This window comes from Aplidium turbinatum, chromosome 1 (assembly GCF_918807975.1).
Source record: "Aplidium turbinatum chromosome 1, kaAplTurb1.1, whole genome shotgun sequence".
NCBI lineage: Eukaryota > Metazoa > Chordata > Ascidiacea > Aplousobranchia > Polyclinidae > Aplidium > Aplidium turbinatum.
Window position 1 is genome coordinate 19,634,155 of NC_137472.1, and position 132,255 is coordinate 19,766,409.

At 36.2% G+C, this 132,255-nt stretch overlaps 2 protein-coding genes across 2 annotated transcripts; one reads left to right on the forward strand and one right to left on the reverse strand.

The window, feature by feature from the left end:
* Positions 1-17,720: 17,720 nt before the first annotated feature.
* Positions 17,721-31,395, forward strand: LOC145787448 (uncharacterized). The gene is made up of 10 exons (XM_082599231.1): positions 17,721-17,868; positions 20,632-20,883; positions 22,713-22,859; positions 23,152-23,298; positions 23,704-23,853; positions 24,438-24,590; positions 25,277-25,429; positions 28,004-28,143; positions 29,330-29,384; positions 30,702-31,395. Exons 1-10 carry the CDS (start codon positions 17,721-17,723, stop codon positions 30,758-30,760), a joined length of 1,404 nt encoding a protein of 467 aa, XP_082455357.1. The 3' UTR covers positions 30,761-31,395.
* LOC145769241 (uncharacterized) lies at positions 31,049-83,031 on the reverse strand. Its single transcript, XM_082580825.1, has 35 exons — positions 82,899-83,031; positions 81,985-82,163; positions 71,178-71,352; positions 70,304-70,357; positions 67,447-67,631; positions 66,546-66,699; positions 66,173-66,211; positions 65,382-65,560; positions 63,458-63,611; positions 61,954-62,016; positions 61,398-61,430; positions 59,936-60,117; positions 58,891-59,041; positions 58,408-58,452; positions 56,265-56,446; positions 55,429-55,576; positions 55,141-55,194; positions 54,881-55,065; positions 54,421-54,568; positions 52,821-52,880; positions 50,892-51,070; positions 49,917-50,061; positions 46,256-48,358; positions 45,286-45,473; positions 44,361-44,523; positions 42,530-42,732; positions 42,281-42,437; positions 40,954-41,130; positions 39,835-40,005; positions 38,578-38,637; positions 37,289-37,457; positions 35,917-35,995; positions 34,464-34,609; positions 33,682-33,787; positions 31,049-33,465 (listed from the first exon to the last, which is right to left on the reverse strand). Exons 1-35 carry the CDS (start codon positions 82,978-82,980, stop codon positions 33,340-33,342), a joined length of 6,624 nt encoding a protein of 2,207 aa, XP_082436951.1. The 5' UTR covers positions 82,981-83,031; the 3' UTR covers positions 31,049-33,339.
* Between the last annotated feature and the right edge of the window lie 49,224 nt (positions 83,032-132,255).

Sequence of the window (132,255 nt, forward strand, 5' to 3'; positions counted from 1 at the left end):
TAGCCCAGAGCATCACGCAGGCTCTTGCTCTATCGTTGAACTCGGCCAAATCCTGTGCAGAGCACCTTGCTTTTAGGTCAGGGCATTCGAGTAGATGTTGCATCGTTTGCTCCTGTCCGCATTTGCAACTTGTGCTCCCCATGGAATACCCCCAGTGTCTCATCGAGGTTTTACACCTGCCAATACCAGTTCTTAAGCGGTTGAGGCATCGCCAATACTTCCACGGTTCACGTTTTCCGGGAGGAAGGCTCTCCATGGGTGTGAGCTCCATATTGGCCAATGTCGGTCCGGCTGCCAGTCCCTCCTGCCATAGTTGAACCCGCACATTGGCGGCGACATCGTCATGACCTAATGGGACAACTGAAGCAAGGAAACTTTTTCTTGACTTCAGACGCCTGTGTGCTGGAGTTTGGCCATACAGTGGGTGTCTCAAATCTATGTCCTGACAAGATCTTTCCTTTCTGCTGGTCACGCTTCTTCTGATGTTGGGGGGAGCAATTCCAGACAGAATGTGCAGCGACGTGATGTTGGTTGGTTTGAGACAACCTGTAATCAGACGGCAGCTTTGGTTCAATATGGGGTCAATTTTCTTGGCATGTGCTGAGCGTTCCCACACTGGGCAAGCATATTCTGCAACCGAATAGCATAAGGCTAAAGCAGTTGACCGTATTGTGTCAGGGAGGGCACCCCAATCAGAGTTTCCGAGTTTTTGCAAAATATTATTTCTAGAAGCCACCTTAGCTCTTACTTTTTCGATATGGGTGCGGTGAATCTATTTATGTAAATGAAGGTCAGCGCCTTCATTGCATTGTCACTATGAGAGAGAAGACATCCGAAATCCTCCGATCTCATTTCCTAAAAACAAGGCATGAGGATGATGAAGAGTCACAAAGGAGAGAAATAATTAAAACTGCGGCAAAGCTCATCAAAAATAGTGTTCCATCTGTTAATGATCACTATCCAAGCACAGACGCACTCAATAATAATAATAATAATCGTGTTTTATTTGCCCCCATTGCGATACGTAACATACAGTAACACTGCGATCACAGATGCGATAGCCTACAACAGACGACAGGAAGCAGCGAAGTGACATATAGGCCTAGTCTTCGAGTCAGCTGCTCCCCTTATTTTGGCTTGCCATTAGGCCTAAGTGTCTGTGCCGAGACACAGCCGCGTGCTCTGGAGCAGTGTCGAACCCACGTCCTTTCGAACGTCGCGCAGACGTTTTCACCACTCGGCTACGTAACCGACACTCCAATCTCGGTCCTGCTCTAATGTAGTCCACTTGCCTGAAACTTTACGAACACTGTTGAGTTCCTTATTAGTAGGAAAAGACACAAAGCAAAATGTTGCAAGTAGGCCTATTGGCCAAGTTGTCAGACCACGAGCGGTGATTGCACCATTGCAAATTGGTCTTGCTGTTCAAGGACATCATTTGTACAGGTCGAGATTTCTTGTTGATACTTTACAGTTTACACAGTATGGGATATTGTTCTTCTTACGCAGAAGTCCTGAGGTTTGAAAAGAATGCAGCTGATTGTGTAGCGTCAGAATCCATTGTTCTAGAGAACATAGACCTACTCGAAAGTACAATGTTATTTGCAGCTGATAATGTTGATCATGATATTATCACCCTGGATGGGAAGGGGACTTTCCACGGGATGGGAATGATTGCTGCCTTGACACTGGGTCAGAAAGCAAACCGTGTGATTCCAAGGCACAACATATCACAACTCAACATCACAAAGAAGACTAGGATTGAAATCATGCAACTCCGCTTTGCCAATGAAGCGCAGAAGACATCACTGGCTGGTTATGTAGCCTACCTTTTTCTCAGGATCAAACCCTGAGCAATATTGTGAATGGTGTGGCCGAGGATGACGTTAATGTGCATGAACATAAACAAACGAAAAAGTGATCGACTTGATCAGTAAAACATTTCGGGGTAGTCTAAAGGCTGCAAAGTGATCAATGCCCCAGGTGATGCTGATGTGCCGATTGTGAAGGCTACTGTTCTTAATGCAGTGTCACACTCGACAACGTTGATTGGAGAAGACACAGCTCTGTTGGTCCTGCTTCTTCATTATGCGCAACAAGCAAACAAAAATCTACATTTCCGTTTCGACAAGGAAAATGCTGACAAAGTGTATCAAAAATGGTGATGGGTGAAGAATTATGTTCCCAATTACTTTTTCTATATGCCTACACTGGATGTGACACAACATCAAGAATCTTTGGTGTGGGTAAGAAAATCTGTGTTTCACAAGCTGGTAAAGGGGGATGCTAGTCTGAAAGACTGTGCCAATTACTTCCTTCTTCCAAAGCAGGCAGCAGCATCCATTGTGAACAAAGATTGTCAAGCGATGGCTGTGATTTTTGGGGGCACGCGGACGGATTCCCTCTCGTCAGCACTACAGAGTAGCCTACTAAGAAAAAAAAAGTAGTCTCTTCCCAATCATTTGTGACACCAGAACGCCTACCACCTACTGAGTCATCGACAAAATTTCACCGTCTAAGGGTTTACTACCAAATAATGGTCTGGCTAGGACAGAAGAGTGATATGGAAACTTACGGGTGGGGTTGGAAACTGAAAGGCAGTCAGTTTGTGACAACAGAGTCGGACATGAATGTGGCCCCAGATTCCCTCTTATAGATTATCCACTGCAACTGCCTGTAGCACTGCCAGGTGTAGCTGAAGGCAGAATAATCTACCCTGTACCTCAGCATGTGGACAGTGCAACTTGATGCCTGTGACAATACGTACAATGAGTCATTACTGGATGAAGATGATGACCAGGACTTATTAAGCAACTGAATGTAAATAACTTAATAAGTGGTCTGCGATTCTTGTACTGCCAGTGTTTCACTATTGGTTTTGTTTCATATAAGTCTTTCCATTAAACTAATTAGTTAATTTCATTTTGAATTGTCTTATTGAATTCCTTACCTTTGAATTGTCTTATTGAATTGAATTCAAAACCTTAAACCTAGGGATAGACTCCAGAATTAGAGCTCTAGCATGAATATTAAGTGAATTATTGTCATCATACTGTTTTGGCGCCATCTTGAAAATGACTACTTTCCGGTGCTCTGATGCTCCTAGATTTTTAATATATTATTCTTGATGAAATATACTAGAAAAAAACTTTGGAAAACCTTTTGTAGGAATTTTTTGGGGTCAAACCATATAGCCTATTGACCTGACTATAAGTGAACAAATTTATCGTTTTTGGAACAATTATACATTATCGTACCGGCAGGCTATTATATAATATTTTGTTAATGTCACTTCGTTTAAAGTCAAATATAGTTGTTATTGAGTACCTACTTGCTTATTAATTGTGACAATGATAATATCATATTTTAAAGAAGCCATAGTATGACGATACTTCGAAAAAATATTCAAATTTTGTTTATCCGCCAATTTGAGAAGAAAAAAATGGCGGATTTTCAAAAAAGGCGGATAACTTTTTTTCACCAAAAGATTTTCACGGGGATTTTTTTTGCTCAATGTACATAATCAACAGACACAATGTGCAAAGTTTCAGCTTTACACCAATTAAGTCAAGGTTCGGCCCTTGTTTTCGCTTCAACGACTGGACTAATAGCTTGTATCAAGCAAACGTTACAACTGTGCTAGTGCTAGCCTATGTGGAGTGTTGTTCGCTCCGATAGCTCAGTGGTTACGCGCCTCTAGATCACGCGGCCCTGTTTCAGCTCTCGGGGTGTACGTTTGATCAACGCATTTCAGGACTGCTCTCCATTCAGCGTCACCAACTGGTTGAAACTGGATCTCCATCTCCGGCAACAACAAGCGGAAACTTCACTTTGTCAATCTCGGTGGCCGGGCCGCAAAATTTTTTTCCCACAAACTTTTTGTTACTTTGCATAGAGTTTGTATTTACACCGTGTGAATGCAAACATTTTTCGTTGGCGTGTTCGGTTCAGTGGTTTCATCTTTTGCTTTATATTTGTGAGGACATCGGTTCGACGCCCATCGAAGTCAATTTTTTTTCTTACATTAATTTTTGCGATGCACACAAGCTTTTCAAAAAAAGTAAGGTTATAGGGTTAATTCGGAAAATCTTACTTTTAGACTAGTGACCAGAATCAATTTCTTGTCTCAACTTTTTAAACTTGACTAGACTAGGTGTAGCCTACGTGTCTCCAGGCTACTTTTTTTTTTCAAGTTCAATGTTAAGATTTGGACCTGGAGGGCGAAAATCGGCTGTTATGATGGTGAAAATCAGTAAACACAGTTACGCTCGGTAACCAGCAATGGCTACACTTACAGAAATATGTAAATGAGACAAAAGTTTGTGGGGAAAAAAATTTCGCGGCCGGGCCTGTGTCAGTGGTTCAAAGCCTTTACAAGTAGCCTATGCAAAACCGCAAGGACAAAGATCAAATCAGTCTATTTTTGAAATTTCAGGGCCTGAACATATTCGCAATGACTTGTTATTTGGTGCTGTAGGAGAAACTCCCCTGCTTCAACAAACGTCAACTTCTCTGGTTGGGACAAGAATACGACATCCAATAAACGCAGTTTATAATGAAACTCTTTATTATTTATCTAAGGCAAACGAAACTAAGGAAGACCAGCTCAAACTTTCATGTAAGGAGTTCTATCCCTACAGGAAGAGCTGCGAAGTTGGCTGAAATCGCCAATCGTGGAGACTTTTTATTGACGCTGTTTTGCACCTAGAGGATATAAAATAAATTGTTGTTAATATTAGAGTTAGCAAATATGATACAATGCAAAAGCAGATTTTCAACGAACGGAAGAAACTGATTAGTTGATTTGAATCTTATCCTTGAGCTGAGAAAAACCTCTGATAAGTTATTCCAGGCAGTTTCGCACTGTTTCGCATAGCCCACTGACGCAGTCCGGTTACCGGTTGATTTTCAAACACTGTATGCAAAAATTAGTTTTGGAAGCTAGGTAGGCTAAAATGAACTTCTCCAAGTGAACTGTTTGTTTTGCGAGCATAGGCTATTTATCGACAAAATATCAGACGTTTGGTTCAAATGAACCTATCGCGAGGCGTGCGAACTGAAAGATGGAATCGCATCTGCTGCTTGTTTTCATGTTTACTTTTGTAACTTTCTCAAGTCAAGCAGTTGAGCAACTCACGTGTTGTTTTGCTGTACGGTACCTGGTTCACTGCAGTTGTTGTTACGTTGTTTGGCACGCCACTTTAGGTCATAAGTTATTCAAATAGTGTACCAAATAACTCCATTTTTGCTTGTCTTCAGATCTCTTCATAACAGTTTTCAAAAACCTTTGTCTATAGCACATGTGGCTGTTCAGTAGGTACCACCAAGGGTGTCATATAGGCTAATGTTTAGACCTATAGGCTACGTCTTCACCAAATTTTATCGCTTGGCCAAGATTTTCTTACTGTAACTTGCGCTACCTGAAGCAATAGCCCACTAGAAACAGTAGTTCAAGTCAATAGTTTGTATCAGTGCAGCTTGAGACTATTGTGCACTTGAGTTTCAAGTAATGCAATGAGTTATTTTGCTGAAAAAAACTCTAGCCAACAGAGATTAGGCTGCTGTGCATTTTATAAACATGTGATCCGTAAGTGGTAGCGTTGGCCACATAAACGCCATGCTTATCTTTGACTACAAGTACACCGGAATTAGAAATTATTAGGCCTATTCAGATTTCAAAAAAAAGAAAGAAAAACGGTTCAGAGTACCGTAATGTGCTTGACAGTTGGCAGATTGAGAAGATAATTTGGGCCCGGTACCAATAAGATCCTCGGGCTCCAAATCAAGACATTTCTAAGAAAAACGCATTTCATCCAAAGTATACGCGGTGGTTTATTTAAGTTCCGAGGCCCCTTGAAATAGTTACAGGCTCCTAAAATGATCTTTGGTCAAAAAGTAGGCTACCAATTATAGCAAACTACGCCATTAAAGCAAACATTAATTTCGCAGACACGATGGTTATATAAACGCATTTCATCCATAGTTTAGTAGGCACAAAGCAAGCAATTTAAACCTCTGGACAGTTTATGAACAGCTACATAGTCTTCTACATCATTTTTTTGCTTGGTGCAAGGTTAGGCCCACTGCTAAATCCTTATTGGTTGTTATAAACTACTCACGCCATGCTTATCTTTGACTACAAGTATACCGGAATTAGAAATTATTAGGCCTATTCAGATTTCAAAAAAAAGAAAGAAAAACGGTTCAGAGTAATGTGCTTGACAGTTGTCAGATTGAGAAGATAACTTGGGCCCGGTACCAATAAGATCCTCGGGCTCCAAATCAAGACATTTCTAAGAAAAATGCATTTCATCCAAAGTATACGCGGTGGTTTATTTAAGTTCCGAGGCCCCTTGAAATAGTTACAGGCTCCTAAAATGATCTTTGGTTAAAAACTAGGCTGCCAATTATAGCAAACTACGCCATTAAAGCAAACATTAATTTCGCAGACACGATGATTATATTTATGGTAAGTTTAAATTATTTTGCGACCCAAGGTGGATGATCTCGCGACCAAAATTTGGGTTGCAACCAACTATTGCATAATTATTCGTAACTTTCCTTGGAGCGATGTCCTTTTCAGAAGTGTCTTGTTATGATGTCACGAAGACCCGCTCATTGGGACTGGGTCCAAACTATTCTCTAAACACCCTTGGTTGTAACACCGTACAATGACGTTTATGGAGTTTCTTGGATCAGTATCTCATTACGAGAACTCTCAACCTAGTGTCGTAACATTTCAGCGTTCTTGTTATACATTTTCTCTTTTCAGTAAGTTTTTTTAGTTGTTCATTCTTTTATTTTTATGCTTTCAGCAAAGTTTAGTAGGCACAAAGCAAGCAATTTAAACCTCTGGACAGTTTATGAACAGCCTACATAGTCTTCTACATCATTTTTTTGCTTGGTGCAAGATTAGGCCCACTGCTAAATCTTTATTGGTTGTTATAAATTACTCACAGGGTTACTTAACTAATGTTAACAAAGGTCCTGTTTGACAAGTTGAATATTTTTAGCGGTCCGCGGTGAATAGTTTATTTCACACGCAACCACGAAAGTTAAGCAATCAGTACCAGTACAGAAGAATTTTTTCTTAGGTAAAATGTTACTCGACTTTTGGAAAAGTGTTTGGGGAGTCTGAGAAGCAAAGACTCCCAGCTACTAGGATAATCACAGAAAAAAATTGCTTCCCCGCGCAGAAATATGTTTAAAGAGGCCCTGATACGTGGCAATAAAGTTCATTTAGAAGCCCAAGTTCCATCACAAACACCCAGCAGAAAGTCTGGATTCGAACCGCGGTCCGCTAGTTGAGTAGCCTTGAACTACTGTATAGTCATCTATCGTCTATCCACTTGTTTTTACTCCCAATTAAAATTATCGTCATATAAAACCCAACGCATAGTCATTCTGAATGCAGATACAAATTCTTCTTGACAAATGAAAATTTATTTGAAAAATCCCTCATGCTGAATACCTTTGAACACAAGGGTTGTAAGGAAGCTCAGCCAGCATATTACTCATTTTACTTTGATTCAACATTTGCAAATGTTGAATCAATGCAAAAGGATTGATTTCCTGGTTGGATATTTTCACAGGCCATCATAAAATGGAATCAGTATTCCGAACCTGTTGAAAACAACTTTATCGCAGTTTAGTTGATTGGTGTGGAAGCAAACGCTACTACCAGGCTGTGGGATACAAGAAACTTGAGGAATGCTCAGCGCAAGGCCACCTGCTACAAACGTTTGAATACTTTCTGGGCTTAAGATTTCCGAACTCTTCATCTTCGTTTATGCTGCGATTGCGTTTTGTTTTGAACAACTCCACTTGTCATTATGTCAAAAAATTAAAAATCTCTTTCATCTTATTTTTTAACCAGATAAGCCTGATGTGCTGATGGACTTACGATTTGTTGCAGGTAGGCAAAACAACCATCTCTCTTTTTGTCAGTTATAGGTTAGGTAATGAAGAATCGACATAACATAGCAATTTTTCAGGTGATGAAGTTTGTGTCAAGTCACAGGCTATTTATCATCTACCAGTAGTGACAAAGAACAACCTCTTGGCTGCCGCTAGCACAAAAGCGGACGTGTGTAATAGTGACTACCTTCCTGTCTGTTTCACAGATTGTGGTGCCGCTCAGCTTAGATAACGTGCGTAGAAAGCCGTATGTTGTGTTACAAGCTAGATAAAAAATTAAAAAGTGCAGCAGAAATAGTAGTCTGTCCCTTGTTAGATGTTTGACAAGAATAATTTTTATTGCTTAAAGATCAATTAAACTAGAAAGTCAATTTAAAATTGTCTAGTTGTTGAGAGCAAACTACTCTAAAAAGTTTTCTTTTTAAAATGACAGTAGGCCTATCATGTATTCCGAAACTAAACCATAATAGTCAAACAATTTTTTTATGCATATTTATGATACTGCAGGTGAAGTAATCTCTTTTGTCTGGAATAATTAAAAAAATATCAGATTTTGTCAGAATCATGAACCTACTTTGCTTTTCAAATGTTTCCAAAATTTTATCTTTGAAAGGGATCAGTCATAGATCAGATCAGTGCAGTTAGTGCAAACAATTAACATTTTTCTACGAATTGGTCTACAATGAAAGGCCAGGTTAGCTGACACAACAGATTACACAGTAATGCATTTAATTGTTCCCATTTAGAACATTCATCTAGAAATCCCTGATCCAGAGCACAAAGTAAAAGTTCAGTATCCTAACATGCAAGCGTTAGCAGTAGCTGACCAAGTGCGCTTGACAACATTAAACTTGTGTTTCTTGTGGACTGCGCGTTTGTGTATATTGGAGCTGGTTGAAACATTTGAGATCGAAATCAAATTATAAGGAATTCCAAACAAAGTCAACGATTTTTGCTGCAAAACGCAACGTGCTTTCTTTCAAAATGAAAAGGAAAGTGCAATTATTTTTAGTCTAAATAAAACATTTTGTTAAAGTATGAACTTTTCTACAATTTCAATAAACTAAATGTGATGATAAAAAGTTAGTTTACAGGCAACATAACGAGCTCCCGAATTTTGGTTGTCATAGCAGTTTGCACACTACATAGTAGGGAGGGCCGTCGGAAACAGATTGCTTAGCAACTCGAGTTTCTTAGGAGGTTCGTCGAGTAAATGGCGAAATCGAAAACAATTTTTTAATTGAACGCCAGGAAGACGGCGCACAACCAGGGGCGAGTTTAGCGGATAGGGGCTCGGGACACCCTTAGACCGGGAGGTCCGTGCAAAAAAAATTTTGCGCCTAGGGCGCGAAAAACTTTACAAAATAACTTGAAAGTCACCCACACGGTTGCTAATGCCTTTACGCCAAGCTCAGTCGCCACCTTGTGACTAAAATTAACCTTGAAAAAAGAGGCATTTTGCAGAAACTTCAAAGGCTGAGAGAAAATAATGATAATAACACAAAATCACATTTTCCACGTCGAAAGGTCCTTCAAAAGGTTGTCCCAGAGCAAATGCACCCTCTTCCCCCCTTAAATCCGGGCTTGTGTAGAACACGGTCCAAATAATCAGTAAATCACCCCATTTCATGGATATTACCCCCCACCAGTGGTGACGTTCTCCGCAAAAGCGCCCTAGTGAAAAAAATAAAATCATGAAGAATGAGGACACCGGAGATTAAAAGAAGGAAATGGAGCTGCACGAATTGGCGGAAGCAGTGTTGACTAAAAAAGTATCTACGATTTCGCCACAGAGGCGATTGTTACGTATGAGGGAGTGATCAAGAAGATCTTGAAGGAATGGGCCATGGTTAAGATGAAGAAAAAAATCCCCACGGCGAGAAAGAAGGCTGAATGGAAAACTTCATTGAATGCCAGTCTTTGCCTCCACACGCTTTTCGACGTCGTTGACGACAAATTGCTGTACTCACCCGAAGTTGATTTCGTTGTCGACCAACATGGAACACGCATTGGTTTCATTAGAAACGTCGATTGGGAGGCGCAAAATATGAAAAGAAGAGGGACGAGGGAAGGAGCAACTGCTTTCGCGAGAAAACGAGTGAAAGAACGCGAAGAATGTACTCACGACTCGGATGACTACAATACAGAAGAAACTCCCAGAAGGCGCTTCCCTTTTAGAGTGCTCGATCGGCAGAGAAGAACTCGAAGAAGAGCAAGAGTGATGTACTTTTGATCTTCGTACAGTTGCGCGTGAGGTGGAAAGGTATGGAATTCTAAGTCGAGCAGCAGCTGCCCTCGCAACCGCAACATTACTGGACACAAAAGATGATTTCAATCCGACGATGATAGTTGACAAAAACAAGCTCGTTCGTGCACAAAAACTGCTCCGTTTTGAGACGAGTCACTTCGCTTCCAGTTCGCTCGACACAATAGTTGAAAGCCTTTACTTTGACGACAGAAAGGATAAAACCCTTAAACTGAATGGCATAACTAGCTATTGTCAAAAATAAATCGAAGCCCACTAGGCAACGAGATGCTGAAATACCCAGGATCTGAATATATCGACCACGTTTCCATTCAAGGGTGTTCAACTGGGAAGACCATTGCCAAAACGATGTTGGCTGCTCTTGGCTGCGTCAAGGGACTAACGTGAAAGGCATTCGAGTCGTTGGATGCGACGGAACTGCCCTCAATGCAGGTATGCACACAGGAGCCATCACCACCATTGAGCAACATATTAGAAGTACGGTGCAATGATCGATTTGCCAGTTTCACCTCAATGAACTCCTGCTTCGGCATCTCTTCGGCGAGCTGGAAGGGAAATCATCAGGACCGCAAACCTTCAAAGGATTTATCGACCGTGTCGTCGTTAATGATAAGTGCAAAATGGGAGAATTTGCAGTCGTCGAGTTCGAGAAGATAAAATCCAATCTGACAGAAGTCGATGAGGTGATGGAATTAGTGGCGATCAAAAGTATCTGCTCGATGTGTTGGTCATCGAGGGAAGTCTGCCTCCAGAAAGCATTTGATTCCGTGATCCAGGAAAACATGGTCATGCACGATGGCTTAATCTCGCTTCAAGAATATGCCGACTTTATATCTCGGAGCCAGAACCAACAGAGGCGCTGATAGAAATGACGACGTACATCGTTAAAGTTTACGCTCCCATCTGGTTTACTATCAAGCAAACCAAGAAGGTCACTTTGCTGCTCGGTCCTTCCTTCGGTTAGTTAAGCTGACTCGCTATCTGACAGGCCAATTAAAAAAGTCGTCGACAGTGGCCTACAATCAAACGCCTTCGCTGCGCATTCGGAGAATGTAGTGTTGGCCCTTCTGCTTGACGATTCTAAACCAATGCGTAGCCTAAATCGGATCCAGAAAGCAAGGAACGAGTACACGGGTGGGATACGTCGCAACAAAATTCCTAAACAAAACTTTGAGTACACAGATTTGACAACAAACTCGTTGCTCCGGTGGAACGAGCGGAAATTCACTGAGCCACAAATTCTACACGATTTCAGCACGGAACAGCTCACAGGGCTTTTCGTCGAGACCGATGTTCCTACATCGATTGACAGTTTTCCGTCCGGCACACAAGCAGTTGAGCGCGAAATCAAACTCGTCACCGAAGTAAGCGATGAAGCCATCGGCCATGACAACAGACATGAACTTGCTGATGCGAACTGCTGCTCGCTCAGATCGTTCACGTTTTGAGTCAAAAAAAGATTACGTTCTGTGATTGTTTTCGTCGTTTTGCGTATTTTCTATTTTGTAATTATTTAATTTTTTTTTGGAAAAAAAATGTTTTTTTTACTTTTTTGAGTAATATTGACTTTTTTGTGCGGCGTCTTCCCGCGCCCCGATCTAAAAAATATTTACAGATTATTTGTTTGTGACCTAAGCCTCCTATCTGAGCCGAGTTGCTAAGTGATTTGACAAAAAAAGTGCATTGACGGCCCTCCCTACTACATAGGCTACCGTACGCTCAAACAAAAACTAAACCGGTTGCTTGCCTCTCCTCTTCTTTGTCAAAATAGGATTGTTTGAGAATCCATAATTCAATCTCCCAGTAAAAGAGCTTTTTTCAACAATTTTTTTTTGAGAAATCGTATAAAGGGATTATTGTAGGAGGAAACAAATGGTCAAGTCATAAACGACATGGACAGCTGCAGTACGGCTTGCAAGGCCATTTTAAATCTTGATATTACACATGTAAATTGACAATTACAGTCGCGTAGATGTAGGGGAGACCGGGGCTAAAAGTAACAGGGGTAAGTTGTAACACTATCATTTTCTCCCCAACTAAACAGAAAAGTGTATTTCTCTATTGCGCCCTCTATCAAGTGTATAGTAGCTAAGTTACAGAGAAACCCTCGTTTCAATATCTCTCCGTACAGTTGAGTTATAACGAAAAGCATTTTTTGCCTACTGAAAGTAAAATTTTAGAAAAATAAACTTGTAGTTACTACGACAAGAAAAAGTAAGCTAGAGGGCTGGTCTTTTTTTGCTGATATAACCATTTACTTAGGTATTTAAAAAATTAAAGGTGACCAAAAATATGTGGCATTTTATTGGTGAAATATCAAACAGTTTATGGCTAACTGCTATTGGGGCAAGATGTAACAAGAGCTGTGTTATGTTCTTTGGCAGTAAATGAGCTAGATTACTTGGTAACTGTTACAATTATGCGTAATTATAAAAGAAAAAGTGAACGTGGGAAGATTCCACCTGCATCACTGGCAATGAGTCTATTCGAAAAATTGCCAAAGATTACAACATATGCCATGTGACTTTGTACAGACTTGTTAAGAAAGTTAAAGGTAAATTTAACTAGCCTACCTAAGATAACTTACTGATTGTAAGAAAAAACATTGAACACCTGTAGGCCTATGTCTTTCGAGCGTATTCGAACAGTAGACCGGGAGAAAACTGGGTCAGGTGTGAAAAGTGCCATGGTTGGTCGCATTCTCAATGTCCTGAGAGATTGTCAAAGTATTATTGTCACCTTTGTGAGGAGTAAAGGAAAAATGTGAATTTTTGAAATGCCTCTTATATTGTGTGCAGTTTTGCTTCAGTGTGTACCTTCTGGTGAACATTTTCTGACCTTGAGAAGTGAATAAACCTTTCTTGAGCAAAAGTGAATGTTCAGTAAAGTGTTTGCTATTTATTAGCAGCAAAAATATTCTGTTACAACTTGCCTCTGCCTGTATTACAACTTGCCCCAGATCCGGGGCAAGTTGTAACGCTCGATTGAAGTTTTTCTAGGCCAATTTTCTCAAAATCCTTAATACATATCACAGGGCTTTAGGTGCAATAATATGCGTAAATAGTCTACCTATACAACTAATCTCCAAAAAATTCGCTCAGACTTGTTTTTACAGACATATAATAAATAATTCAAAAAATGTTACAACTAGCCCCGGTCTCCCCTACGTATGGAAACATTTTAAATGACCAATTAGTTGCACATGGGATTCTTCTTTCGTTTCCTTCTTTTTACAAGAGTAATGTTTAGACCAACTTCGCTATCTTGCATTTCAGCTGATCACTACCAATTTATTGCATCTGGAACTTGTATCAAAGTTGTGACCTTTCAAAATGTGATTCTTTGTTTGGTGGCAGTTTCCATACGCTAAGAACTGATGCTGTTTTCTGGTAGTAGTTTCTGCAATAGTAGTTAACTCAGCGCAGAAATGGAGTTTTCTGTTAGAGTTTCTGTAATGGTATAAATATTTAAAAAATGCCTCGGATTCATGACTTCTAAGCAGGTCCGTTAAGACAATGATTTAGACCAGGGGTGTCCAACCTTTTTGGCCAAAGGGCCACATGTAGTTTACGAATGGTTGCGCGGGCCACTTGAGTATTTACTGCTAATTTGTAATCTTAGAAATGTGTTTGTACATTTTATGGGTTATATAAGAAGAGTGAAGTTGGTTTTGAAGTGGTTTAAGGTTTTTAGTTGAAAGCAAGCCAGCAGCAAAGCGTAAAAAATGTCAAATTGGCAATTGACCCTTCTGATGTTGCCGGAACAGCGGAGTTGCGCGTCCCGTAGTGTATTGTTCGGCTGTCCCTAGGTTCATCCACGAAAAACTTGCTCGCACAAGTAAGTGCTGCCGAATAATGATGTCACGAAAACTGCCAATCTATGAACCCTCTGATCTTTTTCTTAGGAAACAATTTTTTTTGTAAAATATTAGCAATAGAAAGTTTTGAACTGACTCTTAAAGCACCAGTACTACTGTGTGGAAAAGGGTGGACGTAACAAAGTGGAAAATGTGATGCGTAACAATGTGCATTGTAATACAATAAAATTAACTTGAACAGTTGCGCACCCCATGCACTAGGGATTATAGAGTAATAGAGAAAGAAAGCAAACAATAAATGCCAATTTATCGGAATGTAAGTTCGCCATAAATTACGTTGGCGATTGAGTTGATTATATAATATATGTCATTTCGAAAAATATCACGCGGGCCACTCAGAACCTTCTCACGGGCCACATGTGGCCCGCGGGCCACGGGTTGGACGCCCCTGATTTAGACCCAGCACATATAAGAGGCCCAGTCCTCTAACAGAATATCTTCAACAAAACATTCAAAGAAAGATAATTAATATTGGCCCCGGATCCAAAAATACCCTTAAATTCAATTCTCATCGCTTATGATTGCAGGTTTTATCTTCTATTACACATTTTCGTGATTGGTTGCAAAGCCAAACAAAAGTTACCTGAAAAAGTTTTGCTGTTTTTATAATGATGACATTGACACGTCTGTGTCGTTCAACTCAAAGTCGATCTTTTTTGCATCTGTCCTTGTAGAAACAACAAAAACGTGCCCTCTGCTTCTTTGAAAATTTAGTTTCATTCTCCAAAGTTACAAAATTTCTGCAGCGTATCCGAGTATTTCTTAATGTAGACACAGAAACCAACATTCCTAGTTTCAATTTATCATTAAATGGAGTTGATGTATGTAGCACAGTTTAAACATTTTCAACAAATTTGCTCTCTGTGTACATTCCGAGGATCCTTGAGATTGTCTGAAGAGCCCAGTTTCAACAAAAACCTATTTTGAAAATGCGCTCGACTACACAAAAAAAGACTGAAAACAGTTTTATATTTTACAAGAAATGATGCGGCAGAATATGTTTGCATGGTGTAAATATAAACATAGTTTCTATGAGCAAAAAGAATTGTTGATAGCATCAACAAACAACACACAGCCTACGCCATCATGATGTTTCCGATTTTCAAAACCTGCGTTTTAAAGCACCTGTTGCATTTGGTAAGTCATGGTTCATTGTTGGCTATCTGGTGCTGCATCAACAATGTTACGAAAAGAACAGTTTATTGGAATGACGTCATAGTGATGTGATTGAACGTTCTTGAATATCGATTTGTTCTCAGGCTAATTCTAGACAGAAAAAGACAATTTTAAAACGATTTACTTCAATAAATAATGATTATTATTTTAACAACTCATAAGCCTGCCATGATGGCAACAACTTTCCAATCCAACAAAAGTAGTAACCATGACAGAAAAAAACACAAACATTCTGTAACTTACGTACCTTGGAAACAGGTTGAGGAAGTTTAACATTACCTGCATTTGATTGGCTTCGCCTTGTCAGTTAACATCAGTAGATAAATTTTAAAATTTATAAGCATAATCGAAAAGCGCAATGAGAATGCAAACATAGCTTTACTTGATTTTTCAAGGGTAGTTTAGTCAACTACTAGATTGAGTTGCAGAGCAGTCAAAATTCAAATTTACGTTTAAACTTTTAATACCAAGGTGAGATTTTGAAATAAAATTTAGCTTTTACACTGTATGACGTGATGTAAAATGAGGTGTAAAGGTAGAGGCATGGTAAGCTGTGTGGTATTGTATCGTGACGTTTTTGGTTGTAAAATCGTATTCTAGAATCAACAATGCCGACTCAGAGCCGGATACGCCGTTATGACGTGTGGAAATAGAGATTGTAGGACACAAAAGAATGGACTAACTATTCAGTTATCGTAGCTTAAATTCTAGGCTGAGGGCTACATAGAAGAACCTTTAAAAGGCTTCAAATAACCTCAGTAAGCTGATTTTTTTTAATCTACGCGAGGTGACTTTGGTGTAGATTAAAGGAAAATCTGATAAATGAGAACGCAGCCACAATTTGGCTATGAAGGCGCAAAAAAAACGTTGCAATGCTCTCTTACTGTGCTTCATAGAACATTTGACAGAGTGCAATGTTAGGCCAATAAATCGAATTAGAATACCTGCATGGAAAAAGATAAATTGTACAAACTAAAAGTAAGTAATCATTAAACTTTGCTGAACTTGGATTGTGAGAATCTAATTAAACGCAAAGAGAACAACCCACTTGAAAGTTATGCGAGGAGTGCAACAAAACTAGAAAACATTTTCTCACTAGCTTTATTTAATCTCTTGTGAATATTTAACGAACCACCTGTCCACAGTGGGGTGCATAAGTTCGGCAAAGCAGTTCATTGGGGGACTCGGACTAAAACTGAATTGATTAGGATTAACTTAGTAAAAACAAGTCTTGCAATAAAGCATAGCAGTATGAAAAGCATGCAGCAATGTGCATGCATGCGCAAAACAACATGAAGAGAGAAAGATAGTTATAGCCTATATACTTGTCACACAATTAATATAAACTTCTTTTGCTTAATTAAAGCATTTTTTCTTGCATAATTTAACCGCCATGTGGTGTGCCTCTCCTCTGCCTTGACGGTTCATTCTTGTGCATTTTTTTTTTCGATTCAATATTATGTAGATCAGTTATGCATTTTCAATTTATGTACAGTATAGGATCAGTCATTTGTTACTTGATAAGGACTAACATACGTATGGCCGAAAACGTTCTTAATTCATAGTTTATTTTTACTTTACTGAATTACGGGTTGCTAGGTTGTATATGTCTACAGTTTAAGAAAATCACTTCTTTACCAAAATTGTATTATTAGCCATGTTGTCGGAATGAAACAACCAGGGGAAGATGTAGATAGAAAATTAAATGACTAAAAAGATTAAAAGCATAGGAAAATATCACATCTACGAATGAAAACATAGCAATTAATAGGTCTACTGGCGAATGAAAGAAAATGTAGCAAACCATGTTCTCAAAGCAAGATGACCTCGGATTTATTCCACTCATCTAGTTTAATGGAATTAAAACTGTTAACATTTTTTTCCCTTTTAAATACAACTCACTTAGTCAGTATGATTATATAATATATATATTACATATAACCTATCACATATCATTCCATAATTCCCAAAACAACACTATTGGTTATAGCATAATTTACCTCAACTAGTCCTTTCAATCTGGGGTAGCTTTCCAGACAGAAAAACGTCATTGTTTCATTGATTCAACGTCTTCAGATGTAATAATAACGGATTTTGCTGTCTGGGATTTCTGTCGCCAGTTTTTATTTGCTTTTCACCTAAGGTTTAAAAGGACTTGGATCAAGTGAAAAAATGTTTCAATTCAGTTTTGCTTACGTCAGCAGTGCAGCTTATATTTTTACGCATTGATTTAAATATCAAAAATTAATTTTTAAGTGATAAATAAAATTACTGAAGTATACTACTGTACAACTGTAAAGTGCACTAAAATAACGAGGTAAAAAGTATTTTTTCGATCTCATATTGAGATAGACTGTATGTGGTGCTTTGCATAAGCTAGAGTTTTCGTCAATGCTTCTACTGTATTGTTCATCTGCAACACAGATTTTTCAAACAAGTTTTACTGTACTTTTTATCTTGAGCATATTATAAAAAGTTTCAATTATGAATTTACTGACTTTGTTTGTATCTATCAATATATGCACACAAGCATGGAGTCAACAATCATCTAAACAAAATCTTTCACAACTATCACTCGTGAAAATTGACAAAACCTCTTCTTCGCAAGAAACGAAATCTACTGTTGCAAAAAGTAAGTATAGATTATAATGCATTTTAAATGATCACCGCCCTAACCTTAATCTTGAACCCTTGAAAAGATAGAGAGAAAGTTTTTGAGTTTATGTTTAGGAAATTTATACTAACGCCACCACAAACTGTGCTGCTGTTATTATATTTTTGTAACAAAATAATTATTTGACCCAGGCCATGTTTTGCGGGCAACGTTAATTACGTCAAACTCTTTAGTCTTTAGAACGGACAAAAGAAATCGGATTCTTATCCATCACTATTTCAATACACAAATTAAACGTAATGTTGGCTGCTTAGAGTTTTACTTCTATAAGGATGCAGAATTTTGTAGACTGCAGTAAGAAAATAGAGTAGAATATTTAGTTTTACTTAAGTCATGCTGCACTAGACTTTGAATCTTTATTATCTCATCTCGGCCTCTATACCATATCTGCATCTTTTCTAAGTTAGCATACGTTTGTTGTTGTTGTGATGGTGGGAAATATGCAGAGGCTCCGAGGGGGGGGGGGAATTCGGGCAACTTTCCCCCTAGCATAACACTTTAAAGGAAAAACGAGTAGTTTTTTTATTTTGTGATATTTGAGGGGGGCTCATTTTTACTACTAGGCCTACAATGAAAATGTACCAACTTAAACATAAACAAATTTTGGAATGAAATGCGTAGTTCCCAGTACTTTTCGATTAATGTAGGTGCTTTTTCAAATCAAGAACAAATCATTCTCGTATTAATTAAGGTAGGTTATGTAAAACTGCTGCAAGACATAAGATCTGATCAGGCTTACTGACTTCTGTATCACTGAACCGTTTCTGTTCTTTTAACTTGAAAACTGGTGCTGCTTTGGCTAAGCGTGTAGCCTTCTATTTTTGCTTGACCAACTTAACCTTGACTTTAAAAACTGCGTCGGCTAGACAGACTATATGATAATGGATCCAACATGTCTGGAAGGGGAAAGATGTTCATGCAAGATTAAAGGAAGTAAAACCTTCCTGCCTATTTTCTGCTTATGGATGTTACTGCGAAAATCTAGTTGGAGTTCATGGTGTGCAGTTGGGACTTGTGGAACCAATTTAAACAAGTTGTAGCCCACAATAATGATATTTTGGATAAGTTGGTACTTTTAAAAGAAAGCTAGACAGTAAACTTAAGCTGCAAACCGAAACGCACCACCCCATTATCTCTACTCAAAAAAATCATTGATTGCGACTTTCGAAACAATTTTCTAAAATATTTTCGTTGCTTTGAGAATTGTTTACGTAAACCGGTAGGCTAAGCCTATCTCGAACTGCTGCGAGTTGAAAACGTGGTTTTAGCACATAGAAATTTGTAAAGAATTGTTTACGCTCCACCATGACTCAAAACCTATCGAACAGCCTATTCATAACGACATAACCTATTGTGCATCAAATCAGACTATACAAAACCTTTATTATTTGATGCTGTGATCCGTGACTTTGCATTGCAAAAAGTCCGGAATGGATTAAATGCTTTGTTGAGCTATTTTTATTGCCTGTAGGCCTATTGTGTGCATACAATTTTCTTCTCCACCTGTGCTAAAGTTACCAGCTACAACAATTTTGATTCGCATCTGAATAGAACCAATAGCCTACTGGCACGCAGGTTTATCATGGGAAGGAGACCATTATCATCGACCCAACAACGGCTCTTCCAGGATTCCACACAACAATAGGTAGCAGCTAACAGGATAATCAGCATGCACGCTCGCACTTCCCAAACACTAGTCTACATAGGTGGGGTACTCTCAGTAGCTCTGGATGCCAACACTGCAAATCCAACATTCAAGACGTCGATCACCTGATCAAGGATCGCCCAGCCAACAAAATCAGTGGCGGATATGGAGCAGTATAGGCTACATGCATGTGGCAACATTTTTAAACACTGGTTGAAGCGCCAACGTCACCGCATATGAGATGTGCACACCAAACCACTCTAGGCCTACAAGTTTTTCTAGTTAAAGTAGTGAGCAAAAATGGCAATTTTATCGCAAGTGTACTCGAGTGATCTTTGTTGATTTCATATAGAAAGATGATTTTTTCATATCGAAACGTTTATTAAAATTTAAACTTTAAAGGAATTCAACTTCACGCAGAGGAAAGTACAGTAGGCCAAGTTCAGTTAAGACACATGATGCAAAGCATGATAAAAAATCGTTGCTTTTATTTTTGCTGAAAATTTTTTTTCTTGGGGCCCATTTTTCGTATTGTTTCCCGACGTGACGCGACAATTCATCGAAAGACAATTTATTGAACGACAGTTAATCGAACGACAGTTTATCGAAAGACAGTTTATCTAACGACAATTCATCGAAACGACAATTCATCGAACCGACTGTTTATCGAAACGACAATTTATCGAACGACGAATCTCCCGAAACAAATTTTATCTAAAATTTTAATGCACATATGCAGTGGAATACTCAAGGGTTATGGTTAGGGTTAGGGTTTAGGTTAGGGTTAGGTTTTCGATTTACTGTCGTTCGATTAACTGTCGTTCGGTGAACAGTCGTTTCGATAAACAGTCGTTTCGATTAATTGTCGTTCGATTAATTGTCGTTCGATAAACTGTCGTTCGATAAACTAACGTAGTACCGTTTCCCGACCAGTCCTGATTTCTCTTGGAAGCTCCGGAAATATGAACAAAGTGTTAGAATTGTACAAGTGTTAGGTTATAGTTGCATTTTGTATAAAGCAAACAGTTTATGGCTGCTAAACGTCAATGGTCAAAGACTTCTTTTTTTGTTTTTAGCAGCAACTAATCCAGTAGAAACGACAAAAGTTAGCAAACTCGAAACGGTGCCAGAAACTACCAAAGCAGCACTATCTACGAAAGCTCCTCACTCATCATCCACCAATCCAACTCCATCCAAGATCAAAAACATTCTTTGTCTTAGCAATTTTGGAAAATGTCTGACAAAAGATAGCACAGATCACTGCCCCGAGAAAAGCGCTTTGGTAAAGGGTTTGTGTGAAGAAGATGGCATGTTGTGTTGTATAGATAGTAAGTTGAATTTTCAATTTTACTCTGCTGGCATTATCATTGCATTTTATCTCAATTCACTATTGATGTACAGCAGTGCCGGTCTTAGGGTATTTCGGGCCCTTTGCGGAATATCCTTTGCGAGCCCCAATGACAATGATCCAATTCAGTAGTGTAGCTAGGTATTTTGAAAGGGAGGGGGGTTTTGACGGCGTGTTCGCCCAAGGCGACACCCAGTGTCTTGGGGGCTTCCCTCAGAAATTTTTGAAAAATTGTTTTGAATTTAGTTCATTCTGAGAGCATGTTCAACAAAAATTTAGGTATTACTGTAAAATGGTGCTGTCCGGTGGCAAGGTGGCCCGACGCGACAGTCTCAGCACTTGTCTCACCCTGAAGCCGCAGCTGACTTCAAGGATAGGCTACCGGTACTTGCTTGTGAATCGAATTGAATTTTTTCCATTGGAAATGACAAAAATTACTGCATTTTCTGAGTAAATTGCGGGCCCCCTAATTTGCTGACCCTGTGCGATCGCACTGTTTGCACACCCCAAAGACCGGCACTGATGTACAGTTTTGGAAATAATCAGCATTTTGCAAACTTGCAATGCAATTTTCATCTTTAGTGCTATTAAAAACAGTTTAGTTTAGCGAACATTATGCTTAGCATTTGCTTAACCTCACCCAGTGAAGCTATAAATTTTCAAATTTTGCTTTGCATTTCGAATAATTTTCATTAGTTTAATCAAATTAATGTCTGGATCACTTCGTAATTAATGTTTTGAAAGCAAATTTTTTGAAAACTATGCAATTTTCATCTTTAGTAGGCTACTATTAAAAACAGCTTAGTTTTCAAAACATTTGCTGAAGTTAGTTCAATGACCTACAAACTTCATTATACATAGGGCGGTATATATCAAACGTGGGCACTCACAAAACCATAAACAAAATAACTAGCAACAGCGCAAGGGAACATGGATAAAAAAAAACAATATTTAACATAAATAGAAAAGACAAGATTAAAATTGAAGTTCGGTTTCTCGGTCGACGGGCATTGGAGCCCAACCATATTTTCCATTCTAAGATCTCTGCTCTCCCAAGAGAGCACCTCCGTCGCCGGAAATCAAGACACCCATTCGTGCCAGCCGCTCAACTTCTGATCAACAAAGCTGATGGACAAAACATCTCTGCGGCTAATTGGGCGGACCACAAGTGGAACTTTCAATGAAAATCAAGAAGAAACAAACACATATCAAAGACGACATTGAAGAAGCAACAAACGTAAAGTGGCAAAGGGGGTACATGCCGCAAGAATGACAGACAACAGATTCGCCAAAACACCACAGAATAGACACCAAGATATGCGAAAAAAAATTAGAAGAAAACCGAAAAAAAGATGACCGGATGACATCCAAGAAAAGATTGGCATCACCTAGATGAGAACAGCAAAAGACAGAACGGTGTGAAAACAAATGTGGAGGTCATCTGCCTGCAGTTGCAAGACGCTGGTTGACAACAATGATGATGATACATCAAAGCTTAAAACCTAATTTGTAGATTTACTGGTGCAAAAGACTATATAAAAATAATTTTAATCGCTTATTTAGCATTTTTTAATCACTCTTGGGCATAAAATGTAAGATCTTTTGAAATAAAAAACATCAACAAAACACGTAGAAGTTTTAGTAAGAATAACTTACAGGCTATTGTATAACTTGCATAAAATTCATGACAACAATTGTACTGTAATATGCATAGGCTACTAGTGAACTAGTCTACACCCTACGGTTATATGTATAGCTCCAGCACTGAAGATGAGTGTACTTTAACAACAAAAATACTTCTCTTCCCAGATCAACAAGTTCAAACGTCTTGGAAAAACGAAGATTCACTTTGTAAACAAATATATGGGACATGTGGTTCCGACACAAAAAAATGTGATGGTAAAGTAGATTTAGCGCCTTGTGGTGGACCAACTGACAGAAAATGTTGTTCGCCAGGTGAACTAAATTATCTTGTTACCGCAGTTTCACTGTAATAAATCATCAACGTTTTTTTGATTCGCAAATTGTTGCACAAGTAAATCAAGTTTATTCAATAATTAGGATTTTGTATTTTTGTTTACCCGAAACATATTCTGTAGCAAAATTAGTACTAAAAAGTTGCACTTTTCGACCTCAGTTGATTTTACACTTCTTTTTTTTATCTATCTACCGGTATGCCAATTGCTAATATTACATCTTCAGCTGCTAATGCTAAACTTGCAACAGCATAATATTTCTCATTCTTAAGGTGACAAAGAAATAAAGAAATGGACTGAAGATGACACTTCGTGCTTACAAGGATTAGGAAAATGTCAAATAGCAAGCCTCAACTGCGAAGGAACTTTTCAAGAAAAGACTTGTGGTGGACCAAGTGCTAGACAGTGTTGTCTTCCAAGTATGTTGTCTCAGTACTTGACTGTGAACAAACAACTACCGAACATTATGCTTAGCATTTGCTTAACCTCACCCAGTGAAGCTTTAAATTTTCAAATTTTGTTTTGCATTTCGAATAATTTTCATTAGTTTAATCAAATTTAGGTCTGGAGCTCTTCGTAATCAATTTTTCTGCACATCTCCCAATCTCTCCTTAGTGCCTTTCATTTAACATTGTTATGGTGTATTTACAGAGCTGTGCCGAAATAATCAGCAACTGCATAAAAAACACTAGAATATGCTATAGGAGTGCATTGCCAAAGCATTTAGGGTGATTGGATTGAATTTACAGCGACATCAAAGCTTTTCTATTTAGAATAGAAGCATGCTAGCTATGAAATTACGTGACAAACAATTTATATTTCAGGTGTGAAAATCCAAACGGAATGGGAAAAACATGACGAAAAATGCCACAAACGATGGGGAACATGTCAATCAAAGATGAAAACTTGTTCTGGGGGATTTTATGAAGCTGATTTATGCGGTGGTCCCGAAGCAAGAAGCTGTTGTGTGCCAAGTGGGAATATTTCTATGTCACATATTTGTTTGACGTTGTTTGACTGTAAGCTATATAAACTATATGCCCTATAAACTATATGCCCCTATTGGCATTAGGCATAGGCCGGATAGTCAAAATATGCATCTCAGATAGAGTAAAGATAAATTGTGCAATGTTTGAGCAGCCTATAGGTAAGCAACGGAATTGAATTCAGATACGACGCTCTCTTGCCAATCATGCTATCCTGTTTCGACACCAGGTTTATTGTAATTCTTGAAAAACCACACTCGTCTCCTCCAAGGGTGTAATGAATTGGATGGATAGGAGTTGTTTCTAAAAGAAAGGCAGCCAAGAGAGAGAAATTAACTATCTTACTCTCATTAGTTCCGAAGGCCTTGCACAATGAGAACTTTATCTTCCCAACTCCTAACCTACAATAACCAAGAATGAGATCACTTTTAGCCAGACGTAGCCTAAAGACGTAGCCTAAAGACGTAGCCTAAAGACGTAGCCTAAAGACGTAGCCTAAAGACGTACCCTAAGCAATACAGATTAGGAAACTTTGAAACATTCTGCTTGATATTTTCAATGTTGTTTTTTAGATACACACACAATAAACAGTTGGATCCCTTTGGAAAGTGCTTGCACTGACGCTTTTGGAGAGTGCCAACATGACATTAAGACATGCAATGGAACTAAGCAAGAAAATAAAGAGCTATGTCAAGGACCATCCTATAGAATATGCTGCACGCCGTGTAAGTTATCAAAATGTCTATTTGATTTTCAGGTTTTCGTATCATACGACGTCATCTTTTACTCGTGTCGAATTATGTTGATTGAAATTCAAAAATCGTCATTTACATATTAGTCTGTATGTAAAGTAGACTGATTATTACCACGTTACGTGAATGAATAAAAAAATTATTGAATATCATAACATTTTAATTGAAGCATTTTTCTACCATCGTATCAGTTTAGGTATAGGCATAATTGATAAAACATAACCCCATTGATCTTGCTAAAATCTACCCATTTAGTAATAGCATTTTAACTGTAGCCTATTATCTTCGTGAATGGTATATAATGAAGCAATGTGTTCCAATCTGGGATCAGTGAATGCATTGATTTTCGAAAAAAAGCATCCTATTAAAATGTAAGCACTAAGACGTATACAACAAAGATCGGTAGTTAAGAGTAATTTTGAAAAATTGTCACTACGGATCATTTTTAAGAGCTTGTTGGCTGGAAATCACTGAAATCAGCTTTGGGTAGACAAACACACCAAGTATTGAAATGTAAAACACAAACCACAAAACACCGGTATTGCATAAAATATATCATTGTTCTTTAGTAACAAAATATTTATATTTGTTGTAAAATATAAAAATGCATTGGCTGTTTATTCATAGAAGTTTTATCATTAAGTTTTCAATACTTTTAGCGGATGAGGAGGTAAAATATTGGGAACAAAATGATTCTCCTTGTTTAAAAAAGAAAGGGCACTGTCAGGATGTTAATTTGGAATGTGCTGGAAATTACGACACACATTCTTCATGCGGTGGTCCTGACGAAAGGCAGTGCTGCCTTGCTGATGGTAAGTATAAATTTATTGCTGTCTTGTCTTGTTACAATCTCTTTTTGTCCCAAATGGTTGTAGGTTTAAAGTTAGCTAAAATGGTATTGGCTTGGATGGTGAAACATGAGTCAAAAGTCAGAAAGACATCCAAAAAAAACTTTCTGAATTGAATAACCATAACTTTACTATGTTAACAAACTTTTTTTTAAGAAATAACGTTTTTAGAATATCTTCTGATTCTTTATGAGCAAACTTTCTTCCAGTTTTATAGGACTTCAAGTCTATTTAATGCTGCAATAAATCAATCAATCGTAGAATTTGGTAATTTAACACGCTTTTTCATTTGGAAGATCAAAAGATTGTTAGTTGTTTGATGACGTATAAGCGAAAGCAATCGGCTTTTGCTTTTAAAAAAAATAGGCCAATCGCAAACTGCAGATCAGTGCAAATTCTTCAAGTTCAAGTTAATTTTGTTTATGGCTATTTCAAGATTTGTTTGCAAATTAACAACGCAGCCGGATCAAACTAATTTTGTTGGATTATAATTATAATGCTGCTGTGTATCACCAAGGATGCAAGATAGTCATGGGATTTGTAGCCGTATAAGTTTTCATCTTCATTGTCGTACTTTATTCTACCAAGCAGTAAAACTAAGTAAGAAAGAAAGACAGTCCGTTGTATTCTTACTTTAGCTCACTTCGCTTTGCCCATTAAACCAAAAAAACGATGTTTTTGCTACTGAACGTCGGTTAAGTTTAGGCTTAGCTTATTCGACTATTATGCAGTATAACCCTGATCATTAATGCAATTTCAGACTTAGTCTATTTTTGCCAAGATCCACAAGTACGAAGTACAACTATTCTTTATCATAATTTTATTGTGGTCAGAAGTAAAGATATTATTAAACTAGAAACTGCAAATTTCATGTACAAATATGTGCACGAAATGCTGCCACGGGCCTTTGCTGGCTGCTTTGCTTATGTAAATGGAATTCACCAGTATAGCACCCGTCAAAACAAAAATAGTGATTTACATTTACCATCTATAAAATCAAACTTTGGTAAGAAGATGCTATGTTTCTATGGAGTGTTACTGTTGAAACAAATACCAAACAAAAATAAAAGAAACATCTTACAGTACTTTTAAATTGAAATAAATCAAATATAGTTATTACTATTTAAACCTTGACAGCCTGTTTCACCTAAATGGATCATCAGAAGGTTCTTATTCAAATAGAACATAATCAAATAATATTCTTATTTAAATTGAAATATGTATGTTTTTTAAACAATTTGTACAGTAATCACTTCTGAAGCATATCATCTGCTTATCTCCTTGCGCATCATATTTCTGTTGCTTTGTTTTTGTTGTTTCACAGCATTATATTAAATACCGGTATTATGTTCCTTAGTTTTTGTGTTTTGCCTTTATGTTCGGTCAGTAGCTGACTTTGGTGACCTTTTGGTCTTTCTGCCATCCTTGTTGTGCAAATTATTTTTGTTTGTTGTGTATCATTTTGTTTAATCTCCAACAGAAAAAATAAACAAACGAAACTGAACTTTGTACTTTTCATCGGCTTACTTTTAAGTCTGTTATGAAGTAAAAGTAGGTTACCGTAATTAGAATTTGACGTACATCCTATGATATTTATTGAAACCTCCCTACCATAAAAGGTTTTCTGCATACACCACTGATATCAACAATCCTGCCAATCAACCGCAGATTCCGATAGCAGTATAGCAGACTTTTACCTGCAGTATATTGTACATGTACAACAGTAATACAAAAGCAACAATACTCTGACGATTTATATGGCTTAAAGATTCTTTCTATTTCATATTGGAATTTAGTTTTCATTGCATGTTCTATCGTGTGTGGTTTTCGACATATTTTACATAGTTTCGTGAAGCCAAATTTAACTTATAGGCTGATATTATGTTTGGGTCCATAAACTTTTTTGACAAACGTATCTTGTCGATAACGTCACTTCTTTGATTGAAAGTGAACTGTCTTCATCATCATTAAGTTCCTTCCTCTCATCGAGGGTTGGAGGCAATGAAGCGCCAAATTTCTCTGTTGTGAGATTTTTCTTTCGCAGTTTGTAATAAAGTCTTGACCAGTCTTTAATATCATGTCCAAATTCTTGGTGGTTTGCTCCTATTTCGCTTTCTATTCATTTTTTCTTCAAGAGTTGTCATTGAATAGAATTATTGGGCATCAAACGGCCAAAATACTTCAATTTTCTTGTTTTAATTGTTCGCAGAATTTCCATATTGGTTTGTATTCTAAATAGTGCATTTTCGTCTGTAATTTTATCCTTCCACAAAATTTTAAGCATTTTACTTTTTGTTTTTTGGCATGGTCGACTATTTCGCACTGTCGCAATAGCCTACATGGTATGATGTTTTAGCATATTTTTAAAGTCTATGATAGTAGCTTCTTGTCTTTGAAAATCATACCATACAATAAACAGTCACAGTTGAATTGAGTCATTCTCGGATAAGTTGATCAGTATTTAATTGCTGATTAAATCTGTAACAAAATCATGACGCTACAAACCTAGCTATGATTTATTTATCTTTTTTGTTTTAGAAAGCAACAAACCAAAATCAGCACCAACAGATGGATCATTGTCATCCCGCCCTTTGCCGACAAAAGTCATAATTTTGATTGTTAGCAGTGTCGTCATGCTAATTGCTACTATTGTGATCACCATTATTCTTACAAAAAAGGCAAGTGGCATATGGATTGGTTTACTGTTCTCGGAAGAAAGCTTTCTCGCGAGCTACATACACTTGGTGGTTTTGAACTACTAACCCGTTACGGTACCAACAATTCATGTGGATAGTTTGAAATACATGTTTTTATTGGAAATGTTGATACTTCAACATCCATTGTACAAACATCACATGTTTATTACAATTCGATGTTGCTTCTGCCCGCAACCGATTAAAACTAGGCCAGTAGTAATTATCAAAACAAAGAAGTAAAGGATTCAGAGGGGTCTTAGTGACGTGCCCTTCAAAACTGAGGAAGAACATGCTTTTTTTTTCATTCGCTACGTTCGTTCAGTCACAAACCATTGATCTGATCGTCGGAAAATGTGACATACAGTAGGGGAATAAGTGTTTTCAGCAACCGGTACAAGTCGGCGAATTTGTAGTGTGCCCTTTTAAACTGAGAAAATAATGCAATATTTCAACGTGAACATCTTCCTCACTCAAGTAGTTATCAATCCTATTAAACTATTTCAATATTAATAGAAGCTTGAGATGAAATGTACCTTGTGTGTCTAGCCTACTAGGCCAATAACGAAATGTAGGAGCACATCGGGTGAGTTGTCAAATTTCACTGAAAGACGTTGAAAAATTATGCAACAAGGGTATAGGCTACTAACCTTCGCTGAAAAGATAAATGATATTGAAATCTGTATTTGGTCATAAATAAACATTTGATATTTAAATTCAATTTTACATCATACCTATGAACTACAACTTCTATAGAAATCTAGTTTTTATGTTGATGAATTCGGTCCAATACAAATTAAGAAAACAAAGCAATACAGTATTGTGTTACAAAATGCGCAAAACTGACGAAATCAAAGCAAGATTTGTTGAAATTGTTTGGGGCAAGCTTCCTCAGCTCCCTACTAGGCTATCTGCTTTTTCCAATCTCAACTTTTACGTTGTTTTCTTGCTTAGAACGTTTGCTTCGTTGAAACTCTAGTGCACTCTCCAATTTGTTTTCTAGATCCTCTGCTGGTTAGGGCTGTAGTGTTTAAAGCTAAAAGCAAAAAATAATGTTAGTACAAACTAGACTCGCTTGCAGTAACACAGCTGTAGTAGGCTACAATAAAACTGTTGAATATGGTTTGTTAATTTTTAAATATTTAAATTTTAATATCCTTTTATTTGGCAGGGAACATTCAGATCGTATAAAAGAGTCCGAGATAGTAGCTGGTATGACAGAAGCGGTGAGTTGATGCTTAGGAATACTCCACTTTAATATTTATAGCCCTACTCAGTAAACAGGCTACTGTAAATCAGGGCTTCCAAACTGGGGGGTCGCATAACGAACTTCAGGGGTCGCAGAGAGTAGGCTATACCAATTTGCACAAGGTACTGCATATTAACACTTTTGTGTGAGATGTTGTGATATTTAATAACTTTCTTAAGAGTCGCGCACTCAATAGCCTGCCGTATTTTTGAAAATTTATAAGGTGAATGGAATCGGAGTTAAAAACTCTTTTACTGCATCGTGAAGTGAGGTGGCTTTCAGAAGTCAAAGCTTTAAAATGGCTAGCCAATTAACGTTGAAAACCGAAATGGTGATTTTTCCAACAGAATAAAATTCAGTCTTGGTCCACCATTTCTCAATAACATCTAGCTTTTGAAATTATGTCAAATGTCAGATTTGCTTGAAAAACTAAAGAATTTAATTTGTCCCTCCTAGGCGAAAACATTAATATTTTGCATTGAAGTCTAAAATTGATGCGTCCATCAAAAAATTGAACATCTGGAAACCAAAATTTCAAAATGATTTATCTGAAATGTTCTCACTTCGCCTACCGTTCCAACCTGATAAGCAACATTGAAACCGTCTTGAGACCAGCTTAAACTAACATTGAGCTACGGGTGGGCTTGCTTTGTAGCAGAAGGCAGTCACACCCATCACACTGAATAAATGCGTTTGCTTTTTTATTTTGTTTCCAGTAGGCTACCCATGGGCTTCGTTGTGATGGTCAGAAATAAATAAAAACAAACTGAACTGAGTGCCAGTAAATTGTTTTTCGTTTGATCTAAGCTTTTCAATAAATATCACAAATAGATATTTCACCCTGTTCATCATTTTAATCGTAAGTGGTCTCGAAATTTTTGGGAGATTAAAAGGGGTCGCGAGCAAAAAAGTTTGGGAAGCCCTGCTGTAAATAACTAGTCTAAGTGATCATATACAAGTAGAAATATACTTCAGTTCTCTTTAATCCAGGTTACGTATTTTACTAACGATTCTTTTGCTAACACAGAAGGTTGATTATAACCTTTTACTTTCGGATTAATATAGAGTTTGTTAATCGTTACATGTAATTCAGTACCGTAGCCCTTGTTGTGGCAAATGTATAGACCTAGCCTAGCCTACTTGTACCAAAAGCTCAACAAGTTAGGCTAAACATTTTGCAAAACTTTACAAATGTCAACGTTTAGACTACTGATGATATAGCGAGTATTTCTTCTTAAAACAACAAACTGCTCACTTACAAGACAATTCGCTCACAATTTCTTTGTTTTTTCAGGGACGGAAGAAACTGTAAATTTAACATCTTGTGACGACCAAAAGGGAATTTATGCTTGAGACTTAATATTTATCATTGACACATGTGTTATTATCAATTCAATGGCTTCCTTATTTGTCATTTTTTAACCTTAGAAATTTTTGTGCGGCATTATTTTCTAACTCAGCATTAACGGGTTTCGGATCGGTGTTGAGCAGATTGGATATAGGCCTACAATGTTAATTTCAGTGCTTTAGAGCAGGGGTGGGCAACATTTTTAACACAATCATGAATTATAAAAATTAAATTCTTAAGGGAAGGGGGCACTGCAAAATATACTGGTTTATAGTTTTATTTTTTACTGGAAAGTTACTGCAAGTGCATGCAGATATGAAATATCATTGCAAATTAGTAGGCTACATGATGGTCAGATAGAAGTTACTGACAAGGTTAAGCTTTGGAAATCAAAACAGAAAAATTCCAACATGATGAACATTCGCATGACCTTAATTTGGAAAAAGAGGAAAGGCCACACAAAAAACTGGAAAAGGGTTGCATACGATCCTCATGGCTCATGCTGCACATTTGAAAATTCGGTTAAAGAATTGACGAAATCCGGCATGATAAGTTGTTGCTGTGGTAAAATTGTTCATAACAAATGAGCTTTGTTTATTGTGTACATTTTATTGACAATACGATTGCTGTTTTTACTGTTGTTATTGGTATTGTATACAAAAGCAAAACAGCAACAGCTATAGTTCTTTGTTAAAGTAGCCTATTCAAGTAGACTAGTAGCTTATTGATATCAAAGAAAGAAAGCGTAGGCTGCTGTTTAAAAATAGAGACTGCATAGAATGAAGTGTTTCTCAATCTTTTTGCTCTCATTTACCGCTTGCCAACTGTCTGAAGATCAATTTACATCCAACAGATCTTTTTAAAGAAGTTTCACTGTATGCTGGTTGTGAAAACTTGCCACCGGGTGTGTAAAACACTATTAAAACATTATTCCAACTGAATCAAGTTGTTGTCATCTGGCAATTGCTTTCTTACCATAGCTATACAAGTATACATTGAAATACTCAAAACTGAGTTTTGATATAAATTTTTGGAATAATATATAATTAATCAATCTACTTTATGTCAAATTGGATTGGATTGTGTATTTAGGCTATTATATCTCAAAACACACGAAATGAGTTGCATGGTCTAGCTTTAACAAACAAAATACCTTTTACTTGGTTTACCAACACTTGTCCTGTAAATTGAAACAAGATCCATGTCAGTACGAAATAACAAAAAGTTTTGACATTACCATCTTGCCTAATATACGCAATATAGGCCAGAATAATAACCAAGTGGAATAAGCGGTTGAAAGAGGGCATTACGCTATAATTTTGCACAAGGCTTTATTTTTCAGATTCTCAAACAACTCTTATTTTGCCCTATTGAAAAATGCATGAAATTTTATTGAAATAATAACTTATGTAGGCTAGCATCTTTTCAAAAATATTACTTTTCAATTCAGGGCAATATTAGGCTATATAGGTATGTTTGAAACAATTAGAAATGATAATTATCGAACATTAACTTTATCAATAAACTTTAATAAAGCTTATTGAAAAACAGTGCTTGTAAAGTTCTAAACAGTGTTTCTATTCTTTAATGAATTTACAGTATTGTACTTTGCTCTGCAAGAAAACATAATGTTATAACCATCAAAGAATGAGTACTAAGGAAATTCAAATGCAATGAATCATTGTATTTTTTTAAGTATGTTGCCGACATGTAGAGGATTGCAATAAGTGTTTTGTATTATAACACAAGCAATCATGTCAGTCAATTAAAGCATTCTTCAAATGGAAAGATTGTAATTATCAAAATGCATATGAAACCACCAAAGCAAAGTGTATGTAATAACAAATAAAACTCAATGCAAGATAACTTATAAAAAGTCCATTATTAGACACTGTTCCCACACTTTCACAAAGTAATTGAAACTTTGTTTGATTTAATGAAATAAAACTAACAACCGCAAATCACCAAAACGTTCAGAAGAATTGGTTAAAAACAACCATTGCAATAAGATAGTTTGTTGAACAATTGTAGCACAACTTATTTATTGTGTTTAAAACACTTGCTATTGTTATAGGTCGTTTGTATATCTTTATACTAACAATAAAATGACCAAGTACAAAATCCATAATAGCCTATATTTAGTACAGAAATATATTTCTATGTTATCATGATTTCAATACTGTGGGCGGCCATAAATTATAAGTAATTTCCAACAAACAAACAATGTGATAAAACGAAAACCAGAAATATCATAACCACCATCACATTTACAATCAAATCAGCCTGTTAATAAGAACAAAAAAGTGATTCCGTAAAAAGAGTATGTTTCCTGAAACCATATAGCTTGAGGCAGCTATACGTAATAATCGAGTTACTTTTAGGAAGACTTTCACTTACATTCAACAAGAAGATATACTTGATCAATGATAAACATAAAACACTTTTACAAACTATAACCTTTAGATAATTTACTGCACCTAACTAGCAAAACGTTTTCTACTTTGTAGAAGTAATGATGTTTAGATGAGTAATTTACAGGTGGTGTTTTCTGGTTGATGTAAAATGGCTAAAGAATTATTATGTGCTAAAGTTCAAGTATTATAAGTTCTCGCAGAGACGCTTGAAGTGGGTCAAGCAATGTTGAAAGATCCTCGAATTCATTGACTGTGAAAACACGAGAAGAATTTCCGCGATGTCCAGTTGAGAATAGCTAAAAAAAACAAGAATGCACAATTTTATCCACATGCCCGAAGAAAAATATGAAAAATGACAAATATAAAATCAATACAATTTCATGAAAGTAAAAATAGCAGACCTCCAAATATACTGTCGTTGCTATTGCCGCTTCCATCAATAAAATTATAATTAAACACGTTTGTCCAAATTAAATATTGTCCCATTCTGATTCAATCATTGTGTAGCTTACCTCTAGCTGTTCCATGTCGTATCCTTTAATTCCAACTCCAAACAGCTGTATACCAAGTTGCTTAGCCGAAATAATTGATGTGGGTAAAGACAAATGATCTTGAGCTCTAAAAATAATACAATTATTGTTTAAAACGGAGTCATTTTCTTCACTCTTAATTCAATAACCTGCATTGCACATTGAATAGAAACAGCTAACGACCTTTTTTAGAAAATAAGTAAAATTGCAAGTTTTAATAACATTATAGAGTTTCAGACTTTTCCAGTTTCGATTTCATTTTAAATAAAAAAAAACAAAAAAAACATAAGCTAATCAAAGGAGATTTTATTTCAATTCATTTATCAAATTGTTTCTTTTAATTTTTTTTATATTACATTAGAAGTGTTTTTCAGTTTTACCTAATATATATGTTTATATTCAAAAAATAAAACAACTAAAGTTTTCCATAAAAAATGTTTTACGTATAGATCATGCATTTGCTCAACAGAAATACCTTTACTTCTGTTCCATCTAGCATTCTAGATGACACAGATTCAGTGCATGTCATTCTCACCATAAGAGACAGTTGCTCAAAACAAACATTTACATCATACTTAGACAGCAAAATCCGTCGTTTCTACATTGATTCAACGTCTGCAACGCCAAGGCTATAGGTACTGGACTGGCTAAGATAATATTAAAGTTTGTAAGTTCCGATTTTTATTAATTTAAAAACTTCAACAAACTTTACTTTCACCGAATCTGTAAATATGGTTTTATATTGTGGCGTGCATGTGACTTACCTTGAGTCTGTGATCACTACCATTGCCTTTTTCGTGCAAATGTCTCCGTACCTCCATGAAGACGGGAAATCTACCAGGTATGCTTTCTCGATTGCATGAGCGGTGTGGGTTGTGTAACCATGAAGCTTAACTCCAGTCAGCGCTTTCTATTGCATACACAATATTGATTATCATCTAACCTAATCTAACATCGCTTTTGAAACTTAGGCTACTGCACAAGCCTTTGAACAAATTCTACCAAACTGTACGATAAAGAAAAAAAGTTATTTATACGCTCTGTCCTGGGCAGTTGGCTAAACTGTTTTGAAATATAGTTTGATATTTTTACACAAATATAACCTGCCAAATGTTAGTAAAATATGAAACCTATAAAAAGATGTTAATTGCCTTCCGGAGTGAGCTTATGGATAAAAGGACTAAATGAGTAAACTACTGAATTTTACAGTAATATGTTTTGCTTTGCAAGGCAATCAACAAAGTTCATCGTTCTCAGCTATTGTTGTGTCTTTTCGCTGAACGCATTTTTAGTGCATTTTTAAAAAGTTGATGTGTTCTAAATAAATAATTATTTTGCGACTAGAGTTTCCTCAATGCGCATTGTGTATTTTGTTTGAGTAGGAATACACTAACGCTATTTTCAGAGTAGGCCTAATCGAGATATTACAAATTTTCGAAATTTTAGTTGACTATAATTGTTTTTTTATGTAGCAAAGGTTGATGTTACAACATAGACTCATGTGTGTGACTAAATTGAGCAGGTTATGCTAAATTGTTGAAGGTTTTGGATTGCGTCAACATCAAGACCTCAAAGAGACTCTTTATATCCAGCTTCAAGCATGTTAATGTTTTGTCATGAAATATTCATTTTTTGGCTTTTTGACTCAGTATCGATCAAATATCCTTGCCACGAGGCCAAATTTTATTTTTGAAATGCTTTAAAAATATTGGCGTTGTGGCTTTTGTATTTGACACACACTTTGAAATAGAAAATTTAGATTTTCAGACTCTTCAAAGACAAATTTAGCTTTCTAGTTCCGAACATCATATTTGTTTTAAATTAGTCGTCGAAAAATGCACTGTCGAACGTAGCCTACCTTATAATAAGTCAACAGATAAGTTTAGTCAATGAGTTAGTCAACGTTATTTTGACTCCATCGAAAAAACATTTTTTATCACAAAATCGTCTCTCAATGCTCACTGTGGGCTACATCCACTTTTAATTAATTGTATCATTAAGTTTGTATTATTTACGAAGTTACGACTCTCCCCATGCAAGCTATCTCTGAAGGAGACTCACACACTGTCATCCATCGAAATGGGTCAATAGGACATCCATCATTTTTTTTTAAATAAGAAAGACGCAGAAAACACTCTGAGAAAATGAATGAAAATGCTTACCCATAGCGTCAGCAAAATTAATATAAAAGTACTAGCAATATTCAGCTTCACAAACCTGAAAGTTTTCTATATCACTGTATTGTCCCACTGGAATAAACATTTCTAAATAGTTCTGATGCTCGGTCGTCATTGGCCTGAAAAATACATCGCTTACAAACATATTGTATGATGATAACAGTTCTATTATCTCCATTAACCCTTGACACCGATTAAAGCAATGAGGTCAAATGACAATTCTACAAACTCATTTTTTGACAAGTTTTACAGGAAAAAATAAGTCAAAACTTTAACATAGGAAATATTTTATCTTATCAAAATTTACTTTCCTATTTATTCGTGTCCTATTGGAGACTATAAATATTGTGTTGGTGTTCAAGACTTATATAAAAGTGACCATCACTATACGCCATTAAGGCATGCATGGCTACCTAAAGATACGGCCTGATTTGTCACATTTTGCAGAAATTTCCAGATTTTGCTAACTTTTGGCAAATGTTTAAATAAACTTTTCTAAAAGCCATATTTTTACGCTTTCTTTACTGTTTTTCCCAGATGACACAATAGATTTTAACATCCTCAGATGTTGAAAAACAAAGAAATTTGTTTTTGAAGATTTTAGTCAGACTGTTAATTTTTCAATAACAGTCTGATTCAGCATTTTTCAACTTACTTTTTCTCATTTGCTACTGCTTCCTCAAGGCAACAAAAAGCTTTTATATCATTAGGAGACAGCAAAAAGTAAAAAAATCTCAGAAAATGTCAGTCAAACACTAGCAGTAGCTGTAATCAAAATCTTCAAAATGTGACAAATCAGGCCGTATCTCCAGGTGGCCATGAGGCATGTTTATATCACTTGGGAAGGTTTGTTGCAAAAATAAGTTCTAGTTTTCATTGCGGTGAACAAATGCTTTGTTACATTTTTCGAAATGCTTTATCATTAGAATGCATTTTATCGAATTGTTGTGACAAAGTGCGAGTAAACGCTTTTAAACACTTCTGCTAACGTGCTTTCTGCAATATTTGAATCTACAACACGCACATCTAACCTTTGCTTGAAAAATAAAGTCAACCGTGGCCATGAGTCAACGTTAAACAAAAAGGTTGAAAAATGTATTATAGATCCAAATAAAAATGGCCTAAATTATAATTATCGTTGTAAAAATTACTATTAAGATACAGTAGTCGATACAGCGACTAGGCTTCTCACTGCAATGCTACAAGTTTGACTAGCAAGTGCGGTAGATTCAACCAAAAAATAAAGTTAAGAGATTTTGAAAACAATAATGGTTATACATTTTTACTAAGTAGGTTACAATAGAACATGATGTTTCCTACAAACTGTGAGAAACGCTTTTGTTTATAATGGAAAAAAAGAAAGAAAAACATTTTGATCTCTACAATAGCCTGTGTTTACTGCCACGACCTACCTGTCGTAATGCCAGAAAGAATACTGCATGACACCAATGTGCACTTGTTCCAAATCAAAACCAGACGCTACTTCACTTACAAACGTTAATGATTTGTCAAAGTCTTCTTGCTTCATTGTACCAGATCCATCAACAAGAAAAATGAGATCTAAATTATATCTCCAACATCCTGTGGTAAAATGTGCGCAGTTCAGAAGCAATAAAGTTCATGAATATCACACCATGTTTGGTTGGTTGATTTGAATCCTCCTCCGACTTGGACTGAGAAAGCATCTGAAAGTTATTCCTGGTAGTTTTGCATACTTGTAGAGGCTTTGAATCATCAATGCAAGCCGGGTCATCGAGATTGACAAAGTGAAGTTTCGCTTGTTGAAATGTTGCTTGTAAATTATTCCATCGACAAAAGCTAAAACAACCACGTTCCCCACCCTTCATACAATGTGACTTTGCCTACATCTTTCCATAATAGACTCGACCTTCAAAGCTACATCTGACATCACCATCCAAAGCCAAATCCGCCCTGTAGACAAACCAATGCTCGGACACAAGTTAGGGCCGACGACGATGATGCCATGGTACCCGGACATTTTGCCGGAAGGACATTTTGCCGAAAGACATTTTGCCGAAAGACATTTTGCCGAAAGACATTTTGCCGAAAGACATTTTGCCGAAAGACATTTTGCTGAATGGACATTTTGCCGAAACTCATATTTGTGATGCCATCCACTAGGTGCACTGAATGGAGAGCTATCCTTGAAATGCGTTGCTCAAGCGCAAGTCCCGAGAACAGAACCAGCGCCGTTTGAACTTGAGGTTGTGAGTGCGTAAAGTCGCGAGCCCAACGGAACTATCGTGGCCGAAAAGAATTCGTTGGCGAAAGTAGAGTTGACTAAAGAGCTTATAGGCTAACGAAGCGATACTATTCATATCGTGCCTAAATCAACTTGAATGTCAGCAATATTTTTTGAACACGGAATGAAGATTATTTCTCTTTTTACTAATAATGTTTGAAAACATGTGTTATTGTATAGCGCATGCATAAATCAACTGACGTGCAATATGCTTGCTCATTGAGAATGCTCGTTCATAGATAAAACTTTACTGAAAGTAAATGTAATTCACTCAATGTTTTACTAAAAAAAAATAGTACATATTGAATGAATGGAGGTTTTTGGCAGACTGATTTGCTTGAAGACACAAGAAAGAAGTTTGACTGTGGCTGCCATAAAAAGTAAAATAACATTCAAGTACTTCAAAGCTCAAATCCACACTTTACAGCATTTACTCACCGTTGCTATCTGTTGGTTTTGATGACGTAGAGGAAGTTATTCTTCTACTAATTTGTGGAGCTGAGAAAAGTTTCAATTAGGTACACAAACACCAAAAAGTTGCCACAAATTACCGAACTCATAAAGTATAATTCTGCCAAAAAATAATGAAGGAGGTAAAAACCATTCTACTTTATAGTTAACTGATGTTGTTTTAAATATAAAATTAATTTTTGAAAATATGTCTAAAGGAATTTTAGAATCTTAAAATGAGAAGAGATATTGGAAATGACAACTGATGGATACATATCCTTCAAAAGGTCTTTCAAAAGATTCTAGGCGTACTCATATCTAATGTCGCAAAAGCGAATATTTAAATCGGTCTTGCAGTCCTATTGCACAACTGAAAATATACTTTTGGTCGACACATGCTTGGAGTCGGTTTAGTGTTTTCTACTTTACTCAAGAAACAATTACTCCTTTGGAATAGGAATTTAATAATGGAATCTTTATTTCCGTGTAGATTGGGTGATTGTGGCTGTTCTTTCTATCTTTCTATAGTTTAAGTCTTGCTAATTTTTATTTACGTTAAAGGATATACTCCTGTTAGGAAGTATTTTCTTGACTGCTTTCTGTATCATGACGATCGTGTTTTTCATCGCATGTTTGTTTCAGTCTTACTGTACTACGATGTTGTCAACATCTACTCCAACGTATTGTGATGCGATACCAGCAAGCCAGTGAAGTTTGTTGAACATTCTAAGACTTTAAACATTCGATAAAAAAAGCAAAAGGGTGATTGAAAGCAGGAATCCTTACACTCTGTTGTGAAGTTGCACACTATTATTCACAATATTTTTTAATTTGTAGCCAAATTGAAACTGGTAATGTTTTTGTAATTTTATCATTGCTTTGATGTTTTCATTTCATAAACGCCTTCTAATGATTTTGATCATTCATTTATCTGACGCTTTCCTGATTTTCAACTTCAAGAAAATGCTTATATGCTGTACAGTATGTCACCTGATGTTGTTATCGATTCCGTAGCAAAATCAATAATGTTTAAAATGAAGAGATTTGCAAAATGGCAGCATAAAAACGAAAGTGATGAAAGTAGGCTACACCATTAGTAGGCCTAAAATAAACAAGAAGATATATACAGTAGAAGAATCGTAGCATTTCTAGATATCCAAGTGATTTATTTTCTGAAATGAGCCAAAAATCACGTTGTTTAGAAAAGAGAAAATACGTTACATCACATAACTGAATGCCACCTACCTGGAGTTTGGCCCATGCCATTGCATAGATCATACGAGCAGCACTTCACTGAGCATTGTGATAAAGTCATCTTGTGATCTATGTCTAAGTTTGTAATGACAGAAGACATGTCATCACACGACCAGCTTTGGCATGCTGCTTTTGATATACAAGTTCCGTATATAATCTCGCCTAACAATGAAAAAAAATTTGTAAAAAAATGAAATTGTATTTTCCAGTCTACAGATAATCCACTTAACCAGCTTAAGATGTGCTTCAAGGTATTAAATCTCACGTTAAACAATACGCTTATGTTTACATTTGAAAACTGACAAACAATAAAACAGTTTATTCACTAGCAATGCAGAAGAATTTAGTTGATGCATTCACCATAGGGCCAGTCGATTTTGGATGAAATAAACGATATAGTCTACTTGCAAAAACCTCTGTTTCTAAAATTTCAATTTCAACAACCTCCTAAGGCTAAGCGCTAAGGGGTAAAAATGCAATCAATGCATTATGTTATGGTATTTAATGAACAGACAAAATATGAAAAACGCCGACTCAATGAAGGCAAAACTTATAACGGTCTAGAAACTCAAGCATTTGAGTTATTGTGTTATTATTGTGTTTATACATTGTTATCCAATGTATAAATCAGAGTAAATCTCTTCACTCTGATATTGCAAGCAAGATCACAGATTTGGCTGCCACGAAAAACTCCTTTAAAGGCTATGCCTGATGTTTACAATGGCATTTGAAAGATTTTCGTTCGTAATGATTGGTCACAATACGTCACTATTTGTACACAGTGAAGAACAAATTGCTTGCATGGAGATACGTGTTTTGATTAAGCGGTGACTGGATGCTTTAATCATGGTTTTGTAACGGGAAATAAAAAGAAAAATTTTTTTCCAAGCAATTTAGATGTGATAAGTTAACGGTGATGGTATTGAACGTGGAATTATCAACTGGATTTCACTGCAATGTTTGCAGATGTAGAGTACGGTAAATAGCTTAATATTTGATTTCATTCAAGAATTCGTTCAATGATAAGCTACACTACCGTCCAAAAACGTACAGTTTTTACAGAATGATACACCTTGGGTACCTCCAAACGCAAAATAATTTTTTCTTTACCCGTTTGTGATTCTAATTCTGTCACTGAGGATTTCATACTGGCTGTAGAATTGACAAGCATACAGGTCGAAGCATAAGAGCAAGAGATAATAGCTGTTTTCTTCACAACATCAACGCCTCCAATTTGAACAAACGTTGTTTGATAGCATTGTTGAGGAAAGTCCCTAATAGGATCACCTACAAACAACAATTTTAGAAAGAAAGGTTTTGGAGATTCAATGAGTCATAAAATAATAGTGATTGCAAGATCAGATGTATAGTTGGAGCAATCTAATAAGACACAGCATTAATATTTTGCGGAAACAGATACTGTATAATTTGTAGGTAGAAGTAAGCGATAAAAGTTGTTTTTGAACTTTTAACATGTCCCAATCCCGAAATTTGGTACCGGCACTGTCATGCTTAAATTTGTTTTGGCATTAAATCAATCTCCATAACTTTTTGCAATTGATAATCTTCTTGCACTCGTCAGATCAACACACAAGACTATGAGAATTTGATCTCAACTATTTTACTTTTCAATAAACCAGCTTTTTTGGTACAAATCTTTAAATAGGCTACTGTATTTTTTTTGATTGATCTTCTCTCATTGTTGTTCATTTGGTCAGAACACGTTACGCCATACTTCAAGCAGGTAAAAGTTCTAAAAATAAAAGACATTTACAAACTAGAGATTGCTAAATTAATGTTTGAATATAACCATAATGCTTTACCCTGTACTTTTTCGAATTACTTCAAAAAAACATCAAACGTTCATAATCGCTCAACTAGATGTTCAATCAAAAATGATAATTACTTCGTACCTCTGTATGCTACTACAAAACTTCAACGAAGCATCAAGCATAGTGGAGTAAAAATATGGAACTCAATCCCACTAGATATTAAAAAAAAATCTTTTGACTTATTTAAAAAACTTTACAAAAACTATCTAATTGCAGAATATTAAAGTTGAATGCAGTATAATTTACTAATGTGGACCGATACTCTTTAAGCTTTTAATCGTTATGACTATCAACACCTAATATGGGAACTTGACATTTTGACATATTATGGATGCAGGTTTGTTTCTGTCTTGACTCTTTGTTGCAAGTGTAGATAATTTAGTGTAATGTTTATTAGATGTTTATCATCGACTTGGCTGAGGGTGGCTGCTTGACTCGAAAACCGTCATGGTCACTTCGCAGCTTCCCGTTGTGATTTACTTCAAAGATGCAGTGTACATTTGTTATTTTGCTTTGTTTCAATTGTGTTCTTTAAGCGTGCTGCACCATTTAATGAATTTGCTGTTATAATATTGCACAACAAAATAAACCAATCAATTGTCTACCTTCACTAAATCTTCCATGAAATCCTCGTTGATTTACCGTCCAGTCTGTTGTGAATGTGAGAAAAAGTGAGTCCGAAGTAGAAGTATAAACTCGAGTTCCTTTGAGCGAGTTGAGATTTTCTATCAACGGAGCATTTTTATTTCGTCCGTCTCGAATCTATGGGAAACAATCGTAGGAAGTTACCGTCATTCCCACTGTCGTACATTACGAATATTAAGCTTTGTTAGTTAAATAGAAACAAATCATACTTCTAGTTTGTCACAGCACAATTCAACTTTGAAATCCAATATTTCTAAGATTGCAGGCCGGTTGGAAGTGGAAGCCTTTAGCAGCCAGTTACATTCGGCATTAGAAGGATATTCGTTGGGATATCCTGGTGAGTAAAAGTCCAAAAGATCTTTCGATCCAATAGCTGTAAATCCACATGCTCTAGTATTCAAACTAGTCAATTCTGAAACAAAGAAAACGATTAGAGGAAATATAAATGCATTTTAACTTTAACATAAAAGGCAAACGCATGATACCCTATACTTTATAACAAACCTATACCTAAAGAAGATTGATAACTAAGCAGTACGCGTAGAATTATCAGGATCAAACAAAAATAAAGTGTGATAAACTTTCGTTTTGTGAGTTGACAATGTAAAACCCAAACAAGTCTGCACATTTGTTTTTAGCTTCGAAGCATCTAAAGAACGGCACTTAAGACAAAGAATTCATACCAGTAGAAATGGAAAAACACATTTAAGCTTACTTTTTATTTAATATTAGCATTGTCTATCATTGAATGGACACACGAGGGTGTGTGGTCGCTAAACGCAAAAAAAACTAGCTGTTGACAGAACTCTTTAAAGTGCTCATCATGCATGATATTGCTACATGACGGACCTTCTTGGAGAAGATACATCAGGAAATATATGGAATGAGTGCATTCAGTTGGTGATATAAAGTAAGCTTGAATGAAATGAAATCAAGTTCAATTTTCGTCAGAGTGCGAAGGAAACAATTATGTACACAGAAACAAAAACAAAAAAAAAAAAAGAAAAAAAAAGTTGCAAATCAAAAGGATTAAGACGTGCTTATGATGTAAATCTATGGTGTTGCGCCAATGTGACCAGGAACACAATTTGACACGGCCAACAAACTTTACAGTTCAAGCAATCAGATGAAGTATTTGAAAAAAGTAGCCTAGTGGTGGCCTCATATTTAAAAAAAACTGGAGCGGTGTCAATTGTTAAAGCAATTTCAAGATGAGTGAATCTAATAATCATCACAAACACAAACTAAAACACACAGATATCTTGAAATTAAAAGAGACATAACGCCAGAACTATTTACAGTTTTAACATAGAAATAACGTGATTGCAGCAACTAGTGTGAGTATAGGCTACAGATGGCAGAGGATAAATAAACAAGACATCAGCTCCTTACTAAGAACAGATAGTTGATAAATCATTGTTATCAATTTGAATAAATTGTTGGGAGTACAACTAAATTGTCTATCAGTCAGTTAGAACAAATGCACAAAAGCAAATGTAATACTTTTTAAGACTTTAAGTTTGAAAATAAAAATTTTATTGTAAATTGATTTTAAATCATAATTCTATATTATGTCATAAACAGATGACTGACAATAACTAATAGGATTGAATAGCATTATTCAAAACAAACACAATACACACACAAAATAACAACATAATAATCTTAATTCACGTCAATGTTTTCGGTAAGAAAATATTTTTCCCCTTAACAGAAAATACCTAATAGCCTACATTTAAAAAAAAAAAACATATATCTGTAAATAATGGTAATAATACTGCAAATGACCAAACAAAAACCTACAATACTCACTGAGCTAAGTACACACATAGCTGAAGAACATATACCAAAGTTGTTAACATTTGATCAAGGTTAGCATTTGCTAATCAGTCTTATATTCTCTGTTTTTAAACATTCCTTTAGTTTTAATCCAGAGCCAGATCGTAATCACTAAATAAAATTGCGATGGAAGATTGTTTAGGTTAGTAAAGGGATTTTTAAGTTTAAAGTAAAGATTGATAATGTTTTATTTTTTCCAACCTGGTGCAAGACGGACTGTGGCCAAGAAACCAATCTTTGCAATGGAGTAATCAGAAAGAAAATGAAGTTTCACAAAATTAGTGGAGGAACTGTAATTTCTCAATGACACCATGTGACCTTTGGGAGATCGTACGATTGTTCGATCATCTGTACCGTCCAGGACCTGAAAGCAATCCACGTCATACTGCTACAAGAGATTGAACAGTAGGCTCCAGTATATATGTAAATACTAAGTAGTAAGTAGTAGTAACCTAATGAACAATGTGCCCTTGCTTGAGATTAGTCCGATTGTCTGAAGTTGCACTTGAGTTTGGATTATCTTTGTAGTCTTTGTATGATAGATCAAAAACTGTAACTGAATTAGGCAATGCCAATGTGCACTGGTTTTGATAGGCTACGACTTATTTAAATATAAGTCACTTATATTTTCTATTCATAATTTATTGTATGGTATCATCAAATTAAAAAAAATGACTGAGAGAGCTAAAATTTGTAATTGTATTTAGAAAACACGTTGTTTCCTAAAGGTACGCCATTCTTCCTTTTTAATATGAAAAATAGGTGTTTCAAGTAGTAGTTAGTTGTTTGATTGGATGAATCTTTATCTTAAAACTGAAAAATTCCATTGAAAACCTCATCTTGACAGTTTGGAATACTTCTACTTCCTCGACAAAAGATTTTCATTCAGTAAAATGTACTAAAATGTATCTTTTTTCTTTTGTACTTATTTTATTTTTTTTAAATCAATGTTCAAATAGTTCAAACATGTAATTCAACTTTTAGATGGTATAGATTCTAATTACCAAATGCTAATTGCTGATGAAAAAAAAAAGAAAAAAAGTTTTCAAGTCGACATTAAACATGGTCAAACGGATAAACAATAAGTTTAAAAAAAAATGAAATGGCTAGACTTGCATGTTCTTACTTCTATGCAATCACAGCATTCTTCGATATCGATTTCATCAAATTCAACTTCAATTCGTCTTCTTGGAGGAGCTTCAATAAGCCAAATACAGTTACTATGATGAGGATAGGAAAATGGATATCCGGGCGATGTGATATGTATCGGAGCTTCTTCAAGTATGACGTGAGTGAATTGACATTGGTTATAATCTAAATTAATAAAAACACATTGATTGAAAAACGTGATTTGTAACGCATTATTTGTTGGGTAAAGATGAAATGATATTGACGATTTTGTTGGGTAAATCACGCGTAAGCAATTCAATGAAGGTTTTTTATTGTATGAACATTAAAAAATTGTTTGCTTGTGCTTTAATATTGTCCACATCCAACTTTTAAACATAATTTCATCCACCATGAACACTTAGTCTTGTATTCATAATGTACAAGTAGTGCTATTTAAAACAAAAGTTTGGTCAAAATTAAGTTTTATTTGCACAAATTTCGTACTGTTTTTGTTTTGAATACTTGTAAACTTGAATGATGGATAATTTTTCGAATACCATAGTTGAAAGTAGCTCACTTTAAATGCTTATCGCGCTTCTACATTTGGGCATTCCTGTTTGTTTTATTTTTGTAAAAGAAATCAAGCCGTGATCAGGCAATTTATGGATAAAAGTACTTTCATTAGAAATATTTTTGCTTCGAACCAACCTAATGTTAAGCTATCCCAATGATTACTTTTGTCGAAAAAAGACGTCGTCTTTGTTAGTTTTTTTTTTTATTTTGTAAGGCATGAAGTAAGTTTGTGAAATTCAGGCTATTAGGCCTACATCTATTTATAAAATAAATTGACTAACTTTAAAATGTGTGACTGCTTTAATCTATTTTTTTAAACTATTTTGGCGTGAGAAGAACGTATCTTGGAAGTATGGAACAAGATTCAAACCTTGAAATGGTATGTGAAATAATAAATCATGACCAAAACTCACATGCAATTGTTCCCTTTGCTGACACAGTTGCTGGTGAGGTTGTTGTTGTTGCCACAGTTGTTGAATATTTTACAACTGACTTGGTTACATTTGATGCTCGTATTGTTGATGATGGTGATACAGCTTCGTGTTTCGTTTCTGGCACACGGTTTGCAGAAGATATTGACTCGGATGCAGTGGTGTTCATAGTTGTTACTGATAATCCAGTTGTTGTTGTTCTTGGTCGAGTGGTCGTTGTTGTTGCTCGTGATGCAGTGACTATTTCTTTTTGTACTGGTGTAGATGTTGTTGTTTTTAGTGTGGAGGTTGCTGGTGTAGTTGTCGATGTGATTGGTTCTGATGTTAAGGCTGTTGTTGTTGGTGCGTGTGTAGTAGTTGGTACCGATGTAGTAGTTGATGTCAGTGTAGTAGTTGGTACCGGTGTAGTAGTTGGGATCAGCGTAGTAGTATGTGCTAGTGTAGTAGTTGGTGCGAGTGTAATAGTTGGTGCTGGTGTAGAAGTTGGCGCTGGTGTAGTAGTTGGTACTGGTGTGGTGATTATTATTTTTTTATTTGTCATTGATGCCAAAGTAATACCAGGTGTTGTTGATACTGGTGGGGTTGTTCTTATTTTTGTTGTTGATTTGGGTGCAGAGGTTGCTGTTAACGCAGTAAATTTGGTTGTTTGTGTCACTGGCGATGTTGTAATAATTGTTTTTATTGGTGATGTAGTTGTTGCAGCTGGTGTTGTGGTTGTTATTTTTGTTGTTGTTTGTAGTAGAATGGAAGTTGCTCGTGATGTTAGTGTAGTGTTTGTTGTTCTTGCTATTGTTGGTGCCATTGTATTTGTTGTTTTTGATTTTAGTGCTGACCAAGTCGTTGTAGTAGTTGTTGGTGGTACTGATGTAGTGGTTGTTAGTGAAGTAGTTGTTGGTGTTCTTGATGTAGTGGTTGTTAGCGGGGTAGTTGTTGTTGGTAATGTGGTGGTTGTTAATGGTGGTGGTGACATAGTGGTTGTTAAAAAAGTTGTTGTTAGTGGTTGTGATGTTGTCGTTTCTAAAGGAGTGGTTGTTGTTGTTGATGTTGATTTTGTGGTTGTTAGTAGAGTAGTTGTTGGTGGAGGTCGTGACGTAGTGGTTGTTAAAAGAGTAGTTGTTGTTTGTGTTGATGTAGTTGTAGTTGATTCTGGTGTAGTGGTAGTTGTTGTTGTGGTTGTTAAAGGAATAGTTGTTGTTGGTGCTGATGTAGTTGTAGTTGGATCCGGTGTAGTGGTAGTTGTTGTTGCGGTTGTAAAAGGAGTAGTTGTTGTTTGTGTTGATGTAGTTGTAGTTGGTTCCGGTGTAGTGATAGTTGTTGTTGCGGTTGTAAAAGGAGTAGTTGTTGTTGGTGCTGATTTAGTTGTAGTTGGTTCCGGTGTAATGGTAGTTGTTGTTGCGGTTGTTAAAGGAGTAGTTGTTGTTGGTACTGATATAGTTGTAGTTGGTTCTGGTGTAGTGGTAGTTGTTGTTGGTACTGCTGTAGTTGTAGTTGGTATTGGTGTAGTGGTAGTTGTTGTTGTGGTTATTAAAGGAATAGTTGTTGTTGGTTCCGGTGTAGTGGTAGTCGTTGTTGTGGTTGTTAAAGGAGTAGTTGTTGTTGGTGCTGATGTAGTTGTAGTTGGTTCCGGTGTAGTGGTAGTTATTGTTGTGGTTGTTAAAGGAATAGTTGTTGTTGGTGTTGATGTAGTTGTAGTTGGTTCCGGTGTAGTGGTAGTTGTTGTTGTGGTTGTTAAAGGAGTAGTTGTTGTTGGTGCTGATGTAGTTGTAGTTGGTTCCGGTGTAGTGGTAGTGGTTGTTGAAGGAGTAGTTTTTGTTGGTGCTGATGTAATTGTAGTTGGTTCCGGTGTAGTGGTAGCTATTGTTGTGGTTGTTAAAGGAGTAGTTGTTGTTGGTGCTGATGTAGTTGTAGTTGGATCCGGTGTAGTGGTAGTTGTTGTTGATGCTGATGTAGTTGTAGTTGGTTTCGATGTAGTTGTAGTTTGTTCCGGTGTAGTGGTAGTTGGTTCCGGTGTAGTGGTAGTTGTTGTTGTGGTAGTTGTTGTTGTGGTTGTCGTTGTGGTTGTCGTTGTGGTTGGTGGTGGAGGAACTGGAAATAACGTTAAATACACAACAAATGTGAACTGAAATCAAATATAACAAATAAATTTCGTGAAAAGAAGCACTGCTAGCTAATTCCAAAATGAATACATACTCTGCGTTTGATAGAATTTGTGAAATCGTAAAAGTTCTTATTCCTAGCAACAATAAGAGGAATTTACCAAATCACATAATTTCACTTCATGTAATGCGTTACACAATAAAGTAATTTTGACATACATACTAGTTCATAACTGTTTCGAAAAGTAACATAGTCGAAGAGTAACATAGTAACATAACTAGTTGTTAACTGTTTCGCATACACACATTTGCAATAGTACCCAAGCCTTAACACACTAGGTTTTTTTTAAGTAACTGAAATGCAACAATGAAATAGAATAGTATTTATTCAAATTTTTGCAAACAGCTAATACTTTGTTTCTTTTATGTATTATAAGTTTAATCTATGAGGAAAGAGCCAATTTATATGGCGAATAACTATGAATTATTTGCACGATTTTTCAATATAATAGTTTACCAATTGTAAAAAAAATTGTAGATTAGGCTTTTTTTGCCATCCTGCATGGCAGTACAAGGCTGATTGCTAACCAGACCAACACTGAAACGATTAAGGTTGGTATTTAGGACAAAAAAGCGCTGTTTATGAAACAGGTTCACTCTTTTTTTAAGCGACTAACTAAATGGTTGGTTGGTTTTGAATCTTTATCCTCTGACTGACAAAGTTTTGATTGGTTGTTCCTGGTCGTTTTGCATACTTGTAGTGTATAGGCTCTTGACACACGGCCGGTTACCGAGATTGGCAGAGTGAAGTTTTCCGATTGTTGAAGTGTTATTGCCGGGGAATTATTCCATTCACTAGGTGCCGCTGAATGGAGAGCAGTCCTGAAAATGCTTTGTTCAAGCGCACACCCGAGGGTCGAACTTGCGCCGCGTCCACTGAACTTGAACTCAGTCCACTGAACTAACGGGGCGGATTAAATGCATAAGAGATAGGCCGCTGACCTTTACCCAGGGTGTAATAAATTAGGTAAGGATATTTGCTGAAGAAAAGCCGGTCGAGAGAAAGGAACTTGCCACCCTACTCTCGTTAGAGCAGAAAGCTGAGTGTAACAAGAGCCTTATCTTCTCATTCCCAAAGCTCAATAATCGAGCATAAGACCTTTACCTACCTACTTTTGATTATACTTATGTGCAGATTTGATCATGTAAAAGCAGGTTCACTTATGTATAAAATACAGAATGCTGTTGAATATAATTAGAGGCTGTTAAAATAGATTGAGTTTCGCTTTTAGTAGCGTGATCATTGTTTGTTTGACTAGATATCTAGGGTGCTGTGTTCTGAAAGCTAGCCACAGCGAACCCGCAGCTGTGTTCTGAAAGCTAGCCACTGCCACAGCGAACCCGCATCAACATGTTGAAACAGGTCGTTTATTATCTACATTGGTGAAATAAAGGCTTTTTGTTCTGGTTGGAATATAAACATTGAAGATTAATAAGCGTACTAAAACTAGTTTAATTGCCACTCATCAATCAACAACCAATCTTACTCAAGGCAAAGGTGGCATCAAATCCGCTAAATCTGATACTTTGGTCTGACGTAAAATTGACAAAGAGAATGTTTCCTTCAGTCGTAATGGAACGAAAGTTAGCTTTTCCACTGAGACCTTCAACGAATGTCCGATTTTCCCAAATCTACTCGTAAAATACACAATATGTGTTAAGTATGTCATCGGTAGCATGGAAGTAATAAACAATTGTTTTTTGCAAATAATTATTAATTGTTACAGGAACTAATTGTATTCACTGAGTTTAGAAGAAAAGAAGAACAGTGATAGTTATTATGATATAATTTGATGCATTTTTAAAACCTCGTTGTCGTCGTATGAGCATCGTCATCGTATGGGCATCTGGGACCGATGGTCTATTTTTTTATTACCCCAGATTTACGATGTTCCCAGACTACACTGAAAGGCTGCTAGAGAGCAGCCGGTCTTTGGTTTCATCATCCAAGACACGCAGACCTTCCATTCCATTAGGCGGGCTGAAGATGTTGCAGTCGTTGATGATGTGGTCTGCGGTCTGTTACTCAGCACCACATTCACAGGAGGGGAAAGAGGCCATTCCCCAATGGTGCATGGTTGAGCGTGAAATCCTTACGCCAGTACGGAGACGGTTGAGGCGCACCCATGTCTGTCTTGTTAGAATCAGGCCAGTGATACGGGTGTTGGGATCGGGGATGAATGAGTTGAGTCTGGTGGTGCTTGACTTCCATTCAGAATTACATTTATTCTCCGCCAAATTAGCCCCAGAGATCACAAAATTTGACGTAAAAATACAATAACAATAAGTCAACAAATTATTTTAATCATATCCAAAAATGTATTGTTTCGACAAATTATCTCCAGATTACAAGATATCTGGCTGATATTTAACTCTTTCCAGCATGCAAGTTGCACATTTGTATGGAAGACATTTTGAAATGTTTTTAAATACACTTGATTATGCTTTTTAACTAAAAATACCTCAATAAAATCACAACACTCTTCTGTTTCCACAAAAGTTAGGTTCAGTTGAATTTTTCCTCCAATTGGTGCTCTTAGAATCCATTGGCATTCTACGCTATTGGGATAAAGATCGTCAGGTCTACCAGGCGAACTCAAAGGAAGTGGAGTTTCAATAGCATTTGTGATAAATCCACATTCTGATTTTGAAAAAGGAGCAAAAAAGTTATTTATTTTTATTTCTCATTACTTTAATACAATAATAATAATAATCATGTTTTTATTTGCGCTCATTGCGATAACATACAGTACACTGCGATACGCCTACAACAGACAACAGGAAGTAACGAAGTGACATATAGTCTTTTAGTCAGCTGCTCCCCTTATTTTGGCTTGCCATTAAGTGTCTTTGCTGAGACACAGCCGCGTGCTCTGGAGCGGTGTCGCAACCACGTTTTTTCGAACCTTGCGCAGACGTTCTTACTACTCGGCTATGCAGCCGACAATATAGATAGATCTGTGTCCTTGATATACAATTTTTAATAAACAAACAAAATGAACAGTGTTGCAAGTTGTCAAATAAATACTTAGAAAGCAGTTTATCTTAATAACAATAAAACAAAACTGCTATTATCGTCTTGCAAAGAGATTACATTTATCATTATCATGTATTCGGATCGGAAGTACTCAGACACCGTTAACATAGTCCTTCGAATCATAAAATTTGATAGTACACTTTTCTGCACTCTAGTGTCCGGTTCTAATTGGTGAAGAAAGGTTTTTTCCTGTAAGCCATTTATCCCGATGCTATAGTTTAGTTCCCGAAGAAGAGTGTTAGAAATCTCTTGTTGGCTTTTAAAGCAATAACCTGCTCGTTGTCCTCTTTATCCTCTGATCGTATTTGTTGGAGGTGACAGATCATCGCAGAAATTTTCTTTGGTAAAGTGCTACTTTTAATTAATGTTGAATGCCTTTTTTAGTAGTCTGGTATAGCAACCATTGAAACGATCTACTGTAGTTTTTGTTTGGATTTAGCTTTTTGCTGCGTAGGTCAAGACGCTTTCAACCTTTGCTCGAAGGAATTGTACTTTCGTGTTTTTGTCAGATTTTCATAACTAATTTAATTCTTTTGCTGGTTCCGAAGCCTTCGCTTTTCAAAATTTGATACCATTTGATGTGGAATCACCTCAAGAACGTAAGTATTTAAAACCATGGCTTCTTATGATGTCAGTTTCCCCACTTTGCCTATTATCTAAACTAAATTCTAAATAATGGTTCACTGCATGTTTAAAACCCGATTGAATTTTCAGTATTTTGCGTTTGTGGACATGAAAATGAAAGTACGTCCCTATAATTGCTGGTAATCCTCTTTTTTTTTTTATCGGAGACACATTAATGACAAATATTGAAATTAATTCACTTTACATTCTAAGTCAAACAGAAAACAAGATTTGTTTAACCATGGCCACCTGGAGATGCGGCCTGATTTGTCACATTTTGCAGATTTTGATTACAGCTACTGCTAGTGCTTGACAGACATTTTTTGAGATGATTTTACTTTTTGCGGTTTCCTAATGACATAAAACTTTTTTGTTGCCTTAGGGAAGCAGTAGCAAATGAGAAAAAGTAAGTTGAAAAACGCAAAATCAGACTGTTATTGAAAATTAACAGTCTGACTAAAATCTACGAAATTGAATTTTTTATGTTTTTCAACATGTGAGAATGTTAAAACCTATTGTGTCATCTGGGGAAAAGAATAAAGAAAGCGTAAAAATCTAATTTTTAGAAAAATTTATTTAAACGTTCGCCCAAAGTTAGAAAAACCTGGAAATTTCTGCAAAATGTGACAAATCAGGCCGTATCTTTAGCTGGCCATGGTTTAACTTAACAAAAACAACAATAAGGTTATCTTTCAAAACAGCTTGTAACTTAAATTGATCTTGTGCTCACCAGTTTCAGGTGTAGGTGGAAATGTTTCTATCATTGCCGTGACACTTTCGTCGTTTTGCACTGCAAAGATATATGTGAGTAATGTCAACCACAAGAAATAAATTTTATCTATAAATGCAACTGTATAAATTTACAAAGCCTAAACTTTTTATGTTTAACCAGTATTTCGTGGAAGAGTATCACGTATTCAGTTACAGACTTTCTACTCTTATGTGATGCACTGCGCAATGATGATACCAATATATAAATAAACAAAACAAAAACGTGAAACTCGTGGCACTCCTGCACAACGCGTAGCCTATTATACACACGAAATATCTACTGTAGGCTACGATACGACTCTAAGTAAAAAGTAACCTACCTCACGTACAACTCTCAGTATACGGCATGAAAAGTGGGCTACCTAAGTAAGCTATATTAACCGTACAAAGTAGTGCTAAATAATTGTAAACATAAGCAATCAAACTGCACAAACGTATCGACCTAAGTCAAACAATTTTGGTAAAGAGGTGACTTTCTTCAACCATAGAGAGATAAAACCAAGCAACCACACGGCATTTAACGATAATACATTAACCTGAACATAAGCTACGAACGTTTTCGACCATACACAATTACACATGTTAGCCCTTTTCAAGTAATAAAAAATAACTGATTTTTCATCTACATTGAAAATAAATAACTGATCTACACAATGAATTGATAAACGAAATGCAAAAGAATGAAACGGCAAAGCAGAGGAGGAAGGCACATCTCTTGGCGGTTAATTTCGCGAAGCATAAACGCATCATATGATGAATTAAGCAAAGACGTTAAGCAGATAGGAAGCACCTGCAGCAAAGAACTGCGTATTGAGGAGAGGATTGCAGGATTTTATTACCAAAGCCTCGCAAATTTTTAACAGATTTGAACAAGTGCCATTACAGACCATATATTCGATTGCCAATCATGTTCAAACAACAAACCATGATTGGAATCTTTTAGAGTTCATTTTATGTATATTACAGATTTAATTCCTGATGAGGACACACGTACGTGTCGAAAACGTTTGAGTTTATTTTAATTATGTTATATTTTTGTGTGTAAAAAAATATGTTAAACCTGCTAAGGTTACTCTTTTGTATTTCTTTTAGAGTTGTGCGTAAATGTTTCACCGAATTTGACACTAAAATCCACGAGGCTTTGCTCATACAATCCTGCAATTCTCGCCTCAATACGTAGTTGTTTTCCGCGGGTGCTTCCTATCTTCTTAACGTCTTTTCTTAATTATGAGTTTTGCTTCGTGGAAATAACCGCCAAGAGATGTGCCTTTCTCCCCTGCTTTGCGGTTTCATTCTTAATTCTTATGCATTTCGTTTATCAATTCATTGTGTAGATCAGTTATTTATTTTCAATGTAGATGTAAAATCAGATATTTTTCGTTACTTGAAAAGGGCTAACATGTGTATGGCCGAAAACGTTCGTAGTTTATAGTTTCTGTTCAGTTTAATATATTATGTTAAATGCCATGTGGTTGCTTGGTTTTATCTGTCTATGGTTAAATCAAACAATGCATACGTAGCCTACACGCAGCTCAGTATAACAACAACGTGTTACATACAACTTGTGTATGAAGCCAAGAAACCCTTTCGTTGATCGGAACGGTCAGAACGAAAAGTCACAATTATTTGAGGTCCTGAAGAAGTGTATCTGATGTTGTAATGCGTGCCTGCATATTGAGCGACTGACCTCCCAGATAAGAACGATATCTAATAACAAAAGGTAAAATATTATGTAAAATTTCATTTAAAAGTTTTTTTTTTTTGTACATTTAAAAACATTTTAACACTCTTTATCAGCAATGTTTCATTAACTGCAGAATAGAAAGAATTAATTCAATATGCGTTATCTAGCACGTCATTACATCACATCACTTGAAAATATATATGTAATCGCAATCTCCGCTTGAAGCAGATTGCCCATCAACATGGGTTATCTGTTTCCATGAGTCACGGTTTTTAGCTGGCTAGGTCGCCAGTGTTGTCACTAGAAAATATTGCTACTGAATGACAAATTTTCACCTCAACAAAATCACAGCACGGCTCCGTGATAATTTCGGTGATATTTAGTTGAACTCTACTGTCGGCATCTGCTGCGTGAATAATCCATACGCACTTGAGTCTTGCGTCATATTTGAAAGGATAGTTTGGAGAGGAAAGATTTCGAGTCACACCCTCTTCTGCATTCAGCTCAAACATGCAAAGCTCTGTCACAATTGAAATTGATTAAAAGTGTTTCAACATTCCAAACACAAAATCGTTCGAAAATTTGTTTATGTTACCTTGAGCAGTGGTGGGTGCTGGCTGTGTGGTTGGCGGTGTAGTGGGAGGAGTCACTGGGAACAACAATACCAGAGTGTCAGGTTAGCTGAAAATTTTCTTCCTTAATTAACGATGCCGTTATTTTGTTCATTCTAATATTTCTTTATTTTACCTAGGCAAGCAAAGCAGGGCTTAACAAATAAAGCGTGACAGTTCGCCTCGGTATTTTTTAATTTTGGGACTTCCAACGATTTCAAATAGAATGAGGCTGGACAACGTTATCACACGACTGATACCATTAAACTCACCTTCTTTAAAACTTGCTTGGTATCCTTGATCTCTAATGGTATTGTCAGATTTGAAATGAACTATCAACGACCTTCCGGTAGAATGAAAAACTCGTGGAAATGAAATAGTTCCATTAACACGGCCAATGCTGCGCTCTCCATCAAACATCTAAAAACCAAATATTCTGCACTTGAAAAAAAATGAAATTAAAAAAAGTTATACCGGTAGTGTTCAAGTTATATAATAATTTATTTATGACCTTTGAAAATTTATTTTATTACTAGTTTTGTTGGTGTTTATAAATACAGTAGTAAAAATTTTATCGGCTGCACAGCCGAGTGGTGAGAACTCTGGAACGGCAATCGAAAGGGCGCCGGTTCGACACCGCTCAAGAGCATGCGGCTGTGTCTCTGGCAAGACACTTAAAAGGCATGCCTGAAGGTGGCATGCCTGAAGCCTGAAGGACACGAAGATTGGCTTCCTTGCCTTCCCGTCCACTTAATCTAAATCTTCAACCACCAGGTGCAAGCCTGGATACGACAAACAACAACAATAATAAAAATGTTTACGCTGAATTAAACTCGGTATTGCTATGCTATGACATTGAGACACAAACTGAAATTTTAGTTTATTCAAACAAAATTGATAACAAAACAGAAACGGAATCACTAACGAAAAAATATCTACCAACTTAATTACAATAATTACAGTTTATTCACTACAATTTCTAAAATTCTTTTCTAAAAATAGATTAAAAGATTAATTGAATTGTTTTCCTCAGATATTTCATTAAAGGGTGGCAACATGATACTAACTTTTGTTAGATATGCATACTTTTTTCTAAACTTAAAAGTACCTCAAAAAAGTCGCAGCATGTTTCCGTGCTTCCAGTTGTAACGGTAAATTGAACAACTTTTCCTTCTGTTGCAGCATGCAGATTCCAAGTACACTCCGTATTATGTGGATATTGTCTTGGGTAACCAGGTGTTTCAAGTGCCCTTGGCTCAACAATCGCTTCAGAAGTAAATCCACACAGAGCTAAATTTCAAAAACGTACGAAAATTTTCAATACTTTTGCAGAACCCCTTTACGTGATATACAAGGAGTCGTAATAAAACGTACAAGTAGTGAAACTTGCATATATACAGCGTATATCGTAAATATAGTTGCTGCTCTCCTAAAAACTTGATAGCATGTTTCACTCTTATTGGGATCCTCAAACGGTTTTTATATAAAAACTTCTGAAGATCCCAATAAAGGTGAAACAGGTTGTCAACATTTTTAGGAAAGTAGCAAATAGACTACCTTTGCTTTAATTTACTCTGCTTGAATTTTTTACTTGGCATTGTGCACCCTTTTTGGTGTTGATAGTATGTATTGCATACTACATACTTTACCATTACTGTATACTACATAGCCTACTGCAGACAGTTGCAGTTGGCACACTGTTTCGGCTTACAGACCACCAGTGGAGTAGGTAGCTTATATTTTTTCAGCCTGCTACAATGTTTGCATGGAAACTTATCTTAGCACTTGTGTTAGAAATGTGAGGAGCATCTAGTCTAGTGTAACATTATTTTTCCTTTTCTGCAATCCCAAGAAAAAAACAAGTCTAACATTTGGCGGTTACATTTTAACTTTCAAGGCACCAAAAATAACCTGTGTTATTGGATTCTATCAAATTGATGGATTACGAAAGTAAACGAAATCCATGTACATATTGGCATAACGTTGTTTTACGTTGCTTCAATGCTAAATGAGTTTTGCTTGCATGTGAATGTACTTTTTTTGTGCCAATTCTGTTGCATGATAAACGCTTGGGATCTACGTTAACGAGCGACTTATCAATGTAACTATAACGTTTTTATTTCGGTTTCAGGAACAGACTTTTTTATTTCTAACTTTAAATAGTGGAACATGGCATTACTATTGCTGATTCAGCATGAATAGCTCAACCACACGCAAATAAATGCGTCAATTCTACACACATTAATGTATATTGTATGGAAATACTTAGCAGTTTAAAAATATCGCATTTGTTAAATGAGCTATTGAAAAGAACTATAATCGTAATATAAGAAAGGTTATGTTAGATCTTTCTGGAGTATTTGTTAATTATTATAATTGTTTCTATTTAGTCGTGATGTAAAGTTTAGGCAATTAAGCAGATTACCCTGTAAAGGAATTCTGGAAAAGAGGGTTGTCAACAAATGGTAAATATGATTTTCACGTTTATTCCTAGCTTGTCTAATTTGATACCAGCTATGCATCTCATATAAATTTCGTATATAGCAATGAATGATACTATGACGTCCACACTATGCTGTAACTGTTTTTATATATGTTTTCGTATTCGTAAAGTCACGGTTATTTTTCCCAGAGAAAAACCGCGACCAGACAGACAATATTGTGTGCTTTGACGAGACAATTGCACGTTTTTCCAACATAGAAGAACTCATTCAACATGTTGGTGGTATGTGAGCAGACAATTAAAGTGCAATCATCTCAGTGTAGATTGAGTGTTTAACATCAGGCAACCCGCACCGCAATACGATCTTACATCTAGCACGAATAACAGTGTAAATTTCACTATTTTTTAAAGTGAAATCAAGAGTTTTATAGCGATTTGAGGTTCAGTGATCACACTTTGGAAATTTGGTTTTTAATAACTAACACTTTAATGCATATAAAGCACATTTTGCCTAAAGTTCAAACTCAAAATTACATCGACCTTCAATCATTACATTGGGAGTTTGCATCTTGGGAAGGCCTGTGTATGCATTATAGTTCACAATGGTTACTCTGTGTATGCATTATAGGTCACAATAAGAATTCGAGTGTTTACCCGGGACTAAAAAACTCTTGGGCATAAATTAAATTGCTTTCCCACCACATATAGCATCCTATATATCATCATCATCATCTTTATATCCATGATAGGGCTACTCAAAAATTGTCAAAAATTTTTGATGCTAAGTTTCTATTTGCAACATACGTACATAAAGGAGGCAACGAAAGTGGGCTTTCTTCGCCGCCGAAAGCCACTGAAAAATAAGGAAATAGTAATTTCTCGAAAGCAATATGAATCTCGTGAAAGCGTTCAAGTCAGCTGGTGTGGGCTACTTTCTTATTGCGGAAAGCAATAAAATAAAAGCCTGTACAGTAAGTAGAGTGTAAACAAAGTAGAGGTCCAGTGTAATAGTTCAATGTGTATGCAGCTGACTGCATCAGTTAAAATTTGAAAAATCGATTAAAATATTTCATATAGGCTAAACGTAGTCTTCTGCAAACTCAAATATTCTTAATCCGATATAACAACTTTACTTTAGAAAATTGATAGATCCAGCACTGCTTGAATTAATCTCCTAACAAAAACTCTGTAGCCTACAAAGTTTGTAACATTCAAAATTTAGAATATAATTTTCAAGAAAGAAAATAAAATTTCCTGTATGGTAAAACGTTTCGATTCTGTGACAGCTTACCACTTCTGAACACCACTCTGAAACCTGTTTTTTGAACGGAGTCATCAGAATTAAATCGAACGATCAAGGGAGTGTTGACGGAAGAAAAATAAGTGCTTTCTGAAGTAACGCTGCCTTGCAAGCGAGCAACTTTATTGTCTCCATCGAAAATCTTTGAAAAAGCATATGTAGTGAAAATGCTTAAACGGAAATTTACAACTTCCTAGAAAACAATTTCTTGTGTGCGCTTAACTCCAACTTTACAATGGCGATCAAATTGTTCATGTTGTAACAAATTAAGACAAGTTTAGGTGCAGTTCTCGCTAAATAGCCTGCAGGTGTATAGTCCGCGTAAACATTGACATTTTGGTCTGAAAGAGTACGTAGACTCTTCGTCCCAGAGATTTGAGCAAATAAAGTTTATCGTTAGTTTTCATCAATGAAACAAACAAATAATTATGCAGACACCATTAGCGATGCAAACTTTAAACACTGTCAAGCCAACGTCAGTCTTCAACCATTTCATCGATGCTTTGGCAGATGTTTTATAATATTCTAAAAAACAATGTTCATTGAAACTGCAAAACCGTAAAACGTTTTATGAATCTTAATGCCTATACTTGCCACTTTTACAGTTAAAATCAGTGTGGGGCTATTTTACTCGTGCACGGACATTTTGCCGAAAGGACATTTTGCCGAAAGACATTTTGCCGAAAGACATTTTTCCGAAAGGACATTTTGCCGAAAGACATTTTGCCGATGGACAAATTGCCGAAAGGACTAAGGTTGTGAACGATAGACTAAAACACACTGTGGAGAATATCGATACATATAACACAAAAAGGAGTTTCGGCAAAATGTCCATTCAGCAAAATGTCTTTCGGCAAAATGTCCTTTAGGCAAAATGTCTTTCGGCAAAATGTCTTTCGGCAAAATGTCCTTTCGGCAAAATGTCCGGGTACCACTTTACTGGTCATATAACTAATGGCATAAAGGATAAAACATTGAAATCTGTAAATTCCACGTCAAGAGGACAAGCTGCAAGTATTCATCTTCAGTAATTTACCTCTATGTGGTCACAGCAACCTTCAGTATCAATATCTCCGATAACAAATTGTATTCTTTGCCTTTTTCGAGGTAAAATCATCCATACACAAGATGCACTTGCTGGATAGAAAAGTGGGTGGTTGGGAGAATGAAAACTTGCAGACTCATTAGTGGCACGTACGTCGTATCCGCAATTACGCTCTGTCACAAAAACATATAGGAAATGTGATTACAAAATGTAAAATAATTTCAAATAATACACGTGAAGTTCAGGAGTAAGTAAGTAAGTAACACTAGACTTATTAGCGACACGATTTATGAATTAAAAAGTCGCATTTCTTTTCTGACCCAGATGATAATATTTTCTGCAACACCTATGACAATAGACGCAGCCACTGTTTTAAATGATTTTCAGCTGGAGCTGTTAGATTTGCAGTCAGATGTGAAGCTGAAACAAGCATTCAAATGCGATCATCTACTTCTGGAGTCGAGTCCTAAAGGAAAGTATCCTAACTTGATAGCAAATAGCCAATGTATTGATAAGTGCCTCTGTATTTGATTCAACATCACTTACATGAGTGAAGCACTTTAGCAGAATCGTAGGACTTAAATCCAGATATTGCAACCGATTGACGAGCCGTCATTTTAATCAGCTATTGAGTACTGTATCTTTCAATGTTAACCCTCGTTTTGAGAAAATTATTAAAAGTTAAAGCTAACATTAAGTTTCACATTCAATTGCATTTCTCTTGTTGCGACACTTTACAAAATTTAGGATTTGAATTTGGCCCTTGCGCTGGAAAAGGTTGAAAACCATTGGCCTTCTTCTTCTATCGAGTCTTCTAAAGTTTGTTGATACACCACAGATTGACACATTCTTCCGCAACGGAGTTGTACACTGACAGGTCCCACCTACTGCACCGGGTGGCAAGCCGAGGGCAAACAAGAAGGTGGTCCGCTGTTTGGGGCTCGGTGCCACAGATACATACAGCAGGGCCCGTGTCGTAGCCCCACTCCACCATTGCAGACTTAGTACGTCCAACACCGGTTCGGAGTCGATTTAATGTTTTCCACTTTGCCCAAGGAGCGTTTGCTCCTGGGGGGAGGGACTCTGATGGTGGGATCTTCATTTCAGTGTATGATGGGTCGTTTTCGAATTGTTGTTTCCATTGCTTAAGTCTTGTTTCTTCTTTTGTTGAGGTTAGTGGCTGAACGTCTGTTAGGAAGCTTTTTCTTGATTTCAACCGGGTTTGTGCAGCAGTTTTTCCATATAGAGGATGTTTTTCATCACATCACACATCACATAAGGGGATCATAGTAGAAGCGTTCACGTCGCGATCCCTGTCAGCACACTACACAGTAGTAGCTGCGAATTCTACTAAAACTTCTAAAGAGAGACTATACCATTGGCCTAAACCTTAAAGATTAAAAAAAATAAAATAAAGATCAAACAATAAAACCAACAAACTCAAACCACTCACCAACTTGGTTGGATCCAAAGGGTGACGGTTGGACTGCAACAGCAAACAAAAGATGATATAAATAGTTGGTAAGAAATTATGTGGGGGGAAATTACCAATGATTATGTTTTAAAATCAATTATCTTTAAAAAGTAAAAATGTCTTGTTTCAAATAATGTAACCCTTTCATAGAAATGTCTGTGTATCGTATCAGATAAAATAATGTTATTTTTCGACTTCTTGGCTGAGTAATGAAAACCGCCTGCACGATGTTCAAAAGGATATCAGTTCGACACTTTTCAAGAGTATGCAGTTTTATCTTTGTCAAGATACATAGGCTTGCAGTAATGGCATGTTGGAAAGTGAATAACTGAATATGAAGATTGCACCCTTTGCTCCTTAGTGCACTTAATGCAAACAATCAACCACCGGGCTTCATCATAAATACAACAAAAAAGTGCTTCAAAAATTTAATAACTGTTTATTGACAAATGCAAATCTTGATACTTCGTTTTGAAGTAGGCTACTTTGAAATATTATTGTGAAGCTCAGTTCATTCCATGCAATTATATCACACCTTCACTTCCAGCAGACAAACTTTGTGTTGTTGTGGGAGGGGGTGTGGTGGTGCGCGGAACTACTGAAAAAAAAAATCATTAGCCTACCTTTGACTAAGTTACTTTCTAAAAATCTAATTTTGCCGTGGTGGTTCCATTACTATTCGTTATTACCTGCATCATGCTAAAACAACGTAAGTGTTGAAAAATATAAGATGGTAAAAACGTGCACTTGGAAAAGGAAGTTTAGAGGAACTAGATGAAAAAAATCATGTCTATAAGGATGTTGCAGTACAGACACCTAACCATTTCAGATATTGCTTGACTTTTTTTGTTTTGCGTTTGGTTCTGAGTTTTTGCATATAGCCTAGACCTAGATTACCAAATCAAACTTTAAAAAAACCGTCAATGTTCAACTCAAACTCCGGGAAGATTTTAGACCTAGGCTACTTTGTAAAATAAATTAACTTTTTCACTCAGAGAGGAAACTATCTCAATTTTACAAAACCGTTAGTGCATTAAAAACATGCCTCCCTTGTTCTGCATAATTACAAATATGTGTCCGGAGTTTAGGCCATTGGATCAAGATATTTGGGCATATTAGCAGCTTACAACATTTTAACTATTTTCTATACTAGCTATATTTCTAATAGCAAAAACGTAATTTACGTTTTATCAGCAACTGCTTTACCAATTCGAATAGGATTTTTGCAATTTTCATTTTAGAGATGAAAGCATTGCAAATGGCAGTAGGTTGTTGTAATATTGCGATTATATATTCCACCATAGTGATTTTATTAAATCGGCGTCGCTTATTTTTCAAACCAAATCTTTTGCAAAAATGATGCAATGTATTCGTAAATTGCAAACAAAACACATCTGAAAGAAGGTCATGGCATCACAAGCATTAATTTTAGCCAGGTCAAAGAACTCTGCCTTTTACCACCATTGAGCACTGAGCAGTGGCGGCGACTCGGCTAAATATTTCGATAGATGTCGAGTAGCCACTGAATTGATTTATCCTCCAGGTCGCGCAGATCACTCACACCATTTAACGCAGGATAGATGCGCAGTTGCAGATGGTGTGGTCTGCGATCTACACCATTTTATTTAAATAGTGCAAAAACAAACTGGGGCAATTTTAAAGCACATATAGTATGAAATTGAACTTTCGTCCTCTCATGGCAAAAACGTCATTTTTGTCGTAATGTGGGCCCCAAAAACTGGCCCGGCGGGTAGGGCAAACATCAGAAAATTTCTTTGAACTTTGGATCTATAGCCAATATGCATTGACATAGAACCAAAGAAGTCAAAAAAGTTTGGACGAAATTTTAAATGTCACAGAGCGCATGCAATACCTTAAGGCACACTTTTTTTACTTTCAGATTAATTTATTCTCAACCTCACTGACATTATTAATATATAAACTCCGTCAAAGAGTTATCCGTGTGTGGCTGGTTTTTTAGGTTTGTAACAACAACCTAATTTCTTCTGACTAGAATAGTTTTCTGTGAGCTTTCTTACTTTGTCTGAAAGTAGTCCGAAAACCAGGCTTTGTGATGGTACCGTCCGAGTGAAATGTTATGTTTAATGTAGTGAAATTGGATACGAGCACCCTCGTTCTTGTGGAAGGAATAACTCCAGTGATGCGGGTGGTCGAACCCCCTTGCTCTGACACCTATGTTAACAAAGATGAATCATCAACTTTTTGGAAGCTTTTACTTTGAAAATTTCAGTAGGTCTAAGTTTTTACACGTATAGCTTATTTCAGTAGACCTAAGTTTCAGTAGTACTTCAGTATTTATTAGTATTTCAGTATTTAGTTTGCAGTATTTGAGTAGGTCTAAGTTTTTACACGTACAGTATTGTTCGAAGTAATTGAAACTGTCAAAAAAACAGGCTGAATTTGTGTATATTTGGTTTATTGCGATAATTTAACAGATGTATATACAGTGTAGTTAAATTAATACCTAATGTGGCTTCCACCTTCTTTCAATATTGCACGAACACGGTTTGGCATGGATTCGATTAGTTTTTTGCAGTTTTCTGCAATTTTTGGATCCCGAAACCACACCTGAATGATGGCCTCCATCAGCTTCCTTGTGGTGGTGCAGTCCTTCTTGCGTAATCGTGCCTTGATCATGCTCCACAAATTTTCGATAGGATTTAAATCCGGAGAATTGCCAGGCCAATCAAACACATTAATCTTGTTTTTATTCAAAAAATTAGTGGTTTTTTAGAAGAATGGCATCATGCGAGGTTTGTGAGAAGGAATGTTGGAGAGACGCTGAAGCCCTACCGTTTCACTCAATGTGTAAAACATCCCCTAAAAAGATGTTCTGGGTAAGTTTTAGCCACAGTGGTGTTGGATCACTGTTTCCAGTGGAAGGAATGATGAAATCTGAACTATATATCGATGTGATCACAAAAAAAGTTATCCCAGACCTGCAAAGAGCATTTCCAGAAGGTGGGGGCATTCTTCAGCAAGACCTTGCACCATGCCATTCTTCTAAAAAAACACTAATTTTTTGAATAAAAGCAAGATTAATGTGTTAGATGGCCTGGCAATTCTCCTGATTTAAATCCTATCAAAATTTTTTGGAGCATAATCAAGGCACGATTACGCAAGAAGGACTGCACCACCACAAGGAAGCTCATGGAGGCCATCATTCAGGTGTGGTTTCGGGACCCAAAAATTGCAGAAAACTGCAAAAATCAAATTGAATCCATGCCAAACCGTGTTCGTGCAATATTGAAAGAAGGTGGAAGCCACATTAGGTATTAAACTATACACAGTGTTAACTTATCACAATAAACCAAATATACACAAATTCAGCCTGTTTTCTTGACAGTTTAAATTAATTCGAACAATACTGTATAGCTTATTTCAGTAGACCTAAGTTTCAGTAGTATTTCAGTATTTATTAGTATTTCAGTATTTAGTTTGCAGTATTTCAGTAGGCCTAAGTTTTTACACTTATATTTTTCTATCACTTGTATTTAATGGATGGTGTATAACTTTTACTTGCAGCAACAAAACTAAACTACATGCAGTTCTGTATGTTTATGTATGTATGTTCGTATGTATGTATGTATGTATAGTTCTGTATGTATGTCAAAACTAAACTAAGCTGTATGTTCTGTATTATTACGGAAAAAAATAACAGCAGAAGTAGCCTAGATCGCATTAAATAAACATTGCCTGGTATTTAACATTATTTTTTAAATTTACGTAGGCTGTCAATATTGCTAACCGTGTTTCCCACAAGATAGCTCTTTGGTGTTTGATCGGTTAATTCCCATCTGTGATAAGTCTGTTTTAGGCTACTTGTAGTTGAAATAACTTTACATTGAATTGGCTAAGAATAATAAAATGCCATCGATGGAATTATCAACTCGACAGTAAATTGAATAAAATAAGCTAAAATAAACAAAAACCGTACTATACCTCCAAGTAATCGCAGCAAGACTCTATATCAGCATTTAAAACCGTGAATTCAATCACCATGCCTTTACGTGCTGTTATTATCCAATTGCAGTTTAAGGACAGAGGGTAGCTGGATGGCCAACCAGGAGAATCGAGAGCTTGTGGTGTTGCAGTTGCTTGAAAATTTTTTCCACAGGGTGCTGAAAAAACAATAGTCTGAGCCATTTCTGTTCTCTTTACAGTACGCTGCGCCAACTTTCGCCTGTTGAACGGTTATGTACAGTACAAACGTTTACATAGCTGTCTGGTCAGCTAAACACTAAACGATATTTGTAACGTTGGGAGCCCACATAATATTTCCGATACGTTTTTACGAAACAAATCTACACTCAGTGTATGCTACCGCTTGAGATTTTTTAGGCCAACCGCACATAAATTCAGTGCAAAAAGAAAATTTTATAATGACAGGCCTACTACGATATGTCGGAATTTTTGTAAGTAGTTTAAGCTTTTTGCTATGGTTTGTCCATAACAGAACTCCTAAATGGCTTGATTCTGAACTCAAAATATTCGTTGCGAAGTCGTGTCTTACATGCTTGTGCTGCTACAAAGCAAACTTTTTCAAAGTCAAATCCAATTTGATTGAAAACGAGTAAACAACAAATAGCACTATACCATTAACTGGAATTCGAATGCACCTGATAGTGATTTGGCTGTAGCACACATAAGCTGTTATAAGTTCACCAAAATGACAACAGCTTTTTCTATTTATTGCGATTTTATGTGTATAATTATTGCAACATAATACTCACGTAAGAGTTCAAGTTTAGGATAAGGTCGTCGATCACGAACTGCAATAACAAATTTAGTTAATTTTTTTTCCTAAGTACGAGAATATGGTAGGCTACTGTAAATAATATAATTTTTAAAGCCAAAAATGTTAGCTAATTTTTGGAATATCTCAATTAAAAAAGGTAAAAGGAGTTTTCAAATAGATTACCACTGGACGAAGTTTCCTTAACCCGCCTTTCCATCATTTGCTCCGAAATTCGAACAAACTGTTCGGTCTTTTGCAACCACAAAACTTATGCAATTTTATGAGCTATTAGGCTATAGACAAAAATAAAAGAATAGATTTCCTGCATTTACAAAGTAGATAACTGCTGAGAAATTTTCCGTATTTACTTCCTCTAAAAGCTCCTTGGAATCCTCTTTGATTGATGCTAGAGTCCGAATGAAAAAGTATGCGGAATCCTCTCTGGCTTGTGGAGTTATAAGTCATCACTCTTCCATACAAATTGCCGAGTAATTTGTCCAATCTGTTGTCGTCTTCCCAGATCTAGAAATGAAAGTTGTTATGCCATTATTTTGGAATTTTATCATTTCAATAATGGGACTACCTGTAATTATTTCTATATCAGCATTCCAGCATTCACATCACATCCACACCACATCAGCATTAGCATTCCCATTTGGGATTGAAGCAAAAAATATATTCCAAGATACGCCGTGACGTCATCTTTTGTCGCATTGCTTTGCCTTTCCATTGGACGACGTGCCACCTCAGTGGCCGGGTGGTTAACAATTTCGGCTGCAGTGCTGGAAGATCAGAGATCGATTCCAGATCGGGTCATACCAAAGACTTTAAAAAAGGTACCAATCGTGTGCTTTTTTGCATAACGCAGTGAAGATGTCGGGTAATAATGTAAGGACATCGTAAATCTGATACTAAATTAAAAATGAGACCTGTCACAAAAATAACTCAGCAGTTGTAAAGCGACAATTAATAGAACTATAACATCATTGGACGACATGAGTGCGGCTTATCAAGCTTGTACCATCAACTCACGCAAGGTCCGCTTTGTAAGACTTTAAAGGATGTGTTACCTTCTCAAATAAAAATAACATTTACAGTACAGTATGGTGTAGTTAACAATAGTTCGAATTTTGCAAATAGGCCTACGTTTATATTAAGTTAAAAAGTATTTTTTAACTAGTTTTACACAACATCTATTTGCCATTCCTTGACATATGTCATTAAATTTATTTTAAGTAAATGCAAGAAAATTAGGCTTAACGAATTTACTTCGATGTAATCACAGCATCTCTCTGTTTCAATTTTTCCAATGGTGAACTGCACAATCCTTCCACGGCGAGCACGAATTCGCCATTCGCAGTTCGAATTACTTCTGTACAAACCAAAGTCTTGCGGGAAACTCAACCGTCTCGGTCTCAACCGGGCTACAGCGTTAAAGCCGCATCCACTGGTAGCTGAAAACATCAACAAGACCGCGTGTTGCATTGGAGAATTATTACACAGCTTTCAAGGTTTGCCACGTTTTACCCTTCATTGACGTGCTGGACTGCTGGTATCGATTACACTGCTGGTCTACGCGAGTTTTCTGGTATGAACTTTGAAAACTGATTTAGAGTAATTTGGGGTCCTGAATCCGAATCTAACCTCAGATTTATTTTACCAAGTCAGGTTTTTGAGATATGATAACAACAAATTGTTGCTTTTGTCAACAGTGAAAGATTCGACGTTGCGTTTATTGCACACACACTTTGTGCTATACCCAGAAATCCAGGCCATGTGGTGCATAAATAGCTCAAAAACACCCACAAACTACAGTTTTGATACCAATTTATTTTCGACGTAACATTATTTAACAAAGCAGTAATAGCAAGCTAAAACTATAATTGACCACCCTCTGTCAATGTTTTGCATGAAACCACAAAGATTTAAGCAGGCCTATGGCAATGTTTGTCCAGTTACCTTATTTAAGCTATTTTGGCCTGTATAACACTAACCTTTTTCTATAGCACTGCATAATATGTTGGTGGTAAGCGCAACGCCAAATCTTCCATACATGGCAAACATAAAGTATTTGTGTTATTATATGTCAAAAATCTCATGTGACAGTAAAAATCTGAGGTCAGATTCGGCTTCAGCACCCCAAAATGCTTTAAATCAGTTTTCAAAGTCCAAACCGCAGAAAATACTTCTTTTTCTTTAGACCAGTGTTATTGTACATTAGCTAGTCTAATGTTTCGCTCCCGAAAAGTTAATGACAAAACATGAAATGATAACATATGATTAAACCCAGTGGCGGCTCGTCCATAGAAACTGCAAAACTGCAGCACCCCCTGCACATTTCAGTATTTTATTTTTTTTATTAATTTAACGTTTTTTTTTCGTGTTCTCTATAGATCCTACCGACTGGAAGTTTCATAATTTCTGGGTTTTAAAAAATATGATGATTTTTTAAGTTTTGTATTTGGCAGCTCTGAACTGCAAGCCCTGCAGTTGCGATCTTATAAAAGAAGAACAAAGAGAAATTGTGACGTCATATTTTGGCTGAGGTTGCTTCAAATCCCACAACTTCGAACTGCAAATTTTGCAGTTGCTGGTCACGTGGTCAGGCTAGCTACTGTTGCAAATACTGTTGTTTTCAAGCACGATATTAGGTGGCTGCGACTGATGCTGTTACATGGTTAGACTAATGTGCTTTGCTTTCTGCACAAAAAGATAAAGCTTAGACTAGGTTTTCATTAGTGTTGTTAAATTAAATTTAAGAAAAGCTCTACCAATAAATTTTTGTAGTTACCAAACCTGGTGGATTTTTTATAAACTAAATGTAACCTAGGTTCATTGTTAACTTACGATAATAAGTTAAGGCCAAAGGTCACATGCTAAAACAGCCTATTTAAACTTGATGAACATCAGGAAATTAAGTGCTCAAATAGCCTCAGAATTCATAAAATACCGCTAAAATAAGGTAAAATTTTATGGGGGTCATGTCCCTAGACCCCTTGGCATCGCGCCTTTGGCGCATCGCTCTTTCACGTATAGGCTACTTCCGGTTGCAGCACCCCCTGCTATAAATACCACGAGCCGCCACTGATTAAACCATGCGAAGAAAAATTCAAGCAGTAGCGTAGCTACTGGCACATATCATAACAGTGCCGATCTTTAGGGTGTGCAAACCGTGCGATCGCACAGAGCCCGCAATTTACTCAGAAAATGCAGTAATTTTGTCATTTCTCATGGAAAAATTCAACAAAGGAATTAGCAACAAGAAAACATAGAGACTCAACGGGTGCAACCTATTTCGTACCTTGAAAAGATCGAGAAAAAAACAACATAGCCGAAGTTGCTGATCGGAGTTGCCGCAAACATTTCAAATTTGACCCGATCTTTTCAGGGGACGAAATGGGTCGAAATTTGATGTTGTTACTCCGATTTCAGGGTAAGAAATCGGGGTACGAATTTTTCAGGTGACGAAATAGGTTGCATCCAGACTCAACATAGCTTTATTTCCGAAAAATGCCAAAGAATGCATGATCTTATCCTTTTGCTATGCCACTGGACAGCACCATTTTACAGTAATATTCATACCCAAATTTTGAACATGCTCTCAGAATGCCCCAAATTCAAAGAAGTTTTTCAAAATTTTCTGGGGGAGACCCCACACCCCCGCCGCTGGGTGTCGCCTTCGCCCGCCGACCGTCAAACTACCCCTCCCCTTTCAAAATACCTAGCTAAGCTACTGAATTGAATCATTGTCATTGGGGCCCGCAAAGCATATTCCGCACAGGGCCCGAAATACTCTAAGACCGGCATTGATCATAGGCCTAATAACATAACAAAAAAGTGATAAAGTTGTCAAGTAAAGATACATCATCAAACAATTCTTTTGTATTGAGCCACCAGATGTAAATTACATCCAACCCTGCATTTTTTGAAAGATTTAAAAAATAATGGCATTTGTTCAGCTTCCCACATAGGCTACATAAATTTTCAGAAAAAAGTTTCAGGTTTTCGTCATCATGTGTACCAAATTTAAGTATTAGAAATATGGCAATTTTCAAAAACAAAAATTTGAAGATGTTATCGTGTTTACTCTATAGATATATTGCGACTGGGGAAGACTCATACTTACAGGGCGCTGCCGTGGTGGTTGTTGTAGCTGCCGTAGAAGAAGGTGAAACATCGTCTGAAAGGTAAGGCAGTTGATTTATAAGGTTTTTCTCAGGTAAACATCATAAACTTGAAGCATTTGCAATTCTTCAAATCACAAAGGACTCATCAACTACAGTTATCTAATCTAAAATTTTAAACCTCAACATACTTGAAATGATTGCAAATGCTCTATTTTGTTACAAATATACTCATGTCGCTATCGATGATAAACACGAGCATGTTTGTTTTGACTTTAATTTAAACCATTGACCCTACTCATAGTTAGTAGTTAAGTAGTTAAATTCACAAAAACATACCTCAATATTAAAATGCAAAATCGAGATATTTCAAACGTTAACTTTTTCATGCTCGATCCGCATATTGTAAAACCTACTGCTGTTTTGAATAGCCGAGACACAAACAGTAGATAGCCATTACTAACCAATTACTAGAAAATTCTTCCTCCCATTCTGCCATGTAATAGTTTCATTTTATTTAGTTGAAAATATTCGACAACGATTGTTTTCTTGGCAAAATTTTAATACACTCAAACTTTGGCGATGATTGCAATGAGGCTGTTATCTTTGAAAATTCACTAATGACGTAATTGATTACGTAATCACCCAAACTCAGTGATTCTTAAAGGAATTTTTTGGGACCCTCAGGAGGCTACAGTGTACTGAGAAACAATGCTGGGTTCCCAGAAAAAAATGCTAAATGCTTTTTCACTTTACATTTCTTTGTATGTTACACGACGAAGGGTTTCCAAATAATTTTTTTCAGGAATACGAGTCTTTCACTGAGGATGCAATAATTAAGAAACCACCACCTAACTGCAACGTTGGTAAACTTACTCGTAGATAATTGATAGGAAAACCGAAATCCACCAAGCTGCAATGATCTATCTGATACAAAATTGATGGCGATGTAATTGTTGAGCGACAACACAGAACGGGTTCCTTGGGAAATTCCAGCAAGTTCCTCGATTTCTAGAGAAGAACTTTGAGTGACAGCCGAAGAATCATATATCTGCAACAAGAATTAAAAATGTAGTATGGAAATTGAGAGCTGACTTTAGTTAAATAATAGCTGATTAATTCAGTTCATTTTTTTTTTATTTCTTAGTATCACAGAAAAAACAATGCACGCCAACATAACAAAGGTCTGAGAAATGTAGAAGCAAAATTGGGGCATGTTTGTTTCCTTTTATCATTCACACAAGGAATACAATTCCTGGTGTGAATGGTGAAAGAAAACAAACATGGGCCATTTTTGGTGAGGCGTTTTTGTATGTTGAAGACAGTTTTGTATGTTCGGTGTGAATCTTGCCTAACTGTATAATGCACCAACAGGACATATGCAATGACTTATAAAGTGGAAGCCTAAACTAGCAATGTAGGAATGAATCTAACCTAAAGGTATCCTTCAATAAAAGCTTGTTTTCTTGTTATTTCAAGATTGGTTATCTAACTGCGGTAATGACTTGAAGCAGAGGTATAACGTTCAATCAGCTTTGGTGTAGAACAGAGTAAGATTTTAAACTGATCATTTGTATAAACAAGGTCGACAGCATTCTTCGAAATGATTAATATAACACACGTTATCATGGAGCCAATATTTGTCTGCTGCGCAATACCCATAATCAAAACATTATGGAAATGTCGCTTCAATATTAGCAACATGTAATTTGTGATTACTCCACTTATAAAGGTGCGAGGAAGCGAGAACATACAACTAGAATCGATGGTGAATTGAAAAAGAGGCGAACAAGACAATTGCCTCGGGACCCCTATTTAGCTTCTACGCTAAATTGTATCTACATTTAAGTTATTTTGCATATCAAAAAACTTTAATTTGAAGCACTTTTACAAAATAGCTTGATCGAACCAAAGAAAATGCCAAAATCGTTTAATTTAATTTCGGGAAACGTTACACATAAACACAGCTGCTTTCTACTTTTTTGTCAGTTTGGAAATACATTTTAATGTTGCACTTGCAAGCCATTAAAAAACAAGGCTATCTCAAATTCACAAATAGATGTCTCTTGTACTCTTTAGGTTTACATGACTAATTGTGGGATTTTTAATAATAATAATCACAATCAACATTTCAACTCATCAAGTTTAATTTAAGATAACTTCACATTTGATTCAAAGCACAATAGCAAAAAGTATAAGATACTTCTTGCTTAAATTTACTCTTCACAAGAATGATTGAAGCGTATTGTGGCCTACAAACAAAATGAAAAAAGGAGAACACATCTTTACAAGCATTTTTGTGCAGTTAAACGGCAGTAATCGAAAGTGAAAGTTTTTCCGTAAAGTACTCCTCACCCTTTAAAGCTATATTCGTCACTTGCCATGAGTAGTAAGTAAGGGGTGGTAGAGGGATAAATATAATAACCCACAGTACAAATTCTTCTCGGTAGGAGTAGCCTACTTGGTACAAACCCTAGATAAGTCTGTCTGGTACAATCTTGTAAAAACCCTAAGTCGAATGAACTTGTAAGAACGAAGTTGCTACGAACACTCAGAGATAGGACGAGTATGTACGAACGAGTGATGCTACTTGGTACTGTATTAAATGTAAGTACAAACCTTGGCTAGAAACAAACAGTTTACTTGATTTAAAGCAATAAAAATAAAAATAAATTCATACAGTAGACGTCTTGTTGGTCAGTTGGTATTGTTCCAGCTAATTGTTCACCAAATCAAACGTCATATAAAAACCGTTATGGTCTACTTAACCTAGCTGGCATCTTACGTCATGGAAATTGCTAGAAAATGTCCAAATATTGCACCATCGGTCGTAAGACCTGATGAAATATTGCATCAGCCGCTTTGAACACCGGTTTGAATTGCGTGACAATGTCTTTCATTATTGCGTCACAGTTACTGTGTACGTGCATTTGAGATATCGCAAATTATTCTAGTCATTCTTAAAATTGTTTGTTGGAAGTCAGTCGCATATTTAACTGTTTGCTTGGTGCTTGCTAGCTGGACAAATTTTCCGTCTTTTATCCAAGTAATCTGCTCTGTAGTGACAGTTTTAGAGGCGTACGGTGTTGCGTCCCATTTTCGATAGCCGCGGGCTAATTTTACAGGAATACACTTTTTGAATAGACGTTTCGAGGAGTGTTTTTTTTCGGTCATTACATGCAGAAGAACGGATCCGGGAACTTTATGTTACAATTTTCCCACGAAGAGATTATGGTTTACCGCTGTGACCATAAAAAATAAAAGACGTTAGTCTAGCTGGTGTTTGTACGGAAGCACAGGCAGCATAAAAAATAAAAGACGTCGCTTGTTAGCTGGTAGGCCAAGAAGAACTTGAAGCAAGAAATAATAAAAGACGAAGTTGTTGGTTGGTAGTCTACAGAAGCAAAAGAGAATTAAAGACATTTCTTCTCAGTTGGTGCAGAAGAACTTCAAGTTAAAAATTAAAGACATTTCTTCTCAGTTAGTACTGAAAAAAAAACAACATTGACATTCACTTGAAGAAAAAAGATTAAAGACAATCGATCTGTGCTTGAAGATTCAAGTGAACGAATCCAAGCAAGTTTTGTGGAACTTTTGGACTTCATTCATATACCCTTACATCTACGGTATCGTGCATTTAAATTCTTTTTGTATTTTACGGTCTTTGCAGTTAAGTTTTTTATAACTTAATTTTGTGTGTTTGTGTAACTTAATTTTTTTAATTGTTAACTTTAGCCCCAACACTTAATATGTCTACACTCGGTGGCGACAGGGACTCGGCCGCCGTCGACTCGACTGAGTTTAAGCCTGATGGTGTTCTTTGCGGTCGGGCAGGCCACTCTGGGGAGGGACCCAGTAACGATGAGGCTAAGTCAGTTCGAGAGGCCCGGCATCTTAGACGGGATATTTTGACTCAAATTGGGGAACTTTCTGTAGCCCTAGGTTCTTTGAGTGATAAGCAGGAACTGTTAATTTTTAGATCTAAGTTCTTTACTTTGGAAGAGGATTTACGGCATTTCCATGCTCTTTTGACTAAAATTTTTAACTCTGCAATCTTGGCAGAACTTCGTGATAGGGTAGATCCCGAATTTAACTCGTTAAAAAATAACTTCAAACAAAAAGAAAGTGAGTTCTCAAATATGTTGGATGCTGACATACATCCTGAGGATAGCGCCTCAAATTTAAGCACTAGGATGTCTAAGAGCTCGTCACGGATAGTGGCACAAATTAACCTACAGCTAAGACGAGAGGAGCTCCAGATACAAGCTGAGGCCGAAGCAAGAGCTGCTGAGGCCATCGCGAGAGCTGAGGCCATACGAGCTGAGGCCGTACGAGCAGAGGCCGCCGCGAGAGCTGAGGCCGTGCGAGCAGAGGCCGTTTCGAGAGCTGAGGCCAAAGCAAGAGCTGCTGAGGCCGCTGCGAGAGCCGAAGCTAGAGCTGCTGAGTTCGCACTCAAAGACGCTCAGTTGAGGGCTGAACAACGTAAAGAGGTAGTTTTAGCTGAATATCGTTCAGAGTTGGGCTCCCGGCGTAGCTCTAAGAAGGGATCTTCTAGGCATTCCAGAAGTGAACATCAATCTCGGTTAAACTTAGATAACCTTTTCCAAACACCTGTTCAATCCGTAAGTGGTCCAGTCCAATCCACACGGTTTCCAGCTGTTTCAGGAGGTCTCGGGGCCGCGGCTAAGGGTCTTCCGAAGGCTGTAGAGCCAAGGCCTGCGAATTACAACAGAACTCCTCCCACTGAGCGTACAGGTCACGGGGCCGCCATTAGCAGTAATGCTTTGCCCTCTTCACAGTTTTCTGCGCCGCTAGTTTTTGATCGCCCAGCTACACGTAATTTGGGTGGTTGTGAGAGGCGTATCGCGTCTTCTGATTTTAACGTTTGTGAGGATCGTGATCGGGCTGTGCATGTGACTGAGCCCCCTCAGCCCCTTAAGGGATATAGCTTGTCTTCTCCCGCTAAATCGAGTTCTCAACAACAGGATAACTTTTTTGAATACCAAAATAGTAGGACGTTTTTCGATAAGGCGGCCTTGATTGGTTACGATGGTAATAATATGCCATTTATCTTCTTTAAAAATCGTGTTACGGCATTAATGGCAGTTTCGCCCTTTAAAGGAACTCGTTTGACTTTGTTACAAGCAGCTTGTGTTAGAACAGCTGCGCAAACGATTGCTAATTTGGTTTCCGACACTCCTGGCTTGTCAGAGGAAGACAGGATAGAAATGTCATTAGCTCGCTTGTCTCAACGTTTTGGAGTTCGTGGAGGTCTTTTCGCCGAACCGGAAATTAGGAAGTACCGCTATGGTAGCAAATTGACTTCGATCTCTTCCAGTGATTTGAAAGAGTTTAAAGATGAATTGTCGCAGTGTCTGCTTTACGCGCAAGCTTATGGTCAGCGTGACAAATTGGAAGGACGTTTTGTTTTGGATTTGGCTAAGCGACTCCCGCTTGACGCTAAGCAGCATTATCTTGACTTTTTAGGTGATCAGTATGGTGGTACTGATGAGCCTACTTTTCAGAGTTTGTTTGAATTTGTAGTACGGGAGGAAACGCGCAAGTCGACTGATTTTAGCATTATGCTAATGGACGATTCTGGTGAGTCGCAGCATTTTAAAAAGTCTGGCAAAGGAAAATTGCCTTCTTGTCCGGTTAGGCAGACGTCGGTAAAACCCCATGATAATGTGATTTCAGGGAGTTCGCAGTACTCGACTGCTGTTGGCGCACCGCGCGGTGGTGTGGCCAGACGTAGTGACATACCGGCATGTTTTTATTGTTCGTCACGTGGTCAAGTTGAATATCATTTTTTGTCTAATTGTAAAGAATTTTTGCGCTTGACACCTAAAGATCGGAGAGATGTCATTGTGAAAGCTGGCAAATGCTTGAATTGTTTGCGCCAGCATATGGTTAGGGATTGCGTTCATGCAAACAACTGTCGTCAATGTGGCCCTAACAACGATAGGAAGCACTATTTTCTTCTGTATGATTTTTATGTGACGTCACGTGATTCTCTGGATTCGGTCGGTAAAGATGATGCTGGTGCCAGAGTTCCTGTGCGTAATGTTAAGATTGGAAATGTTAAAGCAGCTTTTAACCGCGTTACTGCTGCTCGTGTTTTGAATCCAATAACTGGCAAATCGAAGTTGGTGTATTGTCAGCATGATCCTGGTTCGCAGTTGACGTTTGTTTCGAGTGATTTGGTGTGCGAACTTGGCGTTAAACCGTATGATAAAGCGTCGTTTAAAATGGACACTCTGGCTGGTCAGAAACCTACTTGTGCTAACCTTGTTAAACTCAACATCCAGTCGTTAGAGACGGATGAACTGTTTTGTGATGTATCCTCGGTTGTTCACCCAGCTTGGGCTGACGATGTTAAAACTTTACCGCATAAACAAGATTTAAGTGGTTTCCGTCATTTTCATGACTTGAATATGTTTCATTTGAATGATTGTAGTACTGTAGATGTACTAATTGGCAACGACAACGCTTATTTGATGTGTGCTAAAGAAGAGCGTGTGGGTGAGAATCGTAGTGAACCACATGCTTTACTCACTCCTCTCGGTTGGTTGGCTTGTGGTGGTAAGTCACCCTTAGATGAAAGCGTTGCTAACGTGTGCAGAGTGCAAACGTCTTCAGAGTCGGATGTCATCTATAGCTTTCAGCGTAAAATTGAGTCTCGTGATATGGAAATAGCAGACCTGAATAAAGTCATTCAGGATTTGACCTTGCAAAATGAAACCTGTGAATTGTCTCGCAATGATATTTTGGCTAGAGAACTTGTTGAACCGAATATTGAGTTGAAAGATGGTCGATTTGAGATACCTGTACCGTTGAAGGAAGATATTGATTTACCTAACAATTTTGTGCTGGCGTCAGATAGAGTTGCTGCTTTAAGGAAGAAGGCTTTAAAACAACCTGAACTTCGTGATTTCCTTACCGACACCATGAAAGATCTTAAATTTAATGGCTATATTGAGCGTGCTGGTGAAGCAGAAAATGTAAAGGGATTTGAACGGTATTTACCATACTTTGTTACGTCACAATTAAAAAAGCGCATTGTTTACGATGGCAAGTCTGAATTTCGAGGAACTTGTGTTAATGATGTAATGTTTTCGGGTCCTGACTTGTTAAACCCTCTTGTAGATGTCTTGGCTAGATTTCGGCTTGGTAGATTTGGTCTCATGGCTGATGTGACTAAATGCTTCTTTCAAATAAAGTTACCTGAGTCGCAGAGGGATTTGTTTCGTATATTGTGGTTTGAAGATGATGACCTTGAAAATGGTAGAATGGTACCCTTTCGTTTTTGTGTACACCCTTGGGGAATAAAGAGTAGCCCATATATCGCTTGCTTGGCCATAAAGAAAATGATCGAGCAGAATCCCAGCGGTGCTGGTGAACTAACTCTTTGCAATATTGCAAATAATATGTACATGGATGATTTTATATTTTCGGCTGATAGCTTAGAGGAAGCTCAGCAAATCACTCATGAATCAATTGCTTTGTTTGATAGCCGTGGGTTTAAACTTGTTAAGTGGAGTGCTAACAAGGAGGCTATGATTGTCTTGTCAAATTTGGATAATGAGATGCTTTCACCTTTGATTCGCGACATTGACTTTCAAACTGAAAATATGACTTTGCCATCAGCGAAGACATTGGGTTGTGTGTGGCAAACCGAGTCTGACGAGATGCGTATCGCATGTTCCTTAAAGCCCTTAGCTAAACACACGCGCCGAAGTATGCTCAGTCAGCTTGGACAAAATTTTGATCCGCTAGGCTTTGGAGCGCCATTTTTTCTAAAAGCACGCCTGATACTTCAGCAATTGGCAATAGACAAGTTTGATTGGGACACCGAGGTCCCTGATAGCTTTGTTAAAGAGTGGGAGTCGTGGCCTCGCTCTTTCGACCTGCTTAAGGATTTTTCGTTACCGAGATGGTATTTTGCAAACTCTGGTGTGTGTAGTCCGGATGATGTTGTTTCATATCAATTGCATGGGTTTAGTGATGCTTCGAATCAAGCTTTCTCTTCTGTTGTTTACTTGCGTAGATTGGTTAATGGAGTTCCGAGTGTGTCTTTCGTTCTGGGTAAATCTACTATCGTTGTAAAAAATCAGTTTTCTTGGCCGATAGCTAGGAAAGAGCTTGTTGCCGCTTTGAATACAGCAAGACTCGTGAAGCAGGCCTACGAGGCATTGAAGATGCCTGACTGCATTAAATATTTTTGGTGTGATTCTCGGACCGTGTTGCAGTGGGTTAAAAACCCTGATTTACGTTTGAATAAGTTTATTACGCGTCGAGTTGAGCATATTTTATTGTTGTCTGGAGCCCAGGATTGGCGTTTTTGCCCTACCGGTATGAACCCAGCTGATGTTGGCACACGGCCAAATCTTATTACTAAGAAAGAATTTCGAGAGTTGTGGTTGAACGGTTCTAGTCTTCTCTATCAGTGTGAAGAAATTCCATCTGTAGAAAATGCCAGTTCAGTACCTGTCCATAGCCTATATCTTCGTAACGAAGAGGAGTCGCTCGACGTTGGACAGGATGGCCTTCACAGATTGATCGAGGCCGCACCTTCTTTGTATGTTATGAAAAAGAGAATCGCTTATTTGGTTGCTTTTGTTGAATTTTTGTGCTGTAAAACGAGAAAGCGTAGCTTTGTGAAGCCAAGACTGGACGCCTCTTATCTTAATAGAGCCTTAGACTTAACTGTGAAGTTTGTTCAGAAAAGCGTGTATGGCGATGTGGTACATTTAATGACCAAACGATCGCCGGATGCCCTTGAGGAAGTGATAAAGCGGGGTAGTGTTGGCGCTTCGCAACGTGAGAAGGAACGCTTGAAAGAATTGCGTTCACTTAAAAAGTACAGACCTTGTGTAGATGATGCTGGTGTAATCCGCATTGAAGGGCGCTTAAGTAATTCTCCCGAGATTTCTCTAGAAGCAAAGCATCCGATTGTTTTGCCTTCGAAACACTCCTTCACTAGGCTTGTTGTACTGTTGCATCATCATCGAAATGCGCATTGTGTAGTACAGCACACTTTGTTGTCTACGCGACAGAAGTTTTGGATCGCTAATGGTAATGCCTCCGTGAAGAGGTATCTTAATGACCGTGGTGTATGCGCGATTGAGAAAGCGCGACCTATAAGGCAGCTCATGTCTGATTTACCTTTGTCTCGCACAACTGCGCATAGGAAACCCTTTTTTGATTGCGGCTTAGACTATCTTGGACCATTGACCTTTGTTGAAGGTAGGAGTCACAAAAAAGCTTGGGGACTCTTGTTCACATGTGTATGGCATCTCGCGCTATCCATGTTGAGCTGGTTACGTCATTGTCGCTGAGTGATTTTTTACTTGCCATTACTAGGTTTACAGATTTACGTGGGCAGGTTAATGCTATCTATTCCGATAATGGAAGTACCTTTCAGGCAGCATCTAAGAAGTTACCCGAGTTGATAGAATCAGCTGAATTTCACAACGCCCTGAGACAGAGAGAGATAAACTGGGAATTTATACCTCCTTATGCTCCGGCGCAAGGTGGCGCCTGGGAAGCAATGGTAAAACAATTTAAAATTGCATTTTTTCACATTTTGGACTCTTCAGTACGTAAGCCCAATTTTATTGAACTGCTTACGTACACAGGCAGTGCCGTTCGGATCGTGAACGAACGCCCTTTGGTACCTTTGAGTGACGACCCTAGGGATTTTACTGTCATCACCCCTGCCTCACTTTTGACCCCATACTTAGACCCATACTGTGCTGTTGGGCAACCACATGATCGTGACCAACTAAGAAGGGATTATCGGTTCAATTTGTCACTTTCTCAGCAGTTTTGGAGTAAATGGATCGATTTCTACTTGCCAGGGCTTCAGGGCCGGAAAAAATGGTTAAAAATGGCCGAGAATTTGGAGCCTGGTCAACTTGTAGTGGTAGGTTCTCTCCAAGACATTGGTAAACGTGGGAAGTATCAACTTGGAAGGGTGCATGAGGTGGTCCCACAAATTAGGAAAGGGAAGCCTGTGGTTCGTAGAACTAAAGTTGCCATCTGCAACTATGATGAGAGTACGGGGAAAGTGAAAGTAGACTACGTGTTGAGGGATATTTCGTGCCTCGCCCCCGTAAAGAACACCTAAGTGTTAAGGTTTGAGCCTGGTTTTGTCTGCGGTGGCCGACACTTGCCTGAGCCCAGAGCAGTCGGTTATTATCGCAACCATTGTATATAGCGTCATTTTAGCATGTACCTATGGTACCAATTTCATGTATCGTCGTGTATTATTCCGTATTGTTGTTCATTCTTTGCATGTCCTTTGTATTTACGTATTAACTTAAACGTGAGTGATTCAAACAATTTGTGTATCGTGTGTTTTTATTCATTGGCTCACAATTGTCGTCAATTCTTTTTTAGTTATGCCATGTCAGACTGTCATAACTAGGGGTCGCTATGTTCCAGCCAATTGTTCACCAAATCAAACGTCATATAAAAACCGTTATGGTCTACTTAACCTAGCTGGCATCTTACGTCATGGAAATTGCTAGAAAATGTCCAAATATTGCACCATCGGTCGTAAGACCTGATGAAATATTGCATCAGCCGCTTTGAACACCGGTTTGAATTGCGTGACAATGTCTTTCATTATTGCGTCACAGTTACTGTGTACGTGCATTTGAGATATCGCAAATTATTCTAGTCATTCTTAAAATTGTTTGTTGGAAGTCAGTCGCATATTTAACTGTTTGCTTGGTGCTTGCTAGCTGGACAAATTTTCCGTCTTTTATCCAAGTAATCTGTTCTGTAGTGACAGTTTTAGAGGCGTACGGTGTTGCGTCCCATTTTCGATAGCCGCGGGCTAATTTTACAGGAATACACTTTTTGAATAGACGTTTCGAGGAGTGTTTTTTTTTCGGTCATTACATGCAGACGAACGGATCCGGGAACTTTATGTTACAATTTTCCCACGAAGAGATTATGGTTTACCGCTGTGACCAGGTATGCATACATATAATCACAGTGGTTGCTATGACTACAAAATATGACTTTGAAAAGACTTTGAAACATAGCCAACATGTTTTTAGTAATTCACAAAGCAACTGTTTAACCTGAAATTAAAATTAACAAAATCATTCTTGATTTAACATCATTGTGGATTTTTTAATGTTGTTTAAATTTTATGACTGTAGACACACAGCTGGGGACCACTGCAATAATCTAACTTCTGCCAAGCAATTAACCTAACATTTCGTGTACCAATCAATGGGGAAGTCAATTTTGGTCTATGTTGATTTCGGTAAACTTTTATTTTGTTAGGTCTAAGTTTCGCTAAGACAATGGTTTCAACTTAGTTATTTGGATTTTGGTCAGGATTCAACTCGCTCTTGTGCAAGTTTACGAAAATTCGACGATTGGTTATCACTTCAAATCATGGGAAGCATAAAGCCTAGACTATACTTATTATGCAGTTGCATAATAAATAATTATGCCTGAAGGTGCAGTTTACTGATTTAATCTTGATATCTTCATTATCTCACGGAATCTTTAGCGTATCGCTTCTGAAACACCAAAACAAGCTCGTTTTTGACCATTTTAAAAGTGTTTTACCTGTGATTAAAACCACTAAAAGTGTGTATGCGTTACAATGTTACCTAGAACATCACAATCTATCGCTAACAACAACCAATCAATCAATTACCTTTATTTTATCACAACATGATTCTGTTTGAAATGAATCAAATGCCAATAAAATTCTAGTTCCTTCCCGTGCTCTAATGATCCACCAGCAGTTTTCATTGGATGGATAATTTTCTGGGTAATTTCTTGAAGATACAAAACGTGTCTGGCGAAAAGCCCGCAAGTTGTTTGTCCCACATTCTGATACCAATAAAATTGTAAAGTTAAGGAAAGTTACAAATTTTTCAATCTTGAGTCTGCTTATAATCGTATGTAGGCTGTATACGCCATTATAGCTCAGCGCTCGATTTTGTGCACGAAAAAAGAAACGCTAATGCAAGCAGCGCTTGTTCGGCTCTCGGCCTGTGCATTTGAGTAACGCAATTTCATAACGGCTTTTCATTCAGCTGCAGCAAGTGGATAGAAATATTCATAAGCAACAATCCTTCAATAACAAGCAAAAACTTCACTCTGTCAGCCTCTGTAACGAGCCTGAGTCAATGATTCAAAGCCTCTAGAAGTATGCGGAAACTGCCAGGGTTAAGTTCGCAAAGAAGCTATCTCAGTCTGAGGATGAAGATTTCCACCACTGAGCAGTGAGCAATCAATCTCTGATATGCTGTTGTAAGCAGGCGTGCCACACAGGCAAATAATACTTGTAAAATGACAGTGATATATCAGTTTTCAAGTTTAAAAATGGAAAAACACAGTTATCTTAATCATTAGTAATATTAATTTCTTATTAACTTAATGAGATGAGTTTTATAAACAAAACCAAATTCACTGAAGTCCACAACATTACCCCGCGATGTTCAAGTCAAGAAAAATACAACTAATAATGAATCTACAGAATAGTTAGTCTGAATGACGTTTAGCAACAGTATTTAAACGAAATAATGTAACGTTGCTTTACAATATCTACAATAAAAGCTTTACCTTCTTGCTGTGCGTCAGAGATTGTAAAAATGAAGTAGAAAAATATAAAAGCGTAATGTTTCGCAAAATACCACATCGTCATATTAAATGATTAAATGCTGATAACTGACTTGCAAAAATAATTCAGTAAAATGCTACCTCTCAAATAAATGCAATGTCATAATTTCTGTAAAATTTTATCATCATTAAACTTAGTTCACGTTTTAGACCTGTAAATGCATATTTAAACCAGTATTCAGAACTGTATAAATTCAGTTTAAAAATTAGTAATTGTTAATTTTAGTAGAAGAAACAGCACTCAACAAAACTAATAAAAAGACACGCTGACTGCTTCACTCTGTGCTCTATTAGTTTTTTGAAATTATCATGTAGCCTAATTTTTTTTAACTAATGCCTTGACATGAGCACAGAAAAAAACTTTTATCTTAAAACTGATGAAATCATTATTGAAAATAAGCTGCAATTTGTCCGTCTTAAACTCATTTTCTGAGTGGCATTGCAACTCTCTCTACAATCTTCAATGTAATGGCCCATGTTATCAAGGCAAAAAATCTAACTAAAATGCCAAAGATCATGCTTTCTTTTCTTAAATTACTCATAAAAATGTCTTTTAGCTATGTTTAAATAACATAATTTTATATTTATTACAGTAGACAAGATGCTTAATTTAATGTAAAACACTTGATGAAAAGATTACGCTGAAGTATCTTTCTAGTCATTTTGACTTTCAATTCATGGAATTCTTGGTAATTGAAGTAAATTGCCGAGGGGGACACGCTTAAACCTGCTTTCTGTCCATCGACTAAAATAACAATTCAAAACGTTTCTGTAAAACAATCTGTTCGCCAGTTCTGCTGTATTACTGCAAGTTTTCCGTGTGAATCCAAAAGTACATAACATCAATTGATATAATACCTTGATTAATCTCATATGCTTACAACCCGTTGTTGTTTTTGTGTTTAAATAACAATCTCTTTGAGCCGTAAATAATCCAGGAATAATTAAAAATATCTTTATTGTTTTGTCTGATGTTCAGTAAAAAAAATTATAGCAGAAGAAACTTTAAGCTGTGAAATGGCTTAGCGTAAACAAACAATACGTAGATACTAAGAAAGCTTTACTATTCATTGAAACCTATCCTTGTAGGATCATGTCTATAGAGAACTTTTGATGGAGTTTTACTCTTGAAAGTGTCACACGTTGGCACATTCTTCCGCAGCTGGTCATTTAAGAACACGTTTGTTGGACTAGGTGGTAAGCTGAAGGCACACAAGAAGACGATCGGCCGGTGAAGGGCAATTGACAAGTCTGGTATGTTTGTCATTAATTAGACGTAGGCCTAATGCTGTTTCGGCTTAGGCCTACGTTCTTTTATGTCGATAAAATTTCTATTCAATGAAAAGTCGCACTGCCAGCAACTGCTGTTTAATACTTTTACAAATCAACTTAGTTTTTATTGCAGTTTAGAACTTGATAGGTTAATATCTTGATGATATCAAATTTAGTATCGCCGTCACTCATTACATTTGGATTGATTGCTCATTCTCTATTCACCATCACACTGCAACTCGACTTATGCTTACTAGCCTATTCCTCACAGTTGAAATCACAAAGCTTTAAATTTCCTAAGCTTTCATACTCTCTTAATTACAACATTACATAGGCTACATTCCTTTTCATTTTAAGTTTGCACTTAACGGGATGAACATTGCCTTAAGCCCTTTTTTTAAAGCATTCATTTCGCTAGCGTTTTAGATACAGAAAGAGGCAACCAGTTCAAGAATTTATTACAAAAGCATCTTATAAGTTAATTCAGTTTAGCATGCCGTAACCCAAAGAAAGGTTGTAGGCATTTCTCTCTAGAGCAAAGTGGCTAACTGTTCATTAGAATGAGAGAAATCAGGGGTAATAGTCGAAGGAGTGCCACTCCTCAATCGACAGCATGCCTTTACGTATCTTGCCAAAGACACAGCCACATGCTCTTGAGCGGTGTCGAACCGGCACCCTGTCGAAAGTTCAGCCAAAGCTCTCACCACTCGACTATGCAATCTCTCATAAGCAACCTATAAAATATTGTTTTTTTCTTCTCAAAGTAAATAGTGAAATACATATTAGCAAAACTAACAAGCTTACAGCCTGTAGTCGATCAATTGCTTCAAAGAATTAAGGAAAATATTGATTTAACATAACTATTTAATACAACTTCTAGTCGCTTCTATTAGAATAACTCTGTCTACATCTGTCGAAGAATTATTTAAAGATCAAAACCTTTGATTGCCGTCCCCTTCCAATTTACAGTAGCCTACTGTATAGTGAGGTGCACGTGTACAAAGTAGTCATGAAATGAACTTGACGCAACTCATCTCCATGTTGTGACTGAGGTTAGTTAAGCACGTCTTGTCGCTGCAGGGTACAAAGAATGCATTCGATTTATTAAAGATGGTGATTTTATAAAACAGATATTAATTGAATGTTCAAAAAAAGCATCCAACCGTTAAATTATCGCCACCTGAAATTTTATTTGTATTCATAGAGAAATTTTATACCAACTGAAATTCTTTACAAATTTATACCAGCCAATGTAACAAGCCTTTTTGCTATATCGTTGTTTCAAGAGTATGCTTAATGTTTGCTTAATATTTTGTTTTTAACGTTATTTGGACATACAGTAACGTTTTTGTTTTCCATTTCTTGAACTTTTGATGTACAGATGTTAGTTCAAATACTGCGGCAAAGCTAGTTTACCCAAAATTAGATATAGATAAGTTGTGATTCACATTTCGGTGTACTGTACAGTAGCCTACTTCGATGAAAGTCCTGAACATCACTTTGAAAAAATGCGTCACACATTACACGATGTGCAACAAGCGTGCATATATGCGTCATACCTAACCGCGAAGACAAGTTTTCAACAAGCACAACACAGCGCAGTTTAAAATGCAAGAATAATGAAATATTTTGGCGGAATTTCGATTTTAATAATTTTCCTAAAAGTTGTGTACAATTTTAGCAGGCCTCACTTGTAAGGTGTCTCATACTGACTTTCATGTATGGAAAATATGATTTTTTATCAAGTCAGTAGCTTGATTTTTTTTCTTAATATATATATCCAATAGTTACATTTAAAAAGTATTATTTATCGTTTTCCTTTTGTTTATAAATCACCGTAATACCTTTCTTTGTCTAGTCATTCATTGAGGTTTAAGTTTTTCTTGTCAGTTATTTACTCTGACAACAGGAGATACAATCAAATTTTTTTTGCTATTTTAGCGGCGTTGGCCTCAATTTTCGATCATTTTGTTTGTAGCAAGTATGAGCTACAAATATATTTTAATATTTCAATTTTTTATACAAACACACAAAACGCTTGAAGAACTATACCTCAATAGCACTGCAGATGAAGAAAGTTTACTTTTCGAAACCTTTGCTAAACACGAGTTTAGTATCTACATTTTGGGCTTTTACTTTTTAATCAAACTACAGTCTATTTAATAAACTGCTGTCTAACTCTCAAGTAGCCTGCCATTGCCTCTATACATTTTACAAAATTTTAAATAGAGATTATCACGGTAAACACTTTCTACTTGAAGATATGCAGTGTATCAACATAATATGTGCTGTATACACACAATGAGTTGGAGATAACCTCAAGACCTTACCATGTTACGTCAAAGACGTTTTTCTGTGAATGTCATTCCTAAATAAAGCTGAAAATCCGGTTGCAACGCCCTTTTTTCTATTTCAAAGTTTGATCGTGCAACGTGTATTATAATGACTAGGCCCATAGAGTTGACTCAAAATCAAACGATATCATAAAATAATCAAAAGCATTCGCCATAACATATTTATTAGTTTTAAGCTTGTAAATTTGGGTCATTTGAATTTTGTAACTGATGTCAGTACAAATTTGAGTAGTAAGTTATAACTCATTAGTGAAATTCATACTTCAATCTAAAGATTAGTCTTTTACAAATATCTTGTTGAAACAGTATGTGTAAAATGCTTCAGCTTTTGTAAACATAACAAACATACTGCACACACACTTTTTCAACGTAGTGAAAAAGTAAATAAAATATGTGCAATTCAGCTCAGTAGCAAAGCAGTTTAGCTGAATAGCAAAGGATCAGTGTATATTTCAAGCATTATTAGCAAAGGTTTCTGCAATTCTCAATAAATAAAAATCTTTTTTTCAAACTAGAAATAAAGGAAATGCTGTCACATGCCTATGGAAATTAATATTATTAATCTTGCTTATACTATACATGGATACAAATACAAATGAACTCAGAATTATATTAATAAATTTATAGTGTTTATACTGTATTTATGTAAACGAATTGTATATCACAAATTTCTAGTTTGTGATATTTGTGTAATTTAGTTCAATGAAATGAAGTTCATCATTGCACAAAGCATTTCAAAGCGTTTCTTTCAGTTGAATAAAGCAGAAGCAACTAATAAAAACTCAAAGTCAAATCAAGCGTTTCGTCTCCTAAGCACTGTTCTACTGTAAATAACTTTTCGTCGCATTATTTCAAATAAAAAACAATTTTGTTTTGATGTGAATTCGCAATGAGATGGTGTTCCACTTATTCAGGTTTATGAGTGGGTAGGACAAAACAAAACATATCGTTTCCTCACAAAATCTGCTGTGTAGGCTACATGTCGTTGCTTTTCGAATAACCATTCTTATGAAAAATTATGCTTCAATCTCACTTATTTGACTACAATGCAATTGCGTGTAGCTTCGTTTGACTTTGGACATCGCATCACAATTGTTTGATTAATTAATTATTGCGACAAAAGGTAGCAATCCACACTCTAAAAAGGTAAAAGTTTTGAAAAAAATAATCAAAAAATTGTAAAGTCTAATTTTTTGGAACAATTCAAAAAAACTTTTTATTAACATTGTTACTTTAAAAATGTATTTTACTGATCATAGAAAAAAGTTGGCTTAACGGAATTTTATTGATGTTTATTCACCTAATAAGTAGGGCAACCAAAAGTCAATAAAGTCTAAATTTTTCTGCCTTGTTCAAAGTTTATAAAACGTCCATAAACTAAATTTCAGGCTGACACGAAGAGAGGTTTCAAAGTTATTAATTAAAAAAAAGTCAAATTTCATGGATAGGTCAAAATTTTCTTTTTAACGTAGTTTTTCTTCTCTCTGTTGATATTTTATTAAAGCTACACAGATAGGCTACTGATTTTTTGTTGCAATTTCTGTTGCTATTCTGACGTAATAATCCATTTGTTGCAATTTTTGAGGTAATAATCTTGTTTCGCCCACTACTGACGTAATAATCCATTTGTTGCAATTTTTGAGGTAATAATCTTGTTTCGCCCCCCACTTACTAAACTAAGGCTAGGCGTGGAAGACAGGTAACGACGGTAACGTGGTCTTTGTTCTTGGTTAGATGAATGCTCAAACCATTATACAGTACATAGGCCATAATATTGAGTTTTAGCTTCCTGATGTTCTCAAATTTGTCTTTACCTAGCCTATAATTATGCCTAAGGTTAAACAATCAAATTCTTCTAAAGTTCCTAGTGCACTGCTTGATTACGCTTCTGAGTTTACCTCAAAACCTAAAGGTGAATGACAGAAGACAGGAACTTCAAAGGCGATAACGTGAAACATTACTTGATGTTGAAGTATAATACTGCAGAACCCTCTCAGTCATTTCGGGATATTTAAAGACACTTCATATTTATCTTTTGCAGTTTTTCGAGTTACTTTTATTACCAGTTCGTTAGCTATGGTGTCGTTAAGTTTCAACATTTTTATTTTATTTCATTAGAAAAAAAATATATCCTTACCTAATAGTTTGATTTCTAATATGCTTTGTATTTCGCATTTGGGTTCAAACGCAGAAAGCCATTGAACAAAATTTGTAAATTATAAAGTCAAAATTTCAAGTTTTTAGGTCAAAAAATTGGTTGCCCTACTAATAAGAATCTGAAGCCAAATCCTTAAATCTAACACTTTTGCAAAAAAAAAAAAAAAAACGAGCCGCCCAAACTTACTAACACAAAACTATTTTGATTGAAAACGACTTGTCCAAATCATAATATCTGGTTTTATTCTAGTCACTTTGCAAAAATGAAGGTACTCTTGGCTTTATTATAACACCCAATGATACCACCATAGAATTTTTTATCATGATATACAGAACTCGGTTGCAAGCCAAGGTTTGGTGCAGCCAGTAGCGGATCCATGGAGAACACTTAGTCACGTGCTCCCCAAAACACTTACAAAATACATGTCATTTTTTGCAAAAAACAATTCGAAAGCCTCGCTCCATCAATTTCAACTATTTGTATTTTATCTAGACCAGGGGTCTGCAAATACTGGGTCGCGACCCAAATTTGGGTCGCGAGACCATTCACAGTGGGTCGCAAAACGGTTTAAAATTACCATAAATATAACTTGTATGGCAAAAATAAATACAATCATATAGTCTTTGATGTGCTGAGTTTCGTACAATTTGGTAGGCTACAAGAAAATTTATACTTTCGATTGTAGTATAGTAGTTAAGCCCACGGTTATATATATAGCCTGGAAGACAGCTTGAGCCAGGGCATGAAAACTCTCTCAGCTTAGGCTATCTCCAGAACTGGCGACTGAAACTTAGCGAAAACAAAACTTTGGCGGCAGCTTTCCACCTATAGCCTACAGTCGGGAAGTTGATCGTGAGCTACATGTTCAGAACAATGGAAAACCTCTGACCTTCTGCCCCGAACCAGAATATCTTGGGGTGACACTAGACAGATCGTACACATACCGCCACCATTTGGTGTCACTGCGCAAGAAAATAACATCCCATGCTGCACTGCTCAAGCGCCTGGCAGGCCACAGCTGGGGGGCGAGGGCTGACACTTTGCTATTCAGCACAGGACTGTGCACCTGTTTGGTGCCGCAGTGCACACTGCCATAACATCGGCACTGCCATAAACAGCGCCCTGCGCACAGTTACCGGATGCATGCGTCCCACACCATTGGATAATTTTGCCATTCTCGCTGGCATCCAACTTTCTGAGCTTCGTCACGAAGAAGCCACTCTGTTTTTTAGCCGACGGGCACTAAAGCCTAACCATCTTCTCCACCACAAGATCTCTGCTTCCCCAAACCAGCACCCCAGTCGACTGAAGTCAAGACAACCATTCGTGCCAGCCGCTCAACTTCTCATCAACGCAGCAGATGAACTTCATCTCTGCGGCTACTTGGGTGGATTATAAATGGAATTCTGAAAGGAAGTCAAGTACCACCGGACTTCATTCGTTCATCCCCAACGCCGACACATGCCCCATCGGCCTGACACTACAAAGACAAGCATGGGTGCGCCTCAACCGTCTTCGTACGGGCGTCGGGCTTTTCCGGTCAACCATGCGCCATTGGGGAATTGGCCTCTTCCTCCTCCTGTGAATGTGGTGCCGAGGAACAGACTGCAGACCACATCATCAATAACTGTACCATCTTCAAGCCACCTAACGGAGTGGAAGGTCTGCGTGTCATGGATGATGAAACTAAATACTGGCTGCTCTCTAATAGCCTTCCAGTGTAGTCCGGGAACATCTTGAGTCTGGGCTGGTAAAAGGATAGAGTAGACCCTCGGTCCCAGAGGCTTGCACGACGACGAAGCGCACGGTTAATAGGTCCACCCGCTTATTAAGCCCAATTTGGTCCATTCCGGAATTACTGAAGGTATAGGAGTGGTAAAAAATTATCTCCCGCAGCCAAAATCGTCCGGTCCCGATGTGGCCTTAATAAGTTGGGACGACTGTATTGGAATTGATATTAATTTGCAAAGTGTTTTGCGCAAAATTATATGCTTCCGAAACGTTTGGGTCGCGAAGACTTCGAACGATTGCTTTTTGGGTCGCACCAAAAAGTATTTGCGGACCCCTGATCTAGACGACTGCTGACTGTAATGAGTGACGACGATACTAAATTTGATATCATCAAGATATTAACCTATCAAGTTCAAAACTGCAATAATAGCTTTATCAAAGTCATTATTGCTTTATCAAAGTCAAGTTTCAACACCATGGCAAAAATCTTTAAAGATCGAAAGCTCTCAAAATCCTTAAAAATTCGTTTGTTAAAATGCTTTGTTTGGTCAATTTTGATGTACGGATGTGAAACCTGGACGCTAACCGCAAAAACCCGAAAAAAGCTTGAAGCTGCAGAAATGTGGTTTTACCGAAGAATTCTTAAAATTCCATGGACAGCTGCTTTTTTAACCAACAGAGCAGTTCTCCAACAGCTGGGCCAGGAGCAGCAGATAGTGAGATCTTTAGAAATGCGGCAGCTGAAGTTTTTGGGTCACATCACAAGGAAAGGCAAACTTGAAGATTTATCTTTAAGTGGAATGCTAGGAAAACGGTCAAGAGAAGATAAAAGATTCACATTTTTGCACAATTTTCAACCACATTTCAAAAACCTTCTAAAATTTGGCAAGACGCAAGAGATCGATCAAACTGGAACATCATTGTACATCGAGGGCTGTATCAGCCATGATACAGTACCTACAGAGAGAGAGAGTTCATGTATTTTATGTATTTAACTACGTTGGCATTGTTGTTACTTTGTTATTTTGCATGCGTTCTATTTGATTCAAATTTCCCCCACACATTCCTTGTTTGTATGAATCGGTTGTACTATCGCAGTCAGGGACGTTGAAAACCAAATTTGGGTTACAGTACTAATGACATTTCCTGACTTCTAAACTAACACACCCCTAAATGATTGATTGATTGATTGAATCTTTATCCTCGGACTGGGAAAGCTTCTTGCAGAGCTTAATCCTGGCAGTTTCGCATAGCCTACTTGTAGAGGCTTTGAATCACTGACGCAGGCCGGTCACCGAGATTGACAGAGTGAAGTTTCCGATTGTTGAAGTCTTGTTGCTGGGGAACTATTCCATCCATTAGATACCGCTGAATGGAGAGCAGTCCTTAACGTGCGTTGCTCAAGCGCACACCCCAAGAGTCGAACCAGCGCCGCTTGATCTTGAAACTTCTTCGTTCCAAAGGATGCATTAATAAAAATATGCACTTGATGCAATTAAATTATAGCAGAAAACATGTTCCTTTTTTATCATCCCAGGGCACACTAGAAACAATCCGGTTCATTAAAATTACCACTGCCTCGGATCCAAAAGCATTCCTTGGACATGTTTGTCAACTACAATGGTCGCAATTTGTAATCGAAAAAGTTTCTATTTTATGTTTTTGTAAGTAGGCTATTCTGTCTTTGCTTATTAAACGTACCTGTGAAATGGCCGACAGTTTCAGTGGGTAAAATGTTAAACCTTTGAAAAAGAATTGGTCAAGATTTACTTCATAGCACATGGTGATAATTCTTATCTCGTGTGTGTGTGTGGCTCTCTTCTGGCTGCAATAAAATTCCACCAACGTGTCCAAGCGTAAGTATCGCCCACTTTTCTGATTTACAGCAACTTTGTTTGAACAAACAACCGCAAGTCATAAACACCTTGAAGCAATACGAACAACAACACTGAGATATCAACACCGTGCATGAAGTATCACACAGCTGTAAGTTAGAGTCAACAAGCAAGGATCACTTGAGATAAAAATTACAGCAAGAAGTTTTTTGATTGGTATCAACACACTATCTGTACGTTGTATCCACGTTTATTGAACATGATTATTAAAACAAGTGTATGTGATCTACATGCGAAAACAAAACGAATAGTATTTCTCCAAAACGCTAGTTACACTCGTAAATTGAAAAAAGAAAAAATATATCACGCACAGTCATTGATGCTTTGTTTATTTTCAAGAAAAATAAATGTTTCTAGTAAGGTCAAGTGTAACAGGTGTACATGGAGCTGGGAAATTAGAGATTCTCAAGCAGAAGAGAATTATTCTTGCAAGCAATGAAAGGATCCATATACAACCAGCCCCCAGAGAAATTATTATAATGCCCCAAGCGAAATTCAGAGATGAGTGGCACACTTAGCAACTGTCTAAATAGGAACGGTTTTATTTGGAGAAAGAAGTATCAAGTTAGTTTACTGTAGAACACAGATAGGTGCACGGTGTATCATATGTGTGACGTATAAATATTAGGTAGCCGATAACGTTTTAGGCATAGAATGCAGTTTTTCGGCAATACTGTACACTGTTCAAAAAATCATTCACTGGATCCTTTTACATCCATCGTTTTTGTTGTAGACTCCGGCATGTTTCGTCTTACAATAATCTTCTCTTTTCTCTACTTATATGCTGCCCTTAGGAAGCTGAAACACCTCTGAGGTTGAATAGCCTGCTCAACTTTATTTTATTGATTTCGAAGGACGTTCAAAAGCTTCTTTCAAAAAATCAGAAAATTGATTCTTTAAAAAAACTTAGATGCGAAGGAACTGAGAAGTAAGCAATTTGCAGTATTTAACATACAACATAAATGCTCATTAAAATGAAATTATTTTTTCCATCGATATAGCCTATGTTGTTTATTCGATTGTAATGATTTATTTCTAAGATAAAAGTAACTCAAATAAAACTTACTCCAGCAATTTCGTGTAACAATGTACCGTTTCATAATTAATTAATTGTTAACTAGTGTGACTTTTATTACAACGTGTCTTTTTATATTTTAATAAATTTACTATTAACAATTATACAAGGGAGCCTATGATAATAATTGAAAAGAGTATCCATTTACCTTGAAACGTTTCAGATGATTTGCTTTCTTTACAGGAACAATTACAAGAAACCAGAGTACGTTTGTCGAGTAGGCCTATATTAAGTTTACACTTGGTTATAATATTTTATGTTTGTTAAGTTTGTTCATCGATGATCAAAAACTGATTTTGCAAGTCAATACACTAAAATAAGGCAACAAATTACTAAATCAACTATAAAATTACACAAATGAAAGAATCTAAATCTCTCTTGGAAGCATATTTGTAGACTAAGAAACTGGTTAAGAGCAGTTTTTACCAGGTTGCCATGGTGGAATGACAGCTAAAGTTTGTACGTACTAAGCTTGTGATAGAACCATATCTTCTCAAGCAATTAATTGAGCTCAGCATTCACTTGCATCCTTCTTTTTCTTCTTGCTTATGAGGCAACAATTCAGGCAGCATTCCCCAACTGCTCCCACAAGGCAGGATGTAAGCTCTTCAGTATTGAAAACAACAGCTTTGACTTTCGTAGCTTAAAAGCTAGCTGCTAACCTAATGCCCCTGCTGAGTTTTGTTTAGCAACTTGGTACGGAGAACACTGACTATGTCGATATAAAAATTAATAATTGTCAAACTATTTGTGTCAATGGATGCTTTCGACCAACTTCAACTGAGTGGTTTCCTATCCTAGCTATGAGCTATAGCTGCACTGCCACTTGAGCGTGCAGTTCTCTGACTAGCTCGTAGGCTACAGCGCAAAACTCCGGCAATCAACTACATTTAGCTACATCAAAAATACTTTTAAAAAATATTCTAGATCTTAAAAACATGTGACCATCTTTAGAAATTTCGGTTGACTTCTAATAAAACATTATACACTCAACCTCTCGACAAAGGGAAGATCAAGGGTTGTATATGAGGGCCCTGGTTGAAGGAGTTGTTTGCTATTACAGTCCCAAGAAGTGAATTCTATTTTCAATTAGGCTACATAGAAAACAATTATTGTACCCAGAAAAAAAAAACTCTAAAAAGTGTGGATTGCTAAGGTAGAGAAGGCTAGCTTAATGTTATCAATTAAAACTAAAGTAGCCTACTTTCTCAATATGACATTAACGGAGCTCATGCTGCATGTTTGCAACAGATCATTGTCGAACTAAACGAATGACAACGTTTGAGAAATTGTTTTTGTTAAATGAGACTGAGAGCCTTTTGTATTCTGTTAAATCTAATCAAAATTGTCTGTCAAGCATTTTGAATTTGATAATGACTGGGCTATATTATATCAAAGACGATTTTTGAGCAATTTTTCATTTTCTTTCTATTGTGTGAACGTAGGCTACTCGCTAGCACAACAAGCAGGTTACTTGGCATTGCAAAGAGGTGGATTGAACTGTTCAATGGCTACCAGTACAAACTCTTAATTACAAAAAAAACATAATTATGGAAAAAGCAAGTAAGTTACATGTGCTGACAATTGGGCGGGCGGGTATCTGGACAACTGCCTCCGGACAATTGCCCCCGTAGGACAATTGCCCCCCGGATAAAGAATACCAAGAGACGAATTTAAGCATGACTTGGTGAAGTTTATTCATAGCGCGAAGACGTTATTGGTGGCAACATCGTTACTCGTCACACCGAACAAAGGAAAGGCAGGCGAAAGGATTGCAAGGCCAATATCAGGCAGATGCTGACTTTGCTCTGAAAATTCGTATACTTCCAGCTTTGGCTTTCTTTCGACCAAATGACTTAGTTAGTGCGTTTGAAACACTTCAGGATACTATGCCAACAGAAGCTGACTCGACCATAGATTACTTTGAAGATGTCTTCATCGGAAGAAGGCTACGCATCAATAGGCGATCACCCCGTTTTCCAATCAGCATGTAGAGCATGCGTGATCGTGTAGTGGAAGATCTTTCCCGCACAAACAATTCGTTGGAAGGATGGCATAACCACCTTCAAGCTAACATTACTGCATGTCATCCAAACGTTTGGAAGTTTATGAACGCAATAAAGAGCGAGCAGGCTTTAACAACGGTAACAATTAACCAAACGGTTGCAGGATTTCCTCTACCACCGCTTAAAAAATGCTATCAAGACTGTTCAGCTCGCATTGCAACCACTGTTGAACACTATGAAACACGCAATGTAGGCTACTTGACTTTTTAAGAGGGATCGCTCATAATTTACATTTCTAATGGCGATATTTATATATCTTTCTGTCGCAAATAAGAATCAAACCATTAGCGCTAATTAAGAAAAAACTACTGCACTTTTTGATGGAATTGTCCGGGGGCAATTGTCCTAGAACTTATTGTATGTTGTGTACCTAGCGTACGTTGTGCATGGGATTCAGAACATGACAAATAGAAAGTGAGTTAATATCATCGGTTGTAATGTGACATGCTTTAGTTTAGAAAACCAACAACAATACATAGGGTTTGATGAATCAAAAGTAAATTTTTAGGCGTCTGATTTAGCTATTACTCTAATAGGTCAATCAACCAGTATGCGCAAAATTTTCCTGCAGATCAGTAATCGACAATCCTAATCAGTGGATTACAATGAGTGCACAAAGTAAAAGAATAGCTTATAAAGAAATCTACTTAATTTGTGGATAATTTGGTGTTGGTACATCCTGTCCTTACTCAAATACTTTATGTAGCCTACTCTCATAATGCGCCTTTTTCTTCCCAGACCCCTCTAAATTTTACATTGAAAACAATATATGATCTCTTTTTTTAGAATCCTTGAGCGCGCATTAAACCTTTAAATTGTCAGAGGGTGGTTTTGGATTGGTTTGAGATAATGGAGAGGAAGGATAATGAAAATGGGAGGAAAGAGTTCCTGCAACAGATACCAATGCTTTATGGTTTCCTGAACAGCCGGATGGTCGCGTGCAAGAAAACTGCACTTACATGCGTTCTTACTACCTAATGAGTGTATGTACGTTGCCATTACAACCAATACGTGATCTGTGAAAAGTAGTTTGTAAATTAAAATCTTCCCACCTAAAGCGAAAAATTAAAGGGCGGGATTTCTCCATTATAGTGACTCAGTAAAATGTAAATAATTAGTAATGAATCTCTTTCAGTAATGGCTTGCTCTGTTATGACTTTTGCATATATTTTCCACAATTACAAATTGCAGTGTAGCCTACTGTTTGGAGCTTTGTTCTTTGAAAAAATCCATTAATATTTTCATACAACGTGCCACTGTAACGTTGGAATAGTGAGCAATACAACCTTTTCCACACACTATCCTAGAAATTTCTATTGTCCTAATCAACAGATAGTGTAGTCCACACTATCAGATCTCAAAATTTATAGAAACAAAGTTAATGAGAATAAAAATACTGAGCCTTGTAGTTAGCATTGTTTTAATAAAGTCACAGATGGGCTAGTGTCAACGTTTTTTTTTTTCGTTTTTTTTTTCTGGATGAGCTCGTGCATGGCATTATAATTTTTTTAAAAATAATTACTAGTTTCAGCACTGTTAACCTTTAACTACAAAAAGGAGACACATAAACTCGGCTTGATGCAACTCTCGCGCTGTTTCGGGTCTCGGGGTGTGCACTTGAGCACTTTTTAAGGATTGCCCTCCATTCAGTGACACCTAGAGAATAAAGAAATAATTAACAGACAACATTTCAACATTTGGAAACTTCGCTCTGTTATTAATCTCGGTAATCAGACCTTTTTCAGTGGTTCAAAGGCTTTGAAAGTATGCGAACTTGCCAGAAAGAATCTTTCGGAGACTTTTTTAGTTCATATAGTTTTGGGAGAGAGTTTGCTTTTTTATACCAGAGACAGGCAAGACACAACAATAACACAGGGTTGAGCATTACAACAGTATATTACATATTTACAAATAGTTCAACATTCAAACGTTTTCGACTTAACTTAAGTCCTCATCAGGAATCTGTAAATAATTATAAACTACAATAAATTTCACTTCTTGACAGTGACTACCGTAACTAACTAACTAACTAACTAACTAAAAGCATCGAGAAACACGCACGATTAAAAGCACTGGAGTGGAAAACATACAGACAGACGAAAAATTACATTAAGAAAAGGCAACTGCATGACTAAGTTACAAACGAATTTGCACCACGGAGTACGTGATACAACTAGGCTAATAAATATTGAGGAGAATGGAGGCGCCACCGGCAAATAATTGTTTGTTTAGATTTGGATTGTAGCGTTTGATTAACAACGCTTCCTGAATTTCATGATATGGTCCTTGATGGCGCACTTTTCTTTAAGTCTCTAAAGTACAAGGATACAAACCAGCCAATCAAAAAATGTTCATAAAAAAACAACACAAAAAATAAAACAGTAAAAAGCAAACATGCATCCAGCGTGCTTTAATTTTTTGTGCTTAAAGTTTCTGTGTTTTAGTAATATCTGGGACTGTATTGCCGGGAGCGAATTACTCCCAAATGCGTCTCTCATGCCCATGTCAGATTTGTCAAATGTTAGAGGTAAGGTAGAGCGTAGCCTAAAATATCACAAGTCATCAACGGCTGAACAGGGTTAAAAGCGGTAAAACTTTTGAAAGTGCACCATCAGATTCCCTTTTATCAAATGACACTCAAGTATCTTCCCAAATCCACAGTGAACAGCACATTCTCCAATGCGAGTGACGGACCACAATTATAATTGTAGAATATTTTTAACTTTCTTTCCGCTAGATGGCAGCCTTACTTAACAAGACCAGACCAGGTCACCGTTTGATATGAACCACAGAATTTCAAGCAAGTTACTTTTTTTTAACATAAAAACACAATTCCATTTTCATTTGGCGCCAAGCGCATTGCACTGCACCAAGGTTTGATGTCATTGTGCATTCAGACTAAAACACAACAACACAAAATTAACATGGCGTGTTTTGTCATACTATATGATTTCCTTCTACCCACCATTCGCAATACGGAGATACAGGTATGACATGGAAGTGTTTGGAAACATGAAAGACTTTGCTTCTTTTTACTGCTGTATGCGGTGTCAAGTAATGGGATATGTGAAGATAGATGAAAAAATCCAATCGTGCTCTCATACAATCATGAAAAATAATCTACTGTTCATCAATTTTGTAAAGATGGTAAGTTCTTTATAGAAACCATAAATAGAAAGGCAAGCAAAGGAAAAAAGAAACACAACTAGATCAAAATAATTTGGACAACAAACGTTAGCTACAACATATACATAATTACTGTAAATTATAAAAGTGCTGAAAGAAAAACCCATGATTGTGTAGGCTACCATGGCGCATTGCCTTCAACCGTCAACATGAGAAGGAACATGATGATGGTGATGGAATAACTAGATGGTGTTTTGAAAACGAGCCAATCAGGAAAAAATTAAAAACGTTCTGCTTTACACACCATATTTACAAGTGCACCTTCAAACCAATTGAAAATTTGGCTGTTCTGGTGGCCATCGCTGGAGACATGGAAAACTAAAATTGATTTCAACTTCTGGTATTTTTGGTGTTGGAAATTTACAACATTTTATCGGGAGTCAAGAAAAGTAATAAAATTACTCGACACTCAAGTTGTCTGCAATCTGCTCTGCCGATTGAGTTATACCGTTTGCGGTAAACTTTATGGGGGTCTTGGTGTGAAAACCAAAGCGAAAAAGTCATTGTTTTTCAGAAGATTTCAATGTTACAATATTTGTTGTTGGATCAACATCACCCGACAGTTTCTTTTTCCAGGCAAGCTTTTTTCTGTTCAGTTTGAACCATGAAGACAAGTTTTGGAAAAGCGTCTACTGTTTGCAAAATGGTGTTTTATGTTTGCTCAAGCCATCTACCGACACATGCATTAAACCCAGTATCGAAAACTGTTAAAACAAAATTATCTTCAAAGTCGGTTTTATGCCTAAGCAACTTGAGCAAAAACTTTTTTTTATTGCTGCAGCCTAGCGCATATCACAACGTGTTCAGTGAAGCTGCCTTATTGTAAAACCTGATCAACAATGTGGAGAATTTCGAGCATTCATTTCTTATGCAATATGCAATAAAATAAGCGAAATTTAAGTTGGCCTATACAAACCAACATGGAAATTCTACAAGCAATTGAATCAAGAAATTTGAAATATTTTGACCACGTGATTCGCATTAATTCTATTCAAAGACAACTAGAAGGAAAAGTGAACGGCAAACGAAATAGGGGCAAACCACCAAGAATTTGGACTAATGATATTGAAGATTGGTCAAAACTTAATTACAAAACAGCAGTAGAAAAATCTCACAACAGAGAAACTTGGCGCTTCATTGCCTTCAACCTTCGACGAGAGGAAGGAACTTAACGATGATGATGAAGTATAACTATGTGAAAAGTTTAAGTTTCAACTGGATGCATGGTAAAAAAATATGTCGATTAATTGAAATGGTTAAACTTACAATTACTAATTTGTTGTAGTGTGTTGTTAAATTTAGTATTGACGATGAAGCGAAATATCTGGAAAACTACTACTCCAGAAAGAATCTTTAGTCACATTATCATGCAGTAGCCTACCAAGCATCTGACCAACCTTACCAAAACATTGATAAATCAACCTTTTCTTTGTAGCTGGTTTTGTTGTTTTGCTAGAAACATTATTGCTAACGCTTTTTGAATTTAATCTGTCTTCAAGGTTGTGTCAATCATTGTGCTTGGTACGGCGCTTTCCTAAACAATGCGCTGAATACAGCGAATGTACGGATCAATGTCAACAACTGTCCAAATAAATCCAATCTAAACCGAAAGGAGTTCGTTTTCAGAAAAGGTTTCAGTAGCGTTTAGTATCTATATGACTTCCAAACGCAGTAATTACTACGTAAAACATCGGCAACAGCTGAAGAAATGAATATAGTAGCAAGAATCAGAGTAAAAAAACCTTTACGATTACTACTAGTTTAATTGATAACGCAGTGGAGCCTAAAAAAAGTAGGCTACTATCCGGCAGACTAAATTTATCTACCTCTTAAAGGACAACGTCAAGAAAGGTTTGTCTCAACGGCGTTCTTCATTGTTTTAGAAGTGAGGAATCAACTGATTCTTTCAACTATTCATCAACGTACTTGTTTAAATTATTACGTGCAGCTCGCTAGTGTGTGCTGCGGTGCTGCAGCACTCCCACAAAGTTTTCATGAAACGTTTCTAGAATATCTTAGCTTTTCTTCTGTCCAAAATGTATTTTATGTTTCCTATTCGCAGAATTGCTTACTGTTATTAGTGTAAATTATATTTGGAAACCCTGCGTGTGCAAGGACACATTTTGCACAAGGTCACAATAAAAAAAACACTCGATTGTGACGTCTAAGAGCCGCAAGCTTTCTTGAAATGCCAATACAAAGGAATAGCAAAGCTTTGTGCTGTGTTCAGACAGCACAACTGAACAGGATGCTCTCCCAAGTGGAACGCGAGCGTTGCGTTGTGAAATTTAAGTGTTACGAAATAAACCAATTAGTAGTTTACATTTTCGCTGATTTGCATTACGGTAGTTTTAGTAAAGAAAATCTAAAGGGATTGATATCAATCGTGAAGTACGCCAAGGATGTGTAATTGTGTACTCTCTCCATGTCTTTTTAATTTGTATACAGAAATGATTTTTCGACGCATTGATGATGTGAATAGGGGTAAAAGTTGACATAACAAATTAACGCTATGCTGATGACACTGTTCTGTTGGCTGAATCACAAGAAGATCTTCGAGAAGTATTGGACAGTGTTATCTCAATTGGTAAAGAATTTAATATCAAAATTAACGCTAAAAAGACCAAATCAATAATAATCTCAAAATCACCAGACATTCCAGTACTCCAAATTTTAATTGACAATAAAAATATACAAAAAGTAAAATCATTTTCCTGTCTTGGACATTTAATAACTGAAGATGGGGGGTGTGACCAAGAAATTCTAAGACGGATAGAAATTGCAAGAACTACATTTGGAAAAATTCTAATGCTACATTGCTTGCCAACATTTCAGACAAATGTGGAAAGATTAATGGCATACCGATATTGTTTGTTTGAAAAGAAAAGAGATCGACTTCCAAAACGTTTTGATTTGAATCTATTTTCAGCGTATGACGTATCACCTATGAGCTGTCAGTTTTGCTAATTTTCAAAAAAAAAGTTATTTCCAAAATTATATTTGCTGGGTTCGGATGTTTTGCTTTAAACATTATCATTCCGTTGCTATTATATCAAAAACATGTAAAATTAAACTTCCCCAAAAACAAATTTGAAAAATCAGGAGATCGGAAACTACTCATGATGAGAAGAAAAACAATTTCTGAGAAGATATTTGGCTGCTCAGCATTAAATGCAGCACTGCAATGTATTTGCAACTATATCCTTATGTGCAAAATCGTAAAAAATATTAAATTTGTTTCTACGATGATATTTATTTTATGTTTGCAGCTACGAAATAAAAAAATTAATGAAAAATTAATTTCTTCAGTTAATTTTGTATGGCTTCGTTTTCTTCGCAATAGGTTAATAGTTCATGAAATAGGTTACATTTCAAGTGGAAGAAATGCAATTATTTTAGAAGATACGTAGCCTAACCGCTACGATTAATTAAAATTTTAAAACAACAAAAAAATATTTTTGCTCATCCCCATAATTTTCAAATCTGATAAAGTGAAAGTTATAACGAAAATCCGCTGTCAGATTGAACGTTGTTTGTTCTTGAGAACTCTGCTCAAGGACGCCGATGGCCCTCATTGGCTTAATGTGTTTGTTTGTATATGTGATGTCATAGCAAGTGGTTTATTACGTGAAGATACAACTTGAAAACGGCTCGTCACGGTTGAATGATAATCGCTGTCTTTCTGAGCTGCTTACGGGTACTTGGCTTTCTGAACAATGAGATTCACCCGCTGAAGAAAGCTTTTGTTTTTTGTTTGTTATTCTCAAGGCTGGACGACGGCCACTCAAGCACCTCTCCAGCGCAATTCCTTCTTTCATCTACATGACAAAGTATGCCACTAGTGCCTATAGAATTCACAAGAGGAGTCTAAGTCTAGAGCTGTAAGTCCTCAGCTGGAAAATGTGACCTCTTGCCGTGGTTTCTAGGTTATTCTACGTTTTTTCTTTGTTATGTTCGAGTTACATTGACTATAAAATATTTCATTCATCTTTCCGACATACTTTCGTTTATCTGAAAATTAAAAATATCAACTCATGGTGAGAATGACAAGCTTTCTTTAGAGGTTTATTTTATATATTATTGTAAGCAAAAGATTTCGGAAATAAATTGGAAGCTTATATAAACTCTTTGTAAGTAACACAACGCTTTGGTTTGTTTAACTTTGACACTGTGGAAAAGTTAAATTACAACAACTCACCGCTAACCCTCAAAGCAGAAACTCGATATTTATGACTTTTGGTAAGCTTGCTAGTCTTGGAAAACTTTTTCAAAGTGTTTATTGCAACAGATATTTCATTCTATATTCATCTTTGATAACAAAAAGAACAACATAATTTTTTCGATGTGATTAACGTGGGATGCGATTTCAAAGTAGGCTACAGTAGCCTATGTATAGAAACACGCTTATTAAGGAAAACATTACGTTTTATTGTGTAAAACATGACGAACATTTCGGTATTAAAGTTCTATCAAACACTGTCCCACACAATAAACTTCAATCAAAACCTTTTCATAACATATTTGAATGTGTGAAATTGTCGTAAACTGTGAAGAAGCCAACTTTTAAGCTACAGTATACTATTCTTTTCTTATCCAAGACAATCAAAACCAGAGTGAAGCAAATTATTAAATTTTATTAAAAGCATTCGCGCCAGTAGCAGAGCCAGAAATTTACAGGGTGAAGGAAGGAAGTTTATACTTTTAACTAAAAAAATAAAAGATATAGTCTTGTGAAAGCCATTTGTAAAAGCCATTCTTGTAGGAGTCAAGTACCTTCAAGCTACAGACAAAGCTGTTTGTTTCTCAAAAGAACCTGCTGTTTTCAAGGCATTTCGACTGCAAATTTATCGGATTTTATTTCAGAAACAAATGTTGACTGTTTTTGAAGGAAAGATTGAACTATATCAAGTTGAAAATCTTGATCAGACGATTTGCTCAAGAATCCTGTGACTTTTCAATATTTCTGTAAGGAAATTGATGGATTATAACTTTGTTATTTTACAGCATCTTATCATTACTGTGACATTGATGGAAATGTAAAACTTGCAATATCATTATCTGGCCGAAGCCACAAGTGTTTTTGATACAAAAATATGGACGTTAACAAAAACTTGCATTACAGAAATAGCAAATTAGGTATTGGGAGAAAAATACTGAGAAGTTAAGTATGTAAATATTTTGGCAAAATCAAAATTGTAGCTTTCTTGTTCCAAGACTTGGCTACAATTTCTCATTTCCGAAATTGGGTAATAGTGAAAATGTGACGATTCGCCGCCTATATCTTCTTCAGTCCAGCAACTTTCCGCTGCTGAAATAAATAGGCTACGCAATAATGACAAGCAGGAATTGTTTCAGTTGAAATAAAACTTCAATTTTATGCAAAATCATCATGATTTAAATGGAAGAAAAAATATATAAGAACGATTAAAAGTACACTTCCGCTTGTTTAATAGCTATAATAAGTATGTACTTATTGCTAAATTTTAGGAGTAGCCTATCGTGAAAAACTTATGCGTAGCCTACCTTTTTTTTCTTTATATTGTATGACAAAAATGCTTAAGTTTTGGCAAAAGATTATACTGTAGTTGCAGTAAAAAAGTTTATTATTGCTTTGGTCAAAGTTTAAACAACTAACTTTATGCATTGTAACTTAACGTAGTTTGTTATAGTTATGTGTATTTATTATTTGATGCAAAGTTCAAACGTATTCTTCGTTAGGAAGCCTAGAAGACTTAAAAGCAAACTGTAGAATTAGAAAAATGTGAATACTATAATATTAACGACGACCTTTTAGAGTACATGTTAATTCATACGTTGATACGGGTTTAAAGTAATCGCCCCTTTTTTAATAGTATGTAGAATTAGAGTTTAAATAAATAAAAAAATGCAAAAGTTAGAATATGGTAACGTGGACTTTCCACCTCCAAGTACCTTCCTTTTTTATAGCTCACAATCTCTTACCTTTTTATATTTACCATAATCTATCATAATATGTTAGCAAGTATCACAATTTACAGAATACCAAGTTATCTTAAATTTTCAAGCAAATTCAGTCACTGTTATCAAAGAAATATTTACGGCTAGTTTATTTAGTTTATTTGATACTCCTTTTAATTTATGTAAATTTACTTCGAAAAATACATAAAGAGAATGGACAAGAAAGTAAATCCAATGTTTCATTTTTATTTTTTTAGTTATCTGGCTTTTTTAATTAATTACTGTAGCATAGTAGTATCATTTAAAAATTGAAATAAATAATTTATCAAATAGCAACCAAGTATAAATAATCATTCCTTATCGCAAATTTAAATTAATAGCTTGTACATTGAAACAAACCAGCAGAATTATCAAAACCAATAAGTTTATAATAGCAGAAATTCACAGAGCGGGTAAGAAGATAATGATCGCCAATGTCTGAACCGGGTGAAGCGCATTATCAATATCATCAACATATTATTATTATTAATGGAAGCAAAAAATTATCAGTTGCAATTTTCAATAATAAGTTATCAAAACCTGGTTAAAACACAAAACATAATATTTTTATTTCAATGAATATAATCAATTATTCAGGTAAATACTCTATCTCATTGTGTAGTTTTGTGACCTTATGTAGTTTTACAAACCATAATAAAATCACAAATTTAAAAATTAGAGTGGTTAAACAACAACGATTTAACTTCCAAAAAACTTTAACGACTTCATAAACATCAAGTTTTTGTTGGTAAAACTGAAAAAGTGATGTTGCACCTTATACAGCATGAGCCCTTAAAATGACATCTGTCTTTCAAAATGGCGGTAAACTAAGAATAAACATTTTCTCCAATGATCGTGACAGGCAATATCTATAATTTCAAACCAATCTACTGCCTTCAATTAATTGACACAAAATGGAGAAAGAAAAAGTATAATATTTTGCTTGTTCAAGCTGTTTATTTCTATGTTTTAATCCATTCTGTTTGTGCGTTTTAAATCAGAAATATCCAATTACAATCTCTCTTCGATTGATTCGGAAATTGCTGCATATACTTCTTTGCACATTAAGTAAAGCACGCAGTGAAGAACGGTTTCTTTCAACTTTTTCAAGTAAACATCATTTTAAATCCTATTAATTGGATATGCCTTTTGTTTTCCCGCGCTACATTCTGGGACAAAATAGTTACTTGGCGCAGATTACTGAACTGGAGTAAGAACTGTGATGTCACAGACGACTTTGAAATTTTAAATTTGCTGGGCGAAAGAGCATTTGCAATTGACTACTGCAATTTCAGACAAAACATTTTGAGAATAAACATTTTTCTTGACAAACTGAAGGACTAATATCCTTTTAGTGATATTTCGTCGCTTATCTTTCGTCAAACTGCATTCATGTTATTGGTTTGCATTTTCGAATACTACTTGAAATGTAACCATTTCTTTATGAGAGCTTAAGTCTAGACGCCAATAATAATTGGGAAGCCAATTATTATCACACGTAGAAATATCCGCAAACCCATCTTCAAGCCCCAACCATAATGACGTCCTCTTCTATCAATTACTGATTGCGTAATGGTCATGAAAGACGGTGTAATAACTAAACTATCACACTCTTAAAGGTCAGACTATACAACTGAGCAAACTTTACGAAATATGCTTTCAAGTACTGTAGTATTGCTTTTGTACAAAAATTACTTTGCAAATGCATTTCAACTAGTACTTTTTTCATTTAAAACATGTTTGAAATATTGAAAAAGCAACATTTTGTCTTTTTATTGTAAAACGTTCGGGGTCAATGTTACTGCGTCAATGATCTCCATTTCAAACTTTATCTCTATTTTATGACCAAAAAATAAAGGAGTCCTGTGAGTAAAAATAAGGGGTTGGATAAACCATACAAACTAAGAAGGTCTGAAAAAAAGCCCTTCCCTTTCTTGTATTTTGTATAGAAAATACGGATTGGTTAAAATGTGACCACGGGATCATGTTTGTATCAAGTTCAGGTCAAGATCTAACATTTAGTGGTTGCTGCTGCAATTGCAATCTGGGCTCCTTTTCAGAATTAACGTTGAATGTCTGGAATCGCAATTAACCGCCGGGTTTTCGAAAAAGTCCTACTCTTTGGCTGTTTAATTCGTAAGGGAAGCGGGTTTATCCCCCATACCGATTGATTCATTGGTTTATTTTGTTGTACTATATGAAAACAGCTAAACGTTAAATGACACAGCACGTAACGATCATAGTTAACAACGGAAAATAGTAAAGCAGCGGTTGCGAACAACGTCGGGGAAATATCATAGGAGCCTAAATCCACTCCTCTGCTAAGCGCCAAACAGGAAAAAAGTTTAGGACCATATGTTGTTATGACCCGATGGGAATCAAACCATTATCTACTGACGCAGAGGTGGGCACTAGGCTATTGAGCCGGTCTGCTGCTACGGTTCTGTCTGACATTTATTATAGATATGAGTGCTATTTTTAATTTTTTTTTTTTTTTAAGTAAAATGACGCACAAATACTTTTTGTCAAATTTTTATAAATGTTGATAAGCGTTATCGCTTTTACAGAAATTTAAATTGGCAAACTTTAATTTAAAGTGGCAAAATGGCGTTCATAAACGTCATGACGGCTGTGGAAGCGTAAAAATAATTTTGACGCAGTCTTGCGTATGTATTTGTGGCAGTGCTTGAACACGACGGGACGCACAAGAGAAAATTGACGCAAAAACGTTTCGAAATAAACGTACATACTAAAAGTATGAAGTTAAATTTGCTATATTTAAGCTTTTAACTCTACATCAGAGCTAACTATTTTTAGGTGACAAATTTTTTGCTGTCGTCGTTGACGTGATGAATTTACAACTTACGTCGTCAAAGGACATTCACAACTATCACTGTTTCTACCATGGTACAATATGTGCATTGTGCAATGCCACATCGAAGTGTGTGATTTCTTATTTATAGTTTGTCAAATGATCTAGTATATTGACTAACTTTACAGAACTAACTTACTTGCTTTTAGTTATCCTTTAAGCTTGATACTTGAAACTTTGCTGAACGTACTGGGCTGCTGCTGGCCTGGTATTTACAAATACAAAATATTTCATGCGGTGTAACAAATGGAAGTAGTTTACAAATAGTGTTTCCAATTTGAAACATAATTTCAAATTCCGATTTTCAAGTAGTTAAAAAATAGAAATCTAGGGGACTCGTTTTTTTTCAGATTTTGATTAAACTGTAATTTGGCCGGATATTAAATTCATTATACTTAAAATGTACAAAGACAACAGAAAATACACTTCAATTAAATGTTTATAGTTAAAACACATTGTTTTCATGTGATTTTAATAATAACAACTTAGAAAAATCAAAACGTTGAGACTTTTATCACTTCTCGGTTTTCTGAAGAACAGTTCATAGACTGCTTCTATGAATAGTTCTATCGATGAATAAGCTCTTTGGGGCTCCACTGGCGTGAGTGAATTGCAAGCTAGGCAAAATAAAATGCTTTAAGATTTTCAAATTCTTTGTTTGTAGCTGGAAAAAAACGCATTGCTTTTTTATTATTCTTTACAGTGGAGGATTAGTATGATTAGAACCTTATCTTCTCATTACCCAAACTCAGTATCTAAGTATGGGACCTTTACTCACTATAGTGGAGAAATGGCCTTGCAGTTGTGATTTTCACGTTTCAAAAATGAAAAAACTCCTCACAAACAATCATGACTCTGGACTCTTTTGACCTCAACCTTAACACATTCTCGGTCATCTTTTATGTGATCGTCCAGCGCTCTGTGGATAGAGTATTTCTAAAAGAGATTTTTCAGAGGATACAATTTTTAGTTTTCTGATTTTAAAACCCAGTTTCGGCTAGCAAAAATTGCCAAAAAACCTTGCGCTTTAGGTTCGGGTAAACTCTAGTTGGAAACATTAGTTACAACCAATAGCATTAAACTACTGTACTTTATAAAAGACAAACAAGGATAAAAACATAAACCATAAACATCAAAACAAGCCATCAGTTAATAGCTTTAACATGGGGAAATTTCAACAAATATTTTATGTTATAACATTTCTTGAAATGATTTAAAACTTGCTTTCGAATGTAAGAATAAGTAAACTGACACTACAAAAGGTCACGTGTTATAGGTTAAGGCCACAGTGTGTCTATGACAATGCTGGGTAAAATTTCAAGGCGAGTGTTGAATTGCGAGGTGTAAGACAAAATTTATTTTTGGGAACTTGATATCACTTACATTTTTGTTCTATATTTAAATAGAAATAACACATTGGCCCACGCTTGTTGAGGGGTTTTAAATCATTTGATTCTGGCAAATAGAAGTGTGCTGGCATTGTAGGTGACAACATGATGACGTATGTGACTAAAACAAAGCGTAAAAGAATTGGAAATACACGAAACTCAATAGCAATTTTTTGATGTTGTTTTTCGTCAAAGAACAAAATTTTCATAACTGACAAGTTATTTTTATTTCAAACATGATTGGCAGTGTTGAAGGTTTTAATAACGATCTTTACAAAATAAACGCTATAGACTATTTTGAATGCAAGCTAAGCACTTGTTGAAAAGTTCAAACACTTTTATTAATGCAGCAACAAGTATTGTACTATTTCGTGTGAAATGTTAAATGTTCTCAAAACATTATTGTAAATTTACTAATTTTTAAGTTGCTAAGTGTATGTGGATTTCACAACAATGTACAAGTAATATTTATTACTGTATACGAATCACGATTTTTGGTAACGCAAATGCATCTTGGTTGTTCACATAACGCATTTTTGTAGGTTGTTTACAGCACAAACTTAGTAGGCTATTCATCATATGCAGACGTTACATTACTCTACCGCAGGCGGGTGTGTGTTGATGTTGGGTTGTCATGCTAGTGTAAAATAAGATAAACAGCTGATTCGTGTGCTATATGTCCTTTCCCTGCTTCCAGTTGTCTGTTGTATTGCATCTGAGTGTATTTTATGTTGTCGCAATGGGTGCAACAAAAATATGATTTTTATTATTATGATTATATGTCTGCTCTAAGATATATATAATTATAAGCATATTAAGCATAATATATATATGTATCATGTCTACTTTTCTGTGACTCATCAAAAACTTAACACTTGCTGTATAAATTATGTATATATACTGTAAATTAATAGAAGAAAGTTGGCAAGAAACTGTGGGCTGTGTTAAAAGTAGATATCAATTTTGTTTAAGTAAAAAAATTAGTAGGCTACAATATTTTTTGACAAAAGTGAAGAAAATAAAGTTGTGAATTATAACAGAAAAAGTAAAAAATAACCTCATTGCATAATTATGTTAACCCATATATCTATATATAGCACAATCATTAATTGACGCATCCCTCTGAGTGGTACGTATTTGGCGCACGTTCACCAGTAGCCAACACTCTACGTCGTCGACGTGACTTGCGGTCTATTAATACACTGCATTATCATGTTGTGGGGTGTAGCTTGCAAGTGGCACTTATTTTTTTAGTCTTCTAATTGCTATTATATTGGAATGGTTTATAAAAATGCTATTTAATACATGCATTTTTTTAATTTTTCACACGCAGCAAAAAATACATAGTAACAACGCACTGGCTTTAAAATACAAGCCAAGAAATATAAACTATGATTTATTTACAGTTCTGTACTTTTAAATGGTGCAAATTTACCCAGAGTTTAAATTACCAAAGTCACAGCAATGTAGCTCAGTTAGAATATTTATTGACAGAAGATGCATTCAACAAGGTTTTTACGAGCACGTTGTAGCCTACACCCACTGTTGTGCTTCTGTTGTGCTGCTCTTTTATTGTAGCCTATAGTACAAATAATTGAGCAGCTTAAATTGGTAGATTCCTGATTGTTGATGATAAATTTTACCTCGTGACTCAAATTTCAATCATTCAGTGCTGCATAACTGGAAGTTTATTTCTTAATGACTACAAAAATAAAGTAAAGTGTTTGTAACTTGATTTTATTAGACCCATATTAGGCCTAATCATGTCAGGCGATGGAAATTTATAACTTGCTTAAAATTAAAAAGTATGATAAATCTTCGCACAAATTGAAATGTGATTGATTTTGAAAAATCAATAGAACTATGTTGGTAAAAGGAGCAGTTCTTTATCCAATCATTCTTTGTTTCATATGTTTATTTCATGTCAGGATCTAGTACTGCTGCAATTATCAAATTTTTTTCAAAAATAAACAAACAAAAAAGGCTTTATGGATTTCTGTTAATGGCAAGTTTTGCGTGAGAAATACGGATCTCGTCATGAAGCATGCCTTCTGCCGCACCAAATATACTCAAGTCATTGGAACGGAGACCGCGGAATGAGAATATACAGTATGTAGGCCTACCAGTAATTCTTGTGACTAATTTTTGGCACTTTATTTTCTAACTATAATTGTTATTAGGTATACCCCAATTTTGTATATAAAGATGGGAAACAGTGTCAAACTGCAGATAGATTGGTTTTGTTGGGTATAAATATTACATTTGTGCTTCTAGTTGAAAAGGAAAAAGTAGATAGATAGTCTATAATGTTTGTTTGAAAAGTAAAGCGAAATAACAAAAACACACGCTTTTCATGACATTGAAGTAATAATTTAAACTCTTAAGTTTTTCCAAAGCCTACTTTTTTGTTCATTTTCTAAATTTGCAATGTCATTTTTGATTGTCTTGTATATAATACTGAGGTACATATCATACATGCTGAGATTATATGGAACATGAATATAGTATTTGCATAAGTTTGTACTTGAAGATGCTTTGGCAAGAAAACAATGTTTTTGCCTAGTTTTTTGTGTCAGATAAAAACAGCTGCAGTGGATTTTAAAGTAAAGCAGCTGTTTGAAATGTCACAAACGACATAGTCTCTAGGATACATCAGCCGTATGTGCAAAGTGATAAGGCTTAACGATAATTTGCATAAACAAAACGTCTATATTTTGTACGGCAGGCTGTATCACTTTTCTAGTGGTGACTGCTCGCTACCATTAACTCCATTTAATGTTTCCATCTTAAAGTTTGATATTTCTAAAACTTTAATCAACTTACTGAATAACCACCATGCAGTTCTTTATTTCGACAGTCGTGGTAAACTTTATACTCAAAAAAGAATCATACAGGTAAACCTACAAATTAGCAACATATCCAATGTTGTAATTCTCAAAAAGATAACAATGTATAATACTAAACATTTTTTGGTGACTTGCCATTTTCACACCACTTGATCAACATTAAGTTGCGGGTTTTATCAAGAGGAAAGCTCCTTATCATGCAATATATAAAAAAGTAAAGTATCTTTCAAACCATGGCGATCTTTTACACAGGCCATGACAACATGCAGCTTAAAATTTGACTAAAATTCGATCTGTTATTAGCCAACTACAGTGTAAGTTGATTGTTAGAGTATTAGTTAAGAAGTATAATACCTGTGCATTTTTTGAGTGATTTTGAGCTACTTTTAAGCTATTGTTAACATCCAAATAATACATAGACTAGATTTTGGCACTTATTCTGAAAATCCAAAAAACGTCTGGCAACGCTGGTAATTGAGAAAATTTGTCTTTTTAAGGTAAAATTAGAAGTTTTGTAGTGATTAGAGATTCAGTGATCACGCTTTGGCTATTTGGATTTTCAAAACTATCATTTGAAAAGGATATAACGTAAGTTAGCTTAGACTTCAAATTAAAAGTACATCGGCCTTCGGTCAGGTAACCAGTTTGCACGCTGTCAAGGCCTGTGTCTATAGATTGCTATGCTTCAAACATTGTTCGGAAACTTGTTGAATCAATTCCATTTACTGAAACAATTTCAATTTTGTTTTAGTAATGGTTAGTGTGAAAATTTCTTAAGCATTTGATGCTCAAATAACTACGGTACGGTACTTAAAATTGTCAAAAGTTAACGTTTGCTGAAAAGTGGGAACGTTAGTCTCTGAGTATGATTTTATGTTTTAGCACAACAATGAGGTTTTGAGGAATAAGTTTAACAACAATACGTTTACCTGGACCTGATCTCCAAATATTGATGAAATTATTCCTTGAAACGTCTATTCTTGGCTAGTTCGTTAACGCAATGTTGGTGTGTCTTAGATAATTACGCAATTTAAGCGGAATATGATTCATTATCTATATCTCGCATGTTTTTGTAAAGCTTGCCGAAATAAACGTATGCACATAAACTAGCCAGCGGCTGTGAGAAATATGTACGATAATATAGCATCTTGCGGAATCTAACAACATTTCTGCAGCTATCACTTGTGATAGTGACAGCTGCAGATTTATTTGTTATGATTTATAAGTAGTATAATCCCGTTACGACATCATCCATACTGAGATTTGCACGCAAAATCAAAGCACGTACCCACAGAGTCTATGTGATGAATGTGCTTCAAGTTCAAATCAGCCGCATTGTTTTTACCAGAAATGGCATCATTTAGCTGACGTCGTAAGCCAGCCTTTGTTGAAATCTCAGTGGTTGTCAGAGTGGCTTAAAGCCGAAGCTTTGAGAAGATTGTAAACTTTCGTAAACCAGCGAGATTGTCTCGTGTAAAATACTTGCAAAGTCTGCGTGATAAAAAAATCTGGCTTGAACTTCTGCTCGTTACGCAGTGTAGGCCTACATCTAGTGTATTTCATTGGGAGTTCGTTGGTTACGACAGAGTTGAAAGTCAGGACCAAGATGTTTGGACTGGGTTCAGAATTAGGGATTAAAAAAAAATCGGGGCCAGATTAAAGCCTGGCTTTGTATATCTTTATATTGACCCTCTAAAATTTGAGGGTTAAATGTCTTGCGGGTTTTAAATGAAGTTTCAGCTTCAAGCCATTTTGGGTCTACTTTTATAGGCATGAGTCTGGTTTGGTCTTAAAATATAGCTTTCGCTTGCATTAGCTTATACCACTAATTCACGCAAAGTCACATTGGGCAAAGACGTCATTTTCACCTTTTTCCATCGTTTGAATGCTTTATCATTGTATTTAAAAAAGTCAGGAAATTTACGTTCTTTCTACCCTCTACTTCGTATAAACCTTTCTTTCTTTGTAAGTTTAAGGATCTTGCTTTTTATTTCTAATATTGTGATGAAAAAAACTTTGATGTTTTGTTGGTTTATGTAAGCTCACTTTTGTCATAAAAACCCAGACCGGTCATTTTAATGGTTTTCCAACTTCAAAGATTCCACAATTGAAGGATTAATGTTACTATCTTTTTCAATGTTTGTAACTTTTTTTCCATTTCGCTTTAAATTTTCCTAAATACAAAAGCAGTACATTCATGTAAGTTTTGTAGTTTCGTTTTCAAACTAGGTCTAGGCCTAATACATTTTAAAACAACGCTTTGCGCAAGGGTTCTTTTTCAGATTATGATACTTCAAACTTCACTGCGTGTAGTGTACTTTTCTGCTTCACGTCGGAAAGTAATGCGATTTAACGATAATCCGTTTGTGTTTCACGATGCACTGTGAGATTTATTAGTGTCGACGTCGCGGTGCTTCCCTTTTATTTTGCAGGCTATTATGAAATAACTCAGATTTTTGGAATAGATAAGGGATTTCGATAATTCCTGACCTAGTCCGATTGCATGGCAGCACGCAGTAAAGGCACAGTATTTTGAGAGCAATCGGCTAGGGATTCTTGACATTTCTTTTAATTTTAAGCATGCAAAAGCCCACTAGTTTAAAGATTTTTGTTCGTTCATACGGTTATCGCTAAAAATCCCTGGAAAATATCTTCCGGGAAATATTTTCCTAGAAGAAATCCACCCCGGCAATGTTAATCCGAAATAATTTACGGGGAGTCATATTTATCATCAGGGTGGATGTTTTTCAAGGGACATTAACCAGGGGAGGGAATTTTCCAAAGGATATTTACCAGAGCGTATATTTTTCTGGGAGAGATTTATCTACATTTCGTTGATACAATTGCATTAGTTATTAATCTTAGAACACATTAACTTGAAAGTGGATCACTGCTGTTACAAAAAGGCTTTTTGAGTAGGCCAGTATGCTGCAGATTTTGTGCTTTTAGCCTGCAAACACTATTTTCACGCATTTGGACAAGAGTGCAATAGATTTATATTATTTTAGTTCACAGTGATAGTGATAGCCATGATCAATCTTTATTTTCCATTGCAAGTTGCATAAACTTGACCACTGGTTCTCAAGCTTTTTGGTTTGTGGCCCGTTTAATTAATAGCGATTCGTGGCTCACCACGTGCTGTAAAGTGGGGGTACAAAGGATTTTTAAACTAATAAAATTTAACACTGAAATTTATTTTCTATGAGATACATGTTGTTGCAATTGAACTTCCAGGTTTAAAATGTTTAGCTTTGTTGATGACAAAGTAAAGCGAATATCTTGCTCAACGTCAAGACAGTTATACACTGCTTAAATGCCACGTGCGCAGATTCACATAGCAACGCAAAATGGTAAAAAAACTTTTTAGAGGATGTTAAACATAACCAAAAGCTTGTGACCAGCAAAAATTCAGCGAGTACGTCGCGTCGCCAATTCAGCACCCAAAAAATTCTCCATGTGAAAAGGCTTGGTGAAGATCGACTCTCCACACTGATGCGGTGACGTTAAAGCGGTTGGATCTTGGCGATTGTGAAGATTCTGCTCAAACAATACACACTAGAAGCAAAACCAATCATGAATGATTGACACAAAATAGTATTAATCTGTTCAAATATATCTGTGGCCCAATAATAATAACATCATGGTGGTCCACTACTGGGCCATGGCCCACAGTTTGGGAACCAGTAATGAATACTTTTGCTACTAATTTTGATCATGGGTTGAATTGTATGTCATTAATCAAAAAATGAAAACTTATAGGTTAAACAAGCCAATTCTACGTGCAAGTATCGAGAATTGCGTTTTTCTTCGAAGGTTGAACTGTTAAACTTATATTTATCACGGTATGGTAGTAAGGATTTCTAACTATTTAATGTTGTGGGTTTGTTGTTTTCAGTATTTAAAAATTATCCAAATATTGAAATTCATGTGCTTTTCTTCTACATAAGTTGATGGCATCGCTTCATCTTAAGCTGAGATATCGAAATTGTAAGTCTCTGGCAAAGTATAGACTTAAATACCATTTTATGATCACAGTGAAAACAGTGGAGTAGCTAGGGGGGCGGGGGGGCAGACCGCCTCGGGCGGCACGTCTGGGGACGGCACTTTCAGACTACGATTTTTGATTATGATTATAATCCGATAAAAAAACGCATTTCATTTTCACATGCTTTTCTTGAAGGGGCGGCAAAATCTGAATGAGCCCCGGGCGGCACATTCCCTAGCTATGCCACTGAGTGAAAGTGTTTGTTTGATAGATTTTTAACATCCTATTTCATGTATATTTACATATTATTCCATCAGAAACTTTTTAGCAGAAGAAATTGGTTACAGGCGGACAAGCGTAGTTAAACTTGGCAGATTACGTATAAGTTTGATTGAAATGTAGCCTATAGTATATTTTGGAAAGAAGACTCTAGCTTTTACCCCACGACCACAGTAATGTTTCAAACTTGAGGTTGTTCTTGCATTAACCATACAAATCAACTTTAATCAACAGAAACGAACCGAAGGTTTTACAGTAGGCTACACCATTAAAACCTAACTACCCTAGCCTATAAATATTTATCTTTACAGCTCAAAAAATATCTTAACTTTTTGCAATTTTTTCTCTGATTTAGGTGAAAAAATGGAGTTAAAGGGGCTATATGTTTTCAAAGCAACATTTTCTAACACAAGGTTATGTCCAAAAATCTTGACCATGTTTAAAACAGGTGTTTCTGACAAAATGTTTCCTTTTGTTTTGATTCACTGCTTTAAGCGTTCATTGACCTGTGACGGTTTTATGGGGTTAGGTAACTTTTCGCGTGCCGCTTGTCGCTTATCGTTTGCTGCTGAGTAGCTTGAATTGTCTAAATTCAAGCTTTCAGAACGCAACATTACCACGTTACCCTCTTCTAAACAGTTCAACAAGTTTCAACAGAACTGTGTCATCAAATTACTTAGTTGGCTGCGTTGTCGAGCTGAGAGAGCGTTTGAAAGATTTTCGAAAGGACGTTGGTTCGACACCGCTCAGGAGCACTTAGCTGTGTCTTGGCGAAGACACTCCGCAGCATGGTAAAAAAGGAACAACTAGCTTTGGTGATTGTGTGCCGTGTAGTCTTTCTTTGCTTCCAGTTGTCAGTTGAGTGAAAATTACAGTAGTTTCCTAATTACACAAAATGAAATGCTTGTTATTGTTAAACATAAAATGCGAGCAAGCAACAACATTCCAGGTCTGGAAGTGAATGACAGATTAATACACCTGAAGAGAGTGGTTACTTGGAAATCAGCAATAGGCAAATACAAACGGTCACAAAGAATAAAGAGGATTGTGTTTGCAGACAAGTTCAAATATCAGAAAATGTCAATCAGACGTAAATTGACATCGTAGCCAAGACATATCTTATGACATGTTCAAGCAGTGCATATAGACTAGACAGCAAAGGTTTTAGTTTGGACACAAAATAACTAATTTAGGTAACAACAAAACGCGTAGAGAGTAGACAAGAGGTAAGCAAAATTAAAAAGGCTTATGTCACATGAAAAAGCTGACAAAAATAAGCTGCAACTAATAAAACTTAGTTTTTTTCAAAATGCTATATAAGTATAGGCTTGAAAATTGAATGAAGTTGTTCAGTAGGCATTTAGTTAAATAACATAATACGTTCTACTGGTGCAAACCAAGCTGAACTAGCAAAAGATGTATGAGGTGATAATCTGCTTTTTTTCCGACATTTAGTCAATCAGACAGACTGACTTAACGCGTTTTTGAGTAAAATTTAAAATTAATTTAAAAAAAAACTGTGCCGTATAGTGGATGAATTTTGATTGCAAATTCGGAATCAACGTGGTCAAATTAGGTAACCTCATCTAATTGTTAAAAAAAAAAAGGTTCCAAAATGTCGCCTAGTGAATCCTCTATCAGGTTATTCAAATCTCTCTAGAAATATTGATCTAAAAAAATGTTACATTTTCAATCTTTGTACTTGAGTTTATTTTTTCATTGAATTTCTTACATGCTGGTTGTAGTGATGTCTGATGTGCAACATAGCGTCATTTTTTATTAAAGTTATTCGCTAATTTAACATGCAGTAATTCAAATGAGCGAATTTGATTTTTAGTTTGTACGCTATTCTTGAAGTGGACAATGCGCATGTTTGTAAACTCCGTTGTGTTTAGATTCTTCGCTTTGGATCGAAAAAACAGCACTTGTAGGGTGTGTTGAGAACAAAGGTATGATTTAGTTCAATGAAATGTGTGGTTAAACAACAAAAACTGAAACAAAGCCGTGTGTCTTTGTTTAGGAAACGCAATTTTTGTTCTTTTTGTTACAAACCGAACTTGTTATAAACAACGGACTTACAAGAGGTGGGCTGGTTTTGGTGGAGTGCAAATAGAAGCCGCACCCGATCGGCTAGCAAGAGAGTAAAGTCGCACGTGTGGCTGTCATCTTACCACAAAGCGACTTCTCCTTGTGTGAGATAATAAAGAGTGAAAAGCAGCAAGAGAGTGAACGAGAGCCGGAAGAAAAATCAATAGAAATTCTAGAAAGCAAATAAAACTGTCACCTGAACCGAGACCTCGTAATCAGACCAGGTGGTGACATAGCCTTGTCAAAGAATAAGCGAATTCGAGGACTGGTCGTCTGGCGTATTGTTGTATGTAGCCTTTAACAAAAGAAAGATGTGTTATGTTTTCAGGTGTGACAAGTTTTCAGACACAAAAAAATTATGGTTTAAAGAATAGATGTATAACTTGAAAGTTTGGACAGCACTACGTGTTTCAGAGATCTTTGTAGAAGAAAAGTTGACCTTTGAGTTTTGTGTAAAACTACAAATATAACCACCCTGTTTTGTTGCTGCGGAGGAAAGTCAAAATGCGAAAACCACCTTTTAGTTTTCGTCTTCGAACTTTCAAAATAAATTTATATACAATTAGTGGGTTAGTAGCCTAATGGTGGTATTAAAAGCAAAACTATTTCGAAAGAATTCAGAGAAACGAAATGTCGTTTCGTCATACGCTCGGGCTGTCAAAACGAAGAAAAGAGCCTAATGTGAGCTTGCGCCATATTTTTTCATAGATTTCTTCAGTGAATGGGACTTTAGGATGTAGCCCACAAAGCGAAGTACCGGTATGTCGAGAGCTTCTTTTTTTTACTTTTAACCGCCTTTTGTAAGTTAAAATTAGTTCGCCAAACATATGTTCCGAACACTCTTATTCGTGACTGAAGGTGGTCAAGAGATTGAAACTTTGATTGATTGAATTTTTATCCTCAGACTGGGAAAACTTCTTGCAAAGCTTGATTTAGGCAGTTTCGCATACTTGTAAAGGCTTTGAATCACTGACGCAGGCCCGGTCACCGAGATTGACAGAATGAAGTTTCCGATTGTTAAGTCTTGTTGCTGGGGAATTATTCCTCCCATTAGATGCCGCTGAATGGAGAGCAGTCCATAGAATACGTTACTCAAGCGCACACTCCAAGAGTCGAACCAGCGCCGCTTGAAACTTCTTCGTCACTTCTTCTTTACGTCACCGCATGTTGATGCGCTGAGCTAATATTCTCGTAACAAATTTATCTTCTTTTGAAATGGCTTTCTGTTTCCTCCTTCTGCAATTCTTTTCCTGAGTAAGATCTTGTCAAAGTAAACTACCTTACCATACAGTGTATGGTGTATGGCATACACCTATTTTGATTGTGTAAGAACGGCAAAAACGTGCAAAACTGCACGCATGTGTACAGGGTTTCATCTTTCAAGTAGTTCAGTTCATGCCGTTGCTAAAAAGAGAGTAGCCTACTCATGCTTTGTCTGTTTTGGTCCATTAAAAACATGCTGTAAGCAAGTGCAAAAAAAAAAATTATTTAAAATGTCCACGAGAAAGAAAAAGATACTCAGTAAAAAGTAAAAGTTTATTTTTCTGAAAATAAGATGTTTTGGAACTTTCGTTTGAGGTGGTGGTTTCCAGAACGGTACAAGGCTTAGGGAAAACCATAATTTCTAAACCATACGCGTACCGTGCATTAATCTGTTTTCAAAGTTGCGCTTTCAGGGAAGTGACATTTAAAAACCATCAAGTGGTATTTTTGCATTGATTTAACGCTTGTAGACGATGTTTACCGGACGTCGTAAATTTGAGTTGTCTACGAGGTAAAGCATCATTCACGCCATTGAACCACATTTTATGTAAGTGTTGCCTGGAGACGTGCCGCCTTGACTAATGCAGACGTAAGGACATACACACAGCCTGTGGTGCTAAATGAATCATATCTGTAGTGAAGTAAATAAAAAGCATCCGCTTGGCGACGCAATTTGTTTCACAAGTGTTTTTCTCAACTCCATATCAAACTGAACAGACTAAAATCTATTTTGCAAAAGTTTTGCGTAAAAATAGTTTTTGAAGTGAAAAAATTTTAGAGTAGTTGTCATTTGAAAAACCCAGTGTTGCTATTTTTATAGGTGTAGTGTAGTTAAAAGTAGACAACTGTCCCCGTAGCAATATCAAAACATTAAAAAAAAATTCTTTCAAGTGTCGCACTGCATGGCTCACGTGTCGTCATCAGAGGGCGCTAGAATGTGTCATTGTTCCTAGGCCGGAAAATTCTAGCTATGCCATACCGCATATAATTTTGCAATCACGGCATTTGCCACTAGCCTATATTGATGTAACAAATAGCACAACAAAACGTTTACAACGTGATAACATCAAGTCATTACCGCTTGTGTTGATGCAGTTTGGTCCTGCGTAAAGCAAAGAGGTCTGTCTTAGTTCAACAAAGCAAAATTTATTGCAATGTATTAAAAGTAACAATCGTAGAGTTTTTATCAATACATAAAATGATTATGGCTAATATGAAGTGCTCAACAAATATGTCTTAAACTCAGAAATTTGAAATCGTTTCGTTCTTGCACGAATTTTTGGCTTTTTAAATTTTAGGCAACTGATAATCTATTTTGATTTTTAAGAAAATCAAATTGCTATATACAGTAAAATCCATTTGTTTCTTTACTGTTTGCATGGTTTTCTGTTTGAGAAAATCTTATTTGCAAAAACGAAGAAAGTGCAGCGTTTCTTTGTTGTCTGGCAATAGCGCTTGAGGTCTGCGTACCAGGTGGTGATAACACGTGGTCTTCTGTGGGTCGTCTAGTCCTTTCCAACCAGAAAAGCCATTGCTTTTTTGCTTTCTGCAGACGTTGAATCACTTAGAAAAAACAGATTTTCTTGCTGGTATTGCAATAGTATCGTGTCATGTCAAGATTTAGTTGTTGTTGCACATTATAAGCTAGCACAGCCAAAACAAAAACTGACATCTGTAAAACACATATACAAATTGTTATTTGCTTTGTCACCTTAAGTAGCGGTTTTCAACCGCACTTTTATGTTTGATAGATCCTTTTGAAGGGATGCTTTCTAATACAAGTTCTTGACTTTGTACTGATGGTCGTGGCTGATGAAGTGTTTTGAATTCCGATACACTTCTTCAACTTTAACTTGCGAAAAGAGCAATAATGCAATTGCAAGTCTATACAACACATTCACGATGTTGCGTTGGGTTTGACTACATTTTTTCCTTGGCAAGATATCACAGGCTCACAGCATACTTTGTTGACTTCAATGTAAATTTTAATGTTCAATTTTAAACTGCGTTGTGGTGATAATTGCTTGGTTAAAAAGATGTCGAAAAACGTATTCCCGTAAATTTATGTGACCCTTCTGTTTCCCGGATTTCCTAACTAACCTATGGATTCATTGCCTTGTTTGTTTTGTGTGAAAATCCCGATCGACAACTTAAAGTTTTCGTTTGATCGTATTTGTCAAGCCGTTTTCATGTTTGCGATCTCGCTAAAAATTCTTTGTTTTTCAAATGTCTTTTGGGCGCTTTGCGACCGCAGTGAGTTAAAAGTAGAATCCAAGTTTCTCTGCTAACAGATTTAAATTTACTTCAACACGTCAAAATATAAATTGATGTGATGAAAATTATTCCAGGTAATGCTTCCACTCAAATCTACACTGTTGATGCTTTTCTTTTGTTTTGTTGAGGAGTTTAAATAACGTGACCAAAACACTGCTCAAATACTCGGTGCTTTAAGCTACTGAATATAGAGAATAATAAAATTAAACAAAGTTTTCGTTATGTGGACAATATTTTTCTGCAAGTCTGTCATATTTTCAATGAACAAATGGACGATCGATCGTTGTTGAAAATCACGATAGCCGACGCCTTATCCAGGCATGGCCGATGATGATGATGTTTTGTTTTTAATTTTCTGTTTTTTGTATGCTATTGGATAATTTTCTTTTCCTCACAGGCTTGTAGCCTGCAATTTATGACAATTTGTTTGTAACATGAAACAATACCTACCCCGGTTGGCAGTTAGTAAACAAAGACTCAATACTTCAGCCTAAGCTGCTTAATCAAAAGACAGCCGCTTCAAAATGTCTAATAAAAAACACAAAGCAACAGTTGAAGCAAATCACTCTTCACAAAAACGGTCAACATTTTCACAACTAGCTCATACTGTACAATTAACGTTTCGAGTTATCCTCAGTAAGCACTTGTAAAAACTTATTTGCAAACATGAGCAAGACCATTCTAGCACCTGTGGTAAGTTACTAAGTTCAAAATCAGACTAATAGTAGTCAGTTTTGCTTAACCAAGCTCTTTGTAAGAAAAACAACGAGAATTAAACTGTCAAGCGTGTTGTCATATTTATGTTTTGAAAGCTCCGTTGGCACAGCACTGGTTAAATATGTACCCTTTAGCAATGCGTTGGTATTTATGTCAATGTGCTGCTTGGTGTTTTGCAAAACACTTTGAACACCTTGTTCTAAATATAAAGTCTGGCATGCAGTAGTTAGTGTCTGTGACAATTACTAAATAAAGCCTACTTGCATTTCATACAATTTGCAAGTAACATGATTAAATAAATCTTCCAAATCTGATGACTTACTTGAATTTATTATCTGTCTGAAAGTAGGCCTAATCATAATTCTTCATGCGTCTGTGCTCTGTAATTCATCTGAAACACCAAAATCCCATCAAGGAGAAAAGACTCTTTAATCAAATCTTCTCTAAACATTTAGCTAGTTTAGAAAGTGTTGTTTCAACAAAGCTAGACGTCAAAGTGATGAATCAAAATATTAGTTTGACTTCAATGTTGTTACTCGGCGCTAGAATGCACCACAGAAGACTTGTTCAAAATCATCTTGCTTGCAGCCTGCATTTCATGATTCTGTAATTGCATAGCATGATTCAGGACTAGAAGTTTCTTAAACTATTGTATATTTCTATCGACGAAGTACAGTAGGCCTATGTATGTATAGCATGGCCTCTGACTTTTTTCTACTCTCATATATTGTAAATTAACTGTTTATGAAGAACACCATTGATTTTAGACCTTACAAATAATCTTTGTTTTTGCTGAGTTCTTTTTTTCTTTTTGTCGATAAATCATTTGATTGAATTTTTGATGCAATCTAAAAATACAAGTTTAACATAATTTCTCTCTTGATGACAAATTACGAATTCGCAGCTTTATTTGTGCTTCACATGACACAATTCTTTACAACTACTGGGAATTTATATTTCATGACATACAAACCTTTTGTTGAAAACGTTTGAGCAAAGGTTTTCTTGAAAAAAAAAATTGGAAAAAAAAAAGAAAATATAGAGTATTAAATCTTAAAACAATTTAAAAAAAGATTGTGAGCAATCAGCTGTTTGGATGATATAAGTTTAGTTCTGCCCCTTTTTGAATATGACAATCTCACTTAGGTTACGCGTCTGGTATCCTTCGTCTGAAGTGGCGGAAGCAACATATTTGCTTCAGTTTGTAATTTACTTTCCCGAGATTGTAATTTTCACTTTAGTGGAAATAGTTGACTCTTACCATCATAATTTCATTGCTAATAATCACTTTCGTTCGTCGCGTGCGTGGATATGCAGTTACATTATTTTAATTTTCTAAAATATTACATAAATTTACCATCAATTAATATAGCTAAATAATTTTTATAAAAAATATTTATTTCAAATGAATTCGCTTTTAAGCAATTTACAACAGGGATTTTGGATCATTTATAATTACTGCCTCATAATTTTGAAATTACTAATTCTATTACAGCAGGTTTTGCAAATCTGTTAAATAGTGCTATTTAATTTTAATAACAGTGTTTGCGAAATGTCGAAAAATAGTTTAAAAACTTATAATCCCAGCTTTAATGTTATATTTAGTGGAGACAACATATTTTCCTGTGCAATAGGTAATCACTGAGCTTCTGATTTTTTATTAAACAGCATATAAAATATTCAAAGTCTTCAAATGTCTTACATATCTTTTATCGATACCATTCCTGTCAAAATATCTTTATTATAAGGAGTTGACATCAGCTTTCGATTTTCGTTCAAGAAACAAAATTCAGAAACAAAAAAAAAATACGTAAATTGCCCAGCAAATTTTGAAACCAAAAATAAAAATAACCACAACATGTTTAGCCTACTTGAGGCCTTTACAAATTTATATTGTTAGATTGTTGTTTAAAGCTGCAGTACAAAATAATTTCGTGCTTTCTTGAAATCGTAATCGTGATGTCACTCTGACGTATATGCATTGTCGCAACCAAATTATTACAAAGCAATTTGGATGCAAATTGTTTTTCTTTGACAAACTCCATGTCAATACCTTAAAAGCGGTTTCTGATTCACTGTAGACGTACAAAGTACGCACATATCAGACATCAGTCTCAGTAGTCACGCGTTGCCTGCACTCGTCTTGTTCAGTACTTGTGGTTATTTTGGTTAGTTTGCGCCATATGTCGCTATTGACGCTATAAAAGTGTGCCAGTAACGTTTTAAAAATGCGATTTGCTCTCACGTAAGTTTTTGCAAGCTCGGCTAGTTACGTTTTTACATTTGGTAAGAAAATGCGGCCCTGACTTTAGGATGTATCAAGAGTTTGCAAATGATTTGATCTGTGACATATAATTTCCATTTTCCAACAACCCTTTGTTTCATATGCATTTGATATTTTTTGGAAATACAGTTACAAATAGTAAATTAGAAACACAGCAAATTTTTCAAAAACTTTGTCATTTTAAATTTTTAAACATATAATTAAATTTAATTAAATATAAATACACACAATCAACTAATGGGGTATTGATACTACTAGAATCCTCAAACCAAGATGCAATGTGAGGCAGAGCGACTTCAAATGAACAAACTTTTTATCAAAGTATTACTTATTTGCGTTTTCATCTGGATTCATCCACTATTTTGGAACTAGAAATCTATTGTGAATGCATCAATGTTGATATTATATTTCTATGAGACATACGTGTCGTATTTACAGCTCGGAATGAACTGATTTTATTTATGCTGTCACGCTAAATGAACCTTAACGGTCTAAACGCCGATCTTGGTATGTGGCATGCTGCATTTCATTTGTTTACAGTAGTCCAAAGTTTACAGTGGCTAATTACAAAAATAAAACTAAATACAAAAGTTTAAAAGTCAAAAAGTAGAAAACCTTGAAGGGGAAAATGCGACAAAATCTCTAAGGGAATAGTTTTGTTGTTGATATGTCCTGTATAAAATAATATCTGGTAAAAATCGAAAACTGTTTAGCATTCAGATTCTCCGTCATTTTGTGTCTTGCAGACATTGCAACAGACGCATCACACACTATGTCTACTTTTGTCAATTTAGGAGTGTCCATCTGCTCAAAATATCGCTTGACTGATGTACAACAAGCACTCTCGTATGTTGTCATTTACAATTTTACCAATAAGGTTTTGTAATGTTTTGGAGCCAAGTAAGTACGTGTTTTTCAGCATACGTACAGTAGATTGTACAAAGTATGCTTGATCAAAAAATTCAGTTCCATTTTTTTACTACTAAACCAAGAACTCCTGTATTGAAAACACTGGTAAACCAAAATAATAAATTATCCTTTTTTGATTTTAAAGTTTTGTTTATTTAAGGTACTTCTTGGTATATCTGAATTAGCAGGTTACATATTTTTATTTAGGTCTTACTGGTATTTTCTACATCTACTAGTCATTTTTATATCCATTGTAGCTTCATACTTTTATTAGAGGCAATGTGTTGCACCATGGCCACGGTTGCACTAATAATATTTTGCAGAAAGCATTTTCACAGCACCTTATTTAATTTTGATGTTTTAGACTTGATGTATGAAACATAGTCTCTTGGCTAAACAGCTGTTTCAACTACCGCTGTGTAGCAATATGTTTGTTGGGTTTTCTAGTTTACATTTAGTGACATTTGTGAATATATGTAAGGTGGTGGGTTTGCGGTTTCCATTGTAACTTGTGTCATGCTGATCTGTAACGCTGCCCCCAAAGCTATGCCGCTACGTCACACCAAAAGCGACGGAAAATTTATGACTCAAAAATTTGAGCTTGTTAAATTCGCATGTAAAACGTAGCTTGTCTTTATGTAGCGAGAAAAAATGGAATCATCTGATATATGAGCAAAGTATGAACAATGGTTCAGCTACTTCAGAAGGAGTTCATCGGTTAGAAATATTACAGCCAGAAATTTTCCGGAACGTACAAACCGTGTGCTAATACTGTTCATATTGCTGGGTTTATAAGTAAAGCGTTGTGAGAATTATTGAGTGCTAAGGATCATAAGTTAAGAAATAGTTTATTTTAATTTCATGAGAAAGCCATATTGTGGAAAATGGTAAAAATCAAGACAAAGTATTATCATTATATTTTCTTGCAAAATTTTAGTAATAAAAGTCACATAAATGAAACATATATCGCAAGTAAATGAATGCCATTGCAAACGACGAATCATGTTATTAAAAAAACGTTCTACAAAATCTTAATAGTTGTATATTTTTTACAATTGAACAACGTCTGCACAGACAAGTCTATGCTGCTTGATTGAATATCAAACTAAGAGAATACTATTTCTGATTTGTCTCGAGTGATTTGCTGTGGATCTGGTCAGATTTTGTCGTATTTACGCATAATGTTAACCCTGACCCGCTGTGTACAGGATTGTAGCGTGGTGATCAAAAAGTGGAAAAAATAAGCGTATGTCGTAAGAGAAAGTCTTATAAATAACTTGGTGTTTGAGTTTGGTTTGTATTTGTCAAAACATGGTTAAACCGGCTAAAACTACATCGTAAATTCATGGGTTATTTTTTTAGTTTGTGCTAACTAAGAGGCTATCGGAAATATTATAAGGTTTCAACGGCGAAACAATGCCTTTATGTTGGCGAAAATTGTTTTTTCTTTTTCGATGTTAGCGCAGTATAAAACTGTATCATGTCTGGTCGGCAGGCGCATTCGGCGCGTTTTGTAGCAGCGTGAGCGTGTCTCTATTCCTGTTTATACGTTGCTAAACATGATTGTCTTGAACAAAACATGTCATATATTCTGATTATAGTTTACATGCAGTGATATGCAGCATATAGCAAGAAAGTTTATTTGTAATTCAGTAGACGAGTTTTTTGTCAGACATCCGTGTTAAAGTTGAATGCTTGATTTGCTGAAAGGAAGTCTGTAGAAAGGACAGGCCAAAGCTCTGCTGATAGTTGGATTCTGTAACATTTACAGGCCAACAAGCTCATTCAATGTACACAGTAGAGCTTTGGCGACAAATAAATTTCAAGTCATTCAACCATCACCAGCTGGAATTTTTTTGTTAGAACAATGTCTCGTGATGGCAAGACAATGAAAAACTGTATTGTAAGGCAGCTACTTTATCTGTGTCGGTAGAGTACTAAACAATAGTTGTACGCAATATAAAACAGTATACTTGAATCGCGTTACACAAGCAGCAAACAAAGTGCATGGAATTTTTCGATAAATGAATACGCCAGCAAAGTAGATGATTCCCAAACTACAGTACATACAGCCATATTGGGTCAGACAAAAACAGAGCAAGTCAGGTAGGAATGAACTTTTCAGTTGTTTGAGTTGTGGTAGGCTAGTTCCACAAAAAGGTTCTTTGCAGCACAGATTTTGTTAGTTATTTGAAACATATCTTTAGCAAACAGCTCCTGTAAGACGTGTGTGGTGTTCGGTTGGCTAAATGTGAGATGAACTGCAGATTATCACAAGCAATGCAACGAAAAATATAACGCTCTAAATGCAGAAGCTAAGCTACGATTGACCCAAAATTACAACCGTTTTGCACAAACCACGTCTTGGATTATTTTGTTCAGCTTGTAAACTGTAATTCGCACACCGTGTTTTAAATTAATGTTTTACATTTGTGACTTGTGTCTTTAGTTGGTATGAAGCACATTTACAAAAGCTTTTTTTTCAAGGAATTTTAGCTTGTTGCATATGGTAGAGATAAAGTATAGGCAAGGATAAAACTAAAATATGTTCCACTTCGTTTCCTTCACACCTAAGGTCAAAGATTAGCAGGAAATGCTTATTTTTCAGAAGAAAAAATATATATAGTCTTACGTTAATATGACGACGGGATTCAACAAGACATCTCACGATTCTTGGAGCTATTGTTGTCGCCAAATCAGATGAAACGACCTTTTCGATTCTATAAAATCATGTGTTATGCTGTGGGTTTCTCTGTGCACGCTATCGAGACTAGGGCAAACCGCAAAGCAAAGCTGCTGCATGCTTCCTTAACTATATGTGAAATTTTAAGCAATTTCAACGTAACTGAAAGTGAAACTGACGTAAAATTACAGCAGTGCTAACTAGGTGATACTTGTATTATTTCAAATTATCGAAATTATGTTCTTACTCTGTGTTAAGTGTCAAGGGATATAGACCAGCAAATTAGATTCGTTAAAAAATTACATGATGTCACATCAAGAGTTGAAGTTGCCGGTTGCAGTGAGTAATTATAGTCAAATGCATAAGGCCAGAGCAAGCCATCGTCTGCTGTCGGCGAAATAAATCACTACTTGATTAACAGTACAAAGTTACATTCGCTATCGTTGGGTTAGCGTTGGCTCCACTACATGTGTCGGTGTCCACGTTCATTTTGATTTCTTTTTTACTCTGAAACACCTTTCCGTATTTCGTTTTTGCTTTTGACAGAATGCTGTTCGTTTTTGCTCAAGGGCTTATGATTTTTCGCACATACTCAGCCGGTTGGTATGAACTTTTAGCATAATATTTACATTTCGTACTAAACTATTTGATCAAACTTGCTCAGCTTAAAACTCCAGCCAAGATTATGCGGCAGGCTGAGCCGCTATGTTTATAGGATTTGTGGTTGAGCGGCACAGGCTTTGTACATCGGAATAGCTCGAGCCCAGCCAACACTTGTAGCAAGGTCAGCTTGCTGCAACACATTTTGCGCAGAGATTTTCGCATCTCGATGTAAATGCTTGTACGTTGATTAAACATCACCAACCGTTGAATGTATGACACAAAGGCAGTTTAGAAGAATTATTATATTGAAACATGAAGACAGTCGTGGTCGTCTGAGTTTTGACAGTACAGCTTCATAATTTCGATACTGTAAACTCAAAAGAACACTAACGAAGTTACAATGGTATTATAAAACTAAGGAGCTATGCCTAAATTATCATGGTGCATGCTCTACTTCAAACTGGGTTTGATTGAACCCGACCAAAAGCACATTTACATTTTCCAAACTTTGTTTGCCACATTGATGATATGGAAAGTTGAGTCTTCAATTTTCCTGATCACCATCTTCTTCGAAGAGGTCAAGGAGCAGTTCAATGCAACGTAACCAAATGATTTCGCAAGATCTGAGTGTGACGAAGATTCTGAAGGAACCGGAAGGAAACTCTTAATGATTTCCTTTTCGTGACTTGGCATTTTCTACTTCGACATTTGCCCACGTCATAACCTCATGATTTTGCTAAAATTTATGCCTACTAAGTTTTGCAATTGGTTTTTTCTCATTTTTACTTATTTTTTTGGAGGTTATTAATACTTTTTGAATCCAAACGCGAAATTTTATTTTAATAGGAACAGAACTTCGTGTTTTAAAATAAGAAGCATGCTGGCCCTAAGCCACTGAACGGTTGATGACGAAAACATATATATTTTGCAAGCAAGTTCGATCAGCGTGTAGTGCTTAGTTTCTATCTAAGTCAGTTCGTGCCTTGGCATGGTATGAATATGATAAATTTGTATTGTACATTATTTGTAGCAAGTAGATTTTTAGACGTATTTTCGTGACTCGAAACTGTAAAAATTTACGCAACCAAAAATAGTCGAAAACATGCTAGATCATGGATTTTCAAACCTTTTTTTAGCTACCTATCCCTACAATGAACCTATGTGTTTGGGGTAAGCCTTAAAAAGAATCTAGGGCAAATTGCATGCGATGAAGTATTCAAAACGCAGAAAAGCGTTTTATAAGTGTTTTATCCACCCTTTCACACACTTAGTGTGATGAATAAGGTTGGAGTTGCTTCATAACACAATTCTGTGAAGCGTTTTTGAAGAAATCACACATAAGTTATGTTCAGCTGAAAGCTTGGCATGAAAAATTGTTGCAGTGTCAATGCTAGAAACTTGCTGTGGTTCTCTCTACAATTTCTGCCCGGTAGAGATAGGGGTATATGCATAGCCTCCTCTAGTTTCAAAACCCATGTGCTAGGTGAACCATACTTAGCCTATTATCGAAATGCGTCTTGGTGCAATAAAATAATGGGAACAAACTCAAAATTTGGTTGGTTTTACCACCTCTTGCTTCAACTTAAATTTAACAATTTTTTGCATGTAGCTAAGCTATTTGTCAAAAATAGATTTTCCAATGAATTTTCTTTTAAAAGTTATTTCACTAGGTGGGATTTTAGAGCAGTTCAGTTAATTTAACAATACATTTTGTTTAAACCATTGTCGATCAATTGCCAATATCTGTTGAAAAACAAACACGCGAATTTTCCACGCGAGTTTTTGTGATCTTTTTGTTCTTAAACGTTGAGTTTGAAATTGTTCGTTTAAATTGAATAAAGTTCACTGCATGTTGCCAACTCCAATTATGACATTCACTGCATGTTGCCAACTCCAATTATAACATTTTTATCTTTTTTTTCTTTCATTTGAGAAAGAAAAAAATGACCTTGAAAAGACAGTCTTTCAAATGAAGTGGTACATGTGTAGCAGACCACCAACCATACTACTGTTTTCTTAGGATTGACAAAGTCTTTGAGTGCTTTTTAGTGATAAATATCCAAATTTGAAATATCGTTTTATTTTATACTCGTTTATAGACACTAACTCACGTTTCACGAAACAACTTCAATCCGTGAAGAATTTTCAGCGCTAACTTATAAACCAACTGTATAGTAGTTAAAGATAGACTAGTCTTTTCATGTGATGTGGATTTTCACATTTTTTTCAAAAGAATATTTTCTTGAAAAGATTGAAGATCGCTGTGAGTGTGCAGTGCAAAACAAATGTTGAAACTAAATATTTCTATTATTACAGATGTAGGCTAGCTATTGTAGACTACATGGCAAAAACCTAATTTTTTTCTAACTCGCAAATAAATCCTTTTTTTCTTGATTTTACGTACAATTTGTGGGTTGCGTTCGGATAAGGTGATGTCAGCAAAATAGCACAGTAAAAGGTTCAACAACTTGAACATACGATGAATTTATTTGTTTGACAGTCATTTTCTTTTCAAACCTTAAGTTCTTCAGTAGCCTAACTTTCAAAATTGAAAATACAATGCCACTATACACTGCTAGCATTCCTTCAAACCTGGAACCAGTACCTTGAAATCTAATATTTTCCTTTCAATCTGTCAATCAAACATAACATTGAAACATAACATGTTAATAATAACTAAATTAATCTCTTAATACAGTATGTGACTTTAAGCAAGGTATTTTGTGTTTATCGATATTTAATGTCACTCATTTTCAACAGCTTATCTCATAGCTGTTTAATATTAGCCTACCATTTGACAGCTTGTAAACAACGTATTTTACAGTTTGGTTGTATGACATATTGCTTTTGTTTAGAGAAAACAATACTCACATATGAAAACAGCAACTCTAGAACCTATGGGAATTTTTCTTTATTTGATTGGGGAGTAAAATACTTTCCAAATTAAAAGTACAATATCAAGGAAGAAGATATATTTCATACATATGTTATCAATAGCATTATTAATTTTTGTAATTATTTTTTAGTATAGTGGCACATGGTAAGTTTATCTGGGAATACAAAAAAGAGAACAGCAACAGGTCGTCATATTCTTAATTTTCGCAGAATTGTAATGTTTTCAAACCTAAGATCAGCGTAAAAGATAAACATACTTTTTCAACAATTAGAAAAAGACGAATCAAAAATTCGCGAGGTTTAGATTAGTTTCAGACGTCCGCCATTTTTTAATTTTCACGCATTCAATGAGCAAAGTTTTGAAGCAGCCACTCGTCATCCGCCATCGCATTGTTGGCCCTGGAGACTGGAGATTGAATGGAAACTCCGCAATTAACTAAGAAAATCTCGACTACTTTATTAATTTAACAAAATTAAGTTCAGTCAGGTATATCAAGTAGA

What these genes read in the sequence shown, in the direction of transcription:
- LOC145787448 (XM_082599231.1), top strand. Translation starts at nt 17,721, where the DNA reads ATGAATTTACTGACTTTGTTTGTATCTATCAATATATGCACACAAGCA. An exon ending in CCATTATTCTTACAAAAAAG is followed by an intron (nt 28,144 to 29,329) that starts GCAAGTGGCATA and finishes TTTATTTGGCAG; the next exon opens with GGAACATTCAGATCGTATAA. An exon ending in TAGCTGGTATGACAGAAGCG is followed by an intron (nt 29,385 to 30,701) that starts GTGAGTTGATGC and finishes TTGTTTTTTCAG; the next exon opens with GGACGGAAGAAACTGTAAAT.
- LOC145769241 (XM_082580825.1), bottom strand. Translation starts at nt 82,980, where the DNA reads ATGACGATGTGGTATTTTGCGAAACATTACGCTTTTATATTTTTCTAC. An exon ending in AGAATTAGAATCACAAACGG is followed by an intron (nt 40,006 to 40,953) that starts GTAAAGAAAAAA and finishes TTTCATTGTTAG; the next exon opens with GCGAGATTATATACGGAACT. An exon ending in GTAGTGATCACAGACTCAAG is followed by an intron (nt 33,788 to 34,463) that starts GTAAGTCACATG and finishes TATTATTTTTAG; the next exon opens with AGCTCAAGATCATTTGTCTT.